The sequence below is a fragment of the Salmo salar genome, chromosome ssa11 (assembly GCF_905237065.1).
Source record: "Salmo salar chromosome ssa11, Ssal_v3.1, whole genome shotgun sequence".
NCBI lineage: Eukaryota > Metazoa > Chordata > Actinopteri > Salmoniformes > Salmonidae > Salmo > Salmo salar.
In genome coordinates this window covers 58,025,718-58,169,896 of record NC_059452.1, presented here as the reverse complement: position 1 = coordinate 58,169,896, position 144,179 = coordinate 58,025,718, and the positions used below count along the sequence as shown (strand labels likewise).

The window sequence follows — 144,179 nt, the reverse complement described above, 5'->3', positions numbered from 1 at the left end:
GTTAATAGGGACTGGTAGAGCAGGGACTACAGTTGGGTCTTGGGGGTTGGTTAATAGGGACCGTTAGCAGCAGGGACTACAGTTAGGTCTTGGGGGTTGGTTAATAGGGACTGGTAGCAGCCAGAGACTACAGTTAGGTCTTGGGGGTTGGTTAATAGGGACTGTAGCAGCCAGGGACTACAGTTAGGTCTTGGGGGTTGGTTGTAATAGGGACTGGTAGCAGCCAGGGACTACAGTTAGGTCTTGGGGTTGGTTAATAGGGACTGGTAGCAGCCAGGGACTACAGTTAGGTCTTGGGGTTGGTTAATAGGGACTGGTAGCAGCCAGGGACTACAGTTAGGTCTTGGGGTTGGTTAATAGGGACTGGTAGCAGAGGGACTACAGTTAGGTCTTGGGGGTTGGTTAATAGGGACTGTCAGCCAGGGACTACAGTTAGGTCTTGGGGGTTGGTTAATAGGGACTGGTAGCAGCAGGGACTACAGTTAGGTCTTGGGGGCTGGTTAATAGGGACTGGTAGCAGCCAGGGACTACAGTTGGGTCTTGGGGGGTTGGTTAATAGGGACTGGTAGCAGCCAGGGACTACAGTTAGGTCTTAGGGGTTGGTTAATAGGGACTGGTAGCAGCCAGGGACTACAGTTAGGTCTTGGGGGTTGGTTAATAGGGACTGGTAGCAGCCAGGGACTACAGTTAGGTCTTGGGGTTGGTTAATAGGGACCGGTAGCTGCCAGGGACTACAGTTAGGTCTTGGGGGTTGGTTAATAGGGACTGGTAGCAGCCAGGGACTACAGTTAGGTCTTGGGGGTTGGTTAATAGGGACTGGTAGCAGCCAGGGACTACAGTTAGGTCTTGGGGGTTGGTTAATAGGGACTGATAGCAGCAGGGACTACAGTTAGGTCTTGGGGGTTGGTTAATAGGGACTGGTAGCAGCCAGGACTACAGTTAGGTCTTGGGGGTTGGTTAATAGGGACTGGTGTGCTAGGGACTACAGTTAGGTCTTGGGGGTTGGTTAATAGGGACTGGTAGGCCAGGGACTACAGTTAGGTCTTGGGGGTTGGTTAATAGGGACTGGTAGCAAGAGGGACTACAGTTAGGTCTTGGGGGCTGGTTAATAGGGACTGGTAGCGCCAGCCAGGACTACAGTTGGGTCTTGGGGGTTGGTTAATAGGGACTGGTAGCAGCTAGGGACTACAGTTAGGTCTTGGGGTTGGTTAATAGGGACTGGTAGCACAGGGACTACAGTTAGGTCTTGGGGGGTTGGTTAATAGGGACCGGTAGCAGGGACTACAGTTAGGTCTTGGGGGTTGGATAATAGGGACTGGTAGCAGCCAGGGACTACAGTTAGGTCTTAGGGGTTGGTTAATAGGGACTGGTAGCAGCCAGGGACTACAGTTAGGTCTTGGGGTTGGGTTAATAGGGACTGGTAGCAGCAGGGACTACAGTTAGGTCTTGGGGGCTGGTTAATAGGGACTGGTAGCAGCCAGGGACTACAGTTAGGTCTTGGGGGTTGGTTAATAGGGACCGGTAGCAGGGACTACAGTTAGGTCTTGGGGGCTGGTTAATAGGGACCGTAGCAACCAGGGACTACAGTTAGGTCTTGGGGGCTGGTTATTAGGGACTGGTAGCAGCCAGGGACTACAGTTAGGTCTTGGGGTTGGTTAATAGGGACTGGTAGCAGCAGGGACTACAGTTAGGCTTGGGGGGTTGGTTAATAGGGACTGGTAGCAGCCAGGGACTACAGTTAGGTCTTGGGGGTTGGTTAATAGGGACTGTAGCCAGGGACTACAGTTAGGTCTTGGGGTTGGTTAATAGGGACGTAGTAGGGGACTACAGTTAGGTCTTGGGGATTGGTTATTAGGGACGTAGTAGCCAGGGACTACAGTTAGGTCTTGGGGGTTGGTTAACAGGGACTGGCAGCAGCCAGGGACTACAGTTAGGTCTTGGGGGTTGGTTATAGGGACTGTAGCTGCCAGGGACTACAGTTAGGTCTTGGGGGTTGGTTAATAGGGCACCGGTAGCAGCCAGGGACTACAGTTAGGTCTTAGGGGGTTGTTAATAGGGACTGGTAGCAGCAGGGACTACAGTTAGGTCTTGGGGGTTGGTTAATAGGGACTGGCTAGCAGCAGGGACTACAGTTAGGTTTGGGGGTTGGTTAATAGGGACTGGTAGCCAGGGACTACAGTTAGGTTTTTGGGGGTTGGTTAATAGGGACTGGTAGCAACCAGGGACTACAGTTAGGTCTTGGGGGTTGGTTAATAGGGACTGGTAGCAGCCAGGGACTACAGTTAGGTCTTGGGGGTTGGTTAATAGGGGACTGGTAGCAGCCAGGGACTACAGTTAGGTCTTGGGGGCTGGTTAATAGGGACTGGTAGCAGCCAGGGACTCACAGTTAGGTCTTGGGGGTTGGTTAATAGGACTGGTAGCAGCAGGGACTACAGTTAGGTCTTGGGGGTTGGTTAATAGGGACTGGTAGCAGCCAGGGACTACAGTTAGGTCTTTGGGGGCTGGTTAATAGGGACTGGTAGCAGCCAGGGACTACAGTTAGGTCTTGGGGTTGGTTAATAGGGACTGAGTAGCAGGGACTACAGTTAGGTCTTGGGGGTTGGATAATAGGGACTGGTAGCAGCCAGGGACTACAGTTAGGTCTTGGGGGTTGGTAATAGGGACTGGTAGCAGCAGGGACTACATTAGGTTTGGGGTGGTTAATAGGGACACAGAGGATACATAGGTTTGGGGGTTGGTTAATAGGGACTGGAGCCAGGGACTACAGTTAGGTCTTGGGGGTTGGTTAATAGGGACTGTAGCAGCTTGGGACTACAGTTAGGTCTTGGGGGTTGGTTAATAGACTGGTAGCAGCCAGGGACTACAGTTAAGTCTTGGGGGTGGTTAATAGGGACTGGTAGCAGCCAGGAGACTACAGTTAGGTCTTTGGGGGTTGGTTAATAGGGACTGGTAGCAGGGACTACAGTTAGGTCTTGGGGGTTGGTTAATAGGGACTGGTAGCAGCCAGGGACTACAGTTAGGTCTTGGGTTGGTTAATAGAGACTGGTAGCAGCCAGGACTACAGTTAGGTCTTGGGGGTTGGTTACAAGGACTGGTAGCAAGCCAGGGACTACAGTTAGGTGTTGGGGGTTGGTTAATAGGGACTGGTAGCAGCTAGGGACTGCAGTTAGGTCTTGGGGGTTGGTTAATAGGGACTGGTAGCAAGGGACTACAGTTAGGTCTTGGGGCTGGTTAATAGGGACGGTAGCAGGGACTACAGTTAGGTCTTGGGGGTTGGTTAATAGGACTGGTAGCAGCCAGGGACTACAGTTAGGTCTTGGGGGTTGGTTAATAGGGACTGGTAGCAGCCAGGGACTACAGTTAGGTCTTGGGGGTTGGTTAATAGGGACTGGTAGCAGCCAGGGACTACAGTTAGGTCTTGGGGGTTGGTTAATAGGGACTGGCAGCAGCCAGGGACTACAGTTAGGTCTTGGGGGTTGGTTATTAGGGACTGGTAGCAGCCAGGACTCAGTTAGCTTGGGGGTTGGTTAACCAGGGACTGGTAGCAGCCAGGGACTACAGTTAGGTCTTGGGGTTGGTTAATAGGGACTGGTAGCAGCCAGGACTACAGTTAGGTCTTGGGGGGTTGGTTAATAGGGACTGGTAGCAGCCAGGGACTACAGTTAGGTCTTGGGGGTTGGTTAATAGGGACCGGTAGCAGCCAGGGACTACAGTTAGGTCTTGGGGGTTGGTTAATTAGGGACTGGTAGCAGCAGGGACTAAAGTTAGGTCTTGGGGGTTGGTAATAGGGACTGGTAGCAGCCAGGGACTACATAGGTCTTGGGGGTTGGTTAATAGGGACGTAGCAAGGGACTACAGTTAGGTTTGGGGGTTGGTTAATAGGGACTGTAGCAGGACTACAGTTAGGTCTTGGGGGTTGGTGTAATAGGGACTGGTAGGCAGCTAGGGACTACAGTTAGGTCTTGGGGTTGGAATAGGGACTGGTAGCAGCCAGGGACTAAGTTAGGTATTGGGGTTGGTTAATAGGGACTGGTAGCAGCAGGGACTACAGTTAGGTTTGGGGGTTGGTAATAGAGACTGGTAGCAGCCAGACACAGTTAGGTCTTGGGGGTTGGTTAATAGGGACCGGTAGCAGCCAGGGACTACAGTTAGGTCTTGGGGGTTGGTTAATAGGGACTGGTACAGCCAGGGACTACATTAGTTGGGGGTTGGTAAAGGACTGTAGCAGCCAGGGACACAGTTAGGTCTTGGGGTTGGTTAATAGGGACTGGTAGCAGCCAGGGACTACAGTTAGGTCTTTGGGGTTGGTTAATAGGGACTGTAGCAGCAGGGACTACAGTTAGTCTTGGGGGTTGGTAATAGGGACTAGACAGGGACTACAGTTAGGTTTGGGGGTTGGTTAAAGGGACTGGTAGCAGAGGGACTACAGTTAGGTCTTGGGGGTTGGTTAATAGGGACCGGTAGCAGGGACACAGTTAGGTCTTGGGGGTTGGTTAATAGGGACCGGTAGCAGCCAGAGACTACAGTTAGGTCTTGGGGTTGGTTAATAGGGACTGGTAGCAGCCAGGGACTACAGTAGGTGGGGTGGTTAATAGGATGGTAGAGAGACTACAGTAGGTTGGGGGTGGTTAATAGGGACGTAGCAGGGACTACAGTTAGGTTTTGGGGTTGGTTAATAGGGACCGAGCAGGACTACAGTAGTTTGGGGGTTTGGTTATTAGGGACTGGTAGAGCCAGGGACTACAGTTAGGTCTTGGGGTTGGTTAATAGGGACTGGTAGCAGCCAGGAGACTACAGTTAGGTTTGGGGGTTGGTTAATAGGGACTGGTAGCAGCCAGGGACTACAGTTAGGTCTTGGGGGTTGGTTAATAGGGATGGTAGCAGCAGGGACTACAGTTAGGTCTTGGGGGTTGGTTAATAGGGACTGGTAGCAGCCAGGGACTACAGTTAGTCTTGGGGTTGGTTATTAGGGACTGGTAGCAGCCAGGGACTACAGTTAGGTATTGGGGGTTGGTTAATAGGGACTGGTAGCAGAGGACTACAGTTAGGTCTTGGGGGGTTGGTTAAAGGACTGGTAGCAGCCAGGGACTACAGTTAGGTCTTGGGGGTTGGTTAATAGGGACTGGTAGCAGCCTGGGACTACAGTTAGGTCTTGGGGGTTGGTTAATAGGGACTTGTAGCAGGACATATCATGAAATATATACTGTAACCTCATGCTTTATCTTTTCCAGGTGTGCGGGAAATGGCTCAACAGAATGTGTACAACCTGCTGGGTCACATGCACCTCCACGCCGGCCCAAACCCTCAAGTGTCCTTACTGCTCCTCCTCCAAGTTTAACCTTAAGGGAACCTCAGCCACACATGAAGCGCCAAACACATAACATCTCACCTGACGGACAAGGTGAGGCTTTACTCCCTAACCCAGCATGACATCTCCCCTACGGACAAGGCAGGTTTACCTCAACCCCTACCATAACCCAGCATGGAATCTCCCAAGACGGACAAGGAGTCTCTTTACCCTAACCCTTTACTCCTAACCCAGCATGGACACCCCACCCGACGGACAAGGTGAGGCTTTACTCCCTAACTCTTTACCCCTAACCCTAACCCAGCATGACATCTTCCCTGACGGACAGGCTTTACCCTTCACCCTAACCCTTTTCCCTAACCCGGCATGGACATCTCACCTGACGACAAGGTGAGGCTTACCCTCACCCCAACCCTCTGCACCCTAACCCGCATGGACATCTCACTGACGGACAAGGTGAGGCTTTACCTTCACCCTAACCCTTTACCCATTAACCCGCATGGACATCTCACCTGACTTGACAAGGTGAGGCTTTACCCTTCACCCTAACCCTTTACCCTAACCCGCATGGACATCTCACCTGACGGACAAGGTAGGGACATTTTAACCCTAAACCTTTACTCCTAACCCAGCATGGAGTTATCTCCTGACGGACAAGGCAGGGCTTACCCTCAACCCTTTACCCTAACCCAGCATGGACATCATCCTTGACTTGACAAGGCAGGGCTTTACCCCAACCCTTTACCCTAACCCTAACCCAGCATGACATCTCCTGACGGATACAGCAGCCACTTAACCCTACTCCTAACCCAGCATGGACACTTCCTGACGGACAAGGCAGGGCTTTACCCTAACACAGCATGGACATCTCCCCTGACGGACAAGGCAGGGCTTTAACCTCTATCCCTTTACCCTAACCCAGCATGGACATCTCCTGGACGGACAAGGCAGGGCTTTACTCCCTAACCCTTTACCCTAACCCAGCACATCTCCCCTGACGGACAAGGTATGGCTTTACCCTAACCCTTACCCTAACCCAGCATGGACATCATCCTGACGGACAAGGCAGGGCCTACTCTCCTTCCCTTCCTTCTCTCATCTCTACGATCCATCACTTTTTATTCAGCCAGCTAACTACCATTCCTAAAGCCTTCTATTGTAGGCTTAGTGTTAGTAACAGTCAATGAGCAGCCTGGCTTGCTGGTTGTATATCCTGTTTGTTAAAACTTTGTTTGTGGTCCTGTTGGTTCTACCACTGGGTTGGTCCTGTTGGTCCTACCACTGGGTTGGTCCCTACCACCGTTGGTCCTGTTGGTTCCACCACTGGGTTGGTCCTGTTGGTCCTACCACTGGGCATTGGTCCTACCACTGGGTTGGTCCTGTTGGTTCTACCACTGTGTTGGTTCTACCACTGTGTTCTGGGTTGGGGTTAGGTTGGTTCAACCACTGTGTTCTGGGTTGGGGTTAGGGTTTGGTTCTACCCACTGTGTTCTGGGTTGGGGGTTAGGGTTGGTTCTACCACTGTGTTCTGGGTTTGGGTTAGGGTTGGTCTCTACCACTGTGTTCTGGGTTGGGGTTAGGTTTGGTTCAACCACTGTACTCCCTAACAGCCCCTGTTTCTCTGTGTGTTCCCAGATGCTCTTCCTGAGATGGAGGGCCAGGGCCACTATGAGGAGGACAACTTTGACTTTGGGACCTCAGGGGCCAACAACTAAACATGGATAATGGAGGCTCCCAGAACCTCACCAAGCTCACCACGGCAAACATGGTCGACATGGACAACTATTGCAACTTTGGGAAGGATAACAGCTAACTACAGACACGTCTTGAGCAGTAGGAGAATAGTGTTACTGGACTACAGACCATTAGACACCATGGGTTACTGGAGAAGAGACCATGGGTTAATGGTGGACTAACTGCAGACCATGAGGTTATTTGTGGACTAAATACATACCATGTGTTAATGGAGAAGAGACCATGTAATAAGGTTATTGGTGGACCAACGCTACAGACCACACATGGGTTATTGCAGTGGACCTAACTACAGACCATGGGTTAATGGTGGGAATAACTTCCAGACCATGGGTTAATGGTGGACAAACTACAGACCATGGGTTAATGGTCTGGACTAACTACAGACCATGGGTTATTGATGGACTAACTTACAGACCATGGGTTTTGGTGGACTAACTACAGACCATGGGTTAATGGTTCTCACAGACCTTGTGGGTATTGGTGGACCAACTTACAGACCATGGGTTAATAGAGAGGGAAAACGCTACACTGCTGCTCATGCTCCTAGCTGATATTTATTTGTAACGTTTCCACCCTTCAGTCTTCATCAGGTATCCAGGACCTAATGGTGGAAACGTTGTGATGAATAAATATAATCTGGGAGCAGGAGCAGCAGTGTGCCGCGTAACCTCTGTTTTCCAGGAGTTTGTCTAAACTCCAGCACCTGCAGAAAGTACCCTGGATGTGCTTATGTTCTTCAGCTTTTGTTAATGGAGAGGAGACCATGGGTGGGGAAAGAGATGAATAGCATGGCTGCCGTGCTGTGGCAGTGACAGAGACTAAGCCCAGGGCATGCTGTGGCAGTGACAGAGAGACTGGGTTAGGGCGTGGCTGTGGCAGTGACAGAGACTGGGTTAGGGCGTGCTGTGGCAGTGACAAGACTGGGTTAGGGCGTGCTGTGGCAGTGACAGAGACTGGGTTAGGGGCGTGGTTGGTGGCAGTGACAGAGAGACTGGGTTAGGGGCGTGCTGTGGCAGTGACAGAGACTGGGTTAGGGGTGTGCTGTGGTAGTGAGACACAGGGAGGGGTTCATGGACCCTTTAAGAACCAGAACTGACCTGTCCTGATGGAGGGGCAGGACATGCACTTCAACAGCCAATCCGCTTCCACCGTGCTCTGATAGAAGTGACTCTGAGACGGACGATTGGGTCTAGGAAGTCCTTTGGTATATTCTACCAGACATGATTGGTCTAAAGTCCTTGGGGATATTCTACCAGACATGATTGGTCTAAAGTCCTTTGGGATATTCTAGCAGACATGATTGGTCCAAAGCCTTTGGGATATTCTAGCAGACATGATTGGTCCAAAGTCCTTTGGGATATCTCTAGCAGACATGATTGGTCCAAAGTCCTTTTGGGATATTCTAGCAGACATGATTGGTCTAGAAGTCCCTTTGGGATATTCTACCAGACATGATTATTCTTGAAGTCCCTCTGGGATATTCTAGCAGGCATGATTGGTCTAGAAGTCCTTTGGGATATTCTAGCAGACAGATTTGGTCTAGAAGTCCTCTGGGATATTCTAGCAGACCACGACTAAAGACTATAGTGGCAGATCTAAACTCTGATAAGTTGTGGGATGGATCTGTATCAGCACTCAGAAATCAGTTTTACACAGAGACATCTACCATGGAATCATTCATAATAAGTATGTTTTGACAGAAGAACGTGACAGATGCAGTATAACTCTGAATCTGAGATCCAACTAGACACACTGTATACAGCGACTTTCCAGAAAGTCTTCACACCCCTTGACTTTATACACATGTGTTGCAGCCTGAATTTAAAAATTGATTAAAATTGAGATTTGTTGTCACTGGCCTACACACAATAATACCCCACATCATTTCAAGGTGAATTTATGTTTGTAGAATTTTATGAAAAGCTGAAATGTCTTGAGTCAATAAGTATTCAAACCCTTTATTATGGCAAAAAGGCCTAAATAAGTTCAGGAATAAAAATGTACTTAACAAGTTGCATGGACTCAGTCTGTGTGCAATAATACTGTTTAACATAGTTTCTTGAACGACTACCTTACCTCTCTATACCCGCACACATACAATTATCTGCAAGGTCCCTCAGTCGAGCAGTGAATTTCAAACCCAGATTCAACCACAAAGACCAGGGAGGTTTTCCAATGCCTCACAAAGAAGGACACCTATTGGTAGATGGGTAAAATAAAAAAGCAGACATATAACATCCCTTTGAGCATGGTGGGAAGTGGGTTAATAACACTTTTGGATAGCGTAACAATATACCAAGTCACTACAAAGATGCAGGAGTCATTCCTAACTCATGTTGCAGGGAGAGGAAGGAAATCGCTTCAGGGATTTCACCATGAGGCCAATGGTGACTTGAACACAGAGTTTAATGGTTGTGATAGGGAGAAAACTGAGGATGGATCAACAACATTGTAGTTACTCCACAATACTAACTTGGAATGACAGTGAAAAGAAGGACCTCTACAGAATAAGCAAATATTCTAAAACACATGCATCCTGTTTGCAATAAGGCACTAAAGAAATACTACAAACAATGTGTCAAAGATATTAACACTTTGTATTCAGGACATAAGGTTATGTTTGGGGTACATCCAATACAACACATCACTGAGTACCACTCTCCATATTTTCAAGCATGGTGGTGACTGCATCATGTTATGGGTATGCTTGTCATCATTAAGGACTGGGGAGGTTTTCAGGATAAAAAATAACTGAATGGAGCTAAGCACAGACAAAACCTAGAGGAAGACCTGTTTTCAGTCTGCTTTCCAACAGACACTGGTAGATGAATTCACCTTTCAGCAGGACAAACAGCAAAATACAAGGCCAAATATTCACAGAACAAAAATATAAACATGCAACTATTTCAAATATGCTACTGAGTTACAGTTCATAAGGAAATCAGTGTAAATGAATTCATTAGACCCTAATCTATGGATTTCGCATGACTGGGAATACAGACATGCATCTGTTGGCCACAGATACCTTAACAAAAAGGTAGAGGCATGGATCAAAAAACCAGTCAGTATCTGGTGTGACCACCATTTGCCTCATGCACCGCGACACATCTCTTTCGCATAGAGTTATTAAGGCTGTTAATTGGGACCTGTGGAATGTTGTGCCACTCCTCTTCAATGGCTGTGTGAAGTTGCTGGATATTGGCAGGAACTGGAACACGCTGTCGTACACGTCGATCCAGAGCATCCCAAACATGCTCAATGAGTGACATGTCTGAGTATGCAGGCCATGGAAGAACTGGGACATTTTCATCTTCCAGGAATTGTGAGGTGATGGCGGCGGATGAATGGCACGACAATGGGCCTCAGGATCTCATCATGGTATCTCTGTGCATTAAAATTGGCATAGATAGATAAAATGCAGTTGTGTTCATTGTCCATAGCTTATGCCTGCCCATACCATAACCCCACCGCCACCATGGGGCATTCTGTTCCCAACGTTGACATCAGCAACCCCTCGTATACACGACGCCATACACACTGTCTGCCTTCTGCCGGGACAGTTGAAACTGGGATTAATCCATAAAGAGCACACTTCTCCAGCGTACCAGTGACAATCGAAGGTGAGCATTTTCCCACTGAAGTCGGTTACGACGCCAAACCCGCAGATGAGCTTCCCTGAGACAGTTTTTGACAGTTTGTGCAGAAATTCTTCGGTTGTGAAAAACCTACAGTTTCATCAGCTGTCCATTCCGGCTGGCTGGTCTCAGACGATCCCGCAGGTGAAGAAGCTGGTTATGGAGGGCCTGGGCTGGAGTGGTTACACGTGGTCTGTGGTTCTGAGGCCGGTTGGACGTACTGCCAAATTCTCTAAAAACGACGTCAGAGGTGGCTTATGGTAGAAATTAACATTAAATTATCAGGCAACAGCTCTGGCGGACATTCTTGCCGTCAGCATGCCAATCCTGCGCTCCCTTAAAACATCTGTGGCATTGTGCTGTGTGACAAAACTGCACATTTTGGTGGCCTTTTATTGTCCCCCCAGCACAAGGGGCACCTGTGTAATGATCATGCTGATTCTTAGAGACTTACCCAGAACGACACAGGTGTGATTCTCAACATGTATTAACTCAGGGGTTGAATACTTATCTAATCACAATATATGTGTTTTATTTGTATTTCTTTTTACAAATGTTAGAATTTTTCTTCCACTGTGACGGAGTATTTTGTGTAGATTCGTTGACAAAAAAAATTACACTTTGTAAAACAATAAAATCTGGAAAAGTCGACGGGTACTTTCTGAAGGCACTCTATTGGACATTGATACATATGATAACAACATGTTTCACTTGGTTTAGCTTAACATTCATCTCCTGTAGTGAAGATACCGCTGTTGTTTTTAATGATGACTACGACCTGGCTCTGCCTGGTGTGACAATGACTTGGCAAGACAGTACAACCAGATCTGGACGGGGCTACCTGAGACGATACGACCAGATATGGACCGGGCTACCTGGAGACGGTACGACCAGATATGGACCGGGCTACCTGAGGCGAGTACGACCAGATCTGGACCGGGCTACCTGAGACGGTACGACCAGATCTGGACCGGGCTACCTGAGACGCAGTGACCAGATCTGGACCGGGGCTACCTGAGACGGTACGACCAGATCTGGACCGGGCTACCTAAGATGGGTGCTTATGTTTTAACTGGCCCGGGCACATTTTTTTAGACCATTCCATTGGTCCTAAAGTGTCCTGGAGCACTGGGCGAGTTAAACCTAATTCACCCTCTCTCTGGTTCTGTTTTGGGGAACACCTGCCCCCCCATCCTACTATGCAGGGCAGCCTTGATTCACACTCAAACTAAAAACCTGGTATACTGGTTGTTTTTTTGGAATGAAGAAAATCCAACTGAAACCTCACATTACTATTTAATAAAGGTTCTTTGGTTTCTGTTTTTCAGTCTTGTTTTAATCTCTCTGCATTCTGTAATTCCTCAAACTGAACTTTTGTTGTAATGACTAGATGGTATGTTTCAACCTTGTAAGTTAGTATATAGTATATAACCCTATTGTGCTCCCATATCATACAGTCAAAGAAAGTCAAACTGCTTCTGTACTCTGATCATGTCTTTCTAACCTAACCCTAACCCTGGAATTGTTTAGCCCAGCCTGTGATGTCACGTTTCAGTTGGAATCTACTTGTGCCTCCATGTCGTCACCTGCTGTACAGACAACACAGTAGGAACAGCTTTCTGAATCTTGCCTGTGAAATAATCTGTGGCCCTCCATTAGTGGTACAGTGACTCCCGGACGTCAGAGGAATTTCACCCATCTTTACCTTCCCTGGGCTGGCTGGAAGATCAGCCACCTCTGTCCATTTGATAAATAGTTAAATAAAAGTTAAAGGTTAAATAAAAACTTGAATAGCCACCAATAAATATTCAAATAGAACTTGGTGTAGTGTGAACACGACAGTGTGAAGTCCAAAGGTGTTAAGGAGCGCTGCCATCCCTCCCTGAGATGCTCATTGCTGTCAGTATTCTACAGCGTGAGACACGTCAGCGTAGACACGTCAGCGTCCTCAGCGTGAGACACGTCAGTGTCCTACAGCGAGACACCGTCAGCGTCCCTAGCGTGAGACACGTCAGCGTCCCTACAGCGTAGACACGTCAGCGTCCTACAGCGTAGAACTCGTCCAGCGTCCTACAGTGTAGACAAGTCAGCGTCCTACAGCGTAGACAAGTCAGCGTCCTACAGCGTAAAACAAGTAAGCGTCCCAGCGGGAACACGTCAGCGTCCCACAGCGTGAGACACGTCAGCGTCTACAGCGTAGACACTCGTCAGCGGTCCTACAGCGTGAACACGTCGCCCTACAGCGTGAGCCACGTCAGCGTCCTACAGCGTGAGACACGTCAGCGTCCTACAGCGTGAGACACGTCAGCGACCTGCAGCGAGAACACGTCAGCGTCCACAGCGTGAGACACGACAGCGTGAGACCGTCAGCGTCCTACAGCGTAGACACGACAGCGTAGACACGTCAGCGTCCCACAGCGAGGGACGTCAGTACAGCGTAGAGACACAGTGACCATACCTACATACCCCAACCAGAAGCCATGGATTACAGGCAACATCGCACTGAGCTAAGGCCATAGGCGCTTTCAAGTAGCAGGACTCTAAGCCGGAAGTTTATAAGAAATTCCGAAATCCCTGACTGAACCATCAAACAGGCAAAGCGTAAATCCAGGACTAAGATCGAACCGTACTACACCGGCTCTGATGCTTGTCGGATGTGGCAGGGCTTGCAAACCATTACAGACTACAAAGGGAAGCACAGCCGAGAGCTGCCCAGTGACAAGAGCCTACCAGACGAGCTAAACTACTTGTATGCAAATCAAATATTTCTAAAATCTTCGAAAGCCAAGTTAACAGATCACCGTACCTCCTCCACTATGCAATCTGGTTTCGAGCTGGTCACGGGTGCACCTCAGCCACTCTCAAGGTCCTAAAGGATATCATTATCACCAACGATAAAAGACAGTACAGGCAGAGCGTCTCAATAGCCTTGGCTTGCTCAAATGACTGCCTCGCCTGGTTCCCAAACTACTTCTCAGACAGAGTTCAGTGTGTCAAATCGGAGGGCCTGTTGTCCAGACCTCTGGTAGTCTCTATGGGGGGTGCCACAGGGTTCAGTTCTCGGGCTGACTCTTTTCTCTGTATATATCAATGATGTCGCTCTTGCTGCTGGTGAGATGACACCATTCTGTATACATCTGACCCTTCTTTGGACACTGTGCTAACAAACCTCCAAACGAGCTTCAATGCCATACAACACTCCTTCTGAGGCCTACAACTGCTTTTAAGTGCAAGTAAAACTAAATGCATGCTCTTCAACCGATTGCTGCCCGCACCCTCCCGCCCGACTAGCATCACTACTCCGGACCCGGTTCTGACTTAAAAATGTGGACAACTACACATACCTAGGTGTCTGGTTAGACTGTAAACTCTCCTTCCAGACTCACATTAAGCATCTCCAATCCAAAATTAAATCTGGAATCTGCTTACTATTTCGCAACAAAGCCTCCTTCACTCATGCTGCCAAACATACCCTCGTAAAACTGACTATCCTACCGATCCTCAACTTCGGCGATGTCATTTACAAAATAGCCTTCAACACTCTACTCAGCAAACTGGATGTAGTCTCAGTGCCATCCGTTTTGTCACCAAAGCCCCATATACTACCCACCACTGCGGCCTGTATGCTCTCGTTGGCTGGCCCTCACTACATATTCAGCGCCAAACCCACTGGCTCCAGGTCATCTATAAGTCTATGCTAGGTAAAGCCCACGCCACCTCAGCTCACTGGTCACCATAGCAACACCCCACCTGTAGCACGTGCTCCAGCAGGTATATTTCACTGGTCATCCCCAAAGCCAACACTTCCTTTGACCGCCTTTCCTTCCATTTCTCTGCTGCCAATGACTGGAGCGAATTGCAAAAATCACTGAAGCTGGAGTCTTATATCTCCCTCTCTCTAACTTTAAGCATCAGCTGTCAGAGCAGCTTGCCGATCACTGTACCTGTACACAGCCATTCTGTAAATAGCACACACAACTACCTCATCCCCATATTGTTATTTATCCTCTTGCTCTTTTGCACCCCAGTATCTCTACTTGCACATCATCATCTGCATATCTATCACTCCAGTGTTAATGCTAAATTGTTTTTATTTTGCCTCTATGGCCTATTTATTGCCTTACCTCCCTACTCTTCTACATTTGCACACACTGTACATAGATTTTTCTATTGTGTTATTGACTGTATGTTTGTTTATGTGTAACTCTGTGTTGTTGTTTGTGTCGCACTGCTTTTGCTTTATCTTGGCCAGGTAGCAGTGCCCATTTTAAACGGCCTCCTACTCAAACTCAGAAGCTAGGATATGCATATAATTAATACTTGTGGATAGAAAACACCCTAAAGTTTCTAAAACTGTTTGAATGGTGTCTGTGAGTATAACAGAACTCATATGGCATTCAAAACCTCGAGACCGATCGTAACAGGAAGTGGAATTCTGAATTGCGGACTCAACTTCATCAGTTTGCCTGTAAATCACACAGTGAGCAATGGTTCATTGAGCACTTCCTATTGCTTCCACTAGATGTCCCCAGTCTTTACAAAGTGAGTGTGAGCCTTCTACTGTGAAAACTGAATGAATGAGACGCAGTGGAAGTGGTCACACGAGAGAGGGCCATCACCATTATGACGCCCGGCGCCCCTGGCTACCCTCCCCTTCGAAACGTTTTTGAAACACAATGCAATCGTCCCCCTTGAATCTTATTGGAGCTCTGGTTGAAAAAAAGGCCCTAAAGATTTATGTTATACAACGTTTGACATGTTCGAACGAACCTAAATAAATAAAAAAATGCATTTTTTCGAAAGTGGAGTCCCTGCGACGACGGAACTTTTGGTGCAGCCTTCAGAACGCGCTAACAAGAACAAGCTATTGGAACATAAAGGATTAACTTTTTCGAACGGGAAAATACATTTGTTGTGGACCTGGGATTCCTACAAGTGCTTTCTGATGAAGATAATCAAAGGTAAGGGATTATTGACAATAGTATACAAGACTAGATTTGATATGCGATTGTTCCAAGATGGCGCTGACCTGTAACGGTAGCCTATTTTCTGAGTATCGCATCCCCTTTTATCGCAAAGTGTGATTACCCAGTAAAGTTATTTTTAAATCTGGCATTACAGGTGCTTCCAAGAGATATTCATCTATAAATCTTAGAATGACAATATTACATTTTAAAATGTTTTCGAATAGTAATTTAGTAAATTGTAGCGCTGTTTCACCGGATGCATTTGAGGGAAAATAGTTAGTCAACGTTACGCGCCGATGTAAAATGCTGTTTTTATATATAAATATGAACTTTATCGAACAAAAGAATGCATGTATTGTGTAACATGATGTCCTAGGGGTGTCATCTGATGAAGATTGTCAAAGGTTAGTGCTGTATTTAGCTGTTTTTTGGTTATTTGTGATGCATGTGGTTGGTCGGAAAATGGCTATGTGGCTACTTTTACGATATACTCCTCTAACATAATCTAATGTTTTGCTTTTGCTGTAAAGCCTTTTTTTGAAATCGGACAACGTGGTTCGATTCAGGAGAGGTGTATCTATAAAACGATATAACATAGTCCTATATTTGAAAAACAATATATATTACATTTCGTTATGCTAATGTAAATAGGATTTTTTCGCTGGATGTCCGTCCCGTATGAGCCCGACCAGGGGTTAAATAAAGGTGAAAAAAAATAACACAAACACGGCATGAGAGCACCAGCTGTTCCAGACGACTGTGTGATCACTCTCTCCATAGCTGATGTGAGTAAAACCTTTAAACAGGTCAACTTTCACAAGGCCGCAGGGCCAGATGGATTGTCAGGACGCATACTGCGAGCATGCGCTGACCAACTGGCAAGTGTCTTCACTGACATTTTCAACCTCTCCCTGTCCGAGTCTGTAATACCAACATGTTTTAAACTGAACACCATAGTCCCTGTGCCCAAGAACACTAAGGTAATCTGCCTAAATGACTACCGACCCGTAGCACTCATGTCTGTAGCCATGAAGTGCTTTTAAAGGCTGGTCAACACATTATCACGTCAACACCATTATCCCAGAAACCCCTCGACCCACTCCAATTTGCATACCGCCATAACAGATGATGCAATCTCTATTGCACTCCACACTGCGCTTTCCCACCTTGATAAAAGGAACACCTGATGTGAGAATGCTATTCATTGACTACAGCTCAGCGTTCAACAACATAGTGCCCACGAAGCTCATCAATAAGCTAAGGACCCTGGGACTAAACACCTCCCTCTGCAACTGGATCCTGGACTTACTGACGGGCCGCCCCAGGTGGTCAGGGTAGGTAACAACACATCTGCTACGCTGATCCTCAACACAGGGGACCCCTCATGGGTGCGTACTCAGTCCCCTCCTGTACTCCCTGTTCACTCATAACTGCGACGGCCAGGCATGACTCCAACACCATCATTAAGTTTGCCGATGACACAACAGTGGTAGGCCTGATCACCGACAACGACGAGACAGCCTATAGGGGAGGATGTCAGAGACCTGGCCGTGTGGTACCAGGACAACAACCTCTCCCTCAACATGATCAAGACAAGGGAGAAGGAGGACCGAGCTACGCCCCCCATTCTCATCGACGGGGCTGTAGTGGAGCAGGTTGAGAGCTTCAAGTTCCTTGGTGTCCACATCACCAACAAACTAACATGACAGCACGCCAAGGCAGTTGTGAAGAGGGCACAACAAAATCTATTCCCCCTCAGGAGACTGAAAAGATTTGTCATGGGTCCTCAGATCCTCAAAAGGTTCTACAGCTGCAAAATCTAGAGCATCCTGACTGGTTGCATCACTGCCTGGTATGGCAACTGCTCGGCCTCCGACCGCAAGGCACTACAGAGGGTAGTGCGTACGGCCCAGTACATCACCGGGGCAAGCTTCCTGCCATCCAGGACCTCTATATCAGGCAGTGTCAGAGGAAGGCCCTAACAATTGTCAAAGACTCCAGCCACCCTAGTCAAAGACTGTTCTCTCTGCTACCGCACGGCAAGCGGTACCGGAGCGCCAAGTCTAGGTCCAAGAGGCTTCTAAACAGCTTCTACCCCCAAGCCATAAGACTCCTGAACATCTAATCAAATGGCTCCCCAGACTATTTGCACTGCCCCCCCCCCCTTCACGCTGCTGCTACTCTGTTATTATCTATGCATAGTCACTTTAATAACTCTACCTACATGTACATATTACCTCAATTACATTGACTAACCGGTGCCACCGCACATTGACTCTTGACCGGTACCACCTGTATATAGTCTCGCTATTGTTATTTTACTGATGCTCTTTAATTACTGGTTTCTGTTATTTCTTATTGTTATTCATATTTTTTAAACTGCATCGTTGGTTAAGGGCTTGTAAGTAAGCATTTCAGTAAGGTCTACACCTGTTGTATTCGGCACATACAATTTGATTTGAGACGTCAGTACAGCGTGAGACGCCGGTACGGCGTAGAGACACGGCGTAGAGACACGCCCGATACGGCATAGAGTGACGTCAGTAGCCTACAGTTTAGAAGTCTTTGATTTGAGGCTTCAGTACAGCGGAGACATCGGTACAGCTTAGAGACGTCGGTACAGCTTAGAGACGTCGGTACAGCGTGAGACGTCGGTACAGCGTAGTGACGTCGGTACAGCGTAGTGACGTCGGTACAGCGTAGTGACGGTCGGTACAGTGTAGAGTGACGTCGGTACAGCGTAGAGTGACGTCGGTACAGCGTAGAGTGACGTCGGTACAGCGTAGAGTGACGTCGGTACAGCGTAGAGTGACGTCGGTACAGCGTAGAGTGACGTCGGTACAGCGTGAGTGACGTCGGTACAGCGTAGAGTGACGTCGGTACAGCGTAGAGTGACGTCAGTAGCCTACAGTTTAGAAGTCTTTGATTTGAGACTTCAGTACAGCGTGAGACGTCGGTACAGCTTAGAGACGTCGGTACAGCTTAGAGGCGTCGGTACAGCTTAGAGGGACGTCGGTATAGCGAGAGTGACGTCAATACAGCGTGAGTGACGTCGGTACAGCGTAGAGTGACGTCGGTACAGCGAGAGTGACGTCGGTACAGCTTAGAGTGACGTCGGTACAGCGTAGAGTGACGTCGGTAGTCTACAGTGTACTGAAGTCGTTGATTTGAGACTTCAGTACAGCGTTGACGTCAGTACATCGGTAGAGCGTAGAGTGACGTCGGTACAGCGTAGAGTGACGCCGGTACAGCGTAGAGTGTAGAAGTCTTTATATGGAAACTGATGACTGTACATACTGCATTTATTGAGAATTCTTTTGAATTTTTCATACAAGTCCAACATTCAAGAGTAATCTACGCTTAATTGAAATGGTTGTTTTAAATTGATCCCTGGTATTGATCTCATTATATGAATAATAGGTTATTAATCATATGAATCCAGAATATATTGGACCACAGAAAATAAAATGATTTGACAAGTCTCCCGAACCCTAACCCTAACCCCTGTCAACGGGAAGGCAGAGAAGCACACTAATAGTAACACATCTGATTGGCTCTGTACAAATAGTCCATAGCACAAAGGGTCAGGAAAATATCAAACGTGTCCCTTCAAACAGGATACACAAGCTAATGGAAATATTGTGGTCACAACAAGTTAGGTTAGGGTTAACGCTACATAAACAAGGTCAAAAACTTGTACGGACACAATGTTAAGATTATTTCAAAGTTGTCTGTTTTGTGTTAGGGTTAAGTATTTTTTTTACCTTTTAAAGGAAAGTCAATTAAGAACCAACTCTTATTTACAATGATGGCCTACCAAGAGGCTAAAGGCCTCCTGCTGGGGCTGGGATTAAAAAATAAAATGTAGGACAGAACACATCACGATAAGAGAGACACCACAACACTAAATATAGAGAGACACCACAACACTAAATATAGAGAGACACCACAACACTAAATATATTGAGACACCCCAACACTAAATATAGAAGGACACCACAACACTAAATATAGAGACACCACAACACTAAATATAGAGAGACACCACAACACTAAATATAGAAGGACACCCCAACACTAAATATATTGAGACACCCCAACACTAAATATAGAAGGACACCACAACACTAAATATAGAAGGACACCACAACACTAAATATAGAAGGACACCACAACACTAAATATATAGAGACACCACAACACTAAATATATAGAGACACCACAACACTAAATATATAGAGACACCACAACACTAAATATATAGAGACACCACAACACTAAATATATAGAGACACCACAACACTAAATATATACAGACACCACAACACTAAATATATACAGACACCACAACACTAAATATATATAGAGACACCACAACACTAAATATATATAGAGACACCACAACACTAAATATATAGAGACACCACAACACTAAATATATAGAGACACCACAACACTAAATATATAGAGACACCACAACACTACATATAGAGAGACACCACAACACTACATACAGAGAGACACCACAACACTAAATATAGAGAGACACCACAACACTAAATATAGAGACACCACAACACTAAATATAGAGACACCACAACACTACATGAAGAGAGACACCACAACACTACATGAAGAGAGACACCACAACACTACATGAAGAGAGACACCACAACACTACATGAAGAGAGACACCACAACACTACATGAAGAGAGACACCACAACACTACATGAAGAGAGACACCACAACACTACATGAAGAGAGACACCACAACACTACATGAAGAGAGACACCACAACACTACATGAAGAGAGACACCACAACACTACATGAAGAGAGACACCACAACACTACATGAAGAGAGACACCACAACACTACATGAAGAGAGACACCACAACACTACATGGAGACACCACAACACTATATAGAGACACCACAACACTATATAGAGACACCACAACACTATATAAAGACACCACAACACTATATAGAGACACCACAACACTAAATATATAGAGACACCACAACACTAAATATATAGAGACACCACAACACTAAATATATAGAGACACCACAACACTAAATATATAGAGACACCACAACACTAAATATATAGAGACACCACAACACTAAATATAGAGACACCACAACACTAAATATAGAGACACCACAACATTACATATAGAGACACCACAACATTACATATAGAGAGACACCACAACATTACATATAGAGAGACACCACAACATTACTTAAAGAGAGACACCACAACACTAAATATAGAGAGACACCACAACACTAAATATAGAGAGACACCACAACACTAAATATAGAGAGACACCACAACACTAAATATAGAGAGACACCACAACCCTAAATATAGGACACCACAACACTAAATACATAGAGACACCACAACACTACATATAGAAGGACACCGCAACACTAAATATATAGAGACACCACAACACTAAATATAGGACACCACAACACTACATATAGAGAGACGCCACAACACTATATAGACACCACAACACTATATAGACACCACAACACTAAATATACAAGGACACCACAACACTAAATATATAGATACCACAACACTACATATAGTGAGACACCACAACACTACATATAGGGAGACACCACAACACTACATATAGAGAGACACCACAACACTATATAGAGACACCACAACACTATATAGAGACACCACAACACTAAATATGGATACACCACAACACTATATAGAGACACCACAACACTATATAGAGACACCACAACACTACATGGAGACACCACAACACTAAATATAGAGAGACACCACAACACTATATAGACACCACAACACTAAATATAGAGACACCACAACACTAAATATATAGAGATAGCACAACACTACATATAGAGAGACACCACAACACTATATAGAGACACCACAAGACTATATAGAGACACCACAACACTAAATATGGAGACACCACAACACTATATAGACACCACAACACTACATGGAGACACCACATCACTAAATATAGAGAGACACCACAACACTACATGGAGACACCACAACACTAAATATAGAGACACCACAACACTATATAGAGACACCACAACACTACATGAAGAGCGACACCACAACACTACATGAAGAGAGACACCACAACACTACATAGAGAGACACCACAACACTATATAGAGAGACACCACAACACTATATAGAGAGACACCACAACACTATATAGAGAGACACCACAACACTATATAGAGAGACACCACAACACTATATGAAGAGAGACACCACAACACTATATGAAGAGAGACACCACAACACTATATAGAGAGACACCACAACACTATATAGAGAGACACCACAACACTAAATATAGAGAGACACCATAACACTAAATATAGAGAGACACCACAACACTACATGAATAGAGACACCACAACACTATATAGAGACACCACAACACTACACAAAGAGAGACACCACAACACTATATAGAGACACCACAACACTACATAAAGAGAGACACCACAACACTATATAGAGACACCACAAGACTATATAGAGACACCACAACACTAAATATGGAGACACCACAACACTATATAGACACCACAACACTACATGGAGACACCACATCACTAAATATAGAGAGACACCACAACACTACATGGAGACACCACAACACTAAATATAGAGACACCACAACACTATATAGAGACACCACAACACTACATGAAGAGCGACACCACAACACTACATGAAGAGAGACACCACAACACTACATAGAGAGACACCACAACACTATATAGAGAGACACCACAACACTATATAGAGAGACACCACAACACTATATAGAGAGACACCACAACACTATATAGAGAGACACCACAACACTATATGAAGAGAGACACCACAACACTATATGAAGAGAGACACCACAACACTATATAGAGAGACACCACAACACTATATAGAGAGACACCACAACACTAAATATAGAGAGACACCATAACACTAAATATAGAGAGACACCACAACACTACATGAATAGAGACACCACAACACTATATAGAGACACCACAACACTACACAAAGAGAGACACCACAACACTATATAGAGACACCACAACACTACATAAAGAGAGACACCACAACACTATATAGAGACACCACAACACTATATAGAGACACCACAACACTATATAGAGACACCACAACACTATATAGAGACACCACAACACTACATATAGAGAGACACCACGGCACTACGAGGAGAGACACCACAACACTACATGAAGAGAGACACCACAACACTACATGAAGAGAGACACCACAACACTAAATATAGAGACACCACAACACTAAATATAGAGAGACACCACAACACTAAATATAGAGAGACACCACAACACTAAATATAGAGAGACACCACAACACTAAATATAGAGAGACACCACAACACTAAATATAGAGAGACACCACAACACTAAATATAGAGAGACACCACAACACTAAATATAGAGAGACACCACAACACTAAATATAGAGAGAAACCACAACACTAAATATAGAGAGACACCACAACACTAAATATAGAGAGACACCACAACACTAAATATAGAGAGACACCACAACACTACATATAGAGAGACACCACAACACTACATATAGAGAGACACCACAACACTAAATATATAGAGACACCACAACACTAAATATATACAGACACCACAACACTAAATATATACAGACACCACAACACTAAATATATAGAGACACCACAACACTAAATATATATAGAGACACCACAACACTAAATATATATAGAGACACCACAACACTAAATATAAAGAGACACCACAACACTAAATATATAGAGACACCACAACACTAAATATATAGGACACCACAACACTAAATATATAGAGACACCACAACACTACATATAGAGAGACACCACAACACTACATATAGAGAGACACCACAACACTAAATATAGAGAGACACCACAACACTAAATATAGAGAGACACCACAACACTAAATATATACAGACACCACAACACTAAATATATACAGACACCACAACACTAAATATATACAGACACCACAACACTAAATATATATAGAGACACCACAACACTAAATATATAGAGACACCACAACACTAAATATATAGAGACACCACAACACTAAATATATAGGACACCACAACACTAAATATATAGAGACACCACAACACTACATGAAGAGAGACACCACAACACTACATGAAGAGAGACACCACAACACTACATGAAGAGAGACACCACAACACTACATGAAGAGAGACACCACAACACTACATGAAGAGAGACACCACAACACTACATGAAGAGAGACACCACAACACTACATGAAGAGAGACACCACAACACTACATGAAGAGAGACACCACAACACTACATGGAGACACCACAACACTATATAGAGACACCACAACACTATATAGAGACACCACAACACTATATAGAGACACCACAACACTATATAGAGACACCACAACACTATATAGAGACACCACAACACTACATGGAGACACCACAACACTACATGGAGACACCACAACACTAAATATATAGAGACACCACAACACTAAATATATAGAGACACCACAACACTAAATATATAGAGACACAACAACACTAAATATAGAGACACCACAACACTAAATATAGAGACACCACAACACTAAATATAGAGACACCACAACACTAAATATAGAGACACCACAACATTGCATATAGAGACACCACAACATTACATATAGAGAGACACCACAACATTACATATAGAGAGACACCACAACATTACTTAAAGAGAGACACCACAACACTAAATATAGAGAGACACCACAACACTAAATATAGAGAGACACCACAACACTAAATATAGAGACACCACAACACTAAATATAGAGAGACACCACAACCCTAAATATAGGACACCACAACACTAAATACATAGAGACACCACAACACTACATATAGAAGGACACCGCAACACTAAATATATAGAGACACCACAACACTAAATATAGGACACCACAACACTACATATAGAGAGACACCACAACACTATATAGACACCACAACACTATATAGACACCACAACACTATATAGACACCACAACACTAAATATAGAGACACCACAACACTAAATATACAAGGACACCACAACACTACATATAGTGAGACACCACAACACTACATATAGGGAGACACCACAACACTACATATAGAGAGACACCACAACACTATATAGAGACACCACAACACTATATAGAGACACCACAACACTAAATATGGATACACCACAACACTATATAGAGACACCACAACACTATATAGAGACACCACAACACTATATAGACACCACAACACTAAATATAGAGACACCACAACACTAAATATATAGAGATAGCACAACACTACATATAGAGAGACACCACAACACTATATAGAGACACCACAACACTACATGGAGACACCACAACACTAAATATAGAGACACCACAACACTATATAGAGACACCACAACACTACATGAAGAGCGACACCACAACACTACATGAAGAGAGACACCACAACACTACATAGAGAGACACCACAGCACTATATAGAGAGACACCACAACACTATATAGAGAGACACCACAACACTATATAGAGAGACACCACAACACTATATGAAGAGAGACACCACAACACTATATGAAGAGAGACACCACAACACTATATGAAGAGAGACACCACAACACTATATAGAGAGACACCACAACACTATATAGAGAGACACCACAACACTAAATATAGAGAGACACCATAACACTAAATATAGAGAGACACCACAACACTACATGAATAGAGACACCACAACACTATATAGAGACACCACAACACTACACAAAGAGAGACACCACAACACTATATAGAGACACCACAACACTACATAAAGAGAGACACCACAACACTATATAGAGACACCACAACACTATATAGAGACACCACAACACTATATAGAGACACCACAACACTACATATAGAGAGACACCACGGCACTACGAGGAGAGACACCACAACACTACATGAAGAGAGACACCACAACACTACATGAAGAGAGACACCACAACACTAAATATAGAGACAACACTAAATATAGAGAGACACCACAACACTAAATATAGAGAGACACCACAACACTAAATATAGAGAGACACCACAACACTAAATATAGAGAGACACCACAACACTAAATATAGAGAGACACCACAACACTAAATATAGAGAGACACCACAACACTAAATATAGAGAGATACCACAACACTAAATATAGAGAGACACCACAACACTAAATATAGAGAGACACCACAACACTAAATATAGAGAGACACCACAACACTAAATATAGAGAGACACCACAACACTAAATATAGAGAGACACCACAACACTAAATATAGAGAGACACCACAACACTAAATATAGAGAGACACCACAACACTACATATAGAGAGACACCACAACACTACATATAGAGAGACACCACAACACTACATATAGAGAGACACCACAACACTACATATAGAGAGACACCACAACACTACATATAGAGAGACACCACAACACTACATATAGAGAGACACCACAACACTACATATAGAGAGACACCACAACACTACATAAAGAGAGACACCACTACATATAGAGAGACACCACAACACTACATAAAGAGAGACACCACAACACTATAGAGACACCACAACACTATAGAGATACCACAACACTAAATATAGAGAGACACCACAACACTACATAGAGAGACACCACAACACTACATATAGAGAGACACCACAACACTAAATATAGAGAGACACCACAACACTAAATATAGAGAGACACCACAACACTAAATATAGAGAGACACCACAACACTAAATATAGAGAGACACCACAACACTAAATATAGAGAGATACCACAACACTAAATATAGAGAGACACCACAACACTAAATATAGAGAGACACCACAACACTAAATATAGAGAGACACCACAACACTAAATATAGAGAGACACCACAACACTAAATATAGAGAGACACCACAACACTAAATATAGAGAGACACCACAACACTAAATATAGAGAGACACCACAACACTACATATAGAGAGACACCACAACACTACATATAGAGAGACACCACAACACTACATATAGAGAGACACCACAACACTACATATAGAGAGACACCACAACACTACATATAGAGAGACACCACAACACTACATATAGAGAGACACCACAACACTACATAAAGAGAGACACCACTACATATAGAGAGACACCACAACACTACATAAAGAGAGACACCACAACACTATAGAGACACCACAACACTATAGAGATACCACAACACTAAATATAGAGAGACACCACAACACTACATAGAGAGACACCACAACACTAAATATAGAGAGACAACACAACATTACATAAAGAGAGACACCACAACACTACATATAGAGAGACACCACAACACTACATATAGAGAGACACCACAACACTACATATAGAGAGACACCACAACACTACATATAGAGAGACACCACAACACTACATATAGAGAGACACCACAACACTACATATAGAGAGACACCACAACACTACATAAAGAGAGACACCACTACATATAGAGAGACACCACAACACTACATAAAGAGAGACACCACAACACTATAGAGACACCACAACACTATAGAGATACCACAACACTAAATATAGAGAGACACCACAACACTACATAGAGAGACACCACAACACTACATATAGAGAGACAACACAACATTACATAAAGAGAGACACCACAACATGGCAGCAACACAGATCTAAGTTAGTTTGTTTTGTGGTGGTGGTGTTGTCCTCCTCTTCACTTGCCCAGGTTGGTTCTGATGGCGTCCAGAAAGTCGGATGTGTTGACGTAATGTTCATTCAGCTTGCAGCTGCTATATCACATGACAGGTTGGATTAGATGAAACACTTTGATGAACTAGGCAGGTGGGTACGACAACACTAAGGGCTCTATTCAATCCGATTGGATTAGATGAAACACTGATGAACTAGGCAGGATGGTACGACAACACTAAGGGCTCTATTCAATCCGATTGGATTAGATGAACTAGGCAGGTGGGTACGACAACACTAAGGCTCTATTCAATCCGATTGGATTAGATGAAACACTATGATGAACTAGGCAGGTGTGTACGACAACACTAAGGGCTCTATTCAATCTGATTGGATTAGATGAAACACTATGATGAACTAGGCAGGTGTGTACGACAACAATAAGGGCTCTATCAATCCGATTGGATTAGATGAAACACTATGATGAACTAGGCAGGTGTGTACGACAACACTAAGGGCTCTATTCAATCTGATTGGATAAGATGAAACACTATGATGAACTAGGCAGGTGTGTACGACAACACTAAGGGCTCTATTCAATCTGATTGGATTAGATGAGACACTATGATGAACTAGGCAGGGGTGTACGACAACAATAAGGGCTCTATTCAATCCGATTGGATAAGATTAAACACTATGATGAACTAGGCAGGTGTGTACGACAACACTAAGGGCTCTATTCAATCTGATTGGATTAGATGAGACATTATGATGAACTAGGCAGGTGTGTACGACAACAATAAGGGCTCTATTCAATCCGATTGGATAAGATGAAACACTATGATGAACTAGGCAGGTGTGTACGACAACAATAAGGGCTCTATTCAATCCGATTGGATTAGATGAAACACTATGATGAACTAGGCAGGTGTGTACGACAACACTAAGGGCTCTATTCAATCCGATTGCGGGTTATAGGCATTGCGGCTTTTCAAGGCAATCTTCGATTGAGCCAACATACGCAGTGTTTACCATGAATGGATTTTGGCAAACCTGGGAACATTGCCTTTAAAGCTGCATAAGGGGAAACAGTGCCACTGTTAGACCCAGCACACAGTTATTGTTTTTGTTTAGTAGATGAAACGGAGGAGAGGAGAGACCAGGATTGTGGTAATGACGATGAAACGGAGGAGAGGAGAGTCAAGCATTGTGGTAATGACGATGAAACGGAAGAGAGGAGCGCCCGAGGGGGAAAAAACGTATTGGTTGTTTGAAGTAACTTCTTTGCTGTTGTAATATCGCAAACAGAAATAAAGTTTCACCATTACGGATTCCAGCTTTAAAACTGGCAATGCTTATAACCCGCAATCTGATTGAATAATAGGTTTCAGTTGGCCAGGGTTATACTGTGGACATGACTGTCCTGTATTGTATTGTATAGTGTAGTCACTTGGCCAGGGTTATACTGTGGACAGGACTGTCCTGTATTATATTGCATTGTATAGTGTAGTCACTTGGCCAGGGTTATACTGTGGACATGACTGTCCTGTATTGTATTGTATAGTGTAGTCACTTGGCCAGGGTTATACTGTGGACAGGACTGTCCTGTATTGTATTGTATTGTATTGTATAGTGTAGTCACTTGGCCAGGGTTATACTGTGGACATGCCTGTATAGTGTAGTCACTTGGCAATGGTTATACTGTGGTCAGGACTGTCCTGTATTGTATTGTATTGTATTGTATAGTGTAGTCACTTGGCCAGGGTTATACTGTGGACATGCCTGTATAGTGTAGTCACTTGGCAAGGGTTATACTGCGGACATGACTGTACTGTATTGTAGTGTGTAGTATATATGCGTGTAGCCACTTGGCAAGGGGTTATACTGCGGACATGACTGTACTGTATTGTAGTGTGTAGTATATATGCGTGTAGTCACTTGGCAAGGGTTATACTGCGGACATGACTGTACTGTATTGTAGTGTGTAGTATATATGCGTGTAGTCACTTGGCCAGGTTCATACTGCGGACATGACTGTCCTGTATTGTAGTGTATAGTGTAGTATATATGCGTGTAGTCACTTGGCCAGGTTCATACTGCGGACATGACTGTCCTGTATTGCAGTGTATAGTGTAGTATATATGCGTGTAGTCGGCAGCCGGCCAGGTCCTTGGTCATCACACCACTCTCCACGATCTCCACACACACCCTCTCCAGAGTCTGGGAGAACCTACAGGTCAACAGGGGTTAGGGTTAGTTACCTACAGGTCAACAGGGTTAGGGTTAGTTACCTACAGGTCAACAGGGGTTAGGGTTAGTTACCTACAGGTCAACAGGGTTAGGGTTAGTTACCTACAGGTCAACAGGGGTTAGGGTTAGTTACCTACAGGTCAACAGGGGTTAGGGTTAGTTACCTACAGGTCAACAGGGGTTAGGGTTAGTTACCTACAGGTCAACAGGGGTTAGGGTTAGTTACCTACAGGTCAACAGGGGTCAATGAGACAACAGCATGTTAAGTTTGCTGAAAATAAACGCAGTTGACAGTGAGAGGACGTTTCTTTTTTGCTGAGTATATTACAGGTTTTCGTAGTTATTGATGTATTACAGGTAAGGGTTTTAATAGTTATTGATAAAATCAAATGTTATTTGTCACATGCGCCAAATACAACAGGTGAAACGCTTACTTACAAGCCCTTAACCAATAATGCAGTTTTAAGAAAAATAAGTGTTAAGTAAAAAATAGATTAAAAAAAGAACAAATTCTTAAAGAGCAGCAGTAAAATAACAGTAGCGAGGTTATATACAGGGGTACTGGTACAGAGTCAATGTGCGGGGGCACCGGTTAGTCGAAGCAGCGTGAAAGGGGGGTGGGGGGACAATGCAAATAGTCTGGGTAGCCATTTGATTAGCTGTTCAGGAGTGTTATGGCTTGGGGGTAGAAGCTGTTAAGAAGTATTTTGGACCTAGACTTGGCGCTCCGGTACCGCTTTGCCGTGCAGTAGCAGAGAGAACAGTCTTTGACTAGTGTGGCTTTGACAATTGTTAGGGCCTTCCTCTGATACCGCCTGGTATAGAGGTCCTGGATGGCAGGAAGCTTGGCCCCAGTGATGTACACACTAACCACTGTAGTGCTTTGCGGCCGGAGGCCGAGCAGTTGCCAAACCAGGCAGTGATGCAACCAGTCAGGATACTCTCGTTGGTGCAGCTGTAGATCTTTTTGAGGATCTGGGGACCCATGCCAAATCTTTTAGTCTCCTGAGGGAGAATAGGCTTTTGTCGTGCCCTCTTCAAAACTGTTTTGGTGTGTTTGGACCATGATAGTTCATTGGTGATGTGGACACCAAGGAACTTGAAGCTCTCAACCTGCTCCACTGCAGCCCCGTCGATGAGAATGGGGCATGCTCGGTCCTCCTTTTCCTGTAGTCCACAATCATCTCCTTTGCCTTGATCACGTGAGGGAGAGGTTGTTATCCTGGCACCACACAGTCAGGTCTCTGACCTCCCAATAAGCTGTCTCATCATTGTCATCTGTGGATCTGTTGGGGCGGTATGAAAATTAGAGTGGGTCTAGGGTTTCTGCAGATTACCCACTCGCCGTCGGTTCGTTACAAAGGCACCCCAATATCTGTCGCTTTCTCATGCGAATGACGTGGATTTGGGCCTTGTCGGGTGTCTGAATTAAATCCTTCGCGTCCGACTCATTAAAGAAAAAACTTTGTCCAGTACGAGGTGAGTAATCGATGTCCTGCTATCCAGACAGTGGCAAAAACATTGTGTCCAAAATAACTTACAAATAACGCGAAAAAACCACAATGGCACAATTAGTTAGGAGGCTGTAAAACGGCAGCCATCTCCTCCGGCGTCACTTTTTCCACGAACATCAATAACTAATATAATAATATACACTGCTCAAAAAAATAAAGGGAACACTTAAACAACACAATGTAACTCTAAGTCAATCACACTTCTGTGAAATCAAACTGTCCACTTAGGAAGCAACACTGATTGACAATACATTTCACATGCTGTTGTGCAAATGGAATAGACAACAGGTGGAAATATAGGCAGTTAGCAAGACACCCCCAATAAAGGAGTGGTTCTGCAGGTGGGGACCACAGACCACTTCTCAGTTCCTATGCTTCCTGGCTGATGTTTTGGTCACTTTTGAATGCTGGCGGTGCTTTCAGTCTAGTGGTAGCATGAGACGGAGTCTACAGCCCACACAAGTGGCTCAGGTAGTGCAGCTCATCCAGGATGGCACATCAATGCGAGCTGTGGCAAGAAGGTTTGCTGTGTCTGTCAGCGTAGTGTCCAGAGCATGGAGGCGCTACCAGGAGACAGGCCAGTACATCAGGAGACGTGGAGGAGGCCATAGGAGGGCAACAACCCAGCAGCAGGACCGCTACCTCCACCTTTGTGCAAGGAAGAGCAGGAGAAGCACTGCCAGAGCCCTGCAAAATGACCTCCAGCAGGCCACAAATGTGCATGTGTTGCTCAAACGGTCAGAAACAGACTCCATGAGGGTGGTATAAGGGCCCGACGTCCACAGGTGGGGGTTGTGCTTACAGCCCAACACCGTGCAGGATGTTTGGCATTTGCCAGAGAACACCAAGATTGGCAAATTCGCCACTGGAGCCCGCCTTCACAGATGAAAGCAGGTTCACACTGAGCATGTGACAGACGTGACAGAGTCTGGAGACGCCGTGGAGAATGTTCTGCTGCCTGCAACATCCTCCAGCATGACCGGTTTGGCAGTGGGTCAGTCATGGTGTGGGGTGGCATTTCTTTGGGGGGCCGCACAGCCCCTCCATGTGCTCGCCAGAGGTAGCCTGACTGCCATAAGGTGGAGATGAGATCCTCAGACCCCCTTGTGAGACCAATTGCTGGTGCGGTTGGCCCTGGGTTCCTCCTAATGCAAGAATGCTAGACCTCATGTGGCTGGAGTGTGTGCAGTTCCTGCAAGAGGAAGGCATTGATGCTATGGACTTGGCCCGCCTGTTCCCCAGACCTGAATCCAATTGAGCACATCTGGGACATCATGTCTCGGCTCCATCCACCAACGCCACGTTTGCACCACAGACTGTCCAGGAGTTGGCGGATGCTTTAGTTCAGGTCTGGGAGGAGATTCCTCAGGAGACCATCCGCCACCTCATCAGGAGCATGCCCAGGCGTTGTAGGGAGGTCAACAGGCACGTGGAGGCCACACACACTACTGAGCCTCATTTTGACTTGTTTTAAGGACATTACATCAAAGTTGGATCAGCCTGTAGTGTGGTTTTCCACTTAATTTTGGAGTGTGACTCAAATCCAGACCTCCATGGGTTGATAAATTGGATTTCCATTGAGTATTTTTGTGTGATTTTGCTGTCAGCACATTCAACTATGTAAAGAAAAAGGTATTTAATAAGATTATTTTCTTTTCGTCAGCTCTAGGATATGTTGTTTAAGTGTTCCCTTTATTTTTTGAGAAGTATTGAGATATTACAGGGTTTTAGTAGTTATTGAGATATTACAATGTTTTATTAGTTATTGAGATATTACAGGGTTTTAGTAGTTATTGAGATATTACGGGGTTTTAGTAGTTATTGAGATATTACGGGGTTTTAGTAGTTATTGAGATATTACAGGGTTTTAGTAGTTATTGAGATATTACAGGTCAGGGTTTTAATAGTTATTGAGATATTTCAGGGTTTTAGGAGTTATTGAGATATTACAGGGTTTCAGTAGTTATTGAGATAGTACAGGTCAGGGTTTTAGTAGTTATTGAGATATTACAGGGGTTTAGTAGTTATTGAGATATTACAGGGTTTTAGTAGTTATTGATATATTACAGGTCAGGGTTTTAGTAGTTATTGAGATATTACAGGGTTTTAGTAGTTATTGAGATATTAAAGGGTTTTAGTACTTATTGATATATTACAGGTCGGTTTTAGTAGTTATTGAGATATTACAGGGGTTTTAGTAGTTATTGAGATATTACAAGGTTTTAGTAGTTATTGAGATATTACAGGTCAGGGTTTTAGTAGTTATTGATATATTACAGGTCGGGTTTTAGTAGTTATTGAGATATTACAGGTTTTAGTAGTTATTGAGATACTGCAGTCAGGGTGTTAGTAGTTATTGAGATATTAGGTCAGGGTTTTAGTAGTTATTGAGATATTACAGGGTTTTAGTAGTTATTGAGATATTACAGGGTTTTAGTAGTTATTGAGATATTACAAGGTTTTAGTAGTTATTGAGATATTACAATGGTTTTAGTAGTTATTGAGATATTACAGGGGTTTTAGTAGTTATTGAGATATTGCAGGGTTTTAGTAGTTATTGAGATATTACAGGGTTTTAGTAGTTATTGAGATATTAGGCAGGGTTTTAGTAGTTATTGATATATTACAGGTCGGGTTTTAGTAGTTATTGAGATATTACAGGGTTTTAGTAGTTATTGAGATATTACAGGGTTTTAGTAGTTATTGAGATATTACAGGTCGGGTTTGGAGATATTACAGGGTTTTAGTAGTTATTGAGATATTCAGGGTTTTAGTAGTTATTGAGATATTACAAGGTTTTAGTAGTTATTGAGATATTACAGGTCAGGGTTTTAGTAGTTATTGATATATTACAGGTCAGGGTTTTAGTAGTTATTGAGATATTACAGGGTTTTAGTAGTTATTGAGATACTACAGGTCAGGGTGTTAGTAGTTATTGAGATATTACAGGTCAAGGTTTTAGTAGTTATTGAGATATTACAGGGGTTTTAGTAGTTATTGAGATATTACAAGGTTTTAGTAGTTATTGAGATATTAAAGGTTTTAGTAGTTATTGAGATATTACAGTGTTTTAGTAGTTATTGAGATATTACGGGTTTTAGTAGTTATTGAGATATTACAGGGGTTTTAGTAGTTATTGAGATATTACAGGGTTTTAGTAGTTATTGAGATATTACAGGGTTTTAGTAGTTATTGAGATATTACAGGTCAGGGTTTTAGTAGTTATTGAGATATTACAGGGTTTTAGTAGTTATTGAGATATTTCAGGGTTTTAGTAGTTATTGAGATATTACAAGGGTTTTAGTAGTTATTGAGATATTTCAGGGTTTTAGTAGTTATTGAGATATTACAGGTCGGGGTTTTAGTAGTTATTGAGATATTACAGGGTTTTAAGTAGTTATTGAGATATTACAGGTCGGGGTTTTAGTAGTTATTGAGATATTACAGGTCAGGGTTTTAGTAGTTGTTGATATATTACAGGTTTTAGTAGTTATTGAGATACTAACGTCAGGGTTTTTGTAGTTACTGAGATATTAGGTCAGGGTTTTAGTAGTTATTGAGATATTACAGGGTTTTAGTAGTTATTGAGATATTACAGGGTTTTAGTAGTTATTGAGATATTACAGGTTTATTAGTTAGTGAGATATTACAGGTCAGGGTTTTAGTAGTTATTGAGATATTACAGGGTTTTAGTAGTTATTGAGATATTTCAGGGTTTTAGTAGTTATTGAGATATTACAGGGTTTTAGTAGTTATTGAGATATTACAGGTCAGGGTTTTAGTAGTTATTGATATATTACAGGTCAGGGTTTTAGTAGTTATTGAGATATTACAGGGTTTAGTAGTTATTGAGATACTACAGGTCAGGGTGTTAGTAGTTATTGAGATATTACAGGGTTTTGCAGGGTTGATGTAGTAGTTATTGAGATATTACAGGGTTTTAGTAGTTATTGAGATATTACAGGTTTTAGTAGTTATTGAGATATTACAGGGTTTTAGTAGTTATTGAGATATTACAGGGGTTTTAGTAGTTATTGAGATATTACGGGGTTTTAGTAGTTATTGAGATATTACGGGGTTTTAGTAGTTATTGAGATATTACAGGGTTTTAGTAGTTATTGAGATATTACAGGGTTTTAGTAGTTATTGAGATATTTCAGGGTTTTAGTAGTTATTGAGATATTACAGGTCAGGGTTTTAGTAGTTATTGATATATTACAGGTCAGGGTTTTAGTAGTTATTGATATATTACAGGTTTTAGTAGTTATTGAGATACTACAGGTCAGGGTTTTAGTAGTTATTGAGATATTACAGGTCAGGGTTTTAGTAGTTATTGAGATATTACAGGGTTTTAGTAGTTATTGAGATATTACAAGGTTTTAGTAGTTATTGAGATATTACAATGTTTTATTAGTTATTGAGATATTACAGGGTTTTAGTAGTTATTGAGATATTACGGGGTTTTAGTAGTTATTGAGATATTACGGGGTTTTAGTAGTTATTGAGATATTACAGGGTTTTAGTAGTTATTGAGATATTTCAGGGTTTTAGGAGTTATTGAGATATTACAGGGTTTCAGTAGTTATTGAGATGTACAGGTCAGGGTTTTAGTAGTTATTGAGATATTACAGGGGTTTAGTAGTTATTGAGATATTACAGGGGTTTTAGTAGTTATTGAGATATTACAGGTCAGGGTTTTAGTAGTTATTGAGATATTACAGGGTTTTAGTAGTTATTGAGATATTAAAGGGTTTTAGTAGTTATTGAGATATTACGGGTCGGTTTTAGTAGTTATTGAGATATTACGGTCAGGGTTTTAGTAGTTATTGAGATATTACAGGGTTTTAAGTAGTTATTGAGATATTACAGGTCGGGGTTTTAGTAGTTATTGATATATTACAGGTAAGGGTTTTAGTAGTTATTGATATATTACAGGGTTTTAGTAGTTATTGAGATACTACGGTCAGTGTGTTAGTAGTTATTGAGATATTACAGGGTTTTAGTAGTTATTGAGATATTACATCAGGGTTTTAGTAGTTATTGAGATATTACAGGGTTTTAGTAGTTATTGAGATATTACAGGGTTTTAGTAGTTATTGAGATATTACAGGTCATGGTTTTAGTAGTTATTGAGATATTACAGGTCAGGGTTTTAGTAGTTAGTGAGATATTGCAGGGTTTTGGTAGTTGTTGAGATATTACAGGGTTTTAGTAGTTATTGAGATATTACAGGTCAGGGTTGTAGTAGTTATTGAGATATTACAGGTTTTAGTAGTTATTGAGATATTACAGGTTTTAGTAGTTATTGAGATATTACATGTCAGGGTTTAGTAGTTATTGAGATATTACAGGTCAGGGTTTTAGTAGTTATTGAGATATTACAGGGTTTTAGTAGTTATTGAGATATTACCAAGGGTTTTAGTAGTTATTGAGATATTACAGGTCTTTAGTAGTTATTGAGATATTACAATGTTTTAGTAGTTATTGAGATATTACGGGTTTTGTGCAGTTATTGAGATATTACGGGGCGGGTTTAGTAGTTATTGAGATATTACAGGGGTTTTAGTAGTTATTGAGATATTACAGGGTTTTAGTAGTTATTGAGATATTACAGGTCAGGGTTTTAGTAGTTATTGAGATATTACAGGGTTTTAGTAGTTATTGAGATATTACAGGGTTTTAGTAGTTATTGAGATATTACAAGGTTTTAGTAGTTATTGAGATATTACAGGTCAGGGTTTTAGTAGTTATTGATATATTACAGGTCAGGGGTTTTAGTAGTTATTGAGATATTACAGGTTTTAGTAGTTATTGAGATACTACAGGTCAGGGTGTTAGTAGTTATTGAGATATTACAGGTCAGGGTTTTAGTAGTTATTGAGATATTAGGGTTTTAGTAGTTACTGAGATATTACAAGGTTTTAGTAGTTATTGAGATATTACAAGGTTTTAGTAGTTATTGAGATATTGCAAGGTTTTAGTAGTTATTGAGATATTACGGGGTTTTAGTAGTTATTGAGATATTACGGGGTTTTAGTAGTTATTGAGATATTACAGGGTTTTAGTAGTTATTGAGATATTACAGGGGTTTTAGTAGTTATTGAGATATTACGGGTGGGTTTTAGTAGTTATTGAGATATTACAGGGTTTTAGTAGTTATTGAGATATTTCAGGGTTTTAGTAGTTATTGAGATATTACAGGGTTTTAGTAGTTATTGAGATATTCAGGTCGGGTTTTAGTAGTTATTGAGATATTACAGGTCGGGTTTTAGTAGTTATTGAGATAACTACAGGGGTTTTAGTAGTTATTGAGATATTACAGGTCAGGGTTTTAGTAGTTATTGAGATATTACAGGTCAGGGTTTTAGTAGTTATTGATATATTACAGGTTTTAGTAGTTATTGAGACTAACAGGGTTTTAGTAGTTATTGAGATATTACAGGTCAGGGTTTTAGTAGTTATTGAGATATTACAGGGTTTTAGTAGTTATTGAGATATTACAGGGTTTTAGTAGTTATTGAGATATTGCAGGGTTTTAGTAGTTATTGAGATATTACAGGTCAGGGTTTTAGTAGTTATTGAGATATTACAGGGTTTTAGTAGTTATTGAGATATTACAGGTGTTTAGTAGTTATTGAGATATTACAGGTCGGGGTTTTAGTAGTTATTGATATATTACAGGTCAGGGTTTTAGTAGTTATTGATATATTACAGGTTTTAGTAGTTATTGAGATACTACAGGTCAGGGTGTTAGTAGTTATTGAGATATTACAGGTCAGGGTTTTAGTAGTTATTGAGATATTACAGGGTTTTAGTAGTTATTGAGATATTACAAGGTTTTAGTAGTTATTGAGATATTACAAGGTTTTAGTAGTTATTGAGATATTACAATGTTTTAGTAGTTATTGAGATATTACGGGGTTTTAGTAGTTATTGAGATATTACGGGGTTTTAGTAGTTATTGAGATATTACAGGGTTTTAGTAGTTATTGAGATATTACAGGGTTTTAGTAGTTATTGAGATATTTCAGGGTTTTAGTAGTTATTGAGATATTACAGGTCAGGGTTTTAGTAGTTATTGATATATTATAGGTCAGGGTTTTAGTAGTTATTGATATATTACAGGTTTTAGTAGTTATTGAGATACTACAGGTCAGGGTTTTAGTAGTTATTGAGATATTACAGGTCAGGGTTTTAGTAGTTATTGAGATATTACAGGGTTTTAGTAGTTATTGAGATATTACAAGGTTTTAGTAGTTATTGAGATATTACAATGTTTTAGTAGTTATTGAGATATTACGGGGTTTTAGTAGTTATTGAGATATTACGGGGTTTTGTGTTATTGAGATATTACGGGTTTTAGTAGTTATTGAGATATTACAGGGTTTTAGTAGTTATTGAGATATTTCAGGGTTTTAGGAGTTATTGAGATATTACAGGGTTTTCAGTAGTTATTGAGATAGTACAGGTCGGGGTTTTAGTAGTTATTGAGATATTACAGGGGTTTAGTAGTTATTGAGATATTACAGGGTTTTAGTAGTTATTGATATATTACAGGTCAGGGTTTTAGTAGTTATTGAGATATTACAGGGTTTTAGTAGTTATTGAGATATTAAAGGGTTTTAGTAGTTATTGAGATATTACAGGTCAGGGTTTTAGTAGTTATTGAGATATTACGGTAAGGGTTTTAGTAGTTATTGAGATATTACAGGGTTTAAGTAGTTATTGAGATATTACAGGTCAGGGTTTTAGTAGTTATTGATATATTACAGGTAAGGGTTTTAGTAGTTATTGATATATTACAGGTTTTAGTAGTTATTGAGATACTACCGGTCAGTGTGTTAGTAGTTATTGAGATATTACAGGGTTTTAGTAGTTATTGAGATATTACAGGTCAGGGTTTTAGTAGTTATTGATATATTACAGGGTTTTAGTAGTTATTGAGATATTACAGGGTTTTAGTAGTTATTGAGATATTACAGGTCAGGTTTTAGTAGTTATTAGAGATATTACAGGTCAGGGTTTTAGTAGTTATTGAGATATTACAAGGGTTTTAGTAGTTATTGAGATATTACAGGGTTTTAGTAGTTATTGAGATATTACAGGTCGGTTGTAGTAGTTATTGAGATATTACGTCAGGGTTTTAGTAGTTATTGAGATATTACAGGGTTTTAGTAGTTATTGAGATATTACAGGTCAGGGTTTTAGTAGTTATTGAGATATTACAGGTCAGGGTTTTAGTAGTTATTGAGATATTACAGGGTTTTAGTAGTTATTGAGATATTACAAGGTTTTAGTAGTTATTGAGATATTACAGGTCAGGGTTTTAGTAGTTATTGATATATTACAGGTCAGGGTTTTAGTAGTTATTGATATATTACAGGTTTTAGTAGTTATTGAGATACTACAGGTCAGGGTGTTAGTAGTTATTGAGATATTACAGGTCAGGGTTTTAGTAGTTATTGAGATATTACAAGGTTTTAGTAGTTATTGAGATATTACAAGGTTTTAGTAGTTATTGAGATATTACAATGTTTTAGTAGTTATTGAGATATTACGGGGTTTTAGTAGTTATTGAGATATTACGGGGTTTTAGTAGTTATTGAGATATTACAGGGTTTTAGTAGTTATTGAGATATTACAGGGTTTTATTAGTTATTGAGATATTACAGGTCAGGGTTTTAATAGTTATTGAGATATTACAGGGTTTTAGTAGTTATTGAGATATTTCAGGGTTTTAGTAGTTATTGAGATATTACAAGGTTTTAGTAGTTATTGAGATATTACAGGTCAGGGTTTTAGTAGTTATTGAGATATTACAGGTCAGGGTTTTAGTAGTTATTGATATATTACAGGTTTTAGTAGTTATTGAGATACTACAGGTCAGGGTATTAGTAGTTATTGAGATATTACAGGTCAGGGTTTTAGTAGTTATTGATATATTACAGGTAAGGGTTTTAGTAGTTATTGATATATTACAGGGTTTTAGTAGTTATTGAGATACTACCGGTGCAGTGTGGTTAGTAGTTATTGAGATATTACAGGGTTTTAGTAGTTATTGAGATATTACAGGGTTTTATTAGTTATTGAGATATTACAGGTCAGGGTTTTAATAGTTATTGAGATATTACAGGGTTTTAGTAGTTATTGAGATATTTCAGGGTTTTAGTAGTTATTGAGATATTACAAGGTTTTAGTAGTTATTGAGATATTACAGGTCAGGGTTTTAGTAGTTATTGATATATTACAGGTCAGGGTTTTAGTAGTTATTGATATATTACAGGTTTTAGTAGTTATTGAGATACTACAGGTCAGGGTGTTAGTAGTTATTGAGATATTACAGGTCAGGGTTTTAGTAGTTATTGAGATATTACAGGGTTTTAGTAGTTATTGAGATATTACAAGGTTTTAGTAGTTATTGAGATATTACAAGGTTTTAGTAGTTATTGAGATATTACAATGTTTTAGTAGTTATTGAGATATTACGGGGTTTTAGTAGTTATTGAGATATTATGGGGTTTTAGTAGTTATTGAGATATTACAGGGTTTTAGTAGTTATTGAGATATTAAAGGGTTTTAGTACTTATTGATATATTACAGGTCAGGGTTTTAGTAGTTATTGAGATATTACAGGGGTTTTAGTAGTTATTGAGATATTACAGGGTTTAAGTAGTTATTGAGATATTACAGGTCAGGGTTTTAGTAGTTATTGAGATATTACAGGTAAGGGTTTTAGTAGTTATTGAGATATTACAGGTTTTAGTAGTTATTGAGATATTACCGGTCAGGTGTTAGTAGTTATTGAGATATTACAGGGTTTTAGTAGTTATTGAGATATTACAGGTCAGGGTTTTAGTAGTTATTGATATATTGCAGGGTTTTAGTAGTTATTGAGATATTACAGGGTTTTAGTAGTTATTGAGATATTACAGGTCATGGTTTTAGTAGTTATTGAGATATTACAGGTCAGGGTTTTAGTAGTTATTGAGATATTACAGGGTTTTAGTAGTTATTGAGATATTACAGGGTTTTAGTAGTTATTGAGATATTACAGGTCAGGTTTTAGTAGTTATTGAGATATTACAGGGTTTTAGTAGTTATTGAGATATTACAGGGTTTTAGTAGTTATTGAGATATTACAAGGTTTTAGTAGTTATTGAGATATTACAAGGTTTTAGTAGTTATTGAGATATTACAATGTTTTAGTAGTTATTGAGATATTACGGGGTTTTAGTAGTTATTGAGATATTACGGGGTTTTAGTAGTTATTGAGATATTACAGGGTTTTAGTAGTTATTGAGATATTACAGGGTTTTAGTAGTTATTGAGATATTTCAGGGTTTTAGTAGTTATTGAGATATTACAGGTCAGGGTTTTAGTAGTTATTGATATATTACAGGGTTTAAGTAGTTATTGAGATATTACAGGTCAGGGTTTTAGTAGTTATTGATATATTATAGTTCAGGGTTTTAGTAGTTATTGATATATTACAGGTTTTAGTAGTTATTGAGATACTACAGGTCAGGGTTTTAGTAGTTATTGAGATATTACAGGTCAGGGTTTTAGTAGTTATTGAGATATTACAGGGTTTTAGTAGTTATTGAGATATTACAAGGTTTTAGTAGTTATTGAGATATTACAATGTTTTAGTAGTTATTGAGATATTACAGGGGTTTTAGTAGTTATTGAGATATTACAGGGGTTTTAGTAGTTATTGAGATATTAACAGGGTTTTAGTAGTTATTGAGATATTACAGGGTTTTAGTAGTTATTGAGATATTACAGGTCAGGGTTTTAGAGTTATTGAGATATCAGGGCTTTAGTAGTTATTGAGATATTTCAGGGTTTTAGTAGTTATTGAGATATTACAGGGTTTTAGTAGTTATTGAGATATTACGGGTCAGGGTTTTAGTAGTTATTGAGATATTATAGGTCAGGGTTTTAGTAGTTATTGATATATTACAGGTTTTAGTAGTTATTGAGATACTACAGGTCAGGGTTTTAGTAGTTATTGAGATATTACAGGTCAGGGTTTTAGTAGTTATTGAGATATTACAGGGTTTTAGTAGTTATTGAGATATTACAAGGTTTTAGTAGTTATTGAGATATTACAATGTTTTAGTAGTTATTGAGATATTACGGGGTTTTAGTAGTTATTGAGATATTACGGGGTTTTAGTAGTTATTGAGATATTACAGGGTTTTAGTAGTTATTGAGATATTACAGGGTTTTATTAGTTATTGAGATATTACAGGTCAGGGTTTTAATAGTTATTGAGATATTACAGGGTTTTAGTAGTTATTGAGATATTTCAGGGTTTTAGTAGTTATTGAGATATTACAGGGTTTTAGTAGTTATTGAGATATTTCAGGGTTTTAGTAGTTATTGAGATATTACAGGTCAGGGTTTTAGTAGTTATTGATATATTACAGGGTTTAAGTAGTTATTGAGATATTACAGGTCAGGGTTTTAGTAGTTATTGATATATTATAGGTCAGGGTTTTAGTAGTTATTGATATATTACAGGTTTTAGTAGTTATTGAGATACTACAGGTCAGGGTTTTAGTAGTTATTGAGATATTACAGGTCAGGGTTTTAGTAGTTATTGAGATATTACAGGGTTTTAGTAGTTATTGAGATATTACAAGGTTTTAGTAGTTATTGAGATATTACAATGTTTTATTAGTTATTGAGATATTACAGGGTTTTAGTAGTTATTGAGATATTACGGGGTTTTAGTAGTTATTGAGATATTACGGGGTTTTGGTAGTTATTGAGATATAACAGGGTTTTAGTAGTTATTTAGATATTACAGGTCAGGGTTTTAATAGTTATTGAGATATTTCAGGGTTTTAGGAGTTATTGAGATATTACAGGGTTTCAGTAGTTATTGAGATAGTACAGGTCAGGGTTTTAGTAGTTATTGAGATATTACAGGGGTTTAGTAGTTATTGAGATATTACAGGGTTTTAGTAGTTATTGATATATTACAGGTCAGGGTTTTAGTAGTTATTGAGATATTACAGGGTTTTAGTAGTTATTGAGATATTAAAGGGTTTTAGTACTTATTGATATATTACAGGTCAGGGTTTTAGTAGTTATTGAGATATTACAGGTCAGGGTTTTAGTAGTTATTGAGATATTACAGGGTTTAAGTAGTTATTGAGATATTACAGGTCAGGGTTTTAGTAGTTATTGATATATTACAGGTAAGGGTTTTAGTAGTTATTGATATATTACAGGTTTTAGTAGTTATTGAGATACTACCGGTCAGTGTGTTAGTAGTTATTGAGATATTACAGGGTTTTAGTAGTTATTGAGATATTACAGGTCAGGGTTTTAGTAGTTATTGATATATTACAGGGTTTTAGTAGTTATTGAGATATTACAGGGTTTTAGTAGTTATTGAGATATTACAGGTCATGGTTTTAGTAGTTATTGAGATATTACAGGTCAGGGTTTTAGTAGTTATTGAGATATTACAGGGTTTTAGTAGTTATTGAGATATTACAAGGTTTTAGTAGTTATTGAGATATTACAGGTCAGGGTTGTAGTAGTTATTGATATATTACAGGGTTTTAGTAGTTATTGAGATATTACAGGGTTTTAGTAGTTATTGAGATATTACAGGTCATGGTTTTAGTAGTTATTGAGATATTACAGGTCAGGGTTTTAGTAGTTATTGAGATATTACAGGGTTTTAGTAGTTATTGAGATATTACAAGGTTTTAGTAGTTATTGAGATATTACAGGTCAGGGTTTTAGTAGTTATTGATATATTACAGGTCAGGGTTTTAGTAGTTATTGATATATTACAGGTTTTAGTAGTTATTGAGATACTACAGGTCAGGGTGTTAGTAGTTATTGAGATATTACAGGTCAGGGTTTTAGTAGTTATTGAGATATTACAAGGTTTTAGTAGTTATTGAGATATTACAAGGTTTTAGTAGTTATTGAGATATTACAATGTTTTAGTAGTTATTGAGATATTACAGGGTTTTAGTAGTTATTGAGATATTACAGGGTTTTAGTAGTTATTGAGATATTACAGGGGTTTTAGTAGTTATTGAGATATTACAGGGTTTTAGTAGTTATTGAGATATTACAGGTCAGGGTTTTAGTAGTTATTGAGATATTACAGGGGTTTTAGTAGTTATTGAGATATTTCAGGGTTTTAGTAGTTATTGAGATATTACAAGGTTTTAGTAGTTATTGAGATATTACAGGTCAGGGTTTTAGTAGTTATTGAGATATTACAGGTCAGGGTTTTAGTAGTTATTGAGATATTACAGGGTTTTAGTAGTTATTGAGATATTACAGGTCAGGGTTTTAGTAGTTATTGAGATATTACAGGTCAGGGTTTTAGTAGTTATTGATATATTACAGGTAAGGGTTTTAGTAGTTATTGAGATATTACAGGGTTTTAGTAGTTATTGAGATACTACCGGTCAGTGTGTTAGTAGTTATTGAGATATTACAGGGTTTTAGTAGTTATTGAGATATTACAGGGTTTTAGTAGTTATTGAGATATTACAGGTCAGGGTTTTAGTAGTTATTGAGATATTACAGGGTTTTAGTAGTTATTGAGATATTACAGGGTTTTAGTAGTTATTGAGATATTACAAGGTTTTAGTAGTTATTGAGATATTACAGGTCAGGGTTTTAGTAGTTATTGATATATTACAGGTCAGGGTTTTAGTAGTTATTGATATATTACAGGTTTTAGTAGTTATTGAGATACTACAGGTCAGGGTGTTAGTAGTTATTGAGATATTACAGGTCAGGGTTTTAGTAGTTATTGAGATATTACAAGGTTTTAGTAGTTATTGAGATATTACAAGGTTTTAGTAGTTATTGAGATATTACAATGTTTTAGTAGTTATTGAGATATTACGGGGTTTTAGTAGTTATTGAGATATTACGGGGTTTTAGTAGTTATTGAGATATTACAGGGTTTTAGTAGTTATTGAGATATTACAGGGTTTTAGTAGTTATTGAGATATTACAGGTCAGGGTTTTAATAGTTATTGAGATATTACAGGGTTTAAGTAGTTATTGAGATATTTCAGGGTTTTAGTAGTTATTGAGATATTACAAGGTTTTAGTAGTTATTGAGATATTACAGGTCAGGGTTTTAGTAGTTATTGATATATTACAGGTCAGGGTTTTAGTAGTTATTGATATATTACAGGTTTTAGTAGTTATTGAGATACTACAGGTCAGGGTATTAGTAGTTATTGAGATATTACAGGTCAGGGTTTTAGTAGTTATTGATATATTACAGGTAAGGGTTTTAGTAGTTATTGATATATTACAGGTTTTAGTAGTTATTGAGATACTACCGGTCAGTGTGTTAGTAGTTATTGAGATATTACAGGGTTTTAGTAGTTATTGAGATATTACAGGGTTTTATTAGTTATTGAGATATTACAGGTCAGGGTTTTAATAGTTATTGAGATATTACAGGGTTTTAGTAGTTATTGAGATATTTCAGGGTTTTAGTAGTTATTGAGATATTACAAGGTTTTAGTAGTTATTGAGATATTACAGGTCAGGGTTTTAGTAGTTATTGATATATTACAGGTCAGGGTTTTAGTAGTTATTGAGATATTACAGGGTTTTAGTAGTTATTGAGATATTACAGGTCAGGGTGTTAGTAGTTATTGAGATATTACAGGTCAGGGTTTTAGTAGTTATTGAGATATTACAGGGTTTTAGTAGTTATTGAGATATTACAAGGTTTTAGTAGTTATTGAGATATTACAAGGTTTTAGTAGTTATTGAGATATTACAATGTTTTAGTAGTTATTGAGATATTACGGGGTTTTAGTAGTTATTGAGATATTATGGGGTTTTAGTAGTTATTGAGATATTACAGGGTTTTAGTAGTTATTGAGATATTAAAGGGTTTTAGTACTTATTGATATATTACAGCTCAGGGTTTTAGTAGTTATTGAGATATTACAGGTAAGGGTTTTAGTAGTTATTGATATATTACAGGGTTTAAGTAGTTATTGAGATATTACAGGTCAGGGTTTTAGTAGTTATTGATATATTACAGGTAAGGGTTTTAGTAGTTATTGATATATTACAGGTTTTAGTAGTTATTGAGATACTACCGGTCAGTGTGTTAGTAGTTATTGAGATATTACAGGGTTTTAGTAGTTATTGAGATATTACAGGTCAGGGTTTTAGTAGTTATTGATATATTACAGGGTTTTAGTAGTTATTGAGATATTACAGGGTTTTAGTAGTTATTGAGATATTACAGGTCATGGTTTTAGTAGTTATTGAGATATTACAGGTCAGGGTTTTAGTAGTTATTGAGATATTACAGGGTTTTAGTAGTTATTGAGATATTACAAGGTTTTAGTAGTTATTGAGATATTACAGGTCAGTGTTTTAGTAGTTATTGATATATTACAGGGTTTTAGTAGTTATTGAGATATTACAGGGTTTTAGTAGTTATTGAGATATTACAAGGTTTTAGTAGTTATTGAGATATTACAAGGTTTTAGTAGTTATTGAGATATTACAATGTTTTAGTAGTTATTGAGATATTACGGGGTTTTAGTAGTTATTGAGATATTACGGGGTTTTAGTAGTTATTGAGATATTACAGGGTTTTAGTAGTTATTGAGATATTACAGGGTTTTAGTAGTTATTGAGATATTTCAGGGTTTTAGTAGTTATTGAGATATTACAGGTCAGGTGTTTAGTAGTTATTGAGATATTACAGGGGTTTTAGTAGTTATTGAGATATTACAGGTCAGGGTTTTAGTAGTTATTGATATATTATAGGTCAGGGTTTTAGTAGTTATTGATATATTACAGGTTTTAGTAGTTATTGAGATACTACAGGTCAGGGTTTTAGTAGTTATTGAGATATTACAGGTCAGGGTTTTAGTAGTTATTGAGATATTACAGGGTTTTAGTAGTTATTGAGATATTACAAGGTTTTAGTAGTTATTGAGATATTACAATGTTTTAGTAGTTATTGAGATATTACAGGGGTTTTAGTAGTTATTGAGATATTACAGGGTTTTAGTAGTTATTGAGATATTACAGGGTTTTAGTAGTTATTGAGATATTACAGGGTTTTATTAGTTATTGAGATATTACAGGTCAGGGTTTTAGTAGTTATTGAGATATTACAGGGTTTTAGTAGTTATTGAGATATTTCAGGGTTTTAGTAGTTATTGAGATATTACAGGGTTTTAGTAGTTATTGAGATATTACAGGTCAGGGTTTTAGTAGTTATTGATATATTATAGGTCAGGGTTTTAGTAGTTATTGAGATATTACAGGTTTTAGTAGTTATTGAGATATTACAGGTCAGGGTTTTAGTAGTTATTGAGATATTACAGGTCAGGGTTTTAGTAGTTATTGAGATATTACAGGGTTTTAGTAGTTATTGAGATATTACAAGGTTTTAGTAGTTATTGAGATATTACAATGTTTTAGTAGTTATTGAGATATTACGGGGTTTTAGTAGTTATTGAGATATTACGGGGTTTTAGTAGTTATTGAGATATTACAGGGTTTTAGTAGTTATTGAGATATTACAGGGTTTTATTAGTTATTGAGATATTACAGGTCAGGGTTTTAATAGTTATTGAGATATTACAGGGTTTTAGTAGTTATTGAGATATTTCAGGGTTTTAGTAGTTATTGAGATATTACAGGGTTTTAGTAGTTATTGAGATATTTCAGGGTTTTAGTAGTTATTGAGATATTACAGGTCAGGGTTTTAGTAGTTATTGATATATTACAGGGTTTAAGTAGTTATTGAGATATTACAGGTCAGGGTTTTAGTAGTTATTGATATATTATAGGTCAGGGTTTTAGTAGTTATTGATATATTACAGGTTTTAGTAGTTATTGAGATACTACAGGTCAGGGTTTTAGTAGTTATTGAGATATTACAGGTCAGGGTTTTAGTAGTTATTGAGATATTACAGGGTTTTAGTAGTTATTGAGATATTACAAGGTTTTAGTAGTTATTGAGATATTACAATGTTTTATTAGTTATTGAGATATTACAGGGTTTTAGTAGTTATTGAGATATTACGGGGTTTTAGTAGTTATTGAGATATTACGGGGTTTTAGTAGTTATTGAGATATTACAGGGTTTTAGTAGTTATTGAGATATTACAGGTCAGGGTTTTAATAGTTATTGAGATATTTCAGGGTTTTAGGAGTTATTGAGATATTACAGGGTTTCAGTAGTTATTGAGATAGTACAGGTCAGGGTTTTAGTAGTTATTGAGATATTACAGGGGTTTAGTAGTTATTGAGATATTACAGGGTTTTAGTAGTTATTGATATATTACAGGTCAGGGTTTTAGTAGTTATTGAGATATTACAGGGTTTTAGTAGTTATTGAGATATTAAAGGGTTTTAGTACTTATTGATATATTACAGGTCAGGGTTTTAGTAGTTATTGAGATATTACAGGTCAGGGTTTTAGTAGTTATTGATATATTACAGGGTTTAAGTAGTTATTGAGATATTACAGGTCAGGGTTTTAGTAGTTATTGATATATTACAGGTAAGGGTTTTAGTAGTTATTGATATATTACAGGGTTTTAGTAGTTATTGAGATACTACCGGTCAGTGTGTTAGTAGTTATTGAGATATTACAGGGTTTTAGTAGTTATTGAGATATTACAGGTCAGGGTTTTAGTAGTTATTGAGATATTACAGGGTTTTAGTAGTTATTGAGATATTACAGGGTTTTAGTAGTTATTGAGATATTACAGGTCAGGGTTTTAGTAGTTATTGAGATATTACAGGTCAGGGTTTTAGTAGTTATTGAGATATTACAGGGTTTTAGTAGTTATTGAGATATTACAAGGTTTTAGTAGTTATTGAGATATTACAGGTCAGGGTTTTAGTAGTTATTGATATATTACAGGTCAGGGTTTTAGTAGTTATTGAGATATTACAGGTTTTAGTAGTTATTGAGATACTACAGGTCAGGGTGTTAGTAGTTATTGAGATATTACAGGTCAGGGTTTTAGTAGTTATTGAGATATTACAGGGTTTTAGTAGTTATTGAGATATTACAAGGTTTTAGTAGTTATTGAGATATTACAATGTTTTAGTAGTTATTGAGATATTACAGGGTTTTAGTAGTTATTGAGATATTACAGGGTTTTAGTAGTTATTGAGATATTACAGGTCAGGGTTTTAGTAGTTATTGAGATATTACAGGGTTTTAGTAGTTATTGAGATATTTCAGGGTTTTAGTAGTTATTGAGATATTACAAGGTTTTAGTAGTTATTGAGATATTACAGGTCAGGGTTTTAGTAGTTATTGATATATTACAGGTCAGGGTTTTAGTAGTTATTGATATATTACAGGTTTTAGTAGTTATTGAGATACTACAGGTCAGGGTGTTAGTAGTTATTGAGATATTACAGGTAAGGGTTTTAGTAGTTATTGATATATTACAGGTTTTAGTAGTTATTGAGATACTACAGGTCAGTGTGTTAGTAGTTATTGAGATATTACAGGGTTTTAGTAGTTATTGAGATATTACAGGTCAGGGTTTTAGTAGTTATTGATATATTACAGGGTTTTAGTAGTTATTGAGATATTACAGGGTTTTAGTAGTTATTGAGATATTACAGGTCAGGGTTTTAGTAGTTATTGAGATATTACAGGTCAGGGTTTTAGTAGTTATTGAGATATTACAGGGTTTTAGTAGTTATTGAGATATTACAGGGTTTTAGTAGTTATTGAGATATTACAGGTCAGGGTTTTAGTAGTTATTGAGATATTACAGGTCAGGGTTTTAGTAGTTATTGAGATATTACAGGTTTTAGTAGTTATTGAGATATTACATGTCAGGGTTTAGTAGTTATTGAGATATTACAGGTCAGGGTTTTAGTAGTTATTGAGATATTACAGGGTTTTAGTAGTTATTGAGATATTACAAGGTTTTAGTAGTTATTGAGATATTACAAGGTTTTAGTAGTTATTGAGATATTACAATGTTTTAGTAGTTATTGAGATATTACGGGGTTTTAGTAGTTATTGAGATATTACAGGGGTTTTAGTAGTTATTGAGATATTACAGGGTTTTAGTAGTTATTGAGATATTACAGGGTTTTATTAGTTATTGAGATATTACAGGTCAGGGTTTTAATAGTTATTGAGATACTACAGGTCAGGGTGTTAGTAGTTATTGAGATATTACAGGTCAGGGTTTTAGTAGTTATTGATATATTACAGGTAAGGGTTTTAGTAGTTATTGATATATTACAGGTTTTAGTAGTTATTGAGATACTACCGGTCAGTGTGTTAGTAGTTATTGAGATATTACAGGGTTTTAGTAGTTATTGAGATATTACAGGTCAGGGTTTTAGTAGTTATTGATATATTACAGGGTTTTAGTAGTTATTGAGATATTACAGGGTTTTAGTAGTTATTGAGATATTACAGGTCAGGGTTTTAGTAGTTATTGAGATATTACAGGTCAGGGTTTTAGTAGTTATTGAGATATTACAGGGTTTTAGTAGTTATTGAGATATTACAAGGTTTTAGTAGTTATTGAGATATTACAGGTCAGGGTTTTAGTAGTTATTGATATATTACAGGTCATGGTTTTAGTAGTTATTGATATATTACAGGTTTTAGTAGTTATTGAGATACTACAGGTCAGGGTGTTAGTAGTTATTGAGATATTACAGGTCAGGGTTTTAGTAGTTATTGAGATATTACAGGGTTTTAGTAGTTATTGAGATATTACAAGGTTTTAGTAGTTATTGAGATATTACAAGGTTTTAGTAGTTATTGAGATATTACAATGTTTTAGTAGTTATTGAGATATTACGGGGTTTTAGTAGTTATTGAGATATTACGGGGTTTTAGTAGTTATTGAGATATTACAGGGTTTTAGTAGTTATTGAGATATTACAGGGTTTTATTAGTTATTGAGATATTACAGGTCAGGGTTTTAATAGTTATTGAGATACTACAGGTCAGGGTGTAAGTAGTTATTGAGATATTACAGGTCAGGGTTTTAGTAGTTATTGATATATTACAGGTAAGGGTTTTAGTAGTTATTGATATATTACAGGTTTTAGTAGTTATTGAGATACTACCGGTCAGTGTGTTAGTAGTTATTGAGATATTACAGGGTTTTAGTAGTTATTGAGATATTACAGGTCAGGGTTTTAGTAGTTATTGATATATTACAGGGTTTTAGTAGTTATTGAGATATTACAGGGTTTTAGTAGTTATTGAGATATTACATGTCAGGGTTTTAGTAGTTATTGAGATATTACAGGTCAGGGTTTTAGTAGTTATTGAGATATTACAGGGTTTTAGTAGTTATTGAGATATTACAAGGTTTTAGTAGTTATTGAGATATTACAGGGTTTTAGTAGTTATTGAGATATTACAGGTCAGGGTTTTAGTAGTTATTGAGATATTACAGGTCAGGGTTTTAGTAGTTATTGAGATATTACAGGGTTTTAGTAGTTATTGAGATATTACAAGGTTTTAGTAGTTATTGAGATATTACAGGTCAGGGTTTTAGTAGTTATTGATATATTACAGGTCAGGGTTTTAGTAGTTATTGATATATTACAGGTTTTAGTAGTTATTGAGATACTACAGGTCAGGGTGTTAGTAGTTATTGAGATATTACAGGTCAGGGTTTTAGTAGTTATTGAGATATTACAGGGTTTTAGTAGTTATTGAGATATTACAAGGTTTTAGTAGTTATTGAGATATTACAAGGTTTTAGTAGTTATTGAGATATTACAATGTTTTAGTAGTTATTGAGATATTACAGGGGTTTTAGTAGTTATTGAGATATTACGGGGTTTTAGTAGTTATTGAGATATTACAGGGTTTTAGTAGTTATTGAGATATTACAGGGTTTTAGTAGTTATTGAGATATTACAGGTCAGGGTTTTAGTAGTTATTGAGATATTACAGGTCAGGGTTTTAGTAGTTATTGAGATATTACAGGTCAGGGTTTTAGTAGTTATTGAGATATTACAGGTAAGGGTTTTAGTAGTTATTGATATATTACAGGTTTTAGTAGTTATTGAGATACTACAGGTCAGTGTGTTAGTAGTTATTGAGATATTACAGGGTTTTAGTAGTTATTGAGATATTACAGGTCAGGGTTTTAGTAGTTATTGAGATATTACAGGGTTTTAGTAGTTATTGAGATATTACAGGGTTTTAGTAGTTATTGAGATATTACAGGTCAGGGTTTTAGTAGTTATTGAGATATTACAGGTCAGGGTTTTAGTAGTTATTGAGATATTACAGGGTTTTAGTAGTTATTGAGATATTACAAGGTTTTAGTAGTTATTGAGATATTACAGGTCAGGGTTTTAGTAGTTATTGATATATTACAGGTCAGGGTTTTAGTAGTTATTGATATATTACAGGTTTTAGTAGTTATTGAGATACTACAGGTCAGGGTGTTAGTAGTTATTGAGATATTACAGAGTGTTTTAGTAGTTATTGAGATATTACAGGGTTTTAGTAGTTATTGAGATATTACAAGGTTTTAGTAGTTATTGAGATATTACAAGGTTTTAGTAGTTATTGAGATATTACAATGTTTTAGTAGTTATTGAGATATTACGGGGTTTTAGTAGTTATTGAGATATTACGGGGTTTTAGTAGTTATTGAGATATTACAGGGTTTTAGTAGTTATTGAGATATTACAGGGTTTTATTAGTTATTGAGATATTACAGGTCAGGGTTTTAGTAGTTATTGAGATATTACAGGTCAGGGTGTAAGTAGTTATTGAGATATTACAGGTCAGGGTTTTAGTAGTTATTGAGATATTACAGGTAAGGGTTTTAGTAGTTATTGAGATATTACAGGGTTTTAGTAGTTATTGATATATTACAGGTCAGGGTTTTAGTAGTTATTGAGATATTACAGGGTTTTAGTAGTTATTGAGATATTACAGGTCAGGGTTTTAGTAGTTATTGAGATATTACAGGGTTTTAGTAGTTATTGAGATATTACAGGGTTTTAGTAGTTATTGAGATATTACATGTCAGGGTTTTAGTAGTTATTGAGATATTACAGGTCAGGGTTTTAGTAGTTATTGAGATATTACAGGGTTTTAGTAGTTATTGAGATATTACAGGGTTTTAGTAGTTATTGAGATATTACAGGTCAGGGTTTTAGTAGTTATTGAGATATTACAGGTTTTAGTAGTTATTGAGATATTACAGGTTTTAGTAGTTATTGAGATACTACAGGTCAGGGTGTTAGTAGTTATTGAGATATTAGTCAGGGTTTTAGTAGTTATTGAGATATTACAGGGTTTTAGTAGTTATTGAGATATTACAAGGTTTTAGTAGTTATTGAGATATTACAAGGTTTTAGTAGTTATTGAGATATTACAAGGTTTTAGTAGTTATTGAGATATTACAGGGGTTTTAGTAGTTATTGAGATATTACAGGGGTTTTAGTAGTTATTGAGATATTACGGGGTTTTAGTAGTTATTGAGATATTACAGGGTTTTATTAGTTATTGAGATATTACGGGGTTTTAGTAGTTATTGAGATATTACGGGGTTTTAGTAGTTATTGAGATATTACAGGGTTTTAGTAGTTATTGAGATATTACAGGGTTTTAGTAGTTATTGAGATATTACAGGTCAGGGTTTTAGTAGTTATTGAGATATTACAGGGTTTTAGTAGTTATTGAGATATTACAGGGTTTTAGTAGTTATTGAGATATTACAGGTCAGGGTTTTAGTAGTTATTGAGATATTACAGGTCAGGGTTTTAGTAGTTATTGAGATATTACAGGGTTTTAGTAGTTATTAGGTAGTTATTGAGATATTACAGGTCAGGGTTTTAGTAGTTATTGAGATATTACAGGTCAGGGTTTTAGTAGTTATTGAGATATTACAGGGTTTTAGTAGTTATTGAGATATTACAGGTCAGGGTTTTAGTAGTTATTGAGATATTACAGGTCAGGGTTTTAGTAGTTATTGAGATATTACAGGGTTTTAGTAGTTATTGAGATATTACAAGGTTTTAGTAGTTATTGAGATATTACAAATGTTTTAGTAGTTATTGAGATATTACAATGTTTTAGTAGTTATTGAGATATTACAGGGGTTTTAGTAGTTATTGAGATATTACAGGGGTTTTAGTAGTTATTGAGATATTACAGGGTTTTAGTAGTTATTGAGATATTACAGGGTTTTAGTAGTTATTGAGATATTACGGGGTTTTAGTAGTTATTGAGATATTACAGGGGTTTTAGTAGTTATTGAGATATTACAGGGTTTTAGTAGTTATTGAGATATTACAGGGTTTTAGTAGTTATTGAGATATTACAGGTCAGGGTTTTAGTAGTTATTGAGATATTACAGTGTTTTAGTAGTTATTGAGATATTACAGGGTTTTAGTAGTTATTGAGATATTACAGGGTTTTAGTAGTTATTGAGATATTACAGGTCAGGGTTTTAGTAGTTATTGAGATATTACAGGGTTTTAGTAGTTATTGAGATATTACAGGGTTTTAGTAGTTATTGAGATATTACAGGGTTTTAGTAGTTATTGAGATATTACAGGTCAGGGTTTTAGTAGTTATTGAGATATTACAGGGGTTTAGTAGTTATTGAGATATTACAGGGTTTTAGTAGTTATTGAGATATTACAGGTCAGGGTTTTAGTAGTTATTGAGATATTACAGGGTTTTAGTAGTTATTGAGATATTACAGGGTTTTAGTATGTTGAGATATTACAGGGTTTTAGTAGTTATTGATATATTACAGGTCAGGGTTTTAGTAGGTATTGAGATATTACAGGTTTTAGTAGTTGAGATATTACAGGGTTTTAGTAGTTATTGAGATATTACAGGTCAGGGTTTTAGTAGTTATTGAGATATTACAGGTCAGGGTTTTAGTAGTTATTGAGATATTACAGGGTTTTAGTAGAAATTGAGATATTACAGGGTTTTAGTAGATATTGAGATATTACAGGGTTTTAGTAGTTATTCAGATATTACAGGGTTTTAGTAGTTATTGAGATATTACAGGTCAGGGTTTTAGTAGGTATTGAGATATTACAGGTCAGGGTTTTAGTAGTTATTGAGATATTACAGGGTTTTAGTAGTTATTGAGATATTTTAAGGTTTTAGTAGTTATTGAGATATTACAAGGTTTTAGTAGTTATTGAGATATTACAGGGTTTTAGTAGTTATTGAGATATTACAGGGGTTTTAGTAGTTATTGAGATATTACAGGGTTTTAGTAGTTATTGAGATATTACAGGGAGTTTTAGTAGTTATTGAGATATTACAGGTCAGGGTTTTAGTAGTTATTGAGATATTACAGGGTTTTAGTAGATATTGAGATATTACAGGGTTTTAGTAGTTATTGAGATATTACAGGGTTTTAGTAGTTATTGAGATATTACAGGGTTTTAGTAGTTATTGAGATATTACAGGTCAGGGTTTTAGTAGTTATTGAGATATTACAGGTCAGGGTTTTAGTAGTTATTGAGATATTGCAAGGTTTTAGTAGTTATTGAGATATTACAGCGTTTTAGTAGTTATTGAGATATTACAGGGTTTTAGTAGTTATTGAGATATTACAGGGTTTTAGTAGTTATTGAGATATTACAGGGTTTTAGTAGTTATTGAGATATTACAGGTCAGGGTTTTAGTAGTTATTGAGATATTACAGGGTTTTAGTAGTTATTGAGATATTACAGGGTTTTAGTAGTTATTGAGATATTACAGGTCAGGGTTTTAGTAGTTATTGAGATATTACAGGTCAGGGTTTTAGTAGTTATTGAGATATTACAGGGTTTTAGTAGTTATTGAGATATTACAGGTCAGGGTGTTAGTAGTTATTGAGATATTACAGGTCAGGGTTTTAGTAGTTATTGAGATATTACAGGGTTTTAGTAGTTATTGAGATATTACAAGGTTTTAGTAGTTATTGAGATATTACAATGTTTTAATAGTTATTGAGATATTACAGGGTTTTAGTAGTTATTGAGATATTACAGGGTTTTAGTAGTTATTGAGATATTACAGGGTTTTAGTAGTTATTGAGATATTACAGGGTTTTAGTAGTTATTGAGATATTACAGGTCAGGGTGTTAGTAGTTATTGAGATATTTCAGGGTTTTAGTAGTTATTGAGATATTACAGGGTTTTATTAGTTATTGAGATATTACAGGTCAGGGTTTTAGTAGTTATTGAGATATTACAGGGTTTTAGTAGTTATTGAGATATTACAGGTCGGTTTTAGTAGTTATTGAGATATTACAGGGGTTTTAGTAGTTATTGAGATATTACAGGGGTTTAGTAGTTATTGAGATATTACAGGGTTTTAGTAGTTATTGAGATATTACAGGTCAGGGTTTTAGTAGTTATTGAGATATTACAGGTCAGGGTTTTAGTAGTTATTGAGATATTACAGGGTTTTAGTAGATATTGAGATATTACAGGGTTTTAGTAGTTATTGAGATATTACAGGGTTTTAGTAGTTATTGAGATATTACAGGGTTTTAGTAGTTATTGATATATTACAGGTCAGGGTTTTAGTAGTTATTGAGATATTACAGGTCAGGGTTTTAGTAGTTATTGAGATATTACAAGGTTTTAGTAGTTATTGAGATATTACACGTTTTAGTAGTTATTGAGATATTACAGGTTTTAGTAGTTATTGAGATATTACAGGGTTTTAGTAGTTATTGAGATATTACAGGGTTTTAGTAGTTATTGAGATATTACAGGTCAGGGTTTTAGTAGTTATTGAGATATTACAGGGTTTTAGTAGTTATTGAGATATTACAGGGTTTTAGTAGTTATTGAGATATTACAGGTCAGGGTTTTAGTAGTTATTGAGATATTACAGGTCAGGGTTTTAGTAGTTATTGATATATTACAGGGTTTTAGTAGTTATTGAGATATTACAGGTCAGGGTGTTAGTAGTTATTGAGATATTACAGGTCAGGGTTTTAGTAGTTATTGAGATATTACAGGGTTTTAGTAGTTATTGAGATATTACAAGGTTTTAGTAGTTATTGAGATATTACAAGGTTTTAGTAGTTATTGAGATATTACAGGTGTTTTAGTAGTTATTGAGATATTACAGGGGTTTTAGTAGTTATTGAGATATTACAGGGGTTTTAGTAGTTATTGAGATATTACAGGGTTTTAGTAGTTATTGAGATATTACAGGTCAGGTTTTAGTAGTTATTGAGATATTACAGGGTTTTAGTAGTTATTGAGATATTTCCAGGGTTTTAGTAGTTATTGAGATATTTCATGTCAGTTTTAGTAGTTATTGAGATATTACAGGGTTTTAGTAGTTATTGAGATATTACAGGTCAGGGTTTTAGTAGTTATTGATATATTACAGGGTTTTAGTAGTTATTGAGATATTACAGGGTTTTAGTAGTTATTGAGATATTACAGGGTTTTAGTAGTTATTGAGATATTACAGGTCAGGGTTTTAGTAGTTATTGAGATATTACAGGTCAGGGTTTTAGTAGTTATTGAGATATTACAGGGTTTTAGTAGTTATTGAGGTAGTTATTGAGATATTACAGGTCAGGGTTTTAGTAGTTATTGATATATTACAGGTCAGGGTTTTAGTAGTTATTGATATACTACAGGTTTTAGTAGTTATTGAGATACTACAGGTCAGGGTGTTAGTAGTTATTGAGATATTACAGGTCAGGGTTTTAGTAGTTATTGAGATATTACAGGGTTTTAGTAGTTATTGAGATATTACAAGGTTTTAGTAGTTATTGAGATATTACAATGTTTTAGTAGTTATTGAGATATTACAATGTTTTAGTAGTTATTGAGATATTACGGGGTTTTAGTAGTTATTGAGATATTACGGGGTTTTAGTAGTTATTGAGATATTACAGGGTTTTAGTAGTTATTGAGATATTACAGGGTTTTATTAGTTATTGAGATATTACGGGGTTTTAGTAATTATTGAGATATTACGGGGTTTTAGTAGTTATTGAGATATTACAGGGTTTTAGTAGTTATTGAGATATTACAGGGTTTTATTAGTTATTGAGATATTACAGGTCAGGGTTTTAATAGTTATTGAGATATTACAGTGTTTTAGTAGTTATTGAGATATTTCAGGGTTTTAGTAGTTATTGAGATATTACAGGGTTTCAGTAGTTATTGAGATATTACAGGTCAGGGTTTTAGTAGTTATTGAGATATTACAGGGTTTTAGTAGTTATTGAGATATTACAGGGATTTAGTAGTTATTGAGATAGTACAGGGTTTTAGTAGTTATTGAGATATTACAGGGTTTTATTAGTTATTGAGATATTACAGGTCAGGGTTTTAGTAGTTATTGAGATATTGCAGGGGTTTAGTAGTTATTGAGATATTACAGGGTTTTAGTAGTTATTGATATATTACAGGTCAGGGTTTTAGTAGTTATTGAGATATTACAGGGTTTTAGTAGTTATTGAGATATTACAGGGTTTTAGTAATGTTGAGATATTACAGGGTTTTAGTAGATATTGATATATTACAGGTCAGGGTTTTAGTAGGTATTGAGATATTACAGGTTTTAGTAGTTATTGAGATATTACAGGGTTTTAGTGGTTATTGAGATATTACAGGTCAGGGTTTTAGTAGTTATTGAGATATTACAGGTCAGGGTTTTAGTAGTTATTGAGATATTACAGGGTTTTAGTAGAAATTGAGATATTACAGGGTTTTAGTAGTTATTCAGATATTACAGGGTTTAAGTAGTTCTTGAGATATTACAGGGTTTTAGTAGTTATTGATATATTACAGGTCAGGGTTTTAGTAGGTATTGAGATATTACAGGTCAGGGTTTTAGTAGTTATTGAGATATTACAGGGTTTTAGTAGTTATTGAGATATTTTAAGGTTTTTGTAGTTATTGAGATATTGCAATGTTTTATTAGTTATTGAGATATTACAGGGTTTTAGTAGTTATAGAGATATTACAGGGGTTTAGTAGTTATTGAAATATTACAGGGTTTTAGTAGTTATTGATATATTACAGGTCAGAGTTTTAGTAGTTATTGAGATATTACAGGTCAGGGTTTTAGTAGTTATTGAGATATTACAGGGTTTTAGTAGAAATTGAGATATTACAGGGTTTTAGTAGTTATTCAGATATTACAGGGTTTAAGTAGTTATTGAGATATTACAGGGTTTTAGTAGTTATTGATATATTACAGGTCAGGGTTTTAGTAGGTATTGAGATATTACAGGTCAGGGTTTTAGTAGTTATTGAGATATTACAGGGTTTTAGTAGTTATTGAGATATTACAGGGTTTTAGTAGTTATTGAGATATTACAGGGTTTTAGTAGTTATTGAGATATTACAGGGTTTTAGTAGTTATTGAGATATTACAGGGTTTTAGTAGTTATTGAGATATTACAGGTCAGGGTTTTAGTAGTTATTGAGATATTACAGGGTTTTAGTAGTTATTGAGATATTACAGGGTTTTAGTAGTTATTGAGATATTACAGGTCAGGGTTTTAGTAGTTATTGAGATATTACAGGTCAGGGTTTTAGTAGTTATTGATATATTACAGGTTTTAGTAGTTATTGAGATACTACAGGTCAGGGTGTTAGTAGTTATTGAGATATTACAGGTCAGGGTTTTAGTAGTTATTGAGATATTACAGGGTTTTAGTAGTTATTGAGATATTACAAGGTTTTAGTAGTTATTGAGATATTACAATGTTTTAGTAGTTATTGAGATATTAAGGTGTTTTAGTAGTTATTGAGATATTACGGGGTTTTAGTAGTTATTGAGATATTACAGGGTTTTAGTAGTTATTGAGATATTACAGGGTTTTATTAGTTATTGAGATATTACAGGTCAGGGTTTTAATAGTTATTGAGATATTACAGGGTTTTAGTAGTTATTGAGATATTTCAGGGTTTTAGTAGTTATTGAGATACTACCGGTCAGTTTGTTAGTAGTTATTGAGATATTACAGGGTTTTAGTAGTTATTGAGATATTACAGGTCAGGGTTTTAGTAGTTATTGATATATTACAGGGTTTTAGTAGTTATTGAGATATTACAGGGTTTTAGTAGTTATTGAGATATTACAAGGTTTTAGTAGTTATTGAGATATTACAAGGTTTTAGTAGTTATTGAGATATTACAATGTTTTAGTAGTTATTGAGATATTACGGGGTTTTAGTAGTTGTTGAGATATTACGGGGTTTTAGTAGTTATTGAGATATTACAGGGTTTTAGTAGTTATTGAGATATTACAGGGTTTTATTAGTTATTGAGATATTACAGGTCAGGGTTTTAGTAGTTATTGATATATTACAGGTCAGGGTTTTAGTAGTTATTGATATATTACAGGTTTTAGTAGTTATTGAGATACTACAGGTCAGGGTGTTAGTAGTTATTGAGATATTACAGGTCAGGGTTTTAGTAGTTATTGAGATATTACAGGGTTTTAGTAGTTATTGAGATATTACAAGGTTTTAGTAGTTATTGAGATATTACAAGGTTTTAGCAGTTATTGAGATATTACAATGTTTTAGTAGTTATTGAGATATTACGGGGTTTTAGTAGTTATTGAGATATTACGGGGTTTTAGTAGTTATTGAGATATTACAGGGTTTTAGTAGTTATTGAGATATTACAGGTCAGGGTTTTAATAGTTATTGAGATATTACAGGGTTTTAGTAGTTATTGAGATATTACAGGGTTTTAGTAGTTATTGAGATATTACAGGGTTTTATTAGTTATTGAGATATTACAGGTCAGGGTTTTAGTAGTTATTGATATATTACAGGTCAGGGTTTTAGTAGTTATTGAGATATTACAGGTTTTAGTAGTTATTGAGATATTACATGTCAGGGTTTAGTAGTTATTGAGATATTACAGGTCAGGGTTTTAGTAGTTATTGAGATATTACAGTAAGGTTTTAGTAGTTATTGAGATATTACAGGGTTTTAGTAGTTATTGAGATATTACAGGTCAGGGTTTTAGTAGTTATTGAGATATTACAGGGTTTTAGTAGTTATTGAGATATTACAGGTCAGGGTTTTAGTAGTTATTGAGATATTACAGGGTTTTAGTAGTTATTGAGATATTACAGGGTTTTAGTAGTTATTGAGATATTACAGGTCAGGGTTTTAGTAGTTATTGAGATATTACAGGTCAGGGTTTTAGTAGTTATTGAGATATTACAGGGTTTTAGTAGTTATTGAGATATTACAAGGTTTTAGTAGTTATTGAGATATTACAGGTCAGGGTTTTAGTAGTTATTGATATATTACAGGTCAGGGTTTTAGTAGTTATTGATATATTACAGGTTTTAGTAGTTATTGAGATACTACAGGTCAGGGTGTTAGTAGTTATTGAGATATTACAGGGTTTTAGTAGTTATTGAGATATTACAGGTCAGGGTTTTAGTAGTTATTGATATATTACAGGGTTTTAGTAGTTATTGAGATACTACCGGTCAGTGTGTTAGTAGTTATTGAGATATTACAGGGTTTTAGTAGTTATTGAGATATTACAGGTCAGGGTTTTAGTAGTTATTGATATATTACAGGGTTTTAGTAGTTATTGAGATATTACAGGGTTTTAGTAGTTATTGAGATATTACAGGTCAGGGTTTTAGTAGTTATTGAGATATTACAGGTCAGGGTTTTAGTAGTTATTGAGATATTACAGGGTTTTAGTAGTTATTGAGATATTACAAGGTTTTAGTAGTTATTGAGATATTACAGGTCAGGGTTTTAGTAGTTATTGAGATATTACAGGTCAGGGGTTTTAGTAGTTATTGATATATTACAGGTTTTAGTAGTTATTGAGATACTTACAGGTCAGGGTGTTAGTAGTTATTGAGATATTACAGGTCAGGGTTTTAGTAGTTATTGAGATATTACAGGGTTTTAGTAGTTATTGAGATATTACAAGGTTTTAGTAGTTATTGAGATATTACAAGGGTTTTAGTAGTTATTGAGATATTACAATGGTTTTAGTAGTTATTGAGATATTACGGGGTTTTAGTAGTTATTGAGATATTACGGGGTTTTAGTAGTTATTGAGATATTACAGGGTTTTAGTAGTTATTGAGATATTACAGGTCAGGGGTTTTAGTAGTTATTGAGATATTACAGGGTTTTAGTAGTTATTGAGATATTACAGGGTTTTAGTAGTTATTGAGATATTACAGGGTTTTAGTAGTTATTGAGATATTACAGGTCAGGGTTTTAGTAGTTATTGATATATTACAGGGTTTTAGTAGTTATTGAGATATTACAGGTCAGGGTTTTAGTAGTTATTGAGATATTACAGGTCAGGGTTTTAGTAGTTATTGATATATTACAGGTAAGGGTTTTAGTAGTTATTGATATATTACAGGTTTTAGTAGTTATTGAGATACTACCGGTCAGTGTGTTAGTAGTTATTGAGATATTACAGGGTTTTAGTAGTTATTGAGATATTACAGGTCAGGGTTTTAGTAGTTATTGATATATTACAGGGTTTTAGTAGTTATTGAGATATTACAGGGTTTTAGTAGTTATTGAGATATTACAGGTCAGGGTTTTAGTAGTTATTGAGATATTACAGGTCAGGGTTTTAGTAGTTATTGAGATATTACAGGGTTTTAGCAGTTATTGAGATATTACAATGTTTTAGTAGTTATTGAGATATTACGGGGTTTTAGTAGTTATTGAGATATTACGGGGTTTTAGTAGTTATTGAGATATTACAGGGTTTTAGTAGTTATTGAGATATTACAGGTCAGGGTTTTAGTAGTTATTGAGATATTACAGGTCAGGGTTTTAGTAGTTATTGAGATATTACAAGGTTTTAGCAGTTATTGAGATATTACAATGTTTTAGTAGTTATTGAGATATTACGGGGTTTTAGTAGTTATTGAGATATTACAGGGGTTTTAGTAGTTATTGAGATATTACAGGGTTTTAGTAGTTATTGAGATATTACAGGTCAGGGTTTTAGTAGTTATTGAGATATTACAGGGTTTTAGTAGTTATTGAGATATTACAGGGTTTTAGTAGTTATTGAGATATTACAGGGTTTTAGTAGTTATTGAGATATTACAGGTCAGGGTTTTAGTAGTTATTGAGATATTACAGGTCAGGGTTTTAGTAGTTATTGAGATATTACAGGGTTTTAGTAGTTATTGAGATACTACAGGTCAGGGTTTTAGTAGTTATTGAGATATTACAGGCAGGGTTTTAGTAGTTATTGAGATATTACTGGGTTTTAGTAGTTATTGAGATATTACAGGGTTTTAGTAGTTATTGAGATATTACAGGTCAGGGTTTTAGTAGTTATTGAGATATTACAGGGTTTTAGTAGTTATTGAGATATTACAGGTCAGGGTTTTAGTAGTTATTGAGATATTACAGGGTTTTAGTAGTTATTGAGATATTACAGGGTTTTAGTAGTTATTGAGATATTACAGGTCAGGGTTTTAGTAGTTATTGAGATATTACAGGCAGGGTTTTAGTAGTTATTGAGATATTACAGGTCAGGTTTTAGTAGTTATTGAGATATTACAGGTGGGTTTTAGTAGTTATTGAGATATTACAGGGTTTTAGTAGTTAGTGAGATATTACAGGGGTTTTAGTAGTTATTGAGATATTACAGGGTTTTAGTAGTTATTGAGATATTACAGGGTTTTAGTAGTTATTGAGATATTACAGGGTTTTAGTAGTTATTGAGATATTACAGGTCAGGGTTTTAGTAGTTATTGAGATATTACAGGGTTTTAGTAGTTATTGAGAAATTACAGGTCAGGGTTTTAGTAGTTATTGAGATATTACAGGGTTTTAGTAGTTATTGAGATATTACAGGGTTTTAGTAGTTATTGAGATATTACAGGGTTTTAGTAGTTATTGAGATATTACAGGTCAGGGTTTTAGTAGTTATTGAGATATTACAGGGTTTTAGTAGTTATTGAGATATTACAGGGTTTTAGTAGTTATTGAGATATTACAGGTCAGGGTTTTAGTAGTTATTGAGATATTACAGGTCAGGGTTTTAGTAGTTATTGATATATTACAGGTTTTAGTAGTTATTGAGATACTACAGGTCAGGGTGTTAGTAGTTATTGAGATATTACAGGGTTTTAGTAGTTATTGAGATATTACAAGGTTTTAGTAGTTATTGAGATATTACAGGGTTTTAGTAGTTATTGAGATATTACAGGGTTTTAGTAGTTATTGAGATATTACACAGGTTTTAGTAGTTATTGAGATATTACAGGGTTTTAGTAGTTATTGAGATATTACAGGGTTTTAGTAGTTATTGAGATATTACAGGGTTTTAGTAGTTATTGAGATATTACAGGTCAGGGTTTTAGTAGTTATTGAGATATTACAGGGTTTTAGTAGTTATTGAGATATTACAGGGTTTTAGTAGTTATTGAGATACTACAGGTCAGTTTTGTTAGTAGTTATTGAGATATTACAGGGTTTTAGTAGTTATTGAGATATTACAGGTCGGGGTTTTAGTAGTTATTGAGATATTACAGGGTTTTAGTAGTTATTGAGATATTACAGGGTTTTAGTAGTTATTGAGATATTACAGGGTTTTAGTAGTTATTGAGATATTACAGGTCAGGGTTTTAGTAGTTATTGAGATATTACAGGTCAGGGTTTTAGTAGTTATTGAGATATTACACGGGTTTTAGTAGTTATAGATATTGAGATATTACAGGTCAGGGTTTTAGTAGTTATTGATATATTACAGGTCAGGGTTTTAGTAGTTATTGATATATTACAGGTTTTAGTAGTTATTGAGATACTACAGGTCAGGGTGTTAGTAGTTATTGAGATATTACAGGTCAGGGTTTTAGTAGTTATTGAGATATTACAGGGTTTTAGTAGTTATTGAGATATTACAAGGTTTTAGTAGTTATTGAGATATTACATAGGTTTTAGTAGTTATTGAGATATTACAAGGTTTTAGTAGTTATTGAGATATTACAGGGGTTTTAGTAGTTATTGAGATATTACGGGGTTTTAGTAGTTATTGAGATATTACAGGGTTTTAGTAGTTATTGAGATATTACAGGGTTTTAGTAGTTATTGAGATATTACGGGGTTTTAGTAGTTATTGAGATATTACGGGGTTTTAGTAGTTATTGAGATATTACAGGGTTTTAGTAGTTATTGAGATATTACAGGGTTTTATTAGTTATTGAGATATTACAGGTCAGGGTTTTAATAGTTATTGAGATATTACAGGGTTTTAGTAGTTATTGAGATATTTCAGGGTTTTAGTAGTTATTGAGATATTACAGGGTTTTAGTAGTTATTGAGATATTACAGGTCAGGGTTTTAGTAGTTATTGAGATATTACAGGGTTTTAGTAGTTATTGAGATATTACAGGGTTTTAGTAGTTATTGAGATATTACAGGGTTTTAGTAGTTATTGAGATATTACAGGGTTTTAGTAGTTATTGAGATATTACAGGTCAGGGTTTTAGTAGTTATTGAGATATTGCAGGGGTTTAGTAGTTATTGAGATATTACAGGGTTTTAGTAGTTATTGAGATATTAAGTCAGGGTTTTAGTAGTTATTGAGATATTACAGGGTTTTAGTAGTTATTGAGATATTACAGGGTTTTAGTAGTGTTGAGATATTACAGGGTTTTAGTAGTTATTGAGATATTACAGGTCAGGGTTTTAGTAGTTATTGAGATATTACAGGGTTTTAGTAGTTATTGAGATATTACAGGGTTTTAGTAGTTATTGAGATATTACAGGTCAGGGTTTTAGTAGTTATTGAGATATTACAGGTCAGGGTTTTAGTAGTTATTGAGATATTACAGGGGTTTTAGTAGTTATTGAGATATTACAGGGTTTTAGTAGTTATTGAGATATTACAGGGTTTTAGTAGTTATTGAGATATTACAGGGTTTTAGTAGTTATTGAGATATTACAGGTCAGGGTTTTAGTAGGTATTGAGATATTACAGGTCAGGGTTTTAGTAGTTATTGAGATATTACAGGGGTTTTAGTAGTTATTGAGATATTTTAAGGTTTTAGTAGTTATTGAGATATTGCAATGTTTTAGTAGTTATTGAGATATTACAGGGTTTTAGTAGTTATTGAGATATTACAGCGGGTTTTAGTAGTTATTGAGATATTACAGGGTTTTAGTAGTTATTGAGATATTACAGGTCAGGTTTTAGTAGTTATTGAGATATTACAGGTCAGGGTTTTAGTAGTTATTGAGATATTACAGGGTTTTAGTAGTAATTGAGATATTACAGGTTTTAGTAGTTATTGAGATATTACAGGTTTTAGTAGTTATTGAGATATTACAGGGTTTTAGTAGTTATTGAGATATTACAGGTCAGGGTTTTAGTAGTTATTGAGATATTACAGGTCAGGGTTTTAGTAGTTATTGAGATATTACAGGGTTTTAGTAGTTATTGAGATATTACAGGGTTTTAGTAGTTATTGAGATATTACAGGGTTTTAGTAGTTATTGAGATATTACAGGGTTTTAGTAGTTATTGAGATATTACAGGGTTTTAGTAGTTATTGAGATATTACAGGTCAGGGTTTTAGTAGTTATTGAGATATTACAGGGTTTTAGTAGTTATTGAGATATTACAGGGTTTTAGTAGTTATTGAGATATTACAGGTCAGGGTTTTAGTAGTTATTGAGATATTACAGGTCAGGGTTTTAGTAGTTATTGAGATATTACAGGTTTTAGTAGTTATTGAGATACTACAGGTCAGGGTGTTAGTAGTTATTGAGATATTACAGGTCAGGGTTTTAGTAGTTATTGAGATATTACAGGGTTTTAGTAGTTATTGAGATATTACAAGGTTTTAGTAGTTATTGAGATATTACAATGTTTTAATAGTTATTGAGATATTACAGGGTTTTAGTAGTTATTGAGATATTACAGGGTTTTAGTAGTTATTGAGATATTACAGGGTTTTAGTAGTTATTGAGATATTACAGGGTTTTAGTAGTTATTGAGATATTACAGGTCAGGGTTTTAGTAGTTATTGAGATATTACAGGGTTTTAGTAGTTATTGAGATATTACAGGGTTTTAGTAGTTATTGAGATATTACAGGTCAGTTTTAGTAGTTATTGAGATATTACAGGGTTTTATTAGTTATTGAGATATTACAGGTCAGGGTTTTAGTAGTTATTGAGATATTACAGGGTTTTAGTAGTTGTTGAGATATTGCAGGGGTTTAGTAGTTATTGAGATATTACAGGGTTTTAGTAGTTATTGAGAAATTACAGGGTTTTAGTAGTTATTGATATATTACAAGGTTTTAGTAGTTATTGAGATATTACAGGGGTTTTAGTAGTTATTGAGATATTACAGCGGGTTTTAGTAGTTATTGAGATATTACAGGTTTTAGTAGTTATTGAGATATTACAGGGTTTTAGTAGTTATTGAGATATTACAGGTCAGGGTTTTAGTAGTTATTGAGATATTACAGGTCAGGGTTTTAGTAGTTATTGAGATATTACAGGGTTTTAGTAGTTATTGAGATATTACAGGTCAGGGTTTTAGTAGTTATTGAGATATTACAGGTCAGGGTTTTAGTAGTTATTGAGATATTACAGGGTTTTAGTAGTTATTGAGATATTACAGGGTTTTAGTAGTTATTGAGATATTACAAGGTTTTTAGTAGTTATTGAGATATTACAAGGGTTTTAGTAGTTATTGAGATATTACGGGGGTTTTAGTAGTTATTGAGATATTACAGGGTTTTAGTAGTTATTGAGATATTACAGGGTTTTAGTAGTTATTGAGATATTACAGGTCAGGGTTTTAGTAGTTATTGAGATATTACAGGGTTTTAGTAGTTATTGAGATATTACAGGGTTTTAGTAGTTATTGAGATATTACAGGGGTTTTAGTAGTTATTGAGATATTACAGGTCAGGGTTTTAGTAGTTATTGAGATATTACAGGTCAGGGTTTTAGTAGTTATTGAGATATTACAGGGTTTTAGTAGTTATTGAGATACTACAGGTCAGGGTTTTAGTAGTTATTGAGATATTACAGGTCAGGGTTTTAGTAGTTATTGAGATATTACAGGGTTTTAGTAGTTATTGAGATATTACAAGGTTTTAGTAGTTATTGAGATATTACAGGGTTTTAGTAGTTATTGAGATATTACAAGGGTTTTAGTAGTTATTGAGATATTACAGGGTTTTAGTAGTTATTGAGATATTACGGGGTTTTAGTAGTTATTGAGATATTACTCAGGGTTTTAGTAGTTATTGAGATATTACAGGTCAGGGTTTTAGTAGTTATTGAGATATTACAGGGTTTTAGTAGTTATTGAGATATTACAGGGTTTTAGTAGTTATTGAGATATTACAGGGTTTTAGTAGTTATTGAGATATTACAGGTCAGGGTTTTAGTAGTTATTGAGATATTACAGGTCAGGGTTTTAGTAGTTATTGAGATATTACAGGGTTTTAGTAGTTATTGAGATATTACAGGTCAGGGTTTTAGTAGTTATTGAGATATTACAGGTCAGGGTTTTAGTAGTTATTGATATATTACAGGTAAGGGTTTTAGTAGTTATTGATATATTACAGGTTTTAGTAGTTATTGAGATACTACAGGTCAGTGTGTTAGTAGTTATTGAGATATTACAGGGTTTTAGTAGTTATTGAGATATTACAAGGTTTTAGTAGTTATTGAGATATTACAGGGGTTTTAGTAGTTATTGAGATATTACAGGGTTTTAGTAGTTATTGAGATATTACAGGTCGGGTTTTAGTAGTTATTGAGATATTACAGGTCAGGGTTTTAGTAGTTATTGAGATATTACAGGGTTTTAGTAGTTATTGAGATATTACAGGGTTTTAGTAGTTATTGAGATATTACAGGTCAGGGTTTTAGTAGTTATTGAGATATTACAGGTCAGGGTTTTAGTAGTTATTGAGATATTACAGGGTTTTAGTAGTTATTGAGATATTACAGGTCAGGGTGTTAGTAGTTATTGAGATATTACAGGGTTTTAGTAGTTATTGAGATATTACAGGTCAGGGTTTTAGTAGTTATTGATATATTACAGGGTTTTAGTAGTTATTGAGATACTACCGGTCAGTGTGTTAGTAGTTATTGAGATATTACAGGGTTTTAGTAGTTATTGAGATATTACAGGTCAGGGTTTTAGTAGTTATTGATATATTACAGGGTTTTAGTAGTTATTGAGATATTACAGGGTTTTAGTAGTTATTGAGATATTACAGGTCAGGGTTTTAGTAGTTATTGAGATATTACAGGTCAGGGTTTTAGTAGTTATTGAGATATTACAGGGTTTTAGTAGTTATTGAGATATTACAAGGTTTTAGTAGTTATTGAGATATTACAGGTCAGGGTTTTAGTAGTTATTGATATATTACAGGTCAGGGTTTTAGTAGTTATTGATATATTACAGGTTTTAGTAGTTATTGAGATACTACAGGTCAGGGTGTTAGTAGTTATTGAGATATTACAGGTCAGGGTTTTAGTAGTTATTGAGATATTACAGGGTTTTAGTAGTTATTGAGATATTACAAGGTTTTAGTAGTTATTGAGATATTACAAGGTTTTAGTAGTTATTGAGATATTACAATGTTTTAGTAGTTATTGAGATATTACGGGGTTTTAGTAGTTATTGAGATATTACGGGGTTTTAGTAGTTATTGAGATATTACAGGGTTTTAGTAGTTATTGAGATATTACAGGTCAGGGTTTTAATAGTTATTGAGATATTACAGGGTTTTAGTAGTTATTGAGATATTTCAGGGTTTTAGTAGTTATTGAGATATTACAGGTCAGGGTTTTAGTAGTTATTGATATATTACAGGTCAGGGTTTTAGTAGTTATTGATATATTACAGGTTTTAGTAGTTATTGAGATACTACAGGTCAGGGTGTTAGTAGTTATTGAGATATTACAGGTCAGGGTTTTAGTAGTTATTGATATATTACAGGTAAGGGTTTTAGTAGTTATTGATATATTACAGGTTTTAGTAGTTATTGAGATACTACCGGTCAGTGTGTTAGTAGTTATTGAGATATTACAGGGTTTTAGTAGTTATTGAGATATTACAGGTCAGGGTTTTAGTAGTTATTGATATATTACAGGGTTTTAGTAGTTATTGAGATATTACAGGGTTTTAGTAGTTATTGAGATATTACAGGTCAGGGTTTTAGTAGTTATTGAGATATTACAGGTCAGGGTTTTAGTAGTTATTGAGATATTACAGGGTTTTAGCAGTTATTGAGATATTACAATGTTTTAGTAGTTATTGAGATATTACAGGTTTTAGTAGTTATTGAGATATTACAGGTTTTAGGAGTTATTGAGATATTACAGGGTTTTAGTAGTTATTGAGATATTACAGGTCAGGGTTTTAGTAGTTATTGAGATATTACAGGTCAGGGTTTTAGTAGTTATTGAGATATTACAAGGTTTTAGCAGTTATTGAGATATTACAATGTTTTAGTAGTTATTGAGATATTACAGGGGTTTTAGTAGTTATTGAGATATTACAGGGTTTTAGTAGTTATTGAGATATTACAGGGTTTTAGTAGTTATTGAGATATTACAGGTCAGGGTTTTAGTAGTTATTGAGATATTACAGGGTTTTAGTAGTTATTGAGATATTACAGGGTTTTAGTAGTTATTGAGATATTACAGGGTTTTAGTAGTTATTGAGATATTACAGGTCAGGGTTTTAGTAGTTATTGAGATATTACAGGTCAGGGTTTTAGTAGTTATTGAGATATTACAGGTTTTAGTAGTTATTGAGATATTACAGGTCAGGGTGTTAGTAGTTATTGAGATATTACAGGTCAGGGTTTTAGTAGTTATTGATATATTACAGGTAAGGGTTTTAGTAGTTATTGATATATTACAGGTTTTAGTAGTTATTGAGATACTACCGGTCAGTGTGTTAGTAGTTATTGAGATATTACAGGGTTTTAGTAGTTATTGAGATATTACAGGTCAGGGTTTTAGTAGTTATTGAGATATTACAGGGTTTTAGTAGTTATTGAGATATTACAGGGTTTTAGTAGTTATTGAGATATTACAGGTCAGGGTTTTAGTAGTTATTGAGATATTACAGGTCAGGGTTTTAGTAGTTATTGAGATATTACAGGTCAGGGTTTTAGTAGTTATTGAGATATTACAGGGTTTTAGTAGTTATTGAGATATTACAGGTCAGGGTTTTAGTAGTTATTGAGATATTACAGGTCAGGGTTTTAGTAGGTATTGAGATATTACATAGGGTTTTAGTAGTTATTGAGATATTACAGGTTTTAGTAGTTATTGAGATATTACAGGTCAGTGTTTTAGTAGTTATTGAGATATTACAGGGTTTTAGTAGTTATTGAGATATTACAGGTCAGGGTTTTAGTAGTTATTGAGATATTACAGGGTTTTAGTAGTTATTGAGATATTACAGGGTTTTAGTAGTTATTGATATATTACAGGTCAGGGGTTTTAGTAGTTATTGAGATATTACAGGTCAGGGTTTTAGTAGTTATTGAGATATTACAGGGTTTTAGTAGTTATTGAGATATTACAAGGTTTTAGTAGTTATTGAGATATTACAGGTCAGGGTTTTAGTAGTTATTGAGATATTACAGGTCAGGGTTTTAGTAGTTATTGAGATATTACAGGGTTTTAGTAGTTATTGAGATATTACAGGTCAGGGTGTTAGTAGTTATTGAGATATTACAGGGTTTTAGTAGTTATTGAGATATTACAGGTCAGGGTTTTAGTAGTTATTGAGATATTACAGGGTTTTAGTAGTTATTGAGATATTACAGGTCAGTGTGTTAGTAGTTATTGAGATATTACAGGGTTTTAGTAGTTATTGAGATATTACAGGTCAGGGTTTTAGTAGTTATTGAGATATTACAGGGTTTTAGTAGTTATTGAGATATTACAGGGTTTTAGTAGTTATTGAGATATTACAGGTCAGGGTTTTAGTAGTTATTGAGATATTACAGGTCAGGGTTTTAGTAGTTATTGAGATATTACAGGGTTTTAGTAGTTATTGAGATATTACAGGGTTTTAGTAGTTATTGAGATATTACAGGTCAGGGTTTTAGTAGTTATTGAGATATTACAGGTCAGGGTTTTAGTAGTTATTGAGATATTACAGGTTTTAGTAGTTATTGAGATACTACAGGTCAGGGTGTTAGTAGTTATTGAGATATTACAGGTCAGGGTTTTAGTAGTTATTGAGATATTACAGGGTTTTAGTAGTTATTGAGATATTACAAGGTTTTAGTAGTTATTGAGATATTACAAGGTTTTAGTAGTTATTGAGATATTACAGGGTTTTAGTAGTTATTGAGATATTACGGGGTTTTAGTAGTTATTGAGATATTACGGGGTTTTAGTAGTTATTGAGATATTACAGGGTTTTAGTAGTTATTGAGATATTACAGGTCAGGGTTTTAGTAGTTATTGAGATATTACAGGGTTTTAGTAGTTATTGAGATATTACAGGGTTTTAGTAGTTATTGAGATATTACAGGCAGGGTTTTAGTAGTTATTGAGATATTACAGGTCAGGGTTTTAGTAGTTATTGAGATATTACAGGGTTTTAGTAGTTATTGAGATACTACAGGTCAGGGTGTTAGTAGTTATTGAGATATTACAGGTCAGGGTTTTAGTAGTTATTGAGATATTACAGGTCAGGGTTTTAGTAGTTATTGAGATATTACAGGTTTTAGTAGTTATTGAGATATTACAGGTCAGGGTTTTAGTAGTTATTGAGATATTACAGGGTTTTAGTAGTTATTGAGATATTACAGGTCAGGGTTTTAGTAGTTATTGAGATATTACAGGGTTTTAGTAGTTATTGAGATATTACAGGGTTTTAGTAGTTATTGAGATATTACAGGTCAGGGTTTTAGTAGTTATTGAGATATTACAGGTCAGGGTTTTAGTAGTTATTGAGATATTACAGGGTTTTAGTAGTTATTGAGATATTACAGGGTTTTAGTAGTTATTGAGATATTACAGGTGGGTTTTAGTAGTTATTGAGATATTACAGGTCGGGTTTTAGTAGTTATTGAGATATTACAGGGTTTTAGTAGTTATTGAGATATTACAGGTCAGGGTTTTAGTAGTTATTGAGATATTACAGGTCAGGGTTTTAGTAGTTATTGAGATATTACAGGGTTTTAGTAGTTATTGAGATATTACAATGTTTTAGTAGTTATTGAGATATTACAGGGGTTTTAGTAGTTATTGAGATATTACAGGGGTTTTAGTAGTTACTGAGATATTACAGGGTTTTAGTAGTTATTGAGATATTACAGGTCAGGGTTTTAGTAGTTATTGAGATATTACAGGGTTTTAGTAGTTATTGAGATATTACAGGGTTTTAGTAGTTATTGAGATATTACAGGGTTTTAGTAGTTATTGAGATATTACAGGTCAGGGTTTTAGTAGTTATTGAGATATTACAGGTCAGGGTTTTAGTAGTTATTGATATATTACAGGGTTTAAGTAGTTATTGAGATATTACAGGTCAGGGTGTTAGTAGTTATTGAGATATTACAGGTCAGGGTTTTAGTAGTTATTGAGATATTACAGGTAAGGGTTTTAGTAGTTATTGAGATATTACAGGGTTTTAGTAGTTATTGAGATACTACAGGTCAGTGTGTTAGTAGTTATTGAGATATTACAGGGTTTTAGTAGTTATTGAGATATTACAGGTCAGGGTTTTAGTAGTTATTGAGATATTACAGGGTTTTAGTAGTTATTGAGATATTACAGGGTTTTAGTAGTTATTGAGATATTACAGGTCAGGGTTTTAGTAGTTATTGAGATATTACAGGTCAGGGTTTTAGTAGTTATTGAGATATTACAGGGTTTTAGTAGTTATTGAGATATTACAAGGTTTTAGTAGTTATTGAGATATTACAGGTCAGGGTTTTAGTAGTTATTGAGATATTACAGGTCAGGGTTTTAGTAGTTATTGAGATATTACAGGGTTTTAGTAGTTATTGAGATACTACAGGTCAGGGTGTTAGTAGTTATTGAGATATTACAGGTCAGGGTTTTAGTAGTTATTGAGATATTACAAGGTTTTAGCAGTTATTGAGATATTACAATGTTTTAGTAGTTATTGAGATATTACGGGGTTTTAGTAGTTATTGAGATATTACAGGGGTTTTAGTAGTTATTGAGATATTACAGGGGTTTTAGTAGTTATTGAGATATTACAGGTCAGGGTTTTAGTAGTTATTGAGATATTACAGGGTTTTAGTAGTTATTGAGATATTACAGGGTTTTAGTAGTTATTGAGATATTACAGGGTTTTAGTAGTTATTGAGATATTACAGGTCAGGGTTTTAGTAGTTATTGAGATATTACAGGTCAGGGTTTTAGTAGTTATTGAGATATTACAGGGTTTTAGTAGTTATTGAGATATTACAGGTCAGGGTTTTAGTAGTTATTGAGATATTACAGGTCAGGGTTTTAGTAGTTATTGAGATATTACGGAGGGTTTTAGTAGTTATTGAGATATTACAGGGTTTTAGTAGTTATTGAGATACTACAGGCAGTGTGTTAGTAGTTATTGAGATATTACAGGGTTTTAGTAGTTATTGAGATATTACAGGTCAGGGTTTTAGTAGTTATTGAGATATTACAGGTCAGGGTTTTAGTAGTTATTGAGATATTACAGGGTTTTAGTAGTTATTGAGATATTACAGGGTTTTAGTAGTTATTGAGATATTACAGGTCAGGGTTTTAGTAGTTATTGAGATATTACAGGTCAGGGTTTTAGTAGTTATTGAGATATTACAGGGTTTTAGTAGTTATTGAGATATTACAGGTCAGGGTTTTAGTAGTTATTGAGATATTACAGGGTTTTAGTAGTTATTGAGATATTACAGGTCAGGGTTTTAGTAGTTATTGAGATATTACAGGGTTTTAGTAGTTATTGAGATATTACAGGTTTTAGTAGTTATTGAGATATTACAGGGTTTTAGTAGTTATTGAGATATTACAGGTCAGGGTTTTAGTAGTTATTGAGATATTACAGGGTTTTAGTAGTTATTGAGATATTACAGGGTTTTAGTAGTTATTGAGATATTACAGGTCAGGGTTTTAGTAGTTATTGAGATATTACAGGTCAGGGTTTTAGTAGTTATTGAGATATTACAGGGTTTTAGTAGTTATTGAGATATTACAAGGTTTTAGTAGTTATTGAGATATTACAGGTCAGGGTTTTAGTAGTTATTGATATATTACAGGTCAGGGTTTTAGTAGTTATTGATATATTACAGGTTTTAGTAGTTATTGAGATACTACAGGTCAGGGTTTTAGTAGTTATTGAGATATTACAGGTCAGGGTTTTAGTAGTTATTGAGATATTACAGGGTTTTAGTAGTTATTGAGATATTACAGGGTTTTAGTAGTTATTGAGATATTACAAGGGTTTTAGTAGTTATTGAGATATTACAAGGGTTTTAGTAGTTATTGAGATATTACGGGGTTTTAGTAGTTATTGAGATATTACAGGGGTTTTAGTAGTTATTGAGATATTACAGGGTTTTAGTAGTTATTGAGATATTACAGGTCAGGGTTTTAGTAGTTATTGAGATATTACAGGGTTTTAGTAGTTATTGAGATATTACAGGGTTTTAGTAGTTATTGAGATATTACAGGTCAGGGTTTTAGTAGTTATTGAGATATTACAGGTCAGGGTTTTAGTAGTTATTGATATATTACAGGTTTTAGTAGTTATTGAGATACTACAGGTCAGGGTGTTAGTAGTTATTGAGATATTACAGGTCAGGGTTTTAGTAGTTATTGATATATTACAGGTAAGGGTTTTAGTAGTTATTGATATATTACAGGTTTTAGTAGTTATTGAGATATTACAGGTCAGTGTGTTAGTAGTTATTGAGATATTACAGGGTTTTAGTAGTTATTGAGATATTACAGGTCAGGGTTTTAGTAGTTATTGAGATATTACAGGGTTTTAGTAGTTATTGAGATATTACAGGGTTTTAGTAGTTATTGAGATATTACAGGTCAGGGTTTTAGTAGTTATTGAGATATTACAGGTCAGGGTTTTAGTAGTTATTGAGATATTACAGGGTTTTAGCAGTTATTGAGATATTACAATGTTTTAGTAGTTATTGAGATATTACGGGGTTTTAGTAGTTATTGAGATATTACGGGGTTTTAGTAGTTATTGAGATATTACAGGGTTTTAGTAGTTATTGAGATATTACAGGTCAGGGTTTTAGTAGTTATTGAGATATTACAGGTCAGGGTTTTAGTAGTTATTGAGATATTACAAGGTTTTAGCAGTTATTGAGATATTACAATGTTTTAGTAGTTATTGAGATATTACGGGGTTTTAGTAGTTATTGAGATATTACGGGGTTTTAGTAGTTATTGAGATATTACAGGGTTTTAGTAGTTATTGAGATATTACAGGTCAGGGTTTTAATAGTTATTGAGATATTACAGGGTTTTAGTAGTTATTGAGATATTACAGGGTTTTAGTAGTTATTGAGATATTACAGGGTTTTAGTAGTTATTGAGATATTACAGGTCAGGGTTTTAGTAGTTATTGATATATTACAGGTCAGGGTTTTAGTAGTTATTGATATATTACAGGTTTTAGTAGTTATTGAGATACTACAGGTCAGGGTGTTAGTAGTTATTGAGATATTACAGGTCAGGGTTTTAGTAGTTATTGAGATATTACAGGTCAGGGTTTTAGTAGTTATTGATATATTACAGGGTTTTAGTAGTTATTGAGATACTACCGGTCAGTGTGTTAGTAGTTATTGAGATATTACAGGGTTTTAGTAGTTATTGAGATATTACAGGTCAGGGTTTTAGTAGTTATTGATATATTACAGGGTTTTAGTAGTTATTGAGATATTACAGGGTTTTAGTAGTTATTGAGATATTACAGGTCAGGGTTTTAGTAGTTATTGAGATATTACAGGTCAGGGTTTTAGTAGTTATTGAGATATTACAGGGTTTTAGTAGTTATTGAGATATTACAAGGTTTTAGTAGTTATTGAGATATTACAGGTCAGGGTTTTAGTAGTTATTGAGATATTACAGGTCAGGGTTTTAGTAGTTATTGAGATATTACAGGGTTTTAGTAGTTATTGAGATACTACAGGTCAGGGTGTTAGTAGTTATTGAGATATTACAGGTCAGGGTTTTAGTAGTTATTGAGATATTACAGGGTTTTAGTAGTTATTGAGATATTACAAGGTTTTAGTAGTTATTGAGATATTACAAGGTTTTAGTAGTTATTGAGATATTACAATGTTTTAGTAGTTATTGAGATATTACGGGGTTTTAGTAGTTATTGAGATATTACAGGGGTTTTAGTAGTTATTGAGATATTACAGGGTTTTAGTAGTTATTGAGATATTACAGGTCAGGGTTTTAGTAGTTATTGAGATATTACAGGGTTTTAGTAGTTATTGAGATATTTCAGGGTTTTAGTAGTTATTGAGATATTACAGGTCAGGGTTTTAGTAGTTATTGATATATTACAGGTCAGGGTTTTAGTAGTTATTGAGATATTACAGGGTTTTAGTAGTTATTGAGATATTACAGGTCAGGGTGTTAGTAGTTATTGAGATATTACAGGTCAGGGTTTTAGTAGTTATTGAGATATTACAGGTAAGGGTTTTAGTAGTTATTGAGATATTACAGGGTTTTAGTAGTTATTGAGATATTACAGGTCAGGGTTTTAGTAGTTATTGAGATATTACAGGGTTTTAGTAGTTATTGAGATATTACATGGGTTTTAGTAGTTATTGAGATATTACAAGGGTTTTAGTAGTTATTGAGATATTACAGGGTTTTAGTAGTTATTGAGATATTACAGGGGTTTTAGTAGTTATTGAGATATTACAGGGTTTTAGTAGTTATTGAGATATTACAGGGTTTTAGTAGTTATTGAGATATTACAGGTCAGGGTTTTAGTAGTTATTGAGATATTACAGGGTTTTAGTAGTTATTGAGATATTACAGGGTTTTAGTAGTTATTGAGATATTACATGTCAGGGGTTTTAGTAGTTATTGAGATATTACAGGTCAGGGTTTTAGTAGTTATTGAGATATTACAGGGTTTTAGTAGTTATTGAGATATTACAGGTCAGGGTTTTAGTAGTTATTGAGATATTACAGGTCAGGGTTTTAGTAGTTATTGAGATATTACAGGTCAGGGTTTTAGTAGTTATTGAGATATTACAGGGTTTTAGTAGTTATTGAGATATTACAGGTCAGTGTTTTAGTAGTTATTGAGATATTACAGGGTTTTAGTAGTTATTGAGATATTACAGGTCAGGGTTTTAGTAGTTATTGAGATATTACAGGGTTTTAGTAGTTATTGAGATATTACAGGGTTTTAGTAGTTATTGAGATATTACAGGTCAGGGTTTTAGTAGTTATTGAGATATTACAGGTCAGGGTTTTAGTAGTTATTGAGATATTACAGGGTTTTAGTAGTTATTGAGATATTACAGGGTTTTAGTAGTTATTGAGATATTACAGGGTTTTAGTAGTTATTGAGATATTACAGGGTTTTAGTAGTTATTGAGATATTACAGGGTTTTAGTAGTTATTGAGATATTACAGGTCAGGGTTTTAGTAGTTATTGAGATATTACAGGTCAGGGTTTTAGTAGTTATTGAGATATTACAGGGTTTTAGTAGTTATTGAGATATTACAATGGTTTTAGTAGTTATTGAGATATTACGGGGTTTTAGTAGTTATTGAGATATTACAGGGGTTTTAGTAGTTATTGAGATATTACAGGGTTTTAGTAGTTATTGAGATATTACAGGTCAGGGGTTTTAGTAGTTATTGATATATTACAGGGTTTTAGTAGTTATTGAGATATTACAGGGTTTTAGTAGTTATTGAGATATTACAGGGTTTTAGTAGTTATTGAGATATTACAGGGTTTTAGTAGTTATTGAGATATTACAGGTCAGGGTTTTAGTAGTTATTGAGATATTACAGGGTTTTAGTAGTTATTGAGAAATTACAGGTCAGGGTTTTAGTAGTTATTGAGATATTACAGGCAGGGTTTTAGTAGTTATTGAGATATTACAGGTCAGGGTTTTAGTAGTTATTGAGATATTACAGGGTTTTAGTAGTTATTGAGATATTACAGGGTTTTAGTAGTTATTGAGATATTACAGGGTTTTAGTAGTTATTGAGATATTACAGGTCAGGGTTTTAGTAGTTATTGAGATATTACAGGGTTTTAGTAGTTATTGAGATATTACAGGGTTTTAGTAGTTATTGAGATATTACAGGTCAGGGTTTTAGTAGTTATTGAGATATTACAGGTCAGGGTTTTAGTAGTTATTGAGATATTACAGGGTTTTAGTAGTTATTGAGATATTACAAGGTTTTAGTAGTTATTGAGATATTACAGGTCAGGGTTTTAGTAGTTATTGAGATATTACAGGTCAGGGTTTTAGTAGTTATTGAGATATTACAGGGTTTTAGTAGTTATTGAGATATTACAGGCAGGGTTTTAGTAGTTATTGAGATATTACAGGTCAGGGTTTTAGTAGTTATTGAGATATTACAGGGTTTTAGTAGTTATTGAGATATTACAGGGTTTTAGTAGTTATTGAGATATTACAGGTCAGGGTTTTAGTAGTTATTGAGATATTACAGGGTTTTAGTAGTTATTGAGATATTACAGGGTTTTAGTAGTTATTGAGATATTACAGGTCAGGGTTTTAGTAGTTATTGAGATATTACAGGTCAGGGTTTTAGTAGTTATTGAGATATTACAGGGTTTTAGTAGTTATTGAGATATTACAGGTCAGGGTGTTAGTAGTTATTGAGATATTACAGGTCAGGGTTTTAGTAGTTATTGAGATATTACAGGTAGGGTTTTAGTAGTTATTGATATATTACAGGGTTTTAGTAGTTATTGAGATATTACAGGTCAGTGTTTTAGTAGTTATTGAGATATTACAGGGTTTTAGTAGTTATTGAGATATTACAGGTCAGGGTTTTAGTAGTTATTGAGATATTACAGGGTTTTAGTAGTTATTGAGATATTACAGGGTTTTAGTAGTTATTGAGATATTACAGGTCAGGGTTTTAGTAGTTATTGAGATATTACAGGGTTTTAGTAGTTATTGAGATATTACAGGGTTTTAGTAGTTATTGAGATATTACAGGTCAGGGTTTTAGTAGTTATTGAGATATTACAGGTCAGGGTTTTAGTAGTTATTGATATATTACAGGGTTTTAGTAGTTATTGAGATATTACAGGTCAGGGTTTTAGTAGTTATTGAGATATTACAGGTCAGGGTTTTAGTAGTTATTGAGATATTACAGGGTTTTAGTAGTTATTGAGATATTACAAGGTTTTAGTAGTTATTGAGATATTACAAGGTTTTAGTAGTTATTGAGATATTACAGGGGTTTTAGTAGTTATTGAGATATTACAGGGGTTTTAGTAGTTATTGAGATATTACAGGGTTTTAGTAGTTATTGAGATATTACAGGTCAGGGTTTTAGTAGTTATTGAGATATTACAGGGTTTTAGTAGTTATTGAGATATTTCAGGGTTTTAGTAGTTATTGAGATATTACAGGGTTTTAGTAGTTATTGAGATATTACAGGGTTTCAGTAGTTATTGAGATATTACAGGGTTTTAGTAGTTATTGAGATATAACAGGGTTTTAGTAGTTATTGAGATATTGCAGGGGTTTAGTAGTTATTGAGATATTACAGGGTTTTAGTAGTTATTGAGATATTACAGGGTTTTAGTAGTTATTGAGATATTACAGGTCAGGGTTTTAGTAGTTATTGAGATATTGCAGGGTTTTAGTAGTTATTGAGATATTACAGGGTTTTAGTAGTTATTGAGATATTACAGGGTTTTAGTAGTAATTGAGATATTACAGGGTTTTAGTAGTTATTGAGATATTAAAGGGTTTTTGAAGTTATTGAGATATTACAGGTCAGGGTTTTAGTAGTTATTGAGATATTACAGGTCAGGGTTTTAGTAGTTATTGAGATATTACAGGGTTTTAGTAGTTATTGAGATATTACAGGTCAGGGTTTTAGTAGTTATTGAGATATTACAGGTCAGGGTTTTAGTAGTTATTGAGATATTACAGGGTTTTAGTAGTTATTGAGATACTACAGGTCAGGGTGTTAGTAGTTATTGAGATATTACAGGTCAGGGTTTTAGTAGTTATTGAGATATTACAGGGTTTTAGTAGTTATTGAGATATTACAAGGTTTTAGTAGTTATTGAGATATTACAATGGTTTTAGTAGTTATTGAGATATTACAGGGTTTTAGTAGTTATTGAGATATTACAGGGGTTTTAGTAGTTATTGAGATATTACAGGGTTTTAGTAGTTATTGAGATATTACAGGGTTTTAGTAGTTATTGAGATATTACAGGTCAGGGTTTTAGTAGTTATTGAGATATTACAGGGGTTTAGTAGTTATTGAGATATTACAGGGTTTTAGTAGTTATTGAGATATTACAGGGTTTTAGTAGTTATTGAGATATTACAGGGTTTTAGTAGTTATTGAGATATTACAGGGTTTTAGTAGTTATTGAGATATTACAGGTCAGGGTTTTAGTAGTTATTGAGATATTGCAGGGGTTTAGTAGTTATTGAGATATTACAGGGTTTTAGTAGTTATTGAGATATTACAGGTCAGGGTTTTAGTAGTTATTGAGATATTACAGGGGTTTTAGTAGTTATTGAGATATTACAGGGTTTTAGTAGTTATTGAGATATTGCAGGGGTTTAGTAGTTATTGAGATATTACAGGGTTTTAGTAGTTATTGAGATATTACAGGTCAGGGTTTTAGTAGTTATTGAGATATTACAGGGTTTTAGTAGTTATTGAGATATTAAAGGGGTTTTAGTAGTTATTGAGATATTACAGGTCAGGGTTTTAGTAGTTATTGAGATATTACAGGTCAGGGTTTTAGTAGTTATTGAGATATTACAGGGTTTTAAGTAGTTATTGAGATATTACAGGTCAGGGTTTTAGTAGTTATTGATATATTACAGGTCAGGGTTTTAGTAGTTATTGAGATATTACAGGTTTTAGTAGTTATTGAGATACTACAGGTCAGGGTTTTAGTAGTTATTGAGATATTACAGGTCAGGGTTTTAGTAGTTATTGAGATATTACAGGGTTTTAGTAGTTATTGAGATATTACAAGGTTTTAGTAGTTATTGAGATATTACAAGGGTTTTAGTAGTTATTGAGATATTACAGGGTTTTAGTAGTTATTGAGATATTACAGGGGTTTAGTAGTTATTGAGATATTACAGGGTTTTAGTAGTTATTGAGATATTACAGGGTTTTAGTAGTTATTGAGATATTACAGGTCAGGGTTTTAGTAGTTACTGAGATATTACAGGGTTTTAGTAGTTATTGAGATATTACAGGGTTTTAGTAGTTATTGAGATATTACAGATCAGGGTTTTAGTAGTTATTGAGATATTACAGGGTTTTAGTAGTTATTGAGATATTACAGGGTTTTAGTAGTTATTGAGATATTACAGGTCAGGGTTTTAGTAGTTATTGAGATATTACAGGGTTTTAGTAGTTATTGAGATATTACAGGGTTTTAGTAGTTATTGAGATATTACAGGTCAGGGTTTTAGTAGTTATTGAGATATTACAGGGTTTTAGTAGTTATTGAGATATTACAGGGTTTTAGTAGTTATTGAGATATTACAGGTCAGGGTTTTAGTAGTTATTGAGATATTACAGGTCAGGGTTTTAGTAGTTATTGAGATATTACAGGGTTTTAGTAGTTATTGAGATATTACAGGGTTTTAGTAGTTATTGAGATATTACATGGGTTTTAGTAGTTATTGAGATATTACATGGGTTTTAGTAGTTATTGAGATATTACAATGTTTTAGTAGTTATTGAGATATTACGGGGTTTTAGTAGTTGTTGAGATATTACGGGGTTTTAGTAGTTATTGAGATATTACAGGTCAGGGTTTTAGTAGTTATTGAGATATTACAGGTCAGGGTTTTAGTAGTTATTGAGATATTACAGGGTTTTAGTAGTTATTGAGATATTACAGGTCAGGGTTTTAGTAGTTATTGAGATATTACAGGTCAGGGTTTTAGTAGTTATTGAGATATTACAGGGTTTTAGTAGTTATTGAGATATTACAAGGTTTTAGTAGTTATTGAGATATTACAATGTTTTAATAGTTATTGAGATATTACAGGGTTTTAGTAGTTATTGAGATATTACAGCGGTTTAGTAGTTATTGAGATATTACAGGGTTTTAGTAGTTATTGAGATATTACAGGTCAGGGTTTTAGTAGTTATTGAGATATTACAGGGTTTTAGTAGTTATTGAGATATTACAGGGTTTTAGTAGTTATTGAGATATTACAGGGTTTTAGTAGTTATTGAGATATTACAGGGTTTTAGTAGTTATTGAGATATTACAGGTCAGGGTTTTAGTAGTTATTGAGATATTACAGGTCAGGGTTTTAGTAGTTATTGAGATATTACAGGGTTTTAGTAGTTATTGAGATATTACAGGTCAGGGTGTTAGTAGTTATTGAGATATTACAGGTCAGGGTTTTAGTAGTTATTGAGATATTACAGGTCAGGGTTTTAGTAGTTATTGAGATATTACAGGGTTTTAGTAGTTATTGAGATATTACAGGTCAGGGTTTTAGTAGTTATTGAGATATTACAGGGTTTTAGTAGTTATTGAGATATTACAGGTCAGGGTTTTAGTAGTTATTGAGATATTACAGGTCAGGGTTTTAGTAGTTATTGAGATATTACAGGGTTTTAGTAGTTATTGAGATATTACAGGGGTTTTAGTAGTTATTGAGATATTACAGGTCAGGGTTTTAGTAGTTATTGAGATATTACAGGGGTTTTAGTAGTTATTGAGATATTGCAGGGTTTTAGTAGTTATTGAGATATTACAGGGTTTTAGTAGTTATTGAGATATTACAGGGTTTTAGTAGTTATTGAGATATTAAAGGGTTTTAGTACTTATTGATATATTACAGGTCAGGGTTTTAGTAGTTATTGAGATATTACATGTCAGGGTTTTAGTAGTTATTGAGATATTACAGGGTTTTAGTAGTTATTGAGATATTACAGGTCAGGGTTTTAGTAGTTATTGAGATATTACAGGTCAGGGTTTTAGTAGTTATTGATATATTACAGGGTTTTAGTAGTTATTGAGATACTACAGGTCAGGGTGTTAGTAGTTATTGAGATATTACAGGTCAGGGTTTTAGTAGTTATTGAGATATTACAGGGTTTTAGTAGTTATTGAGATATTACAAGGTTTTAGTAGTTATTGAGATATTACAAGGGTTTTATTAGTTATTGAGATATTACAGGGTTTTAGTAGTTATTGAGATATTACAGGGGTTTTAGTAGTTATTGAGATATTACAGGGTTTTAGTAGTTATTGAGATATTACAGGGTTTTAGTAGTTATTGAGATATTACAGGTCAGGGTTTTAGTAGTTATTGAGATATTGCAGGGGTTTAGTAGTTATTGAGATATTACAGGGTTTTAGTAGTTATTGAGATATTACAGGGATTTAGTAGTTATTGAGATAGTACAGGGTTTTAGTAGTTATTGAGATATTACAGGGTTTTATTAGTTATTGAGATATTACAGGTCAGGGTTTTAGTAGTTATTGAGATATTGCAGGGGTTTAGTAGTTATTGAGATATTACAGGGTTTTAGTAGTTATTGATATATTACAGGTCAGGGTTTTAGTAGTTATTGAGATATTACAGGGGTTTAGTAGTTATTGAGATAGTACAGGGTTTTAGTAGTTATTGAGATATTGCAGGGGTTTAGTAGTTATTGAGATATTACAGGGTTTTAGTAGTTATTGATATATTACAGGTCAGGGTTTTAGTAGTTATTGAGATATTACAGGGTTTTAGTAGTTATTGAGATATTAAAGGGTTTTTGTACTTATTGATATATTACAGGTCAGGGTTTTAGTAGTTATTGAGATATTACAGGTCAGGGTTTTAGTAGTTATTGATATATTACAGGGTTTAAGTAGTTATTGAGATATTACAGGTCAGGGTTTTAGTAGTTATTGATATATTACAGGTCAGGGTTTTAGTAGTTATTGATATATTACAGGTTTTAGTAGTTATTGAGATACTACAGGTCAGGGTGTTAGTAGTTATTGAGATATTACAGGTCAGGGTTTTAGTAGTTATTGAGATATTACAGGGTTTTAGTAGTTATTGAGATATTACAAGGTTTTAGTAGTTATTGAGATATTACAATGTTTTATTAGTTATTGAGATATTACAGGGTTTTAGTAGTTATTGAGATATTACAGGGGTTTAGTAGGTATTGAGATAGTACAGGGTTTTAGTAGTTATTGAGATATTACAGGGTTTTATTAGTTATTGAGATATTACAGGTCAGGGTTTTAGTAGTTATTGAGATATTGCAGGGGTTTAGTAGTTATTGAGATATTACAGGGTTTTAGTAGTTATTGAGATATTACAGGGATTTAGTAGTTATTGAGATAGTACAGGGTTTTAGTAGTTATTGAGATATTACAGGGTTTTATTAGTTATTGAGATATTACAGGTCAGGGTTTTAGTAGTTATTGAGATATTGCAGGGGTTTAGTAGTTATTGAGATATTACAGGGTTTTAGTAGTTATTGATATATTACAGGTCAGGGTTTTAGTAGTTATTGAGATATTACAGGGTTTTAGTAGTTATTGAGATATTAAAGGGTTTTTGTACTTATTGATATATTACAGGTCAGGGTTTTAGTAGTTATTGAGATATTACAGGTCAGGGTTTTAGTAGTTATTGATATATTACAGGGTTTTAGTAGTTATTGAGATATTACAGGGTTTTAGTAGTTATTGAGATATTACAAGGTTTTAGTAGTTATTGAGATATTACAAGGTTTTAGTAGTTATTGAGATATTACAATGTTTTAGTAGTTATTTAGATATTACGGGGTTTTAGTAGTTGTTGAGATATTACGGGGTTTTAGTAGTTATTGAGATATTACAGGTCAGGGTTTTAGTAGTTATTGATATATTACAGGTCAGGGTTTTAGTAGTTATTGATATATTACAGGTTTTAGTAGTTATTGAGATACTACAGGTCAGGGTGTTAGTAGTTATTGAGATATTACAGGTCAGGGTTTTAGTAGTTATTGAGATATTACAGGGTTTTAGTAGTTATTGAGATATTACAAGGTTTTAGTAGTTATTGAGATATTACAATGTTTTATTAGTTATTGAGATATTACAGGGTTTTAGTAGTTATTGAGATATTACAGGGGTTTAGTAGTTATTGAGATATTACAGGGTTTTAGTAGTTATTGATATATTACAGGTCAGGGTTTTAGTAGTTATTGAGATATTACAAGGTTTTAGTAGTTATTGAGATATTAAAGGGTTTTAGTACTTATTGATATATTACAGGGTTTTAGTAGTTATTGAGATATTTCAGGGTTTTAGTAGTTATTGAGATATTACAGGTCAGGGTTTTAGTAGTTATTGATATATTACAGGTCAGGGTTTTAGTAGTTATTGATATATTACAGGTTTTAGTAGTTATTGAGATACTACAGGTCAGGGTGTTAGTAGTTATTGAGATATTACAGGTCAGGGTTTTAGTAGTTATTGATATATTACAGGTAAGGGTTTTAGTAGTTATTGAGATATTACAGGTTTTAGTAGTTATTGAGATACTACCGGTCAGTGTGTTAGTAGTTATTGAGATATTACAGGGTTTTAGTAGTTATTGAGATATTACAGGTCAGGGTTTTAGTAGTTATTGAGATATTACAGGGTTTTAGTAGTTATTGAGATATTACAAGGTTTTAGTAGTTATTGAGATATTACAGGTCAGGGTTTTAGTAGTTATTGAGATATTACAGGTCAGGGTTTTAGTAGTTATTGAGATATTACAGGGTTTTAGTAGTTATTGAGATACTACAGGTCAGGGTGTTAGTAGTTATTGAGATATTACAGGTCAGGGTTTTAGTAGTTATTGAGATATTACAGGGTTTTAGTAGTTATTGAGATATTACAGGGTTTTAGTAGTTATTGAGATATTACAATGTTTTAGTAGTTATTGAGATATTACGGGGTTTTAGTAGTTATTGAGATATTACAGGGGTTTTAGTAGTTATTGAGATATTACAGGGGTTTTAGTAGTTATTGAGATATTACAGGTCAGGGGTTTTAATAGTTATTGAGATATTACAGGGTTTTAGTAGTTATTGAGATATTTCAGGGTTTTAGTAGTTATTGAGATATTACAGGGTTTCAGTAGTTATTGAGATATTACAGGGTTTTAGTAGTTATTGAGATATTACAGGGTTTTAGTAGTTATTGAGATATTACAGGGATTTAGTAGTTATTGAGATATTACAGGGATTTAGTAGTTATTGAGATAGTACAGGGTTTTAGTAGTTATTGAGATATTACAGGGGTTTTAGTAGTTATTGAGATATTACAGGTCAGGGTTTTAGTAGTTATTGAGATATTGCAGGGGTTTTAGTAGTTATTGAGATATTGCAGGGTTTTAGTAGTTATTGAGATATTACAGGGTTTTAGTAGTTATTGAGATATTACAGGGTTTTAGTAGTTATTGAGATATTAAAGGGTTTCAGTACTTATTGATATATTACAGGTCAGGGTTTTAGTAGTTATTGAGATATTACAGGTCAGGGTTTTAGTAGTTATTGAGATATTACAGGGTTTAAGTAGTTATTGAGATATTACAGGTCAGGGTTTTAGTAGTTATTGAGATATTACAGGTCAGGGTTTTAGTAGTTATTGAGATATTACAGGTTTTAGTAGTTATTGAGATATTACATGTCAGGGTTTAGTAGTTATTGAGATATTACAGGTCAGGGTTTTAGTAGTTATTGAGATATTACAGGGTTTTAGTAGTTATTGAGATATTACAGGGTTTTAGTAGTTATTGAGATATTACAAGGTTTTAGTAGTTATTGAGATATTACAGGGTTTTAGTAGTTATTGAGATATTACAGGGGTTTAGTAGTTATTGAAATATTATAGGTTTTAGTAGTTATTGATATATTACAGGTCAGGGTTTTAGTAGTTATTGAGATATTACAAGGTTTTAGTAGTTATTGAGATATTAAAGGGTTTTAGTACTTATTGATATATTACAGGGTTTTAGTAGTTATTGATATATTACAGGGTTTTGGTTGTTATTGAGATATTACAGGGTTTTAGTAGTTATTGAGATATTACAGATCAGGGTGTTAGTAGTTATTGAGATATTACAGGGTTTTAGTAGTTATTGAGATATTACAGGGTTTTATTAGTTATTGAGATATTACAGGTCAGGGTTTTAATAGTTATTGAGATATTACAGGGTTTTAGTAGTTATTGAGATATTTCAGGGTTTTAGTAGTTATTGAGATATTACAGGGTTTCAGTAGTTATTGAGATATTACAGGTCAGGGTTTTAGTAGTTATTGAGATATTACAGGGTTTTAGTAGTTATTGAGATATTACAGGTCAGGGTGTTAGTAGTTATTGAGATAGTACAGGGTTTTAGTAGTTATTGAGATATTACAGGGTTTTATTAGTTATTGAGATATTAGAGGTCAGGGTTTTAGTAGTTATTGAGATATTGCAGGGGTTTAGTAGTTATTGAGATATTACAGGGTTTTAGTAGTTATTGATATATTACAGGTCAGGGTTTTAGGAGTATTTGAGATATTACAAGGTTTTAGTAGTTATTGAGATATAAAAGGGTTTTAGTACTTATTGATATATTACAGGTCAGGGTTTTAGTAGTTATTGAGATATTACAGGGTTTTAGTAGTTATTGAGATATTACAGGGTTTTAGTAGTTATTGAGATATTACAGGTCAGGGTTTTAGTAGGTATTGAGATATTACAGGTTTTAGTAGTTATTGACATATTACATGTCAGGGTTTTAGTAGTTATTGAGATATTACAGGTCAGGGTTTTAGTAGTTATTGAGATATTACAGGGTTTTAGTAGTTATTGAGATATTACAGGGTTTTAGTAGTTATTGAGATATTACAGGGTTTTAGTAGTTATTGAGATATTACAGGGTTTTAGTAGTTATTGAGATATTACAGGGTTTTAGTAGTTATTGAGATATTACAGGTCAGGGTTTTAGTAGTTATTGAGATATTACAGGGTTTTAGTAGTTATTGAGATATTACAGGGTTTTAGTAGTTATTGAGATATTACAGGTTTTAGTAGTTATTGAGATATTACAGGTTTTAGTAGTTATTGAGATATTACAGGGTTTTAGTAGTTATTGAGATATTACAGGTCAGGGTTTTAGTAGTTATTGAGATATTACAGGGTTTTAGTAGTTATTGAGATATTACAGGTCAGGGTTTTAGTAGTTATTGAGATATTACAGGGTTTTAGTAGTTATTGAGATATTTCAGGGTTTTAGTAGTTATTGAGATATTACAGGGTTTTAGTAGTTATTGAGATATTACAGGTCAGGGTTTTAGTAGTTATTGAGATATTACAGGGTTTTAGTAGTTATTGAGATATTACAGGTCAGGGTTTTAGTAGTTATTGAGATATTACAGGGTTTTAGTAGTTATTGAGATATTACAGGGTTTTAGTAGTTATTGAGATATTACAGGTCAGGGTTTTAGTAGTTATTGAGATATTGCAGGGGTTTAGTAGTTATTGAGATATTACAGGGTTTTAGTAGTTATTGAGATATTACAGGTCAGGGTTTTAGTAGTTATTGAGATATTACAGGGTTTTAGTAGTTATTGAGATATAAAAGGGTTTTAGTAGTTATTGAGATATTACAGGTTTTAGTAGTTATTGAGATATTACGGGTCAGGGTTTTAGTAGTTATTGAGATATTACAGGGTTTTAGTAGTTATTGATATATTACAGGTCAGGGTTTTAGTAGGTATTGAGATATTACACGTTTTAGTAGTTATTGACATATTACATGTCAGGGTTTTAGTAGTTATTGAGATATTACAGGTCAGGGTTTTAGTAGTTATTGAGATATTACAGGGTTTTAGTAGTTATTGAGATATTACAGGGTTTTAGTAGTTATTGAGATATTACAGGGTTTTAGTAGTTATTGAGATATTACAGGGTTTTAGTAGTTATTGAGATATTACAGGGTTTTAGTAGTTATTGAGATATTACAGGTCAGGGTTTTAGTAGTTATTGAGATATTACAGGGTTTTAGTAGTTATTGAGATATTACAGGGTTTTAGTAGTTATTGAGATATTACAGGGTTTTAGTAGTTATTGAGATATTACAGGGTTTTAGTAGTTATTGAGATATTACAGGGTTTTAGTGGTTATTGAGATATTACAGGTCAGGGTTTTAGTAGTTATTGAGATATTACAGGTCAGTGTTTTAGTAGTTATTGAGATATTACAGGGTTTTAGTAGTTATTGAGATATTACAGGGTTTTAGTAGTTATTGAGATATTACAGGGTTTTAGTAGTTATTGATGTATTACAGGTTTTAGTAGTTATTGAGATATTACATTGTTTTAGTAGTTATTGAGATATTACAGGTCAGGGTTTTAGTAGTTATTGAGATATTACTGGTCAGGGTTTTAGTAGTTATTGATATATTACAGGGTTTAAGTAGTTATTGAGATATTACAGGTGAGGGTTTTAGTAGTTATTGATATATTACTGGGTTTTAGTTGTTATTGAGATATTACAGGGTTTTAGTAGTTATTGAGATATTACATTGTTTTAGTAGTTATTGAGATATTACAGGACAGGGTTTTAGTAGTTAATGAGATATTACAGGTCAGGGTTTTAGTAGTTATTGAGATATTACAGGGTTTAAGTAGTTATTGAGATATTACAGGGTTTTAGTAGTTATTGAGATATTACAGGTCAGGGTTTTAGTAGTTATTGAGATATTACAGGGTTTTAGTAGTTATTGAGATATTACAGGTCAGGGTTTTAGTAGTTATTGAGATATTACAGGTCAGGGTTTTAGTAGTTATTGAGATATTACAGGGTTTTAGTAGTTATTGAGATATTACAGGGTTTTAGTAGTTATTGAGATATTACAGGTCAGGGTTTTAGTAGTTATTGAGATATTACAGGGTTTTAGTAGTTATTGAGATATTACAGGGTTTTAGTAGTTATTGAGATATTACAGGTTTTAGTAGTTATTGAGATATTACAGGTTTTAGTAGTTATTGAGATATTACAGGGTTTTAGTGGTTATTGAGATATTACAGGGTTTTAGTAGTTATTGAGATATTACAGGGTTTTATTAGTTATTGAGATATTACAGGTCAGGGTTTTAGTAGTTATTGAGATATTACAGGTCAGGGTTTTAGTAGTTATTGAGATATTACAGGGTTTTAGTAGTTATTGAGATACTACCGGTCAGTGTGTTAGTAGTTATTGAGATATTACAGGGTTTTAGTAGTTATTGAGATATTACAGGTCAGGGTTTTAGTAGTTATTGAGATATTACAGGGTTTTAGTAGTTATTGAGATATTACAGGGTTTTAGTAGTTATTGAGATATTACAGGTCAGGGTTTTAGTAGTTATCGAGATATTACAGGGTTTTAGTAGTTATTGAGATATTACAAGGTTTTAGTAGTTATTGAGATATTACAATGTTTTAGTAGTTATTGAGATATTACGGGGTTTTAGTAGTTATTGAGATATTACGGGGTTTTAGTAGTTATTGAGATATTACAGGGTTTTATTAGTTATTGAGATATTACAGGTCAGGGTTTTAATAGTTATTGAGATATTACAGGGTTTTAGTAGTTATTGAGATATTTCAGGGTTTTAGTAGTTATTGAGATATTACAGGGTTTCAGTAGTTATTGAGAAATTACAGGGTTTTAGTAGTTATTGAGATATTACAGGGTTTTAGTAGTTATTGATATATTACAGGTCAGGGTTTTAGTAGGTATTGAGATATTACACGTTTTAGTAGTTATTGACATATTACATGTCAGGGTTTTAGTAGTTATTGAGATATTACAGGTCAGGGTTTTAGTAGTTATTGAGATATTACAGGGTTTTAGTAGTTATTGAGATATTACACGTTTTAGTAGTTATTGAGATATTACACGTTTTAGTAGTTATTGAGATATTACAGGGTTTTAGTAGTTATTGAGATATTACAGGGTTTTAGTAGTTATTGAGATATTACAGGTCAGGGTTTTAGTAGTTATTGAGATATTACAGGGTTTTAGTAGTTATTGAGATATTACAGGGTTTTAGTAGTTATTGAGATATTACAGGGTTTTAGTAGTTATTGAGATATTACAGGTTTTAGTAGTTATTGAGATATTACAGGGTTTTAGTGGTTATTGAGATATTACAGGTCAGGGTTTTAGTAGTTATTGAGATATTACAGGGTTTTAGTAGTTATTGAGATATTACAGGTCAGGGTTTTAGTAGTTATTGAGATATTACAGGGTTTTAGTAGTTATTGAGATATTACAGGGTTTTAGTAGTTATTGAGATATTACAGGGTTTTAGTAGTTATTGAGATATTACAGGTCAGGGTTTTAGTAGTTATTGAGATATTACAGGGTTTTAGTAGTTATTGAGATATTACAGGTCAGGGTGTTAGTAGTTATTGAGATATTACAGGGTTTTAGTAGTTATTGAGATATTACAGGGTTTTATTATTTATTGAGATATTAGAGGTCAGGGTTTTAGTAGTTATTGAGATATTGCAGGGGTTTAGTAGTTATTGAGATATTACAGGGTTTTAGTAGTTATTGATATATTACAGGTCAGGGTTTTAGGAGTTATTGAGATATTACAAGGTTTTAGTAGTTATTGAGATATAAAAGGGTTTTAGTACTTATTGATATATTACAGGTCAGGGTTTTAGTAGTTATTGAGATATTACAGGGTTTTAGTAGTTATTGAGATATTACAGGGTTTTAGTAGTTATTGAGATATTACAGGGTTTTAGTAGTTATTGATATATTACAGGTCAGGGTTTTAGTAGGTATTGAGATATTACACGTTTTAGTAGTTATTGAGATATTACATGTCAGGGTTTTAGTAGTTATTGAGATATTACAGGTCAGGGTTTTAGTAGTTATTGAGATATTACAGGGTTTTAGTAGTTATTGAGATATTACACGTTTTAGTAGTTATTGAGATATTACACGTTTTAGTAGTTATTGAGATATTACAGGGTTTTAGTAGTTATTGAGATATTACAGGGTTTTAGTAGTTATTGAGATATTACAGGTCAGGGTTTTAGTAGTTATTGAGATATTACAGGGTTTTAGTAGTTATTGAGATATTACAGGGTTTTAGTAGTTATTGAGATATTACAGGGTTTTAGTAGTTATTGAGATATTACAGGGTTTTAGTAGTTATTGAGATATTACAGGGTTTTAGTGGTTATTGAGATATTACAGGTCAGGGTTTTAGTAGTTATTGAGATATTACAGGTCAGTGTTTTAGTAGTTATTGAGATATTACAGGGTTTTAGTAGTTATTGAGATATTACAGGGTTTTAGTAGTTATTGAGATATTACAGGGTTTTAGTAGTTATTGAGATATTACAGGGTTTTAGTAGTTATTGAGATATTACATTGTTTTAGTAGTTATTGAGATATTACAGGTCAGGGTTTTAGTAGTTATTGAGATATTACTGGTCAGGGTTTTAGTAGTTATTGATATATTACAGGGTTTAAGTAGTTATTGAGATATTACAGGTGAGGGTTTTAGTAGTTATTGATATATTACTGGGTTTTAGTTGTTATTGAGATATTACAGGGTTTTAGTAGTTATTGAGATATTACATTGTTTTAGTAGTTATTGAGATATTACAGGACAGGGTTTTAGTAGTTAATGAGATATTACAGGTCAGGGTTTTAGTAGTTATTGATATATTACAGGGTTTAAGTAGTTATTGAGATATTACAGGTCAGGGTTTTAGTAGTTATTGATATATTACAGGTCAGGGTTTTAGTAGTTATTGATATATTACAGGTTTTAGTAGTTATTGAGATACTACAGGTCAGGGTGTTAGTAGTTATTGAGATATTACAGGTCAGGGTGTTAGTAGTTATTGATATATTACAGGGTTTTAGTAGTTATTGAGATATTACAGGGTTTTAGTAGTTATTGAGATATTACAGGTCAGGGTTTTAGTAGTTATTGAGATATTACAGGGTTTTAGTAGTTATTGAGATATTACAGGGTTTTAGTAGTTATTGAGATATTACAGGGTTTTAGTAGTTATTGAGATATTACAGGGTTTTAGTAGTTATTGAGATATTACAGGGTTTTAGTAGTTATTGAGATATTACAGGTCAGGGTTTTAGTAGTTATTGAGATATTACAGGTCAGGGTTTTAGTAGTTATTGAGATATTACAGGGTTTTAGTAGTTATTGAGATATTACAGGGTTTTAGTAGTTATTGATATATTACAGGGTTTTAGTAGTTATTGAGATATTACAGGGTTTTAGTAGTTATTGATGTTTTACAGGGTTTTAGTAGTTATTGAGATATTACAGGGTTTTAGTAGTTATTGAGATATTACAGGTCAGGGTTTTAGTAGTTATTGAGATATTACAGGTCAGGGTTTTAGTAGTTATTGAGATATTACAGGGTTTTAGTAGTTATTGAGATATTACAGGTCAGGGTTTTAGTAGTTATTGAGATATTACAGGGTTTTAGTAGTTATTGAGATATTACAGGGTTTTAGTAGTTATTGAGATATTACAGGGTTTTAGTAGTTATTGAGATATTACATTGTTTTAGTAGTTATTGAGATATTACAGGTCAGGGTTTTAGTAGTTATTGAGATATTACAGGTCAGGGTTTTAGTAGTTATTGATATATTACAGGGTTTAAGTAGTTATTGAGATATTACAGGTCAGGGTGTTAGTAGTTATTGAGATATTACAAGGTTTTAGTAGTTATTGAGATATTACGGGGTTTTAGTAGTTATTGAGATATTACGGGGTTTTAGTAGTTATTGAGATATTACAGGGTTTTAGTAGTTATTGAGATATTACAGGGTTTTAGTAGTTATTGAGATATTACAGGGTTTTATTAGTTATTGAGATATTACAGGTCAGGGTTTTAGTAGTTATTGAGATATTACAGGTCAGGGTTTTAGTAGTTATTGATATATTACAGGTTTTAGTAGTTATTGAGATACTACAGGTCAGGGTGTTAGTAGTTATTGAGATATTACAGGTCAGGGTTTTAGTAGTTATTGATATATTACAGATAAGGGTTTTAGTAGTTATTGATATATTACAGGTTTTAGTAGTTATTGAGATACTACCGGTCAGTGTGTTAGTAGTTATTGAGATATTACAGGGTTTTAGTAGTTATTGAGATATTACAGGTCAGGGTTTTAGTAGTTATTGATATATTACAGGGTTTTAGTAGTTATTGAGATATTACAGGGTTTTAGTAGTTATTGAGATATTACAGGTCAGGGTTTTAGTAGTTATTGAGATATTACAGGGTTTTAGTAGTTATTGAGATATTACAAGGTTTTAGTAGTTATTGAGATATTACAATGTTTTAGTAGTTATTGAGATATTACGGGGTTTTAGTAGTTATTGAGATATTACGGGGTTTTAGTAGTTATTGAGATATTACAGGGTTTTAGTAGTTATTGAGATATTACAGGTCAGGGTTTTAATAGTTATTGAGATATTACAGGGTTTTAGTAGTTATTGAGATATTTCAGGGTTTTAGTAGTTATTGAGATATTACAGGGTTTCAGTAGTTATTGAGAAATTACAGGGTTTTAGTAGTTATTGAGATATTACAGGGTTTTAGTAGTTATTGAGATATTACAGGGATTTAGTAGTTATTGAGATATTACAGGGATTTAGTAGTTATTGAGATAGTACAGGGTTTTAGTAGTTATTGAGATATTACAGGGTTTTATTAGTTATTGAGATATTACAGGTCAGGGTTTTAGTAGTTATTGAGATATTGCAGGGGTTTAGTAGTTATTGAGATATTACAGGGTTTTAGTAGTTATTGATATATTACAGGTCAGGGTTTTAGTAGTTATTGAGATATTACAGGGTTTTAGTAGTTATTGAGATATTAAAGGGTTTTTGTACTTATTGATATATTACAGGTTAGGGTTTTAGTAGTTATTGAGATATTACAGGTCAGAGTTTTAGTAGTTATTGATATATTACAGGGTTTAAGTAGTTATTGAGATATTACAGGTCAGGGTTTTAGTAGTTATTGATATATTACAGGTCAGGGTTTTAGTAGTTATTGATATATTACAGGTTTTAGTAGTTATTGAGATACTACAGGTCAGGGTGTTAGTAGTTATTGAGATATTACAGGTCAGGGTTTTAGTAGTTATTGAGATATTACAGGGTTTTAGTAGTTATTGAGATATTACAAGGTTTTAGTAGTTATTGAGATATTACAATGTTTTATTAGTTATTGAGATATTACAGGGTTTTAGTAGTTATTGAGATATTACAGGGGTTTAGTAGTTATTGAAATATTACAGGGTTTTAGTAGTTATTGATATATTACAGGTCAGGGTTTTAGTAGTTATTGAGATATTACAAGGTTTTAGTAGTTATTGAGATATTAAAGGGTTTTAGTACTTATTGATATATTACAGGGTTTTAGTAGTTATTGATATATTACGGGTTTTAGTAGTTATTGAGATATTACAGGTCAGGGTGTTAGTAGTTATTGAGATATTACTGGGTTTTAGTAGTTATTGATATATTACAGGGTTTTATTAGTTATTGAGATATTACAGGTCAGGGTTTTAATAGTTATTGAGATATTACAGGGTTTTAGTGGTTATTGAGATATTACAGGTCAGGGTTTTAGTAGTTATTGAGATATTACAGGTCAGTGTTTTAGTAGTTATTGAGATATTACAGGGTTTTAGTAGTTATTGAGATATTACAGGGTTTTAGTAGTTATTGAGATATTACAGGGTTTTAGTAGTTATTGATGTATTACAGGTTTTAGTAGTTATTGAGATATTACATTGTTTTAGTAGTTATTGAGATATTACAGGTCAGGGTTTTAGTAGTTATTGAGATATTACTGGTCAGGGTTTTAGTAGTTATTGATATATTACAGGGTTTAAGTAGTTATTGAGATATTACAGGTGAGGGTTTTAGTAGTTATTGATATATTACTGGGTTTTAGTTGTTATTGAGATATTACAGGGTTTTAGTAGTTATTGAGATATTACATTGTTTTAGTAGTTATTGAGATATTACAGGACAGGGTTTTAGTAGTTAATGAGATATTACAGGTCAGGGTTTTAGTAGTTATTGATATATTACAGGGTTTAAGTAGTTATTGAGATATTACAGGTCAGGGTTTTAGTAGTTATTGAGATATTAATCAGGGTTTTAGTAGTTATTGAGATATTACAGGGTTTTAGTAGTTATTGAGATACTACAGGTCAGGGTGTTAGTAGTTATTGAGATATTACAGGTCAGGGTTTTAGTAGTTATTGAGATATTACAGGGTTTTAGTAGTTATTGAGATATTACAGGGTTTTAGTAGTTATTGAGATATTACAGGTCAGGGTTTTAGTAGTTATTGAGATATTACAGGGTTTTAGTAGTTATTGAGATATTACAGGGTTTTAGTAGTTATTGAGATATTACAGGGTTTTAGTAGTTATTGAGATATTACAGGGTTTTAGTAGTTATTGAGATATTACAGGGTTTTAGTAGTTATTGAGATATTACAGGTCAGGGTTTTAGTAGTTATTGAGATATTACAGGTCAGGGTTTTAGTAGTTATTGAGATATTACAGGGTTTTAGTAGTTATTGAGATATTACAGGGTTTTAGTAGTTATTGAGATATTACAGGGTTTTAGTAGTTATTGAGATATTACAGGTTTTTTAGTAGTTATTGATGTATTACAGGTTTTAGTAGTTATTGAGATATTACATTGTTTTAGTAGTTATTGAGATATTACAGGTCAGGGTTTTAGTAGTTATTGAGATATTACAGGTCAGGGTTTTAGTAGTTATTGAGATATTACAGGGTTTAAGTAGTTATTGAGATATTACAGGTCAGGGTTTTAGTAGTTATTGAGATATTACAGGGTTTTAGTAGTTATTGAGATATTACAGGGTTTTAGTAGTTATTGAGATATTACAGGGTTTTAGTAGTTATTGAGATATTACAAGGTTTTAGTAGTTATTGAGATATTACGGGGTTTTAGTAGTTATTGAGATATTACGGGGTTTTAGTAGTTATTGAGATATTACAGGGTTTTAGTAGTTATTGAGATATTACAGGTCAGGGTTTTAGTAGTTATTGAGATATTACAGGGTTTTAGTAGTTATTGAGATATTACAGGGTTTTAGTAGTTATTGAGATATTACAGGGTTTTATTAGTTATTGAGATATTACAGGTCAGGGTTTTAGTAGTTATTGATATATTACAGGTCAGGGTTTTAGTAGTTATTGATATATTACAGGTTTTAGTAGTTATTGAGATACTACAGGTCAGGGTGTTAGTAGTTATTGAGATATTACAGGTCAGGGTTTTAGTAGTTATTGATATATTACAGGTAAGGGTTTTAGTAGTTATTGATATATTACAGGTTTTAGTAGTTATTGAGATACTACCGGTCAGTGTGTTAGTAGTTATTGAGATATTACAGGGTTTTAGTAGTTATTGAGATATTACAGGTCAGGGTTTTAGTAGTTATTGAGATATTACAGGGTTTTAGTAGTTATTGAGATATTACAGGGTTTTAGTAGTTATTGAGATATTACAGGTCAGGGTTTTAGTAGTTATTGAGATATTACAGGGTTTTAGTAGTTATTGAGATATTACAGGGTTTTAGTAGTTATTGAGATATTACAAGGTTTTAGTAGTTATTGAGATATTACAGGGGTTTTAGTAGTTATTGAGATATTACGGGGTTTTAGTAGTTATTGAGATATTACAGGGTTTTAGTAGTTATTGAGATATTACAGGTCAGGGTTTTAGTAGTTATTGAGATATTACAGGGTTTTAGTAGTTATTGAGATATTGCAGGGTTTTAGTAGTTATTGAGATATTACAGGGTTTTAGTAGTTATTGAGATATTACAGGGTTTTAGTAGTTATTGAGATATTACAGGGTTTTAGTAGTTATTGAGATATTACAGGGTTTTAGTAGTTATTGAGATATTACAGGACAAGGTTTTAGTAGTTATTGAGATATTACAGGGTTTTAGTAGTTATTGAGATATTACAGGGTTTTAGTAGTTATTGAGATATTACAGGTCAGGGTTTTAGTAGTTATTGAGATATTGCAGGGTTTTAGTAGTTATTGAGATATTACAGGGTTTTAGTAGTTATTGAGATATTACAGGTCAGGGTTTTAGTAGTTATTGAGATATTACAGGGTTTTAGTAGTTATTGATATATTACAGATCAGGGTTTTTGTAGTTATTGATATATTACAGGGTTTTAGTAGTTATTGAGATATTACAGGTCAGGGTTTTAGTAGTTATTGATATATTACAGGGTTTAAGTAGTTATTGAGATATTACAGGTCAGGGTTTTAGTAGTTATTGAGATATTACAGGTCAGGGTTTTAGTAGTTATTGATATATTACAGGTTTTAGTAGTTATTGAGATACTACAGGTCAGGGTGTTAGTAGTTATTGAGATATTACAGGTCAGGGTTTTAGTAGTTATTGAGATATTACAGGGTTTTAGTAGTTATTGAGATATTACAAGGTTTTAGTAGTTATTGAGATATTACAAGGTTTTAGTAGTTATTGAGATATTACAGGGTTTTAGTAGTTATTGAGATATTACAGGGTTTTAGTAGTTATTGAGATATTACAGGGTTTTAGTAGTTATTGAGATATTACAGGTCAGGGTTTTAGTAGTTATTGAGATATTACAGGGTTTTAGTAGTTATTGAGATATTACAGGGTTTTAGTAGTTATTGAGATATTACAGGGTTTTAGTAGTTATTGATATATTACGGGTTTTGGTTGTTATTGAGATATTACAGGGTTTTAGTAGTTATTGAGATATTACAGGTCAGGGTGTTAGTAGTTATTGAGATATTACAGGGTTGTAGTAGTTATTGATATATTACAGGGTTTTATTAGTTATTGAGATATTACAGGTCAGGGTTTTAGTAGTTATTGAGATATTACAGGGTTTTAGTAGTTATTGAGATATTTCAGGGTTTTAGTAGTTATTGAGATATTACAGGGTTTCAGTAGTTATTGAGATATTACAGGTCAGGGTTTTAGTAGTTATTGAGATATTACAGGGTTTTAGTAGTTATTGAGATATTACAGGTCAGGGTGTTAGTAGTTATTGAGATAGTACAGGGTTTTAGTAGTTATTGAGATATTACAGGGTTTTAGTAGTTATTGAGATATTACAGGGTTTTAGTAGTTATTGAGATATTGCAGGGGTTTAGTAGTTATTGAGATATTACAGGGTTTTAGTAGTTATTGAGATATTACAGGTCAGGGTTTTAGTAGTTGTTGAGATATTACAGGGTTTTAGTAGTTGTTGAGATATTACAGGGTTTTAGTAGTTATTGATATATTACAGGTCAGGGTTTTAGTAGGTATTGAGATATTACAGGTTTTAGTAGTTATTGAGATATTACAGGGTTTTAGTAGTTATTGAGATATTACAGGTCAGGGTTTTAGTAGTTATTGAGATATTACAGGTCAGGGTTTTAGTAGTTATTGAGATATTACAGGGTTTAATTAGAAATTGAGATATTACAGGGTTTTAGTAGTTATTCAGATATTACAGGGTTTAAGTAGTTATTGAGATATTACAGGGTTTTAGTAGTTATTGATATATTACAGGTCAGGGTTTTAGTAGTTGTTGAGATATTACAGGGTTTTAGTAGTTGTTGAGATATTACAGGGTTTTAGTAGTTATTGATATATTACAGGTCAGGGTTTTAGTAGGTATTGAGATATTACAGGTTTTAGTAGTTATTGAGATATTACAGGGTTTTAGTAGTTATTGAGATATTACAGGTCAGGGTTTTAGTAGTTATTGAGATATTACAGGTCAGGGTTTTAGTAGTTATTGAGATATTACAGGGTTTAATTAGAAATTGAGATATTACAGGGTTTTAGTAGTTATTCAGATATTACAGGGTTTAAGTAGTTATTGAGATATTACAGGGTTTTAGTAGTTATTGATATATTACAGGTCAGGGTTTTAGTAGGTATTGAGATATTACAGGTCAGGGTTTTAGTAGTTATTGAGATATTACAGGGTTTTAGTAGTTATTGAGATATTACACGTTTTAGTAGTTATTGAGATATTACAGGTCAGGGTTTTAGTAGTTATTGATATATTACAGGGTTTTAGTAGTTATTGAGATATTACAGGGTTTTAGTAGTTATTGAGATATTACAGGTCAGGGTGTTAGTAGTTATTGAGATAGTACAGGGTTTTAGTAGTTATTGAGATATTACAGGGTTTTATTAGTTATTGAGATATTACAGGTCAGGGTTTTAGTAGTTATTGAGCTATTGCAGGGGTTTAGTAGTTATTGAGATATTACAGGGTTTTAGTAGTTATTGATATATTACAGGTCAGGGTTTTAGTAGTTATTGAGATATTACAGGGTTTTAGTAGTTATTGAGATATTAAAGGGTTTTAGTACTTATTGATATATTACAGGTCAGGGTTTTAGTAGTTATTGAGATATTACAGGTCAGGGTTTTAGTACTTGTTGATATATTACAGGGTTTAAGTAGTTATTGAGATATTACATGTCAGGGTTTTAGTAGTTAGTGATATATTACAGGTCAGGGTTTTAGTAGTTATTGATATATTACAGGTTTTAGTAGTTATTGAGATACTACAGGTCAGGGTGTTAGTAGTTATTGAGATATTACAGATCAGGGTTTTAATAGTTATTGAGATATTACAGGGTTTTAGTAGTTATTGAGATATTTTAAGGTTTTTGTAGTTATTGAGATATTGCAATGTTTTATTAGTTATTGAGATATTACAGGGTTTTAGTAGTTATTGAGATATTACAGGGGTTTAGTAGTTATTGAGATATTACAGGGTTTTAGTAGTTATTGAGATATTACAGGTCAGGGTTTTAGTAGTTATTGAGATATTACAGGTCAGGGTTTTAGTAGTTATTGAGATATTACAGGTCAGGGTTTTAGTAGTTATTGAGATATTACAGGGTTTTAGTAGAAATTGAGATATTACAGGGTTTTAGTAGTTATTCAGATATTACAGGGTTTAAGTAGTTATTGAGATATTACAGGGATTTAGTAGTTATTGATATATTACAGGTCAGGGTTTTAGTAGGTATTGAGATATTACAGGTCAGGGTTTTAGTAGGTATTGAGATATTACAGGTCAGGGTTTTAGTAGTTATTGAGATATTACAGGGTTTTAGTAGTTATTGAGATATTACACGTTTTAGTAGTTCTTGAGATATTACAGGTTTTAGTAGTTATTGAGATATTACAGGGTTTTAGTAGTTATTGAGATATTACAGGGTTTTAGTAGTTATTGAGATATTACAGGGTTTCAGTAGTTATTGAGATATTACAGGTCAGGGTTTTAGTAGTTATTGAGATATTACAGGGATTTAGTAGTTATTGAGATATTACAGGGTTTTAGTAGTTATTGAGATATTACAGGTCAGGGTGTTAGTAGTTATTGAGATAGTACAGGGTTTTAGTAGTTATTGAGATATTACAGGGTTTTATTAGTTATTGAGATATTACAGGTCAGGGTTTTAGTAGTTATTGAGATATTGCAGGGGTTTAGTAGTTATTGAGATATTACAGGGTTTTAGTAGTTATTGATATATTACAGGTCAGGGTTTTAGTAGTTATTGAGATATTACAGGGTTTTAGTAGTTATTGAGATATTAAAGGGTTTTAGTAGTTATTGATATATTACAGGTCAGGGTTTTAGTAGTTATTGAGATATTACAGGTCAGGGTTTTAGTACTTGTTGATATATTACAGGGTTTAAGTAGTTATTGAGATATTACATGTCAGGGTTTTAGTAGTTATTGATATATTACAGGTCAGGGTTTTAGTAGTTATTGATATATTACAGGTTTTAGTAGTTATTGAGATACTACAGGTCAGGGTGTTAGTAGTTATTGAGATATTACAGGGTTTTAGTAGTTATTGAGATATTTTAAGGTTTTTGTAGTTATTGAGATATTGCAATGTTTTATTAGTTATTGAGATATTACAGGGTTTTAGTAGTTATTGAGATATTACAGGGGTTTAGTAGTTATTGAAATATTACAGGGTTTTAGTAGTTATTGATATATTACAGGTCAGGGTTTTAGTAGTTATTGAGATATTACAGGTCAGGGTTTTAGTAGTTATTGAGATATTACAGGTCAGGGTTTTAGTAGTTATTGAGATATTACAGGGTTTTAGTAGAAATTGAGATATTACAGGGTTTTAGTAGTTATTGAGATATTACACGTTTTAGTAGTTCTTGAGATATTACAGGTTTTAGTAGTTATTGAGATATTACAGGGTTTTAGTAGTTATTGAGATATTACAGGGTTTTAGTAGTTATTGAGATATTACAGGTCAGGGTTTTAGTAGTTATTGAGATATTACAGGGTTTTAGTAGTTATTGAGATATTACAGGGTTTCAGTAGTTATTGAGATATTACAGGTCAGGGTTTTAGTAGTTATTGAGATATTACAGGGTTTTAGTAGTTATTGAGATATTACAGGGATTTAGTAGTTATTGAGATATTACAGGGTTTTAGTAGTTATTGAGATATTACAGGTCAGGGTGTTAGTAGTTATTGAGATAGTACAGGGTTTTAGTAGTTATTGAGATATTACAGGGTTTTATTAATTATTGAGATATTACAGGGTTTTAGTACTTATTGATATATTACAGGTCAGGGTTTTAGTAGTTATTGAGATATTACAGGGTTTTAGTAGTTATTGAGATATTAAAGGGTTTTAGTACTTATTGATATATTACAGGTCAGGGTTTTAGTAGTTATTGAGATATTACAGGTCAGGGTTTTAGTACTTATTGATATATTACAGGGTTTAAGTAGTTATTGAGATATTACAGGTCAGGGTTTTAGTAGTTATTGATATATTACAGGTCAGGGTTTTAGTAGTTATTGATATATTACAGGTTTTAGTAGTTATTGAGATACTACAGGTCAGGGTGTTAGTAGTTATTGAGATATTACAGGTCAGGGTTTTAGTAGTTATTGAGATATTACAGGGTTTTAGTAGTTATTGAGATATTTTAAGGTTTTTGTAGTTATTGAGATATTGCAATGTTTTATTAGTTATTGAGATATTACAGGGTTTTAGTAGTTATTGAGATATTACAGGGGTTTAGTAGTTATTGAAATATTACAGGGTTTTAGTAGTTATTGATATATTACAGGTCAGGGTTTTAGTAGTTATTGAGATATTACAAGGTTTTAGTAGTTATTGAGATATAAAAGGGTTTTAGTACTTATTGATATATTACAGGTCAGGGTTTTAGTAGTTATTGAGATATTACAGGGTTTTAGTAGTTATTGATATATTACAGGGTTTTGGTTGTTATTGAGATATTACAGGGTTTTAGTAGTTATTGAGATATTACAGGTCAGGGTGTTAGTAGTTATTGAGATATTACAGGGTTTAAGTAGTTATTGAGATATTACAGGGTTTTAGTAGTTATTGATATATTACAGGTCAGGGTTTTAGTAGGTATTGAGATATTACACGTTTTAGTAGTTATTGACATATTACATGTCAGGGTTTTAGTAGTTATTGAGATATTACAGGTCAGGGTTTTAGTAGTTATTGAGATATTACAGGGTTTTAGTAGTTATTGAGATATTACACGTTTTAGTAGTTATTGAGATATTACACGTTTTAGTAGTTATTGAGATATTACAGGGTTTTAGTAGTTATTGAGATATTACAGGTTTTAGTAGTTATTGAGATATTACAGGTCAGGGTTTTAGTAGTTATTGATATATTACAGGGTTTTAGTAGTTATTGAGATATTACAGGGTTTTAGTAGTTATTGAGATATTACAGGTTTTAGTAGTTATTGAGATATTACAGGTTTTAGTAGTTATTGAGATATTACAGGGTTTTAGTGGTTATTGAGATATTACAGGTCAGGGTTTTAGTAGTTATTGAGATATTACAGGTCAGTGTTTTAGTAGTTATTGAGATATTACAGGGTTTTAGTAGTTATTGAGATATTACAGGGTTTTAGTAGTTATTGATGTATTACAGGTTTTAGTAGTTATTGAGATATTACTGGTCAGGGTTTTAGTAGTTATTGATATATTACAGGGTTTAAGTAGTTATTGAGATATTACAGGTCAGGGTTTTAGTAGTTATTGATATATTACTGGGTTTTAGTAGTTATTGAGATACTACAGGTCAGGGTGTTAGTAGTTATTGAGATATTACAGGTCAGGGTGTTAGTAGTTATTGATATATTACAGGGTTTTAGTAGTTATTGAGATATTACAGGGTTTTAGTAGTTATTGAGATATTACAGGTCAGGGTTTTAGTAGTTATTGATATATTACAGGGTTTTAGTAGTTATTGAGATATTACAGGGTTTTAGTAGTTATTGAGATATTACAGGTTTTAGTAGTTATTGAGATATTACAGGTTTTAGTAGTTATTGAGATATTACAGGGTTTTAGTGGTTATTGAGATATTACAGGTCAGGGTTTTAGTAGTTATTGAGATATTACAGGTCAGGGTTTTAGTAGTTATTGAGATATTACAGGGTTTTAGTAGTTATTGATGTATTACAGGGTTTTAGTAGTTATTGAGATATTACAGGTTTTTTAGTAGTTATTGATGTATTACAGGTTTTAGTAGTTATTGAGATATTACATTGTTTTAGTAGTTATTGAGATATTACAGGTCAGGGTTTTAGTAGTTATTGAGATATTACAGGTCAGGGTTTTAGTAGTTATTGATATATTACAGGGTTTAAGTAGTTATTGAGATATTACAGGTCAGGGTTTTAGTAGTTATTGATATATTACTGGGTTTTAGTTGTTATTGAGATATTACAGGGTTTTAGTAGTTATTGAGATATTACAGGGTTTTAGTAGTTATTGAGATATTACATTGTTTTAGTAGTTATTGAGATATTACAGGTCAGGGTTTTAGTAGTTATTGAGATATTACAGGTCAGGGTTTTAGTAGTTATTGATATATTACAGGGTTTAAGTAGTTATTGAGATATTACAGGTCAGGGTTTTAGTAGTTATTGATATATTACAGGTCAGGGTTTTAGTAGTTATTGATATATTACAGGGTTTTAGTAGTTATTGAGATATGACAGGGTTTTAGTAGTTATTGAGATATTACAGGGTTTTAGTAGTTATTGAGATAGTACAGTGTTTTAGTAGTTATTGAGATATTACAGGGTTTTAGTAGTTATTGAGATATTACAGGGTTTTAGTAGTTATTGAGATATTACAGGGTTTTAGTAGTTAATGAGATATTACAGGGTTTTAGTAGTTAATGAGATATTACAGGGTTTTAGTAGTTATTGAGATATTACAGGGTTTTAGTAGTTATTACTTGATGAGGTCTGGGTTTCCATCCAGTTTGCCTCGGTGTTCCAGCCCTCTGGTCCAGGCAAAGATACTGGCGATGGGTTTGGTGCTGGTGGGTCGGCCCTACAGGAGGAGAGAGGACAGTGTTAACAGAAGCCCTGTTTTTACCTGCATCCTTCATCCTGTCATGACTATCCTGTGAGGATCCGGCTGGATCAGATCAGCTTGGCAATGGATGACAGTAATCAGACCCTCTCACACACACAGGGGAGCTTCTGGGCGGTTGACACCTCTCGCCCAATTGTAAATTAAAGGAGAGGAGATCCAGAGAACATCCCTCACCAAATTCACACAGCAATGTTCTACACAGACTCTTTTCCCACTGAAACTTTAACAGAGAATGTGGAGAATGGTCAGAGGCGAGCTATAGAACTAATGTTATTTGGGTTGTTATTTTGTGATGTCTTAAAAAATACTGTAACTTGAAAAGTATATACACTTCATGTACCAAATCTCCATCCTTTACATTGTGAAAAATGATGAAAGTATTTATGTTAAGATATGAATGTGATTTTAGGAGCCATAAGAGATAAATTGTCTCCTATAAACTTTGCACAGTAAGTAGCCACACCCCGAGTGAGGTCAGAGAGTGTGTCAGCCTGACGGAACCATCCCTTTTGACCAGGAAGTACATAAATGGCTGATTAGCTGTCCTAAGTAAAGTATCTAGAAAAGTACATTTAAGTGGGACCATTCTACTACTCTTCAAACTGTCGTATTCTACTACTCTCATCACCCTTGCAAACCATCAACACGGCTGGCTAGCCTATCTTCAAATAAGCAGCTTCAAGAGCGAATGGAAAGTAGAATAAACTCTGTAGTTCTGTTCAGGACGACACGACACTGGGCAGAGAAGAGCAACAGTGGAAGAGACGGGTGAACGACCCCTCTTGGACAATCAAAGCCTTACGAGCGTGCCGCGGCTCAACAACCTTCCTATGAAGGACCTGGTTCCGACAGAGATCCATGGCAAACTAAGGAGTTTACACGGAAAAACATTCATGCTTTCTTACTCCAAATGGGCGGCGGTTCATGGCAAAGTTCTCTCTCTCTCTCTCTCTCTCTCTCTCTCTCTCTCTCTCTCTCTCTCTCTCTCTCTCTCTCTCTCTCTCTCTCTCTCTCTCTCTCTCTCTCTCTCTCTCTCTCTCTCTCTCTCTCTCTCTCTCTCTCTCTCTCTCTCTCTCTCTCTCTCTCTCTCTCCATCCATCCATCCATCCATCCCCTTTGTAACAAGCCGCCATATGTTGTGTCAGTCCGCTAGGGACCTGTTCCTAATGTATTAACCTCTATGGGCTAGGTGGGACGCTTGCGTCCCACCTACGTAACAGCCACTGGCAGCCTGTGGCGCAATTTTCAAAACGTTAAAAATCCTATTACTTCAATTTCTCAAACATATGACTATTTTACAGCTATTTAAAGACAAGACTCTCGTTAATCTAACCACACTGTCCGATTTCAAAAAGGCTTTACAACGAAAGCAAAACATTAGATTATGTCAGCAGAGTACCAAGCCAGAAATAATCAGACACCCATTTTTCAAGCCAGCATATAATGTCACCAAAACCCAGAAGACAGCTAAATGCAGCACTCACCTTTGATGATCTTCATCAGATGACAACCCTAGGACATTATGTTATACAATACATGCATGTTTTGTTCAATCAAGTTCATATTTATATCAAAAACCAGCTTTTTACATTAGCATGTGACGTTCAGAACTAGCATACCCCCGCAAACTTCCGGGGAATTCGCTAACATTTTACTAAATTACTCACGATAAACGTTCACAAAAAGCATAACAATTATTTTAAGAATTATAGATACAGACCTCCTCTATGCACTCGATATGTCCGATTTTAAAATAGCTTTTTGGTGAAAGCACATTTTGCAATATTCTAAGTACATAGCCCAGGCATCACGGGCTCGCTATTTAGACACCCGGCAAGTTTAGCACTCACCATAATCATATTTACTATTATAAAAGTTTGATTACCTTTTGTTGTCTTTGTCAGAATGCACACCCAGGACTGCTACTTCAATAACAAATGTTGGTTTGGTCCAAAATAATCCATCGTTATATCCGAATAGCGGCGTTTTGTTCGATGCGTTCAAGACACTATCCGAAATAGTAAAGAAGTGTCGCGCAATTCGTGACAATAAAATTCTAAATATTCCATTACCGTACTTTCGAAGCATGTCAACCGCTGTTTAAAATCAATTTTTACGACATTTTTCTCGTGAAAAGCGATAATATTCCGACAGGGAATCTCCTTTTCGGCAAACAGAGGAAAAAATCCCAAAGGCGGGGGCGGTCGGGGTCACGCGCCTAAGCCCAGTGTCCCTTGATCGGCCACTTGAGAAAGGCGATAATGTGTTTCAGCCTGGGGCTGGAATGACGACATTCTGTTTTTTCCCGGGCTCTGAGCGCCTATGGACGACGTAGGAAGTGTCACGTTAGAGCAGAGATCCTTAGTAAATGATAGAGATGGAAAAGAAGTTCAAGAAATGGTCAGACAGGCCACTTCCTGTAAAGGAATCTCTCAGGTTTTGACCTGCCATTTGAGTTCTGTTATACTCACAGACACCATTCAAACAGTTTTAGAAAATTTAGGGTGTTTTCTATCCATATGTAATACGTATATGCATATTCTAGTTACTGGGTAGGAGTGGTAACCAGATTAAATCGGGTATGTTTTTTATCCAGCCGTGTCAATACTGCCCCCTATCCTAAACAGGTTAACTTTAACCATACCACGTGGTTAAACTTTTAGACTATCGATACCGACAGAATAATAACAAGTCATTGATATTAATTAATAGTCTGCAGCTAAAAATTCTATAATTGAACGCGAAGACCGACGAAACATCCATTCTATAACGACATTAATGAATGTCGCTTTGAAAGATCCATTCTAACCGAGAGAGAGAGAGAACGCGGACAAAAACTCTCCAACAGGAAATAAACTCTCCAACAAGGATCCCGACACACACTGAGCGTAAATATATATTGATTGCAATTGTTCCCGAATGAGTGAGCGTTCATGTGCAAAGGTTTAGCATATCAATTGTTAATATTAATGAACTCTCTCAATCGCACTCAACACTGCCCTTTCCCACCTGGACAAAAGGAACACCTATGTGAAAACACTGTTCATTGACTAAAGCTCAACGTTCAACACCATAGCGCCCACAAAGCTCATCAATAAGCTAAGGACCCTGGGACTAAACACCCCCCTCTGCAACTGGATCCTGGACTTCCTGATGGGCCGCCCCCAGGTGGTAAGGGTAGGCAACAACACATCTGCCACATTGATCCTCAACACAGGGGCCCCTCAGGGTTGCGTGCTTAGTCCCCTCCTTAGTCCCCTGTTCACCCACGACTGCGTGGCAAGCACGACTCCAACACCATCATTAAGTTTGCTGATGACACAACGGTGGCCTGATCACCGACAACAATGAGACAGTCTATAGGGAGGAGGTCAGAGACCTGGCTGTGTGATGCCAAGACAAAAACCTCTCCCTCAACGTGATCAAGACAAAGGAGATGATCGTGGACTACAGGAAAAAGACGACCAAGCACGCCCCCATTCACATCAACGGGGCTGTAGTGGAGCAGGTCGAGACTTTCAAGGTCCTTGTTGTCCACTTCACCAACAAACTATCATGGTCCAAACACACCAAGAAAGTCCTGAAGAGGGCATGACAACGCCTTTTCCCCCTCAGGAGACAAAGATTTGGCATGGGTCCCAAGATCTTCAAAAGTTCAGCTGCACCATCCTGACCAGTTGCATCACTACCTGGTATGGCAACTGCTCGGCATCCGACCATAAGGTGCTACAGAGGGTAGTGCGTCCGGCCCAGTACATCACTGGGGTCATGCTTCGTGCTATCCAGGACCTCCATATTAGGCAGTGTCAGAGGAAGGCCCCAAAATGTGTCAAAGACTAAAGTAACCCAAGTCATAGACTGTTCTCTCTGCTACCGCACTGTCATGGTCCACCTGTCACCAGAGGGCGTTAGAGACCGTCCTAGAGACATTAACGACACGGTGTGTCCAATTTACTCATTATGATTTCCCTGTTGAAAGTAGTGTGTTTTCTGTTGTCCTTTACAGAAGCTTGAATTGTTTACCGTGTACGTTTGTTTCCTGAGTGAGTTTTCGAGACTTGTTGTTTTTTCAAGTATACAGTGATCCTGTGGCTACCGTTTCTCAGTAAAGTATTATGTTTATCCTGAACCACTGATTCCTCATCTGGTCTCTTCTCTGCACCTGTCTCCAACCTTTTCACATCACAGCAAGCTTCTGCCAAAACATGGACCCAGCAGAGATCACCCAGATCAAGAATGTTGTTACCCACCAAGGAGTACTGCTGGGGAGGCAGCAAGAACAACTCTCCCACCCAGGAGGATGCAAGGGGTTCCTCACTCAGTGTTCTCTGGTGTTCGAGCTAAAGTCCTCCTCATTCCACACCGATCGGGCCATGATCGCTTACATCATCTCTCTACTCTCGGGCAAGGCCCTGGCATGGGCAACGGTGGTGTGGGAACAGCAGCCTGTCATGTCTACTCCCGCTCCCCCTCTCCAGTGCTCGACGTCACCAGTTTATTCATTATTATGCACACCTGCCACCATCGTTACGCTCACCTGCGCCTCATGACTCACCTGGACTCCATCACCTTCCTGATTACCTCCCCTATATCTGTCACTCCCTTTGGTTCTTTCACCAGGCGTTATTGTTTCTGTTCCTGTGTTTATGTCTGTACGCTACTCGTGTTTCTTGTTTTGTTCCATGTTCCGTTATTTATTAAATTCACTCCCTGTACTTGCTTCCCGATTATTAGCATACACGTTACACAGCCACCACCCTGCAGCTCCATATTGGCCTTCATTGCCGAGCTGCAACGAGTCTTCAACCACCCATTCAGCAGACAAGAAGCAGCCAGCCGACTGTTCAACATCCACAAAAGGGCCAGAACAGTGGCTGACTTCGGCATTGAGTTCCACACCCTCGCTGCCAAGAGCGGGTGGAATGCGGAGGCCCAGGTCATCGCTTTCCACCAGCGTTTGTCTAACTCCATCAAGGATGAACTGGCCTCTCGGGAACTGGAAGAGGACCTTGAGTCCCTGATAATGCTTGCAATCAGAATCAACAACCGCCTCCGAGAACACGTGAAACAGCGCCTTTTTGACACCACCCCATTATCCCGGTTTCTTGAGCACCGCAAGCCCCCCGAACCCAGCAATGAGGAGCCCATACAGCTGGGACGCACATGTCTGAGCCCACAGGTGCGTAACAGGTGCATGTGCGAAGGCTTCTGCCTCTACTGCGGAGGTGTCGGCCATCTTTGTGCTACATGCCCAGAGCTGACGGGAAATGCCAGGGCTCGCCAGGACAAGGGGAGACCCTGACGAGCTGTGTAGTTACCTCCCGGCTACCCAGTCACCGTCTGTCACTATCTGCAACCCTCCACTGGGATAACCGTCAGCATTAGATCATTTCATTGATCAGGACTTTCCCACTGAATTACAAATCCCCTGCGTGAAGTGTCCCATCCTTCCTGCAGATTCAAGCCCTCGATGGACAGCCCATTGGCTCCAGTCGGGTGGAACCCCCTTATCCTAGGGTATCCCTGGCTACCCCCACCAAGAGCCTCGCTGTGTCTTTCTGCAGCCATTGAAGACCAAGACTTCTCCACTCTCCTTCCCGAATACTTCGACCTCCGAGAGGCCTTCAGTAAGAGGCAAGCCGCCACCCTTCCCCCCCATCGTCCATACGACTGTGCCGTAGAACTCCTACCCAGCTCCACACCTCCCCGGTGCCGGCTGTACCCCTACCCCTGATGTCCGCCGCCTTGGAGTTGGCCCAAGGTGCCCAATACTTCACCAAACTGGACCTCCGCAATGTTTACAATCTGGTGAGAATCAGGGAGGGAGATGAGTGGAAAACTGCCTTTTGACACCCCTAGTGGTCACTATGAGTATTTAGTCATGCCCTTCGGATTATCGAACTCACCGGCAGTCTTTCAAGCATTGGTCAATGACACTCTTAGGGATATGTTGAATCGGTTCATCTTTGTTTACCTCGTCGACATCCTGATCTTCTCCAAAACCCTTCTGGAACACATACTGCACGTCCACCAAGTCCCGAGATACCTCCTGCAGAGCCAACTATATGTCAAGATGGGTTATGTGGAACTCACACTTCTCTAAGTTTCCTTCCTGGGTCACATTATCTCTACCACAGGCATCCAAATTTTACACCGTAAAGGTTGAGGCGGTCGCCGACTGGCCCTGTCCCACCTCACTCAAGCAGGTCCAGCGGTCCCTTGGGTTTGCAAATTGTTACAGGTGTTTTATACACAACTTTGGTGCGGTGGCAGCACCTCTCACGGTCCTAACCCGCAAGTCCCAGATCCGTTTTTACTGGACTCCCGAGGCTGACATGGCATTAATGGAGCTCAAGTGATGTTTCACCTCTGGACCCATCCTCTTTCATCCTGATCCTACTCGTCCCTTTGCGGTAGAGGTGGACGCCTCAGACACCAGAGCAGGGGCGGTCCTTTCATGGAAGCATCATTACAAACGTTTGAGAGGGTTGTTGTTAATCAGGCTGATGTTTTAAAGTTATTCAGGGGATGTAACGCACACAAAAGCACAGGCCCAGAAAAAATAAGTGGACATGTGTTAAAGAACTGTGCTGAACAATTGTGTTTTTACAGACATTTTCCTATATCTGGGTGTCCTCTTGGACAATAAGCTTCAGTGGAGAAAATGTACAGACCTGATCTACAAAAAGAGTCAACAGAGACTGTACTTTCTCAAAAAGCTGGGATATTTTAATGTTAATTGTACTATACTGACTCGGTTTTAAAAATCTTTCATTGAGAGTATTTAAACGTTTTGTATTGTTTGTTGGTTTGGCAATGCCACTGTCAGCCAGAGAAATATGCTGAGAAGGATTATCACCACAGCAAGCAAGGTACTGGGAGTCAAACAGACAGGCCTGGATGAGATCTTTAAGGTCAGGGCCCTCCACAAGGATCATAAAATCAATTTAGACCCAAGCCACCCCCTGTACTCGGACTTTGAACTACTCCCCTCTGGGCGCAGGTATAGGGCACCCCTCGGCAGGAAAAACAGAAGTAGACCATCATTTGTGCTAGGTGTGATATCCCTCCAAAATAGCTCGGGCTAATGTTTCTATCGACCCAGTAAGGCCAGCAGGCTAGTCTCTTTTTATTGGTATGTAACTGTTATAAAAGTTGTATTGTCAATTTGTTTTGTATTTAACCTGTTAGGGCTAGGGGGCAGCATTTGCACGTCTGGATAAAAAAAATGTACCCGATTTAATCTGGTTACTAATCCTACCCAGTAACTAGAATATGCATATACTTATTATATATGGATAGAAAACACTCTAAAGTTTCTAAAACTGTTTGAATGGTGTCTGTGAGTATAACAGAACTCATTTGGCAGGCAAAACCCTGAGACATTTTCTGACAGGAAGTGGATACCTGATGTGTTGTATTGACTTTAAACCTATCCCATTGAAAAACACAGGGGCTGAGGAATATTTTGGCACTTCCTATTGCTTCCACTAGATGTCACCAGCCTTTACAAAGTGTTTTGAGTCTTCTGGAGGGAGATCTGACCGAACAAGAGCCATGGAACGATGATGTCCCATTAGACACCTGGCGCGCGAGTTCATGTTGGGTACCCTCGTTCCAATACGTTATAAAAGAGTATGCATTCGTCCACCTTGAATATTATTCATGTTCTGGTTAAAAAGGGCCCTAATGATTTATGCTATACAACGTTTGACATGTTTGAACGAACGTAAATATATTTTTTCCCCTCGTTCATGACGAGAAGTCCGGCTGGCTTAGATCATGTGCTAACAAGACGGAGATTTTTGGACATAAATGATGAGCTTTTTTGAACAAAACTACATTCGTTATGGACCTGTGATACCTGGAAGTGACATCTGATGAAGAGAATCAAAGGTAATGGATTATTTACATAGTATTTTCGATTTTAGATCTCCCCAACATGACGTCTAGTCTGTATCGCAACGCGTATTTTTCTGGGCGCAGTGCTCAGATTATTGCAAAGTGTGATTTCCCAGTAAGGTTATTTTTAAATCTGGCAAGTTGATTGCGTTCAAGAGATGTAAATCTATAATTCTTTAAATGACAATATAATATTTTACCAATTTTTTCTAATTTTAATTATTTAATTTGTGACGCTGACTTGACTGCCGGTTATTGGAGGGAAACGATTTCCTCAACATCAATGCCATAGTAAAACGCTGTTTTTGGATATAAATATGAACTTGATAGAACTAAAAATGCATGCATTGTCTAACATAATGTCCTAGGAGTGTCATCTGATGGAGATTGTAAAAGGTTAGTGCATCATTTTAGCTGGTTTTATGGTTTTGGTGACCCTGTCTTTGAATTGACAAAACATTACACACAACTCTTGTAAATGTACTGTCCTAACATACTCTAAATTTATGCTTTCGCCGTAAAACCTTTTTGAAATCGTAAAACGTGGTTAGATTAAGGAGATGTTTATCTTTCAAAGGGTGTAAAATAGTTGTATGTTTGAAAAATTTGAATTTTGACATTTATTTGGATTCAAATTTGCCGCTCTTGAAATGCACCTGCTGTTGATGGAGTGCACCACGGGTGGCACGCTAGCGTCCCACCTAGCCCATAGAGGTTATCCGGTGTCCTGTGTGAATTTAAGTATGCTCTCGCTAATTCTCTCTTTCTCTCTTTCTTTCTTTCTTTCTCTCTCTCGGAGGACCTGAGCCCTTGGACCATGCCTCAGGACTATCTGGCATGATGACTCCTTATTGTCCCCAGTCCACCTGGCTGTGCTGCTGCTCCAGTTTCAACTGTTCTGCCTGCGGCTATGGAATCCTGACCTGTTCACTGTGATTACTATTATTTGACCATGCTGGTCATTTCTGAACATTTGAACATCTTGGCCATGTTCTGTTATAATCTCCACCCGGCACAGCCAGAAGAGGACTGGCCACCCCTCATAGCCTGGTCCCTCTCTAGGTTGCTTCCTAGGTTTTGGCCTTTCTATGGAGTTTTTCCTAGCCACTGTGCTTCTACACCTGCATTGCTTGCTGTTTGGGGTTTTAGGCTGGGTTTCTGTACAGCACTTTGATATATCAGCTGATTTAAGAAGGGCTATATTAATACATTTGATTTGAATTGTTTACCGTGTACGTTTGTTTCCTGAGTGAGTTTTCGAGACTTAGTGTTTGTTGTTTTGTCAAGTATACTGTGATTCTGCAGCTACTGTTTCTCAGTAAAGTATTATGTTTATCCTGAACCACTGATTCCTCATCTGGTCTCTTCTCTACACCTGGGTCCAACCTTTTCACATCACACGCACGGCAAGCGGTACAGGAGCGCCAAGGCTATGTCCAAAAGGCTCCTTAACAGATTCTACCCCCAAGCCATAAGACTGCTGAACAATTAATCAAATGGCCACCAGGACTATTTGCATTGACACCCTCCTTCTTTGTTTTTACATTGCTGCTACTTGCTGTTTATTATCTATGCATAGTCACTTCACCCCTACCTACCGTAATTTCCGGACTATTAAGCGCACCTGAATATGTTCAAAATCTATTATTTTGAACATAAATAAGCCGCACATGTCTATAAGCCACAGGTGCCTACCGGTACATTGAAACAAATTAACTTTACACAGGCTTTAACGAAACATGGCTTGTAACAAAAATAAATAGGCTTTAACGAAACACGACTTGTAACAAAAAAATTTAAATTAGCAGTAAACAGTAGCCTACCAAGAAAGTCCAGACCAAGCTCCCGTGCAGCAGCTCTATTTCCTTTTCCAACAGCCAGATAAATCGCCTTCAACTTGAAAGCTGCATCATATGCATTTCTCTGTGTCTTTGCCATGATGAGGGTGACAAAATGACTACCGTAATCAGAATGATGGGAAGTTTGAGCGCGCTCGATTTAATCTAAACAGTAAACAAAAAAGTTGTTTGACCTTAACCCATTCGGCAATTTCATTGGTCTAATGAAAGCTTCATGCCGCCAAAAAACTGAGCACGTCACAAAATGTGTTTTAAAAAAAAAAAAAAATTGAAAGCGGGAAAAATCCATATATTAGCCGCGTCATTGTTTAAGCCGCGAGGTTCAAAGCGTGGGAAAAAAGTAGCGGCTTATAGTCCGGAAATTACGGTACATGTACAAATTAACTTGACTAACCTGTACCCCTGCACATTGACTCAGTACCAGTACACCCTGTATATAACCTCATTATTGTTATTTTATTGTGTTTTTATTTATATAGTTTGTTACTTTAGTTTACTTAGTAAATATTTTCTTAACTGCATTGTTGGTTAAAAGGGCTTGTAAGTAAGCATTTCACGGTAAGGTCTACACCTGTCGTATTCGGCGCATGTGACTAATACAATTTATTTTATGATTTTGATTGAAATTTAAAGGCAATGTTCCCTCGTTAGCGGAGACTGCATTCACGGTAAACGCTGCAGATGGCGTCTCAATAGGAAATGACCTTTACATTTCCAGTGCTCTATCAGGCGATACAGATTGAATAGAGTTGTATATCAAGTTAGGTATAATATGGTGAATAGACTATATCTAGGTATAATATGGTGAATAGACTATATCTAGGTATAATATGGTGAATAGACTATATCTCGTTAGGTATAATATGGTGAATAGACTATATCTAGTTAGGTATAAATATGGTGAATAGACTATATCTAGGTATAATATGGTGAATAGACTATATCTAGGTATAATATGGTGAATAGACTATATCTAGGTATAAATATGGTGAATAGACTATATCTAGGTATAAATATGGTGAATAGACTATATCTAGTTAGGTATAATATGGTGAATAGACTATATCTAGTTATAAATATGGTGAATAGACTATATCTAGTTATAAATATGGTGAATAGACTATATCTAGTTATAAATATGGTGAATAGACTATATCTAGGTATAATATGGTGAATAGACTATATCTAGTTAGGTATAATACGGTGAATAGACTATATCTAGTTAGGTATAAATATGGTGAATAGACTATATCTAGTTAGTTATAAATATGGTGAATAGACTATATCTAGGTATAATATGGTGAATAGACTATATCTAGTTATAAATGTGGTGAATAGACTATATCTAGTTAGTTATAAATGTGGTGAATAGACTATATCTAGTTATAAATATGGTGAATAGACTATATCTAGTTATAAATATGGTGAATAGACTATATATAGTTAGTTATAAATATGGTGAATAGACTATATCTAGTTATAAATATGGTGAATAGACTATATCTAGGTATAAATATGGTGAATAGACTATATCTAGGTATAAATATGGTGAATCGACTATATCTAGTTATAAATATGGTGAATAGACTATATCTAGTTATACATATTGTGAATAGACTATATCTAGTTATAAATATGGTGAATAGACTATATCTAGTTAGTTATAAATATGGTGAATAGACTATATCTAGTTAGTTATAAATATGGTGAATGGACTATATCTAGATATAAATATGGTGAATAGACTATATCTAGGTATAAATATGGTGAATAGACTATATCTAGATATAAATATGGTGAATAGACTATATCTAGATATAAATATGGTGAATAGACTATATCTAGATATAAATATGGTGAATAGACTATCTAGGTATAAATATGGTGAATAGACTATATCTAGTTATAAATATGGTGAATAGACTATATCTAGTTAGTTATACATATTGTGAATAGACTATATCTAGTTATAAATATGGTGAATAGACTATATCTAGTTAGTTATAAATATGGTGAATAGACTATATCTAGTTAGTTATAAATATGGTGAATAGACTATATCTAGATATAAATATGGTGAATAGACTATATCTAGGTATAATATGGTGAATAGACTATATCTAGTTATAAATATGGTGAATAGACTATATCTAGTTAGGTATAAATATGGTGAATAGACTATATCTAGTTAGTTATAAATATGGTGAATAGACTATATCTAGTTAGTTATAAATATGGTGAATAGACTATATCTAGTTATAAATATGGTGAATAGACTATATCTAGTTATACATATGGTGAATAGACTATACCTACAGTAGTTAGGTATAGTCTATATCTAGAATAGTATAAATGTGGAATGCAGTGCAACTCTATACTGTAGGCTGCCAGTTGCATGTCTTACTCCTCAAAGATCTCCTGGAAGATATCCTTGAAGCGTCCGTCGTAGTACTTAAGGATGGTGTTCTTAGTGCTCATGTATAGAGGCCACCTCTTATTGATGGCATACTGGAAACAGCTGTGGGCAAACCCTGTGATGGACTGGACAGGACAGACAGAACACTATTAGAACCCTGTGATGGACTGGACAGGACAGACAACAGTATTAGAACCCTGTGATGGACTGGACAGGACAGACAGGCTGTGCATTATCATAAGTCGCTCTGGATAAGAGTGTCTGCTAAATGACGTAAATGTAAAATACTGAAACACTAGGTGATGGACTGGGCAGGACAGACAGGCTGTGCATTATCATACTGAAACACGAGGTGATGGACAGGACAGGACAGACAGGCTGTGCATTATCATGCTGAAACATGAGGTGATGGTGGCGGATGAATAACACGACAATGGGCCTCAGGATCTCATCACGGTATCTCTGTGCATTCAACTTGCCATCGATAAAATGGAATTGTGTTCATTGTCCATAGCTTATGCCTTCCCATACCATAACCCCACCGCCACCATGGGGCATTCTGTTCACAACGTTGACATCAGCAAACCGCTGGCCCACAAAACACTACCAGTTGCCTGGTACAGTTCAAACCGGGAATCATCCGTGAAGAGCACACTTCTCCAGAGTGCCAGTGGCCATCAAAGGTGAGCATTTTCCCACTGAAGTCGGTTACGACGCTGAACTGCAGTCAGGTCAAAACCCTGGTGAGGACGACGAGCACAGATGAGCTTCTCTGAGACGGTTTCTAACAGTTTGTGCAGAAATTCTTCGGTGGTGCAAACTCAGTTTCATCAGCTGTCTGGGTGGCTGGTCTCAGACGATCCAGCTGGTGAAGAAGCCGGATGTGAAGGTCCTGGGCTGCCGTGGTTACATGTGGTCTACGGTTATGAGGCCGGTTGGATGTACTGCCAAATTCTCTAAAACGATGTTGGAGGAGGCTTATGGTAGAGAAATTAACATTAAATTCACTGGCAACATTCCTGCAGTCAGCATGCCAATTGCACACTCTGTGGCATTGTGTTGTGTGAGAAAAGTGCACATTTTAAAGTTGCCTTTTATTGTCTCCAGCACAAGGTGCACCTGTGTAATGATTATGCTGTTAAATCAGCTTCTTTATTTTCTACACCTGTCAGCTAGATGGATTATCTTGGCAAAGGAGAAATGCTCACTAACAGGGATGTAAACACATTTGTCCACCAAATTTGAGAGAAATACGCTTTTTGTGCATATAGAACATTTCTGGGATCTTTTTATTTCAGCTCATAAAACATGGGACCAACACTTTACATGTTGCGTTTATATTTTTGCTCAGTTTATATTATTTAATGCCAAAGGCAAATTTCATTCCTTGGATGGAAAATAAAGTGTGTAACTTAAAAATAAAAACCTGCCCCAGCCTGCTCACCTCATCAGTATTGTACATGCCCAACCCACAGCCTCCTGAGAGGAAGTCAAAGACCTCCCACTCATTCCCCTTGCTGCCGTCAGCCGGGGTGAACACCATCTTAAACTTCCCCGGCTTGGTGATCACAAAGTCTGTGGCTCTGTACTGTGGAACAACACAACAACAAACATCAACAACAGAACATTCCTCACATGCTCTGTGATTGAATACAAATCTAATCTAAAACACGTATTGTAGGTTACTTATCTACCTGGTCACCAAAGGCGTGTCTGCCGATCGTTATTGGCTGCGTCCAACCAGGGACCAGGCGGGGAATGTTCTTGCAGATGATTGGCTCTCGGAAGACGGTTCCGCCCAGAATGTTCCTGATGCTTCCGTTGGGACTCTTCCACATCTTCTTCAGCTTGAACTCTGTTAGGGTTAGAGATGAAGGCCTGAGTTAACCTATTAGACCTAACCCTAACTCTAACCCTGACCTTACTACATCTAGGCCAGGTAACTATATATCTAACCCAACTACACCTAGCCCAGGTAACTAACTAGCTACCTAATCCTGACTACACCTAGCCCAACTAACTAACTAACTATATCTATCTAGGTAACTATCTATCTAGGTAACTATCTATCTAACCCTGACCTTACTACATCTAGCCCAGGTAACTATACACTACAACTATACACTTCTGAGAAATGAAGGCTATTCCATGTGATAAATTGCCAAGAAACTGAAGATCTCGTACAATGCTGTGTACTACTCCCTTTACAGAACAGCGCAAACTGGCTCTAACCAGAATAGAAAGAGGAGTGGGAGGCCCAGGTGCACAGCTGAGCAAGATGACAAGTACATTAGAGTGTCTAGTTTGAGAAACAGAAGCCTCACAAGTCCTCAACTGGCAGCTTCATTAAATAGTACCTGCAAAACACCAGTCTCAACGTCAACAGTGAAGAGGTGACTCCGGGATGCTGGCCTTCTAGGCAGAGTTGCAAAGAAAAAGCTATATCTTAGAGTGGTCAATAAAAAGAAAATATTAAGATGGGCCAAAGAACACAGACACTGGACAGAGGAACTCTCCTTATTTATTTCTAACCAGAGAATGTATGTCTATGTGATTAAAGTAGATACCATCGACTCTGGCTTCATCCGGGGTGATGGTGGCACACTTGACAGCCACGTTGTACTTCATGGTGGCGATGGCCGAGTCAATGGTGACCTGGTCGTCTGTCTGGTCATGGCATGGCAGACCAAGGTCATAATACTTCAGCTCCACGTCCACGTTAGACAGGACCAGCTGGAACAATACAACACATTTAATGAGGATGGAGGAGAGGAGAGGAGTGGGTATATGTGTTTGGTTGGTGTGCCTGCAAAGTACATTGAAATACATTTGCCAAAATTATTTAATTACTCCTGTCTATACAGAAATAAATAAAATCACTAAAAATAACAACACTACATGACCAAAAGTAATATGGAATTGGTCCCCCTTTGCAGCTCCTCCACTCTTCTAGGAAGGCTTTCCACTAGATGTTGGAACATTGCTGCGGGGACTTGCTTCCATTCAGCCACAAGAGCATTAGTGAGGTCAGGCACTGATGTTGGGCGATTAGGTCTGGCTCGCAGTCGGCGTTCCAATTCATCCTAAAGGATGGGGTTGAGGTCAGGGCTCTGTGCAGGCCAGTCAAGTTCTTCCACACCAATCTCGACAAACCATTTCTGTATGGACCTCGCTTTGTGCGCGGGGCATTGTCATGCTGAAACAGGAAATAGCCTTCCCCAAACTGTTGCCAAAGTTGGAAGCACAGAATTGTGTAGAATGTCGTTGTATTCTGTAGTGTTAAGATTTCCCTTTACTGGGGCCTCCCGCGTGGCGCACCGGTCTGAGGCGTTACTACAGACCTGGGTTCATTCCCGGGCTGTGCCACAACCGGCCGTGGCCGGGAGTCCCATAGGACAGCGCACAATTGGCCTAGCGTCATCCAGATTAGGGGAGGGTTTGGCCAGGGGGGCTTTCCTTGGCTAATCACGCTATAATGACTCCTTGTGGCGGGCTAGGCGCCTGCAGGCTCACCTCAGTCACAAGTTGAACGGAACGCATGACTCCACCTTCACCTCTACCGAGCCCGTTGGGGAGTAGCAGCGATGACACAAGATAGAAAAGGGGGGTAAAATACAAAAATAAAAAGATCCCCCTTCACTGGAACTAAGTGGCCTAGCCCGAACCATGAAAAACAGCCCCAGACCATCATTCCTCCTCCACCAAACTTTACAGTTGACACTATTCATTCGGGCAGGCAGCGTTCTCCTGACATCCGCCAAATCCAGATTCGTCCATCGGGCTGCCAGATGGTGAAGCGTGATTCATCACTCCCGAAAAAGCGTTTCCACTGTTAAAGAGTCCAAAGCAGCGAGCTTTACACCACTCCAGCCGACGCTTGGCATTGCGCATGGTGATCTTAGGCTTGTGTGCAGCTGCTCATGAAGCTCCCGATGAAAGGTTCATGTGCTTGACGTTGCTTCCAGAGGCAGCTTGGAACTCGGTAGTGAGTGTTGCAACAGAGGACAGACAATTTTTACGCGCTTCAGCACTCGGCGATCCCATTCTGTGAGCTTGTGTGGCCTACCACTTAACGGCTGAGGTGTTGTTGCTCCCAGATGTTTCCACTTCACAATAATAGCACTTACAGTTGACCGGGGCAGCTCTAGTAGAGCAGAAATTTGACGAACTGACTTGTTGGTAAGGTGGCATCCTATGACGGTGTTATGTTGAAAGTCATTGAGCTCTTCAGTAAGGGCCATTCTACTGCCAATGTTTGTCTATGGAGATTGCATGACTGTGTGCTTGATTTTATACACCTGTCAGCAACAGGTGTGGCTGAAACAGCCGATTCCACTCATTTGAAGAGGTGTCCACATACTTTTGTATATATAGTGTACTTCACCAGAGAGCATGATGTTGCCACAGAGGATCATCAGCTTCTTTTAAAGCTCAGAGCAGGACATGTTTCTCTTTCACACCGAGGCCTGGTGATTATTTGAGGGGAGAGTGTTGGAACAATTTTTCAAATACTGTGAGGAACTATTATCATTCATAATGGATAAAAATAAACAGACTTCATTGACTTTGTGAGGTAAATGAAAAATGGCTGAGAACCATGTTAGTGGTGGTGAGTAAGGACAATCGAAAAGCAGACATCCAGTTAGCCTATGCATGCTAATGCGCGTGCTCTCTCAACAGAGCAGAGAAACCAGACACATGCTCATTGTTCACATGGAGTGCACCTAACAAAAAAACAAGGAACAAATTGACTACACTCATAAATTATGGTATGAAATAAACCAAAACTTGTTTCTCACTGTCACAGCTGTCTTCGGAAGAAGTGGACCAAAACGCAGCGGAGTTGGTGTTCGGCATATTTAATCAAACGGAACACTATACAATTTAACAAACAAGAATACTGACAGCCAACACAGTCCTGTCATGTGAAACACACTAAACAGAAACAATTACCCACGAAACACAAAGGAAACGTAGGCAACTTATGTGTGACTCCCAATCAGCCACAACCCTCTACAGTTGTGCCTGATTGGAAGTCACACGGCCAAAATCAACGAAACAATCAAAACACCCACTCTTTTCTGCCACGTCCTGACCCAACTACACCCTCTACTGGTCAGGACGTGACAGTATCCCCCCCCTCAAAGGTGCATACCCCGAAATGCACCTACATAAAACACAGAAAAAAAAAAACGACTACAAACAACAACAAAAAAATCCCCTAAACAAAAAGGGAGGGAAGGGAGGGTGGCTGCCGTCAACGACGGCACAGTGCTACACCCTCCCTCCCCCAACCCACCTATCCTGGAGGTGGCTCAGGTGCAGGACGTAAACCTCGCTCCACCTTCGGCGTCTTCCACTTTGGTGGCGCCAATAGCTGCGCCGGGTAGACGGGCCACTCGGGCTGACCCTGGCAGACGGACCACTCGGGCTGGGCCGGAGGACAGGCGGGCCACTCGGGCTGGGCCGGAGGACAGGCGGGCCACTCGGGCTGGGCCGGAGGACAGGCGGGCCACTCGGGCTGGGCCAGAGGACAGGCGGGCCACTCGGGCTGGGCCAGAGGACAGGCGGGCCACTCGGGCTGGGCCGGAGGACGGGCGGGCCACTCGGGCTGGGCCGGAGGACAGGCGGGCCACTTAGGCTGGGCCGGAGGACAGGCGGGCCACTCGGGCTGGGCCGGAGGACAGGCGGGCCACTCGGGCAGATCCGGCACGGCGGGCCACTCTGGCAGATCCGGCACGGCGGGCCACTCTGGCAGATCCGGCTCAGGATTCACCAGGCTGGGGAGACATGAAGGAGGCCTGGCTCTGGGCACAGGCCCTGGACTCACCAGTCTGGGAAGACCCGCTGGAGGCCTGGTTTGAGGAGGTGGCACAGGAGAGACCAGGGTGGAGAGACCCACTGGAGGACTGGTCCATGGAGGAGGCACGGGTTTGACCAGGTTGGGGAGACCCACTGGAGGACTGGTCCGTGGAGGAGGCACGGGCTTGACCAGGATAGGGAGAACCACTGGAGGACTGGTCCGTGGAGGAGGCACGGGCTTGACCAGGATGGGAAGACATGCAGGAGGCCTGGTTCTGGGCGTAGGCACAGGACGTGCAGGGCTGGGAAGACATGCAGGAGGCCTGTTTCTGGGCGCAGGCACAGTCTTTACCAGACAACCAGCACGCATCTCAGGACGAGTATGGAGAGCTGCCTCAGGTGACATCATTCCCACGACACGCTCATTAGGGCGAATGCCGTACTTTATGCACCACACTAGCAGCTCGCTCATCTCTCTCTCCTTTAACCTGTTAGGGCTAGGGGGCAGCATTTGCACGTCTGGATAAAAAAAATGTACCCAATTTAATCTGGTTACTAATCCTACCCAGTAACTAGAATATGCATATACTTATTATATATGGATAGAAAACACTCTAAAGTTTCTAAAACTGTTTGAATGGTGTCTGTGAGTATAACAGAACTCATTTGGCAGGCAAAACCCTGAGACATTTTCTGACAGGAAGTGGATACCTGATGTGTTGTATTGACTTTAAACCTATCCCATTGAAAAACACGGGGGCTGAGGAATATTTTGGCACTTCCTATTGCTTCCACTAGATGTCACCAGCCTTTACAAAGTGTTTTGAGTCTTCTGGAGGGAGATCTGACCGAACAAGAGCCATGGAACGATGATGTCCCATTAGACACCTGGCGCGCGAGTTCATGTTGGGTACCCTCGTTCCAATACGTTATAAAAGAGTATGCATTCGTCCACCTTGAATATTATTCATGTTCTGGTTAAAAAGGCCCTAATGATTTATGCTATACAACGTTTGACATGTTTGAACGAACGTAAATATATTTTTTCCCCTCGTTCATGACGAGAAGTCCGGCTGGCTTAGATCATGTGCTAACAAGACGGAGATTTTTGGACATAAATGATGAGCTTTTTTGAACAAAACTACATTCGTTATGGACCTGTGATACCTGGAAGTGACATCTGATGAAGAGAATCAAAGGTAATGGATTATTTACATAGTATTTTCGATTTTAGATCTCCCCAACATGACGTCTAGTCTGTATCGCAACGCGTATTTTTCTGGGCGCAGTGCTCAGATTATTGCAAAGTGTGATTTCCCAGTAAGGTTATTTTTAAATCTGGCAAGTTGATTGCGTTCAAGAGATGTAAATCTATAATTCTTTAAATGACAATATAATATTTTACCAATGTTTTCTAATTTTAATTATTTAATTTGTGACGCTGACTTGACTGCCGGTTATTGGAGGGAAACGATTTCCTCAACATCAATGCCATAGTAAAACGCTGTTTTTGGATATAAATATGAACTTGATAGAACTAAAAATGCATGCATTGTCTAACATAATGTCCTAGCAGTGTCATCTGATGGAGATTGTAAAAGGTTAGTGCATCATTTTAGCTGGTTTTATGGTTTTGGTGACCCTGTCTTTGACTTGACAAAACATTACACACAACTCTTGTAAATGTACTGTCCTAACATACTCTAAATTTATGCTTTCGCCGTAAAACCTTTTTGAAATCGTAAAACGTGGTTAGATTAAGGAGATGTTTATCTTTCAAAGGGTGTAAAATAGTTGTATGTTTGAAAAATTTGAATTTTGACATTTATTTGGATTCAAATTTGCCGCTCTTGAAATGCACCTGCTGTTGATGGAGTGCACCACGGGTGGCACGCTAGCGTCCCACCTAGCCCATAGAGGTTAATTTACCCATTAACTCTGTCACAGTCTCTGCCTCGTACCCCTCGCTAACCTCCCATGTCAGCCCGACTGGCTCTGGTTCCGACCTCGGCTCCGCCGACTGTCCCGTGTGCCCCCCCCAAAAAACGTATTGGGGCTGCCTCTCGCGCTCGTTGCACTCTTTCTCCTCGTAATAGCGCCTCTCCGCTCTCGCTGCTTCAATCTCCCACTGCGGGAGGCGATAATCCCCAGCCTGAGTCCATGGTCCCTCTCCGTCCAGGATTTGTTCCCAAGTCCATTGGTCCATCACGCTGTACTCCTGCTGCTCCTTCCTCCTCCGCCGCTTGGTCCTGGTTTGGTGGGTAATTCTGTCACAGCTGTCTTCGGAAGAAGTGGACCAAAACGCAGCGGAGTTAGTGTTCGGCATATTTAATCAAACGGAACACTATACAATTTAACAAACAAGAATACTGACAGCCAACACAGTCCTGTCATGTGAAACACACTAAACAGAAACAATTACCCACGAAACACAAAGGAAACGTAGGCAACTTATGTGTGACTCCCAATCAGCCACAACCCTCTACAGCTGTGCCTGATTGGAAGTCACACGGCCAAAATCAACGAAACAATCAAAACACCCACTCTTTTCTGCCACATCCTGACCCAACTACACCCTCTACTGGTCAGGATGTGACACTCACAAGTGTAGCAGGTTGTGAACTCTGCAAACAACGTTTCCACTCCGACTTCACAGTAAACATCACAGTAAATGACTGTAGGTCTAATTAATTCATGCATTAACAGAAATGTATGTTATCAAAATACGGTGATTAAGGGTAAATTTACTACTGGTGACATATGTAATGGGGAATTGATCAAAATGAACAATCAAGGGCAAACAATTAACACAATAAAACAATGAATGTGCAAGAATTAGGGTGAGACAGCTCAACGCATTCTGGAGATATGAGCACATTCTGGAGATATGAGCACATTCTGGAGATATGAACACATTCTGGAGAGAGGAACACATTCTGGAGATATGAGCACATTCTGGAGATATGAGCACATTCTGGAGATATGAACACATTCTGGAGATATGAGCACATTCTGGAGAGAGGAACACATTCTGGAGATATGAGCACATTCTGGAGATATGAGCACATTCTGGAAATATGAACACATTCTGGAGATATGAACACATTCTGGAGATATGAGCACATTCTGGAGATATGAGCACATTCTGGAGATATGAGCACATTCTGGAGATATGAACACATTCTGGAGATATGAGCACATTCTGGAGAGAGAAACACATTCTGGAGAGAGGAGCACATTCTGGAGAGAGGAGCACATTCTGGAGATATGAGCACATTCTGGAGATATGAGCACATTCTGGAGATATGAACACATTCTGGAGAGAGGAGCACATTCTGGAGAGAGAAGCATCAATATCTTCGCTACACCGTACTCTTCTTCGCTTGGTATATAGACCTACAGGCTTGGTATATAGACCTACAGGCTTGGTATATAGACCTACAGGCTTGGTATATAGGCCTACAGGCTTGGTATATAGACCTACAGGCTTGGTATATAGACCTACAGGCTTGGTATATAGACCTACAGGCTTGTGATTTGAAACAATCCACAGGATCCCATATATGGAGTGGAACGTCATAAAATACCTCAACATTTCCTTTTGCACAAAAACAGCTGTCTGTCCAGAGCTCACTGGTGGGAAACTCTGAGGGCTCTGAATAGGCTAGTTGATACATTGTTGCAAATTTGCAAGCAACATCTTTGGCCAGAGCTTCATATAAACTGTCATTGGGCAAGACCCAGTTGATTGCTTTGATAGGCTGCCATGTTGCACTTCACTAGTAGCTCCAGTCAAGACAGATAGAAAGGGAGGGAGGCAGACAGGCGGAGTAGAGAGATGAATGCAATTGAAAGAACCTGCACTTTCATCAGGATATTTTGTCGGCTTTATGTATTTTTAATTAGTTGACAATGGAAGTTATAGGCCTACTGGTACATTGGCCATCTCTCATTTCTTTAGCCGCCAATGGCTCACGGTGAATCAATGTGTCCATAATATTTATTATGGCAGAGGCTGTTGCTCTCGCATGGGTGGAATTTTCACCTTTAGATTTTTATCATTTTAATCCTGATTTGTATTATTAACCACATGAGAAACGAAAACTTTATTATTGAAATTAAATTGTTTCACGAATATGTTCATATGAAAATAATAACTGGCAAACAGATCGGTAGAAATGGTAGGATAAATTGTAGCTTCCCCAAACTTGAAATTCACGCGCCTAGGAATAGAGTGTTGTGAAGAGAGCGCACGTTTCTTTGTATTTTATGTTACAAATTTGCTAAATTTACACTACCTGACCAAAAGTATGTGGACACGCCTTCAAATTAGTGGATTCAGCTATTTCAGTTACAGTACGGTTAGAGTGGTCAGGACAGTGGTCCATGGTGTACGGTACTGTTAGAGTGGCCAGGACAGTGGTCCATGGTGTACAGTACTGTTAGAGTGGTCAGGACAGTGGTCCATGGTGTACAGTACTGTTAGAGTGGTCAGGACAGTGGTCCATGGTGTACAGTACTGTTAGAGTGGTCAGGACAGTGGTCCATGGTGTACAGTACTGTTAGAGTGGTCAGGACAGTGGTCCATGGTGTACAGTACTGTTAGAGTGGTCAGGACAGTGGTCCATGGTGTACAGTACTGTTAGAGTGGTCAGGACAGTGGTCCATGGTGTACAGTACTGTTAGAGTGGTCAGGACAGTGGTCCATGGTGTACAGTACTGTTAGTGGTCAGGACAGTGGTCCATGGTGTACAGTACTGTTAGAGTGGCCAGGACAGTGGTCCATGGTGTACAGTACTGTTAGTGTGGTCAGGACAGTGGTCCATGGTGTACAGTACTGTTAGAGTGGTCAGGACAGTGGTCCATGGTGTACAGTACTGTTAGAGTGGTCAGGACAGTGGTCCATGGTGTACAGTACTGTTAGAGTGGTCAGGACAGTGGTCCATGGTGTACAGTACTGTTAGAGTGGTCAGGACAGTGGTCCATGGTGTACAGTACTGTTAGAGTGGTCAGGACAGTGGTCCATGGTGTACAGTACTGTTACAGTGGTCAGGACAGTGGTCCATGGTGCACAGTACTGTTAGAGTGGTCAGGACAGTGGTCCATGGTGTACAGTACTGTTAGAGTGGTCAGGACAGTGGTCCATGGTGTACAGTACTGTTAGAGTGGCCAGGACAGTGGTCCATGGTGTACAGTACTGTTAGAGTGGTCAGGACAGTGGTCCATGGTGTACAGTACTGTTAGAGTGGTCAGGACAGTGGTCCATGGTGTACAGTACTGTTAGAGTGGTCAGGACAGTGACTTATCAATGACCCAAGACCAAATCATCTTGGCTCCTGGACTCATATCAAAGTCCACTTTATGCAGCTCACCCTGCACTATCAGCTCCAATATAAATAACATGAGGAAGTCTACCTCTGATCAGCTTCCCAGTAAAGCTTTAGAAACAATCCACAACCCAGAAGGTGATAAAAATAGCCCATATTAACATACACAGCCTGAGAAACAAGGTTCATGAAGTCAATAACTTACTTGTAACAGATTACATTCATATTCTGACTATCTCTGAAACTCACTTAGATAACACCTTTGATAATACAGGGGTAGCAATACATGGTTATAACATCTACCGAAAAGACAGAAATGCCAATGGAGGCGGTGTTGCGGTCCATATTCAGAACCACATTCCTGTAAAACTTAGAGAGGATCTCATGTTAAATACTGTTGAAGTCATATGGCTACAGGTTCATCTGCCTCACCTAAAGCCCATTCTGGTGGGAAGCTGCTATAGACCACCAAGTGCTAACAGTGTGTGAAATGCTTGATAATGTATGTGATATCAACATAGAAGTATATTTTCTTTGGTGATTTAAATATTGACTGGCTTTCATCAAGCTGCCCACTTAAGAAAAAACTTCAAACTGTAAACTGTGTAACGCTGACACTACACATCCAAGTATATGTGATCATATTATGAAAGACAACCATTGTACTTTTAAATTCCATAAAGTGAGTGTGGAAGAGGTGAAAAAAGTATTGTTGTCTATCAACAATGACAAGCCACCGGGGTCTGACAACCTGGATGGAAAATTACTGAGGATAATAGTGGACGATATTACCACTCCTATTTGCCATTTCTTCAATTTAAGCCTACTAGAGAGTGTGTTGCCCTCAGGCCTGGAGGGAAGCTAAAGCCATTCCGCTACCTAAGAATAGTAAAGCCCCCTTTACTGGCTCAAATAGCAGACCAATCAGCCTGTCACCAACCCTTAGTAAACTTTTGGAAAAAATTGTGCTTGACCAGATACAATGCTATTTCACAGTAAACAAATTGACAACAGACTTTCAGCACGCTTATAGGGAAGGACATTCAACAAGCACAGCACTTACACAAATGACTGAGAGAAACTTATAATGAGAAAATTGTGGGGGCTGTTTTGTTAGACTTTTGACATTATCGATCATAGTCTGCTGCTATGTATGTGTAACATATGTGTTATGGCTTTACACCCCCTGCTATATTGCGGATAAAGAGTTACTTGTCTAATAGAACACAGAGGGTGTTCTTTAATGGAAGCCTCGCCAACAAAATCCAGGTAGAATTGGGAATTCCCCAGGGCAGCTGTTTAGGCCCCTTTCATTTTCAATCTTTACTAATGACATGCCACTGGCTTTAAGTAAATGTATGTCTATGTATGCGGCTGACTCAACACTATACACGTCAGCTACTACAGCGACTGAAATGACTGGAACACATTTTATTATATATTATTTAACTAGGCAAGTCAGAACACATTCTAATTTTACAATGACGGCTTACCCCGGCCAAACCCTCCCCTGACCAGGACGACGCTGGGTCAATTGTGCGCCGCCCTATGGGACTCCCGATCATGGCCAGTTGAGATACAGCCCGGGATCGAACCAGGGTCTGTAGTGAAGCCTCTAGTACTGAGATGCAGTACCTTACACCGCTGCGCCACTCGGGAGCCCCAACACTTAACAAAGAGCTGCAGTTAGTTTCAGAATGCGTGGCAGGGAATAAGTTAGTCCTAAATATTTCCAAAACTAAAAGCATTGTATTTTGGACAAATATTTTACTAAACCCTAAACCTCAACTAAATCTTGTAATGAATAATGTGGAAATTAAGCAAGTTGAGGTAATTAAACTGCTTGGAGTAACCCTGGATTGTAAACTGTCATGGTCAAAACATATTGATACAACAGTAGCTAAGACGGGGAGAAGTCTGTCTATAATAAAGCGCTGCTCTGCCTTCTTAACAACACTATCAACAAGGCAGGTCCTACAGGCCCTAGTTTCTACCTTCTTAACAACACTATCAACAAGGCAGGTCCTACAGGCCCTAGTTTCTACCTTCTTAACAACACTATCAACAAGGCAGGTCCCTACAGGCCCTAGTTTTGTCACACCTGGACTACTTTTCAGTCATTTGATCAGGTGCCACAAAGAGGGATTTTACAGTTGGCTCAGAACAGGGCAGCATGGCTGGCCCTATAAAGTACACGGGGAGCTAACATTAATAATATGCATGTCAATCTCTCATGGCTCAAACTGGAGGAGAGATTGACTTCATCACTACTTGTTTTTATAAGAAGTGTTGACATGCTGAATGCACCGAGCTGTCTGTTTAAACTATTAGCACACAGCTCGGACATTCATGCATGCCCCACAAGACATGCCACAAGAGGTCTCTTCACAAGTCCAGAACAGACTATGGGAGACTCACAGTACTACATAGAGCCATGACTACATGGAACTCTATTCCACATCAAGTAACTGATCCAAGCAGTAGAATCAGATTTTTTTTAAAGGTAAAAATAGACCTTATGGAGAAGTAGGGACTGTGAAGAGAAACACACACAAAGATACAGACTTGCATACAAGCGCTAGCACACAGACTCTACACACAAGTAAATTGTAATATTGTTGTAAGGTGGTATTATACATTTTGTATTGTAGATATGTAGTGCTAGAGTTAGGGGTTAGAGGTCCACGGTGTACAGTAGAGTTAGGGGTTAGAGGTCCACGGTGTACAGTAGAGTTAGGGGTTAGAGGTCCACGGTGTATAGTAGAGTTAGGGGTTAGAGGTCCACGGTGTACAGTAGAGTTAGGGGTTAGAGGTCCACGGTTTACAGTAGAGTTAGGGGTTAGAGGTCCACGGTGTACAGTAGAGTTAGGGATTAGAGGTCCACGGTGTACAGTAGAGTTAGGGGTAAGAGGTCCATGGTGTACAGTAGAGTTAGGGGTTAGAGGTCCATGGTGTACAGTAGAGTTAGGGGTTAGAGGTCCATGGTGTACAGTAGAGTTAGGGGTTAGTGGTCCATGGTGTACAGTAGAGTTAGGGGTTAGAGGTCCACGGTGTACAGTAGAGTTAGGGGTTAGAGGTCCATGGTGTACAGTAGAGTTAGGGGTTAGAGGTCCATGGTGTACAGTAGAGTTAGAGGTCCATGGTGTACAGTAGAGTTAGGGGTTAGAGGTCCATGGTGTACAGTAGAGTTAGAGGTCCATGGTGTACAGTAGAGTTAGGGGTTAGAGGTCCATGGTGTACAGTAGAGTTAGGGGTTAGAGGTCCACGGTGTACAGTAGAGTTAGGGGTTAGAGGTCCATGGTGTACAGTAGAGTTAGGGGTTAGAGGTCCATGGTGTACTACAGTACCTTCTCCTTGATGAACTCCCAGATGATCCTTGTCATCTCATCTCCATCCATCTCTACCACCGGCTGGTCCACCTTGATACGCTTAACAGCATCTGAAATCATTAAACATTAAACCATTTTTACAGTAACATTTGAAACCATTAAACACATTATTACAGTGACATCTGAAACCATTAAACATTCAACACATTATTACAGTAACATCTGAAACCATTAAACTTTAAACATATTACAGTAAGGTGTGAAACAATTTAACACATTACAGTAACATCTGAAACCATTAAACATTAAACACATGATTACAGTAACATCTGAAATCATTAAACACATTATTACAGTAACACATTGAAAATCATTAAACAATAAACACATTATTACAGTAACATGTTATTACAGTAATATCTGAAACCATTCAAACATTACACATTATTACAGTAACATCAAACCATTTAACACATTTTTACAGAAACATGTTATTACAGTAACACATCTAAAACCATTAAACCCATTATTACAGTAACATGTTATTCCCTGTGGCTCAGTTGGTAGAGCATGGTGTTTGCAACGCCAGCATGGTGTGTGCAACGCCAGGGGTGTGGGTTCGATTCCCACGGGGGGCCAGTACAAAAAAGAAATGTATGCACTCACTACTGTAAGTCGCTCTGGATAAGAGCGTCAGCTAAATGACTATAATGTATAATGTATTACAGTTACACATCTGAAACCATTAAACATGTAACACATTACTACAGCAACATCTGAAACCATAAACATATTACAGTAACATCTGAAACCATTAAACACATTACAGTAATATCTGAAACCATTCAATTAAACATTATTACAGTAACATCTGAAACCATTAAACATGTTATTACAGTAACACATCTGAAACCATTAAACACATTATTACAGTAACCTATTATTACAGTAACATCTGAAACCATTTAACACATTAAACATGTAACACATCATTACAGTAACATGTTATTACAGTTACACATCTGAAACCATTAAACACATTAAACATGTAACACATCATTACAGTAACATGTTATTACAGTAACAAATCTGAAACCATTAAACACATTTTTACAGTAACATCTGAAACCATTAAACACATTATTACAGTAACATGTTATTACAGCAACACATCTAAAACCATTAAACACATCATTACAGTAACATGTTATTACAGTTACACATCTGAAACCATTAAACATGTAACACATCATTACAGTAACATGTTATTACAGTAACATCTGAAACCATTAAACATGTAATACATGATTACAGTAACATGTTATTACGGTAATATCTGAAACCATTAAACTCATTTTTACAGTAACATGTTATTACAGTAACATCTGAAACCATTAAACTCATTTTACAGTAATATGTTATTACAGTTACACATCTGAAACCATTAAACATGTAACACATCATTACAGTAACATGTTATTACAGTAACATCTGAAACCATTAATCATGTAATACGTCATTACAGTAACATGTTATTACAGTAACATCTGAAACCATTAAACTCATTTTTACAGTAACATCTACAACCATTAAACACATTATTACAGTAACATGTTATTACAGTAACACATCTAAAACCATTAAACACATTATTACTATAACATGTTATTACAGTAACACATCTAAAACCATTAAACACATTATTACTATAACATGTTATTACAGTAACATCTGAAACCATTAAACATGTAACACATCATTACAGTAACATGTTACTACAGTAACACACCGTCTGGTCCACCTTGATGTGTTTAGCTGCATCTGGAAACACCAGGTCATATTAAACATTAAAAACATAAATTATTACTACAGTATAGTAACACATGACACCATGTCAGATTAAGAACAAACAGACAATCAGAAACATGTTAACACAAATGTCTGTTTTAAGATCCTTCCCTATAGGCTACAGAAGCCTAACCCTAACCCTAACGTCTGTTTTAAGATCCTTCCCTATAGGCTACAGAAGCCTAACCCTAACCCTAATGTCTGTTTTAAGATCCTTCCCTATAGGCTACAGAAGCCTAACCCTAACGTCTGTTTTAAGATCCTTCCCTATAGGCTACAGAAGCCTAACCCTAACCCTAATGTCTGTTTTAAGATCCTTCCCTATAGGCTACAGAAGCCTAACCCTAACCCTAATGTCTGTTTTAAGATCCTTCCCTATAGGCTACAGAAGCCTAACCCTAACCCTAATGTGTGTTTTAAGATCCTTCCCTATGGGCTACAGAAGCCTAACCCTAGTGTCTGTTTTAAGATCCTTCCCTATAGGCTACAGAAGCCTAACCCTAACCCTAATGTCTGTTTTAAGATCCTTCCCTATAGGCTACAGGTGCATTTCTGACACTGACAGTTGAGTCCCCACCACTCAGCCTTTAAATGTGTCATGATGTTGGCCTCTTTTGGTAAAAGGGAGGACAGTTTACCCCCTCCCTTTTGCACCACCACCCAACCTACCTTCCCCCCAACCCAGGCCCTGTGTGAAAGGGTTGTAAAAACTCTAAAATTCCAGGAGAGTCTCTGGCCACATGGCCCATAGAGAGACACAGGAAATTCTTCCAACTCACAGAATTGGGGAGCCAAGCGACATTTGTGTTCTGGAGAAGGTATGGAAGATTGGTGAAGAATCCAGCTACGAACTGATCTGCTTGGTACAATTTTGTGATACTCAGAAGAGACAATATAGCCATATTACCATAAAACTGTTTATATAATAGCCTCAGCTTGAGACTTGCATCATAATGGTTGTATAGAATGTATTAATAAGGATAAAGCTTTTGTAATACATTGAGATGCTATGTACTGATGTAATGTGATAGAATTGTATTTGTGTAACCAAGTCTAACTCAGTCATAGGCACGCCCCCAGGGACACATACAGGACCAGGCGTCATTTGACAAGCTGTTCAAGGGTCACTATAAAACCCACCCTGATTTACATTTCTTTAGACCAGGCCTCCACTCCATGGCCAATAGGTTTTACCATCCAATTCCTCTACTGAAAGTGAACTACACCACGTGGTTAACTTTTAGACTATCGAGCCCGACAGAATAAGAACAAGTATTTGATATTAATTATTAGTCTGCAGCTAAGTAAATTATATAATTGAACGCGAAGACCAACGAAACATCCATTCTATGACGACATTAATGAATGTCGCTTTGAAAGATCCATTCTAAGCGAGAGAGAGAGAGAGAGAGAGAGAGACAAAACTCTCCACAGAACGACACTCCAACAAAGAACGACGACACATGAGCGTAAATATATATTGCTTGCAATTGTTCCCGAATGACCGAGCCTTCAATTGTCAATTGTTAATATTAATGAACTCTGTGTACCTTCTCAGCTGACCGTTTATGACCCATTGTCTAACAGACCAGCCATGCCTGTTAGCCATTAGCGCACATTACTATACCAATCCTTTGTGACGATAATTACTGTTTGTATGTTTTCTGTTAATTACTTAGTGTAGTAAATAAATGATTTTAAGACAATTGATGTATGGATGATTTTAGTAAAGACTGGGTTCGTGCAGATACAACAATTTACGACGTTTGGAATGAGACTGGACTCGAGGTAAAATACACCATTTAAACCAGAAGATAATCGGCCTATACTATAATAGAATATAATATTATAGTACAGGAAAGTTATATTAGGAAAATTATAGCTTTGTAATCTGAATATTCTCCTTGGTGCCCCGATCTCCTAGTTAACCTCTCTAGGCTAGGCGGGACGAATTCGTCCCACCTACGTAACAGCCAATGCTATCCTGTGGCGCGATTTTCAAAACCTTAAAAATCCTATTACTTCAATTTCTCAAACATATGACTATTTTACAGCCATTTAAAGACAAGACTCTCGTTAATCTAACCACACTGTCCGATTTCAAAAAGGCTTTACAACGAAAGCAAAACATTAGATTATGTCAGCAGAGTACCAAGCCAGAAATAATCAGACACCCATTTTTCAAGCCAGCATATAATGTCACCAAAACCCAGAAGACAGCTAAATGCAGCACTCACCTTTGATGATCTTCATCAGATGACAACCCTAGGACATTATGTTATACAATACATGCATGTTTTGTTCAATCAAGTTCATATTTATATCAAAAACCAGCTTTTTACATTAGCATGTGACGTTCAGAACTAGCACTTCCGGGGAATTCGCTAACATTTTACTAAATTACTCACGATAAACGTTCACAAAAAGCATAACAATTATTTTAAGAATTATAGATACAGACCTCCTCTATGCACTCGATATGTCCGATTTTAAAATAGCTTTTTGGTGAAAGCACATTTTGCAATATTCTAAGTACATAGCCCAGGCATCACGGGCTCGCTATTTAGACACCCGGCAAGTTTAGCACTCACCATAATCATATTTACTATTATAAAAGTTTCATTACCTTTTGTTGTCTTCGTCAGAATACACACCCAGGACTGCTACTTCAATAACAAATGTTGGTTTGGTCCAAAATAATCCATCGTTATATCCGAATAGCGGCGTTTTGTTCGTGCGTTCCAGACACTATCCGAAATAGTAAAGAAGTGTCACGCGCATGGCGCAATTCGTGACAATAAAATTCTAAGTATTCCATTACCGTACTTCGAAGCATGTCAACCGCTGTTTAAAATCAATTTTTACGACATTTTTCTCGTAGAAAAGCGATAATATTCCGACAGGGAATCTCCTTTTCGGCAAACAGAGGAAAAAATCCCAAAGGCGGGGCGGTCGGGGTCACGCGCATAAGCTAGTGTCTCTTGATCGGCCACTTGAGAAAGGCGATAATGTGTTTCAGCCTGGGGCTGGAATGACGACATTCTGTTTTTTCCCGGGCTCTGAGCGCCTATGGACGACGTGGGAAGTGTCACGTTAGAGCAGAGATCCTTAGTAAATGATAGAGATGGAAAAGAAGTTCAACAAATGGTCAGACAGGCCACTTCCTGTAAAGGAATCTCTCAGGTTTTGACCTGCCATTTGAGTTCTGTTATACTCACAGACACCATTCAAACAGTTTTAGAAAATGTAGGGTGTTTTCTATCCATATGTAATAAGTATATGCATATTCTAGTTACTGGGTAGGAGTGGTAACCAGATTAAATCGGGTATGTTTTTTATCCAGCCGTGTCAATGCTGCCCCCTAGCCCTAACAGGTTAACCAACGTTTAGTTGGCTTCAAAGCCCTTTTGAGATCATCAAACAATGTTTGAGAGATGAGTGATATTGTCGCACCCGAATCAATTAGCGCATGACAAGTTAAGCAGTCCTCCAGGACTGTTTCCAGGTATGGCCGTTTAGATTCGTGGTTAGTGGACATATTCCCCACAAAGTGGAGTGGTCGTTCGCAACGACCTGATGTGCCATGTCTGTTCAAGATGGAAGCAGAAGCGTTTGACCTTTTTCTTCGCAACTTTTGTATCAGAGTCTATAGACAGAGCCCGGGGGCTTGTTTCTTGATCAAGCGGGCCCTGGATAGGGTCTTGAATGAGAGCGGGAGAAATTTGAACTTTAACGTCCTTGCTATGGGTGTTAATTCCTGCGGACCTGGTGTCCGGTAATTCCCCGTCGAGTCCTGGTGACTTATCTTTTACCCTTTTCTCAAATTGTTCTCGCTTAAGTTCTTCCCGTAGTGGGACTTCTGGAGAACATTGGTCTACGTTTTGATCGTCCTTCAACCCTTTGTTACCCTTGTACTCTGACACTTTTTGTGGGTTGGGTGCAGGAACGTAGCGAACGGGTCGATTGTAGCGGTAGTCATGTTGATGGCTACTTACTTTACAGTTATTTCGACCGCGGAGGTTATTGGAATCATGGTTTCGTGGTAGAAACTGTTGTTGTGTGTCATCTCTCGACGCTCCAATACCTGATAATGCACCCTCTAACTGGAGTGAGTGCTCCTGGTTAAACTTCAAAACTGAGTGGTCAGGGCTCTTAGCGTTGTGAACTTTTGATGCCTCAAAAGCTGTGCTTGCAAGCTCTCTGAGTTGTAAGATAGGCAAGCCAACGTGGGCTGCAGGGCCCAAGTAGGTAATGAAGGTGGGATACATGTTCGACAGAAACATTTGTTTGAATGGTAACAGCTCTTCCATTCCTGTTTCAGTGAGTAGGCCAAAGTAAGCTGAACGAAGCCTATGATAGTAAGCTTGTGGGTGTTCGTTCCGAGCTTGTTTGACGGTGTTAGCCAGTGAGCTATCGTGTTTGCGAGTCGCCGAACCACTGAATTCTAATTTCAAAGCTGTGGCAAGTTTAGCATAGTCATTTAGCACGTGTTGCTGTTGTAAACGAATGAACCTTGTCACGTGTCTATTCGACGTTCGCTTCAACAGGTAAACCCTGTCAGAACCCGTAGCGTTCGGTTAGCCACCCAACGCGTCCTCTATGTCAGCTAGGAACGTCTCAGTATCGTTTGGCTGACCTGGAACGGGGTCAAAGGTGGGGAAATTCTTGACGAGTTTGTCAAGGTATTCCGCGCCAAGCGGGCGGAGAGGGTTGGCTTCATCCTGTGGAGAAATTGGGGCCGAAAGGCCAAGAGAGGAAGCCAAGCCTTGGCATTGTTGTTGGCCAAGAGGCGCCATATTACTCAGTCCCGAAGGGCCAAGAGGAGAAGACTGAGGGACACATGAGGGAGGCAAGGTCTGAAACCTATTGTCTTCACTCCTTTGAGTACCGGAGTCTGGTTGCTTGGATGGGTAGTCGCGCTGTAGAGCGTGACCATTCTGGATTTCCTCCAGATGGTACCTAAGGGTGGAATTCGTCCACTTGAACGCTTAGAGTACTGATTTTGGACACGTGAGTGTCACACCTGCTCCTTTCGGTCTCAAACTTATCTGTCATGGTTTGCAGATAGAGGTCTTGAGTACGGAGCGAGAGATTGAGTGATGAGATTTCCTCTGCTTGCTTAGAAATCAATATTTCCAACCTCATCACCTGAGTTCTCTCATCATTCATTTGGTCAGCGACTTCAATAAGTTCTGCAGATTTCTCATCCAACTTTGTCATTGTGTTCATTAACTGATCGTCTTTGGTCTGCAGCGCTTTGAGGAGCACCGTGTTATTTTGAGTAACATTCAACAAAACAGCATGCATGTTGTCAAGTTGAGCGCTCCTGTTTGTAGATAACTCTTCAGATTTATCTAGTTTGGCGTGGACATCATCGTATTTAGTTTTGGCTAAATCGAGTTGTTCCTGTAGCATATGATTTTGTTCCTGTAGAAAACGATTTTGTTGAAGAGCTTGTGCTTGTTCATCGTCATACGTTTTTGCAATTACATTTAATTGTTCAGTTTTCGAACGCAGTTCCATAGCTAGCAGAATTTTACCCTTGTCTGCCTTGGTCATTGGTTTCCCGGTTCTCTCCACCTGTCCCTTTATGTCTACCGTTACCTGCTCGTGCTTCAGCTGTGCACTGCGGTATTGGACAGATGGCAATCTCGGATGGCAAGACATCAGAGCTAGACTGGAGAGAACCTTTACGAGGCCTGCGCCCGATGGTTGATTTTGGAAAACATTGTTGTCTGCTTTTCCACTAATGGCATAATTAGGGTTGTTATCGCTGCTGAGGTCAGAGATCAATCCATTTACGGGTGGAGGTTCACTAATTAGCGGGCGAGTGGGGACCACCCCCTCTGATAGCCTGCACATTATTAGAACATTTGAAAGGGAATTTATTTTCTCCTAATTTTCAAAAATGTTGGAATGTGGGATGTGGGGAGCTGCAAAGATGATTTTAATCTAGTTATAGACGTTAATGAACCATCAGTACTGTACAGTACTGTGGAAGTTGGACGTGAATGAATTTGCAAAAGCAAATTTAATTAATCAATGCCAATGATTAGTCCTACCTGGGTAGGCTATCTGGGTATTAAACTTGAATTACCTGAGAGGTTGCTTCATCCAGGTTAATATGCAAAGTTTAAGTTGTCTCATTTAATTGGAAGATCCTAGAAAGGTATGTTCGACAATTTAACTTATTAAATTGAATGAGACGATAATCCATACAATCTCCATTGATTGGATATCATAAGTGTAAACCGTAGGTCAAATGTTGGGACCCTTCACCACTAGGGTACGCTCCTCCCTGGGGCTGAGCGTCAGTAAAGGGGTTTTACTGACTGTGCCTTGCTAAAGCAGATTTTACTGATTAATCTATTTATGATATATCCAACCTGTATAGGCTATCTGGGAATTAACTTTCAATTAACCTGAGAGCCTTGCTTCATCCAGGTTAATATGCAAAGTTTAAGTTGTCTCATTTAATTGGAAGAACCTAGAAAGGTATGTTTGACAATTTAACTTATTAAATTGAATGAGACGATAATCCATACAATCTCCATTGATTGGATATCATAAGTGTAAACCGTAGGTCAAATGTTGGGACCCTTCACCACTAGGGTACGCTCCTCCCTGGGGCTGAGCGTCAGTAAAGGGGTTTTACTGACTGTGCCTTGCTAAAGCAGATTTTACTGATTAATCTATTTATGATATATCAAACTGTACGGACCTTGGCACCTGGCAGACAGGCATAAAGTATGCCAGTACATTATACCGTTGTTGAATTGTAATTTGATGTATTGAGGTAGCCTACAATGTGTGATGTGACAATGTTACTTCTGTTTTTTTAACATTCTACATTCAACACAGTTTGTCAACTGTTACAATATTCCAAATGCCCATAATTTCCCAGTTCCCACCATACTGCTATGTTCTGATGCCACGACATCGCATTGCTGTGACACAAACAATACAATGTAACAAATCAAAGGTCACTCCTGCACATCCACTACTTTGTAACAAAGCCACATCTTTGAACACAAAAGACATTGGTAATGTATAATATGAACAGATGGATGTATTCCATGCGAGGATGACTGTGCAGTGAAACCAGGCTACGTTAGCAGCTAGTGGAGTTTTAGATGACTTTAAAGACTCACAGTTTGTGTGTCGCAGACTCTGGCCCATGGCGGCTGCAGGCGCAAGCATAGCAGGCTTTTCGGTAAGCGTCGCTGCATACCTCGAGATGGAGGACAGAACCCTCAGGTATCCCGTCATGGTTCACCGGAGAGACGTTATGACCACGAGGACAGGCCTTATAGGAATGAATACCCGACAGCCGGTAAATAAATCAGGCTACGTGTATTTGATGGGCGTCCGTCCGGTTATATTCAGCACACTGAAGCGTCACCAATCACGTTTCCATCCAAACATTTCATGCAGATGAATGACCTGACCTATGAAGAAAGTCATGACAGGGCTGACGTAAACATGAAATGCCGGTATTTATTTTTTTAATTGCTGACAATTTGTCCATTCGACATGGTGGGATCTTTTTGTGTCGGTAAAATGTATTATGCGAGAAATGGAGGTGGAAACGCAAATATTGATATAATAAACTTGGAGTCACACGATGATATGTTGTGTGGTCCTACCACTAGGACTCTGGAAAGCATGCAATTTATTAGGCTACAGATAAAATACATGATCAACTTCACAGGGTGGTGAATGTGGAAGGTGATGAGCTTGATGCACCTTTCCAATAAATATCGAGGATCTTATTCTGGTGACATGATGAGCGATGCTTGGCTGCCGATTGACAAATACAAATAATATCACTCTTATCATAATAATCTCATCATGTAGGTAGCCTACCCGCACTATATCTGCGAGCTGTTGACTAGAGCTCATGTGCCAAGACCAGAGTGGGAACATTTGCTTTATAACGCAACAGTTGGTGTTACAAAACCATCAGTACAGTTAAAAATTAGATGGAAACCCATTTAACTTGTATTTTTCATTCGGTACCTAAACTTTTTAATTTTTATCTAACCTCTTACCATCTATGATACCGAGGTTACTACTGCAGCCTACTTACTCTATCTCCATTTACAGTTAAATTATATTAGCTAAGTTTAAATGAAATGCATAGGTCTACTTGGCAACTAGAATACAATATAGAGTGTATTCCTCCTAAACTGAACACAGCTCTCATTTGGGGCAAAGGACACCACCAGAATACCAGAAGGGGGTACTGTAGTGTAAACTATACTGTAGCACTGTAGATTCTTGGAGTCCACCATGCAGGTACTGTCATCTGCTGCCCAGATAATGAAACACAGTTGAAGTCGGAACTTTACATACACACAGGTTGCAGTCATTAAAACTAGTTTTTCAACCACTCCACAAATTTCTTATCAACAAACTACAGTGTTGGCAAGTCAGTTAGGACATCTACTTTGCGCATGACAAGTAATTTTTCCAACAATTGTTTACAGATTATTTCACTTATAATTCACTATCACAAATCCAGTGGGTCATAAGTTTACATACACTAAGTTGACTGTGCC

General features: G+C 36.8%; 2 protein-coding genes across 2 annotated transcripts; both read right to left on the bottom strand.

Moving 5' to 3' along the window:
- Positions 1-27,604: 27,604 nt before the first annotated feature.
- On the bottom strand, positions 27,605-107,141 carry LOC123725101 (isocitrate dehydrogenase [NADP], mitochondrial-like). Its single transcript, XM_045688877.1, has 5 exons — positions 107,136-107,141; positions 106,993-107,090; positions 29,764-29,850; positions 29,559-29,567; positions 27,605-27,718 (listed from the first exon to the last, which is right to left on the bottom strand). The coding sequence occupies exons 1-5, from the start codon at positions 107,139-107,141 to the stop codon at positions 27,646-27,648; spliced, it is 273 nt and encodes a 90-aa protein (XP_045544833.1). The 3' UTR covers positions 27,605-27,645.
- A 12,154-nt stretch (positions 107,142-119,295) lies between these two features.
- Positions 119,296-142,908, bottom strand: LOC106591218 (isocitrate dehydrogenase [NADP], mitochondrial). Its single transcript, XM_045689788.1, has 6 exons — positions 142,770-142,908; positions 133,789-133,880; positions 121,880-122,045; positions 121,007-121,167; positions 120,757-120,900; positions 119,296-119,437 (listed from the first exon to the last, which is right to left on the bottom strand). The coding sequence occupies exons 1-6, from the start codon at positions 142,885-142,887 to the stop codon at positions 119,297-119,299; spliced, it is 822 nt and encodes a 273-aa protein (XP_045545744.1). The 5' UTR covers positions 142,888-142,908; the 3' UTR covers position 119,296.
- Positions 142,909-144,179: the final 1,271 nt, after the last annotated feature.

Coding starts and splice junctions, on each gene's coding strand:
- LOC106591218 (XM_045689788.1), bottom strand. CDS start 142,887: ATGACGGGATACCTGAGGGTTCTGTCCTCCATCTCGAGGTATGCAGCG. Junction 121,168..121,879: donor GGATGAAGCCAGAGTCGATG/GTATCTACTTTA, acceptor TAACCCTAACAG/AGTTCAAGCTGAAGAAGATG. Junction 120,901..121,006: donor GACACGCCTTTGGTGACCAG/GTAGATAAGTAA, acceptor GTTGTTCCACAG/TACAGAGCCACAGACTTTGT.
- LOC123725101 (XM_045688877.1), bottom strand. Junction 29,851..106,992: donor GGAAACCCAGACCTCATCAA/GTAATAACTACT, acceptor GTTGACCTGTAG/GTTCTCCCAGACTCTGGAGA.